Genomic DNA, 123012 nt, shown 5'->3' with positions numbered 1-123012 from the left:
AGGGAGGAAGACGTTGCACACTGTGACCCCTGAGACCCCCACGTTAGACCCCCATCCTGAGAGGCTAGACTCTGCATGATCACTGGCACAGGTCCCACATCTTTGCCCGAGATGCCCTCTGCCCAGCCTCTGCAAACCCTCACCAGCCTTCAGGATCCAGGTTCAGGCTAACTTCTTGTCAAAGCATCCCTGGCCCTCTGGCCCTGAGGCCACGGTCTCTCCTGTGAGCCCCTGAGCTGGACTGAGGGGCCCCTAGAGCGGGGACGTCCTGGCTTAGCTGGGCAGGACCGGCTTTCCTCCTTGGGATGGGAACACACGTAGCTGCACAGCCCAAGGTCACGTGCACTCATTTCCTTCCAGAAGAGGCCACAAGACCCTATGCCTCCCCCCCCCACCCCCCCCACCCCCTGCATCAAGTCAGAAGCCACGTAATTGGTGTAATCATTACACAGCTGCCTGTGACCTCTGTGCCCTCCAGCCACCTCTCTCATGTAATCAGGGGGATTTTTTTTTTTTCCCACGTCAGTTGTCTGCTTGTAACCCTTCCGGGGCTCCCCCTGCCTGCAGAACAAGATCCGTATCCTCAGCCTGGCACTCGAGACCCTTCACGCGTGGCCTCTGCGGCTCACTGCCCACTCACCTGCTCACACATCAGATTCCAGGAGCGTTCAGCCTCCTGCAGTTGCCCCAAACGATCCGCACAATCTTACGATGTTGACTTTTGCTCATATGGCTCTTTCCATCTGGCATGTTTTATACTTTCTTTCTTTCTTTTTTTATTTATTGCTGAGACAGAGAGAGACAGAGCATGAGCAGGGGAGGGACAGAGTTAGAGGGAGACACAGAATCCGAAGCAGGCTCCAGGCTCTGAGCTGTCAGCACAGAGCCCCACGCGGGGCTCGAACTCACGGACCGTGAGATCGTGACCTGAGCCCAAGTCGGTCGCTCAACCGACTGAGCCACCCAGGCGCCCCATGGGTTCACTCTCTTAACCCAGCTGGCAAACTCCTATTCAACCTTTGAAACCCCACTTAAGAACGGAGGTTAGTGGAGGCACCTGGGTGGCTTAGTTAGGTGTCTGACTCGGCTCAGGTCATGCTCTTGTGGTTCGTGGTTTGAAACCCTGCATCGGGCTCTGTGCTGACAGCTCAGAGCCTGGAGCCTGCTTTGGATTCTGTATCTCCCCCTCTCTCTGCCCCTCTCCTGCTCACTGTCTGTCTTTCTCTCTCAAAAATAAACATTAAAGGGGCGCCTGGGTGGCGCAGTCGGTTAAGCGTCTGACTTCAGCCAGGTCACGATCTCGCGGTCCGGGAGTTCGAGCCCCGCGTCGGGCTCTGCGCTGATGGCTCAGAGCCTGGAGCCTGTTTCCGATTCTGTGTCTCCCTCTCTCTCTGCCCCTCCCCCGTTCATGCTCTGTCTCTCTCTGTCCCAAAATAAATAAACGTTGAAAAAAAATTAAAAAAAAAATAAACATTAAAGACAAACAAAAAAAAGAACAGGGGTTAGTAAATTTTTTCTGTAAAGGGCCAGGGAGAAATATTTCAGGCATTGTGGGCCCTATGGTTTCTGTCACAATTACTCAAAATTCTGCCGTTGTAGAAAGCATAGGCGTGTGAATGAATGATGTGGCTGAGTTCCAACAAAACTTTGGAGGACCAGGTGGTAGGGGGGTTATTTTGCCCGCCCCCGTTCAAGAATCATCTCACAAAGCTTCCCACTGGACAGACCTCACCAATGCCTTTTTGCAATGCCCTCTACACCTTACGCGTTCTATCATGACACAAACCCCAACCGTAATGATTCTGCGGTCGTGGTGATTGGATGGGATAACGGGCCATACCGTCGTCTCTCACCCCAATTTCTATAACAGCCTCCTCACCGGCCTCCCAGTCTCTGCTTTGCCCCTTATGGTCTCATCTTGCCCGAACAGATAATGATCTGTTAAAATGTAAATCCAATCAGGTCACTGTGCTCAAAAAACGCTCCCGTGGCTCCCCATTTCCCGCCAAGTGAAAGCCAAAGTTTTGAAGCGGGGCTCGATCCCACGACCCTGGGACCACGACCCGAAATCAAGAGTCAGACCCTCAACCGACTGACCCACCCAGGTGCCCCTTCCCTAGCTTTTTAATTATAAAAATGTTCAAACACACAGAAAAGGGAGGGACTAACACGACGGCACTCACATACACAACCCCAGATTCAACATGCAAGGTATTTGGAAAGATGCTAATAACATCGTGACACTTCACCCGAAGACTCTAGCAAAACGCACTCCGTGTTTGGCTTTATCTTACCATCTGTCTTCCCACCACAAGACTGCAAACAGCACAAGGGCAGAGATTTTTACCTATTTTGTTCACTATGGTTTCCTCAGCACCAAGAACTTTACTTGGCACCCAGTGCGGACGTCTACAGAGTAGGGAAAGAAAAGAGAAGACAAGGTCCTGATTCTGCTTCTGCCTTTTATTGACCCGTGACTTGGGAGATCATTTTGCACTGCAGAACCTAGGTTTCTGCAACAACAGAGTAGGGGGCGCGCCTGGGTGGCTCAGCTGGCTAAGCTTCCTGGGTCTTAAATTCCACTCAGGTCTCCATCTCACAATTCATGGGATCCAGCCCTGTGTCAGGCTCTGCGCTGACAGCTCAGAGACATTCTCTCTCTCCCCCTCTCTCTCTGCCCCTTCCCTGCTCATGTGTGCGCTCTCTCCCTCTCACAATAAATAAACGAACATTTAAAAAACGCAATAAAGTGGAGGATAATAGTAACTACTTCTCAGCATTGTTGTGAGGATCAGACAAGGTAAGGGTGGAAAACTGCACCATTCGGTAAATTTCAGTTACATTTCCATCCAACTCTGAGGCAGAGGACTTGGTCTAGCCTGATTCTCTGGCTTCTGGGCTCCTAGAAAGCAGACCTTTTGCTCTGCGATGTTTGCAGCTGCCAGCCCCACCGAGATGTTTCTAGCACAGCCCCTCAAGAGAAGTTCTTGGACTTGAACGGCCCCAATGCAAAATCCAACAGAAACCCAACGGAGTGCATTCCCTTGCCTACTCATTTGCCCCCGGCCCTCCCATTGCTTGATCATTCAGTGCTACCTAATCATCCCCTATACTTCATCTCCCGCTTTAGCCACTGCTTTAACAGTTTTCACCGGAAATACCTGGAGGAGGGGCACTCGATTTCATCAGGCCCTGAGATTCTACTTTGTGAATTTCTTTCAATGGATCTCTGAGGGTTTCTAACAATTGATCTGGCCTCCCTTGGCCTTTTCTGCATTTCAGGTTCGGTTGTGCGTCTGCGTTGCCAAACTTGTCTTTCAGACCCACTTTGAATACCCGAGTGGGTGTTTGCTGAAGAATGGGACTCGTCCCGCTGAACCTACATGTTTTCTTGGGTCAGATTACTCTGCAGAGGGAGGAATGCCTGGCCTTTTGCAAGCTTCCTGATAACCATCGCCCTAACTCCACTTGTGTGGGGCGTGGAGAGCAAAATATTTGCAGTGAGAAGTCTGAGTCTTCACCTGGTTCTCTCGACTCAAAGCTGAAACTCTTGAGCAAAATTCAAATTGTGGTTTAGGGACATTTTCTTCACCTGTAAAATGCAAACCAGAGGAACTGCAGGGGCACCTGGGTGGCTCAGTCGATTGAGCATCCAACTTGGGCTCAGGTCATGATCTCATGTTTTGTGGGTTCAAGCCCGGCGTAGGACTCACTACTGTCAGTGCAGAGGCTGCTTCGGATCCTCTGTTCCCCCCTCTCTCTGCCCTTCCCCTGCTTGCACTGTATGTCTCAAAATGAATAAGTAAACTCAAAAACAAACAAAAAAAAAAACAAAAAAGAAAAAGAAAGAGAAAGAAAGAAAAGAAACTACAATTCAGAGATGATGGATGTGAAGTCAAATTATTTTGTAATGGGTATAAGTTCACGTGATCTGCTTGGTCACAAGCAAATCTGTCACTACAACCCAGGCTCCTCTCTTCTCTTCTGCGTCCCTTTCTCAGCATTACTAATCATAACAACGACCATTTGTTGAAATTCCACTATGTGCAGACACAGAGATTAATTTATCTCCAGGTCACAACATCCTTATTAAGGATGAGGAGTCCACAGAGACCAAGTCATTTGCTCAAGTTTCTACTAAAAGATATTTCCCGAGATTAGCTTGCTATAGGGCTGCCAGATAACAACGAATATATATATATATATGTATATATATCTATATGTATATATGTATACACACACACATATATATATACATATACATATTCGTGTATATATATATATACATATATACGTATATGTATATATATATATTTTTAGCACAAATGCACTTAGTGTTTTTTTATTTAAACTGAAAAAGTATTGGTGGTTGAGCCAAAATTCAAATTTAACTGAACGTCTCATATTTTTATTTGCTCAATCTGGGGGTCCCCCGGCAAAACCAAAGCAAGTTCCTCCCCGCGACGCCCTACGTCTCCCTGACACTGGTTCAGACTCCAGACCTCCGGACCCTTTCCGGAGGCGGAAGGCGGAGAAGGCGGAGACTCCTGCCCCTCATCAGCATGTCCACCAACGAGCCGGCGCGAGGACCTTCCGCCCCGCACAGACGTGGCCGCGCTGCGCCGCGGAGGATTGGCTCCAACCCAGAGCCCGGCCTTCCTTGGCGCTGGGAGCCCCTTCCATTGGGCAGTTATAAAACATGGCGGAGCCCCGCCCCCGCCTTCCTCGCACCACCCCCTCGCGGCGCGGGGGCGGGGCCGCAGCGGCGGCCCGGGTAAGGGTTTCGGTGATTGGCGGAGGGCCGTGGCCGGACCGTCACGTGGCCTCGGGCACGTTTGTTTGCGGAAGTAGGAGGAAGTAGATGTGCTGAGTAAGCCGAGGTGAGTGACGGCCCAGGGGAGGCGGGCCTTGAGGGCCCTTCCCAAACCTCCTCCGCGCCCCAATTTCGGTGGTCTCCACCCGGACCCTCCTTCGGACCTCCTTTGTGTTCCCCGGTTTTTAGTCGTGTCCTCCATTGGCCCTCGTGTGACCCCCCTGAGTGCCCGCAACTTCCGCCCTTTGATCCCCCACCGTCCCCAACTTCCATCTGTGACAGCTCTTGTCTCATCTCGAGCTTGTGACACCCCCACCCCCTGGGTCGCCACCTTCGACCCTGGGTCCGTCCTTAGTACCCCGGTCTCCTTGATGTGTCTCTCCTCTATCCTGACTTCCTTAGTGAGGCCTTCCCCGTCTCCCTCCAGCTCCGGTGCCTCTCAATGCCCTCAGCTTTCACTCTGGGCCGCGTTGATTGACCCGTTTCCTTCCTGTGCCTTTGTCAGTGCTCCCCACTTTTCTGCCTCTGTATTCCCATTTGATCCCTCATTTCACCTCTTTTCTGCCTTTCTCCATTTGTTTTTTGTTTTGTTTTGTTTTTTATTTTTTTTTTTAACGTTTATTTATTTTTGAGACAGAGAGAGACAGAGCATGAACGGGGAGGGTCAGAGAGAGGGAGACACAGAATCCGAAACAGGCTCCAGGCTCTGAGCTGTCAGCACAGAGCCCGACGCGGGGCTCGAACTCACGGACCGTGAGATCATGACCGGAGCCGAAGTCGGCCGCCTAACCGACTGAGCCTCCCAGGCACCCCTGCCTTTCTCCATTTGTGTCTCCCTTGTTGTCCATTTTACTCTCCCCCATTTCTGACCCGCTTCTCCTTGCTTGTTGTCTCTCATGTGTCTCCAGATTTCATCTGTCCCTGCTCCCCACCAGATTCCCCGGAGCTTCCTCACCCAGGGTCTCCCAACCCCCCAATCCGTGTCCAGCTCCTGCTCCCAGAGATGCCCTGACATCTGGTGACAGGGAGTGCATGACCTGTGTGACCATGCAACTGAGATGGGCAGGCCCGTGGGTGTGGGACAAGGAGGGCACAGGGCTCAGGGATCTGTGCCCATTTTTTTTTTTTTAGTGGACTATGCATAAACAAATACCTTCCCTTCCCCTGAGCTTCTGGGTCTTTCCCTCACCTGCCCTTTCACCCACCCAACAGGATGTTAGGCAGGTTTGGGTTGGCAACACAGATGCCCCACCCTTGCGCTGAATGCAGCGTTTCTGTTATTGTCTCTGCTTTAAAATGTTCCTGGAGCGTGGAGGCTGTTTTCTGTCCCAAGTCTCAGTTTCCTTACCTGTGAAGGGGGGATTGTATTTCCTGCCCTCAGAAGGCTGCCGGGAGGTTGAAATTTTGAGAAAACGTAGCAGATGAAGGTTCGTAATCGGCACGGTCCTGTACAAACGCATGGGTTTGCTATTGTGTCACAGGCGGGAAAGGGAAAGGCATAAAAGGACAAAAAGCAAGGAGGGAAAGGCAAGAAGGAGGAACGGTGTCTTTCATTTAGCATTTGGCCGTATTTGTGGCTCATCTGCTGTGAGTTAGGCTCTTTTGTGTGTTGCTGCTTTTACCATCCGTTCATTCCTCATTTATTGAACAACTATTTATGGACTGTTTATTATGTTCTGGGCTCCTCTTGACGTAGCCAATGTCATTCCTGTTTCACGTAAGGAAGAGAGGCACCAGGTGTTGAGAGGAGACTAGAGTCCCACCCGTGTGGGCCCCGTGTGATTGCCCTGCTGGGCAAGGGTCACTAGTGTTGTCTCAGGGCCCAGGGCACTTTTTCTCCCTCCTGTGGATTGCTTTCTCGTTAAGGGATAGCATCCTCAAAGGAGAATTTCCTTTTCACTCAGCAGAATGACGTCACCAAGCGATAGAGGAAGTGCTGTGTGTGGGTCTGCAAACATGTGCTGGGTGTGTATGAACGGGGTGAGGGGGTGTAGTGAAGGGACTGTGTTACGAGCTTCACTTCGTAGAGGGTGGCTCCTGGGAGAACATTTTAATAGACCCGTGCCTTAAATGCCTCTTGTCTTTTTTGATCCGTCTTCATTTTTGCGGGCGATCTCATCCGGTCTCATCGCTTTAAGCACCATCTCTACTCTGACAACTCCCAAATTTATGTCTCCAGTCCAGTCTAGGTCTTTCCCCTGGATGATAGACTCACCTGGCTTGCTCAACACCTCAAATGGAGGCCTTTCCAAGTTAAAAGCATTCAGAATTAGGGGCGCCTGGGTGGCGCAGTCGGTTAAGCGGCCGGCTTCGGCCAGGTCACGATCTCGCGGTCCGTGAGTTCGAGCCCCGCGTCGGGCTCTGGGCTGACGGCTCGGAGCCTGGAGCCTGTTTCCGATTCTGTGTCTCCCTCTCTCTCTCTGCCCCTTCCCCGTTCATGCTCTGTCTCTCTCTGTCCCCAAAATAAATAAACGTTGAAAAAAAAAATTAAAAAAAAAAAAAAAAAGCATTCAGAATTAAGCTCCTGACATTCATCTCCTGCGTCCCCTTCGGCCCTGCCCCACCTTCCCCCAAAATCTTCCCTTCGTCCCCGCCCCTTACTTTCCCATCTTTAGGAAATGGCAGTATTCTCTTTTCTTTTCTTTTCTTTCTTTTCTTTTTTTAAATTTAAGTTTATTTATTTATTTTGAGAGAGACAGAGACAGTGTGAGCAGGGGAGGGGCAGAGAGCGAGGAAGAGAGAGAGAGAATCCCGAGCAGGCTTCCACACCGTCAGCACAGAGCCCGACGTGGGGCTCGAACTCACAGACTGTGAGATCATGACCTGAGCCGAAGTCGGACGCTTAACCCACTGAGCCACCCAGCTGCCCCTTCTTTCTTTTTTAACGATTTTGTTTTGCTTTGTTTTTTGTTTTTGTTTTTTTCTAAATTTATTTTTGAGACCGGGAGAGACAGAGCAGGAGTGGGGGAGGGGCAGAGAGAGAGGGAGACCCAGAATCGGAAGCAGGCTCCAGGCTCCGAGCCGTCAGCCCAGAGCCCGACGCGGGGCTCGAACTCACGGACCGCGAAATCACGACCTAAGCCGAAGGGGGACACTGAACCAACCGAGCCACCCAGGTGCCCCAGAAAATGGCAGTATTCTTCTTCAGTTGCTTAGACCAGGGCTGTGAGGTTATCCTCGAAGCCTCTCTACACCCTGCCGTCTCTATGTTGCTCACACCAGCGGAATCTCTGCTGTTAGAACAATGCCTGCCACAGAGTAGGGCCTCGATAAATATTTATAGAGTGATTCATAAAATGGGCCACCCTGTACCTAGGCACGAGCCCAAAGATCTCTTCGGGCGATCGGTGTCTCCCGTCCTTGGGAGCCCCAGCAACACATCTGGGGCAGCCCGCTGTCAGCTGTGGTCCAGCCAAGCAGAGCAAATGAAAAAAGAAACCTTCTCCCCCCTTGAAGGGCGTTTGCCTCTGGCGCGTGTGAATGGCGCTGCGTTTTCAGACGTGAGCCTTAGCTTTCGGAGGACAAGAGGTTGACCTGCGAGCCACGCGGCCACTTTCCGTTCAGGCTTTCTCCTTGAAGGCAGTTTGAGGATGACGAGATGGCGTGCCAGCGGCAGACCCCTTGGGTGCAGAGCCTGGCAAGTTACATAACGTCCTGTGCCTCAGTTTCCCGTGTGCAACGTGGATGGAAGTCCACCTTCTCTTAGGAGAGTCGTGAAGATTAAATGCGATAATTGCCTCAGCCACCTGGTGAGGTGCTGGGTGCCCCGTGGGTGCTGCGTGCACGTGGCAGTGTTGTTTCCTGGGTACAGGGACGGGAGCCAGCTCTCCTCGTTCCTCACTCACATCAGGAGTTTGGGATGCGCTGGGATCAAAGAGAACATCTGAAGGAACCTTTTGGTTTGGAGGCAGCTTCGGCGGCCCAGAGCCTGGAGGGGGGATGGAAAGAAAGGACATTTGACCTACCCCTACTTTCATCCAGTCTTGTCTCATGCACTAATGGAGCACCGACTGTTTGCAGGCCCTGTGCATACCGCAGTTCAGGAGTCCAAAGAAGAAGCCACCAAGGGCCACCTGCCTGGGTGGCTCAGGCGGTTAAGCTTCCGACTCTTGATCTCAGCTCGGGTGTGGATCTCAGGGTCGTGAGTTCAAGCCCCGTGTTGGGCTCCGCCTGGGGCGTGAAGCCTACTTTAAAATTTAAAAAATTAAATAAAAGGAGAAGAAGCCATGAGTCCAGCCACCAGGCAGTACCTCCCACTTCTTTTCTCTGGGCCTCGGTTTCCCTGTGTGCCAGACAGGGACAGCACTCGCACCTTCCTTCCTTCTCGGGTGTTTGTGAGCTTTGGGACAGCCAACAGAGGTGGGACATGTTTGCCAGCCATAAAATGGGGTGGTCTCGTGAGAGGGCCTCATGAGGCAGTGCGCTCACGTGTTGAGAGGTGCGGCCGGCGGGCCGAAGGAAGGAAGGCGGTGCTCGGCCTGGGCTCGGTGCCCTGACCACCCTGCCCGGGCAGTGGACCGGGGGGACACATCAGCCGCACAGGAGGGATCGCTGGCCCGTGCCAATTGTTCCAATCATGGGACATCCTGTCCTAAGCAGCCGGGGCTCGGGAAGCCTGATTTACAACTTGAGCGGTCCTGTGTGTGCTCCCAGGATCCCCCACGAGGCCAGGCCTGTGAGGTCAGCTTCCTGGCCCGGCTGCCTGTGGGATCCTGTCACGCACCTCTCCCGGGCAGCTGTCCCGGGCCGCTGGCTGGGCTTCGTCCAGAAGGAAGCAGAGGGCTTAAAGAGGTCCCCTGCTTAGACTCGGAATGAGCTCAGCTTCAGGTGTATAAAGCCAGACTTTCCAGACCAAAGCTCGGTGCCACTCGGGAAGCCCAGCAGGTGCCCGTGCTCGCGACCTGAGCCGAAGTCGGACGCCCAGCCGACTGAGCCACCCAGGCGCCCCGAAACATGTATTAAAGGTCCACTATTCGTTGGGAGCAGCGTGCCATGTGCTTGGGTAAAATAAATAGAGGATAGCAACCCAAGCCAACAGATGCACCGTCATCACCACGGGAGAAATGCTCCTTTGGGGGAGCCGCTGGGCTGTGTGAGGGTGTCCGCAGGGCTGAGAGTAGGGGAGGCTTAGGGTATGACTTTTAGATGCGGTGTCCTGTGAGCCGGTCCTTGAAGGACGCGGAGGGTTTTTTCGTTTGTCTGACGGTGCGAGCGTACCATGAGGCAGAGGAGGAAAGCAGGGGAACACAGTCTAGGCAGGGGTGTGTGTGCAGGTGCGGGGAGGCCCGGGGCGGGGGGCATGTTCCAGGAGGTCTCTGGTGCAGCGTGGCTGGAGGAGGGGTGCAGGAGGTGGGCTCGGCCAGCTCCTGTGGGCGCTTGCCTCCCTGGCCCGGAGCTTGGGCTGCCTCTGGAAGGTGGTGGGAAGTCTGTGGGCAGGTGGGGGCATCCGATCTGCATCCTGCGGTAGGCACAGAGGGGCTGTAGGGCTGGACAGGCCGACCTGGCTTTCGTGTCGCACGGGCACCGAAAGGATATAGTGCAAGCTGGGAGTGTGGCAGGGGGGACCTGTGTGGCACCCTGAGTCTCCACAGGGGGCAGCTGGGCCTTGAAGGACAGGCAGAAGCTGTGACAGAGATGAGAGAGAGTGGTGGCGGGGGCAGGGAGAGGACGATCCGGGTAGGACAGGTAGACAGTTTGAAGACGCGGGGCCACCCCTGTCGCTGAAAGAGAGAACTGTCCCAAGGAGGAGGACGGGGGACGGGGTCCAGGACCTGGCGGCTTTGCACTTCCTCCCTTGCTTGACCCCTGCCTGGGGTCCCTTGGGGACTTCCCGGCAGAGGTGGAACCAGACGTTTGGGGACGCAGTTCTCCACAACCACCGCTGTAACCAGCCCACGTGCTCCCTGTTCCTTATGGCACTTCTTCAGCTGTGTCGTCTGCAAGCTAATTAATTAATTTAGAGAGAAGAGAGCGAGCAGGGTAGGGGCAGAGAGAGGGAGAGAGAATCCCAAGCAGGCTCTGCGCTGACAGCGGTGGGGGGGAGCCTGACGTGGGGCTCAAACTCCCAAACCGTGAGATGGTGACCCGAGTCGAAACCAAGAGTCGGAGGCTCAACCCACTGAGCCTGCCCCCACCCCCCCCACCCCCCCCCCCCGCCCCAGGCGTCCCCCGAGCACGGCTTTAAATTAGACGCTGGCAGAGTGGCTCCGTGGCGACCAGTCTTCATGTTGATCCAGCAGTGCCCGTGGTGCCCATCCACGCCGCCCAGGACCCGCGAAGATGCTCGTCCCCGGACGTGTCATACGGGCCGTCTCCCTATCTTCCCACAGGTTCTCTTGTGCTCCGTCTGTGGGGTGGCCTTTCACCCGGGACCCCACTGCAAAGTTCAGCTCAAGAATCACGTTGTGCAGTCCTCCTTTCCTGACTCTTCCCCCCACCCCCACCCCCCACCAGGGGACAGAGACTGGGCTTGGGTCCCCCCGGGGCTACTCATTTTATGAACCCAACCGGCCGCTTCCGGGGAACTCACCAGAGACGCCACCCGTTGGTTCCAATCTGCCTGTGACCCCAGTACTGTTTCTTTTTTTGTTTTGTTTTCTTTTTTGGTGGACATCGGTATGTCCCACTTGAACTTGCCCTTCCCACACCCACAGTCTGAGGCCTCCGCGGGCCTCAGTTACTTTATCTCTAAAATGGGGACACTAGGACGCGTCCTTCCTGCCTGACAGGTCCTCTCCCCTAGGGGCGCCTCACCCAGCAGAAGAAGACTTTCTGAGTCTTCCCTGAAGAAACCAAGCAGGCGGGCTGGGCCTTTGACAGGGGATGGGTCAGCAAGAATAAGGAGAAGAGGCCAGAGAAATCCGGCCTCACTGAAGGGAAGACGTAGGTGACACCCGGAAATCGCAGGAGTGCAGAGGCGGGACTGTCAGCGTCCCCCTACCACAAAAGCTCTTGCTTTTCTGCTTGTGGCATCTGAGAGCTGCTCAAAGCCTTAGGTGCCCAGGAGCGGACAGTCCCTGCCAGATGACCTTGGTGTCCCCTGCGCCACCACCTACGTGCAGGGAGCAAGCCCAGGTGAGGAGCCATAGAGACCGGGTGTCAGCAGATGAAAGCGAGTGTTGATGATCTGGGGAGGGAGGTCAAGGGCAAGTAGCTGTGAGAAGCCAGAGTGGGGAGGAAGGCAGGGGTGAGGGGGTTGGGGGGGGGGGGCGCTGTTCCCATGGCAGCCTGCTCCCCAGCCCCGCGTGCTCCCCGCTGCAGCCGCGTGCTCCCCCCTGCAGCCTCGCTGGAAACAACGTGGGCTCCAAGGTCAGGGGCAGGATGGGAGGGAGAGCGCAGAAGCGAAGCAAGAGGGAAGCACAGGCATGCGCTCTGTCTGCTTCTCACTTGCTGCTTTCCGGGCTGGTCTGTTATGATTGTTCCAGGATGTGGCCCAGGGGTTTCATTTCCTTTCTTCCACCTTGTGATAACAATGGCCCCTGTTTGTGTGCCCACGGTCGGCCAGCGTCTGGGACGCTTTCCCTCCATTGTGTCATTTCACCCTCACGCCCACCCTGGAAGCCTCCGGGTGATGGCCAGACCTGTCCTTTCTGTGGCCAGGCTGTCGTCAGCATGTGGGAGGCAGCCCGGCCACCAGCCCCAGGACCCTGAGGAAGGCGTCTTCTCCTCTGGGGCCGGATGTCTACTTTTCCATCCAGCTGGTCGCCCGTGGTGACTCTCCCCTCAACCTCCAGTGGGCTCATGGGCGCTGGTGCTCTGGACTGTACCCACTGCCTCTGAGCCCCTCGCCTGGTGCCACCCGCCTGCTCTCTGGGAAGCCTCTGTGCTGCTTTTCTTTTCTCTTTTTTGTTTTCTCTTTTTTAAAAATGTGTATTTTTGAGAGAGAGGGAGAGACAGAGCATGAGTAGGGGAGGGGCAGAGAGAGAGGGAGACACAGCATCCAAAGCAGGCTCCAGGCTCCGAGCCGTCCGCACAGAGCTCGACGCGGGGCTCGAACTCACGGACCGCGAGATCGTGACCTGAGCCGAAATCAGAGGCTTAACGGACTGAGCCACCCGGGCGCCCCTGTGTTGATTTTCTAAGCCGGTCCTGACCCCCGTGGGTCCCCATGTCCCCAGCTGTGGGCCCCAGGGGCTCAGCCTGCACTCCTACTTTCTTTAAAAAAATAGAATCATCACACACACAAAATCCTTTTCCATTCCATTGGACAAATAGGAAAAAGGGGGGGGGGGGGAAATGGCCCACGAACCCAGTATCCTCATCTCCCCTTCGTATTTTGGTATTTTTCTATCCCTTCCGTCGTGGTTGTTGTGTAATTTTTACTCAGTTAAATTATGTTTTCACAGGCTTGCTGTGGGCCACGCCTGTGCCAGGGGTGAGTGCACGTTGGTGAAAAGACCAAGCACCTGTCCTTAAGAAGCTCAGACTCTCTCTAGAGCCAGCCTGTCTGGCTCTAACTCTTGTCCTTCGCCCACTCGCTGTGTGACCTTGGGCCCGTTGCTTTACCTCTCTGTTCCTTGATTTTCTCACAGGTGCGACGAGGATGATAATGGTAACAATTTCATAGGGTGGTGGTGCAGATTAAAGATGAATGTGTGTCAAGTTCTTGGCCCAGGGCCAGAGAGCACAGAGAGGCACGTGAGTGTTTGGTCTGGCTGGTGTGACGTCAGGCAGGAGGGTCAAGGAGAGGAAGGACATAGCAGATAGACAGCTCAACAGTGGACAGGCAAGGCGGTGCGAGACAGCCCTGCTTTCTGGAACCTTGTGAGGTTTGGAGCCCAGTGGGCGGGACCGACCGGGAGAGGCTGCGCGGAGAGGCAGGGGCCTTGCGGTCAAGTTTGCAGTTCGCAAAGTTTGCAGTTCACAAATAGCACAGGGAGCGTCGAGGACTCGACGCCACAGAGCCTGTAACACCACCGCGTGCTTCCTGAGCTGTAACGGTCACCGTCACTGTCTCTCGTGACTCCAGGGGCTCTCTGGAGCAAACACGGCGGAATTTACAATTCCTGTAATGTTGGGTGTAGAAGTTACTTCCGTTTCTGGGTGAAAACAAACATTGTTGCCGCGCACACTGATGCGTGTGCCACGCCTTCTGTCTCGGAGGCGTCTTTTCCAGGGACAATTTCCCATGCTGTCTTTTGGGGTCCCTCCCGTCTCCTCTGGCTATGGGGAGGGGCGCAGCCCCCCCCCCCCCCCCCCAGCACCTCTGTCCTTTCCGCTCCCAAGGGCAGGAGAAAGAAGGACCTTGGCACAGGTCTAAACATTCTTAAGGAGGTTTTCATTTAACCTCAGAGCACACGAGAGGTGAGCACTGTCCTCACTTTAAAGGGGACACTGAGGCTCACAGCCTGCCCCCGCCACATCTTATTACTGATCATAAGAGGAAGGCTGCTGCACAGCTCTAGAGCACTTTCAAAACTCTGCAAGCACGGTCTCCGAGCCTCAGTTTCCTTATCTGTCAGAGGGAGGGCGATCGGAGTAAAGAGGACTAATAATGTTTATTGAACGTTTGCTGTCTGCAGGTTCTGTTACTGGGCACCGTTACGGTTCTCACGGTGCACGTAAGGACACTGAGACACAGAGAGGTTAAGTGACTTGCCCGAGGACACACAGCTGGTAAAGATTTGAACAGTTTTGCTCCGGCACCCTGCCTCGTGTGGTTTTCTCAGAATGGAATGAGACAGTCACGTAAGATGCTTGGCTCAGGGCCTGTTGCCCAGTCAGGCAGGGCTCAGTAAACGTCCCCTGGTGTAATTATCGTCATCGACCCTTGTTCCCTTCCTAGGTGGTTCTTCGTAGGCTTCTTGTTCTTTTTATCCCCAAGCTCGATCCTCTCCTCAAGAGCTGGGCCAGAGTGTGGCCAGTGTCCGTTCACATGTCCACCCTCCCCCGGGGTGCCCACACTCCCGACCCGGAGCCAGAGGGCAGCCTGTAGCTAAATGTCACCCAGCTTTGGTGGCCCTGCCTCAGGAACGCAGTATGCTTTCTGGGAGCCTAGGCAACAGTGAGACGTCTGATTCTGTCGTCCCAACTGGGAACAGTTTCCACGGCAGAAACCGTGACCCTTTGAATCTGACACGTAAATGTGTTTCCTTCCAAACACATGTTTGTGGTGTGTAAGTCTTGACGTTCACGTTCATTGCCGAGGCACTTGGGAAGCCGAGGCACTTGGAGACCAACGCTTCCAGTCCCCCCGCCCCCGATGGAGTGTGGGACGATCCTGGTCCCCTTGCGGCTTCTTGTAGAGACGGGACACTGGCTTCGTTTGCAGAATTGAAATGACTCATGGCAAGCTTTCTGAATGCTAAAATCCTGACTCTGAACCTCAGGTAGCAAGAACCCCTCCATCTGGACAGAGCAGTATCGTCTATGTGTATTCATGTCTGCCATCTTCTTCTTTTTTTAAGTTTATTTATTTATTTATTTTGAGAGAGAGAGAGAGAGAGAGAGAGAGAGAGAGAGAGAGAATCCCAAGCCGACTCCATGCTGTCAGTGCAGAGCCCGACACGGGGCTCGAACTTGCGAACTGTGACATCATGACCCGAGCTGAGATCAAGAGTCGGACAGACACTTAACCGGCTGAGCCATCCAGGCGCCCCTTTGTCTGCCGTCTCGTTGAGTGACACGGCTCCACACTACAGACGGGGAAACTGAGGCTCCGTTGGGGAAACTGGTCAGGAAGCAGGAGGGGTCTGGTCCCCTGGGTGTGGTGGCAGCTTCCCATCAGGCCTCCTGACCCCCTACCCAGTGTCATTTCTCTTTCTCTCCCTCCTTTCCAGGTCCCTCCAGGCCCAGAACCAGCAGCACTGGTGGGGAGCGATCTGGGAGCCAGTGCAGGAAACTGCTACCCTTGGTGAGGTGGGCATGGGAGACCGAGCCCAGCTGACCAGAGACCCCGTTTTCTTCCAGACCGAGGGGGCAGGTGGCAGGGCCTCCCCACCTGCCCCGCGGAAGATGCAGTTCTTTGGGCGCCTGGTCAACACCCTCAATAGCGTCACCAACTTGTTCTCGAACCCGTTCCGGGTGAAGGAGGTGGCTGTGGCGGACTACGTCTCGAGTGGCCGGATTCGGGAGGAAGGGCAGCTGGTTCTGTTCCAGAACTTTCCCAGCCACACATGGGACTGCGTCCTGGTCAACCCCAGGAACTCACAGAACGGATTCCGGTGGGTGACGACGGGCTCCCGCACGCACCTCTTTCCTTTGACTCCTTACACTGGAGGTCCCTTGGGCAAAAAGCAGCTTCTTTGGGCCTCACATCTGAGGGCTCTGGAGTGGGGAGGGGGGGAGCACCTTCTAGGCTCTGCACCTTCTGGCCTGTCAGGAGCCCCGCAGCAGGGGCGTGGGGATAGAAGCCTAGGCTTCGTCCTGCCTCCAGGCTGGACCCATGCTGCGGGAGGGAAGGAGGAGGGACAGGAAAGCCGAGAAGGGTCAAATCGGGTCAGGTCGAGGGATCACCTGTAGCCCTGGATCTTTAAAGGCGTGACTGTCCTTGTAGGGGCCGGCCAAGGTGCAGGAGAATGTGTAAGGAGTGGACAGCGCTCACTTTTCAGGGCATGCTGGGTCTCCCGTGGGCTGGACGGAAAGGGTGGGAAGCCAGGACAGGGCCAAGCGAACTGAGCCAGCTGCAGAGCCGAGTGGCGCAGGGGTGGAGAAGTGGCCGAGCACCCGCAACGCAGGGTCCAGAGGAGCCTGGCAGACTGGCACTGGGCTAGTGCTGGTGGGCCTTTTTCCATCCGTTCATCCATCTGGCCGGCCCACCGTCCATCCCTTCACCACACACCGGGCGTCTCCGGTGGCTCGGGAGTCCCGGGCCCTGGGCCAGGCCCAGCTGGCGCTGTGAGACACGCTTCGTGTCCTTACGGAATGTGCAGTCTTCGGGGGAGGCCACGTGCACAGCCGGGCACCGTAACAGCCACGTGCGGAGAGCCGTGGCAGGGGCGGACAGTGGGGACGCGGGAGGTGATCGCTTCCCGATGGGCTACTCCGAGCCTAGAATGGGTAGGAACGTGCCCGGCAGAGGAGAGTGGATGAGGTCATTCCAGACGTGCAGAGGCGTGGAGGTGGGGGGGCGCCTGCAGGCTGACAGGCCGGGTCGGATCCCCGGTGCGTGCGAGGCTGTGGTGAGAAGTGAGGCCGGAGGGAGCCTCCGGGGCCGTTCCGATCGAGGAGGCGTGCCAGCAGGATCTCAGCGGCGAGCTGGGGGGTCAGTGTCCAGCCAACAGGAGGAAAGTGGAGGCCGCCTATCAGGGGAGAATCCAAGTCTGGCTCTACAGAGAAACTGAGGCAGGGGCCCCCACAGTGGGCAAAGAACACAGCTCAGCAGCCAGTGGGGACACCAGTTTTAAACAGCAGAGCTAGTCCACACGCCGGGCATAGATGGGCCTGAGCGGATGGCCATCCTGCTGGCCTTGGTCAGGACAGGGCAGGCAGGCTTCCTGTGGCTCCAGAACTCCTCCCCAGGCCCGCAGCTGAGGGCGGCCGGTGGGGAACGCACAGCTGAGCAGGCGGCGGGTCCCCTCTTTGGAGCACCACTCAGCTTTGCTTTTGGGGCACCCAGCCCCGGGAGCTCTACCAGCCTCCCCCATCACCCAGGTCCTGTCCGCTACAAATGTCCTTTGACGGGGTTCCAGATCCGACTCAGCCAGCTCGAGCCCCACTTCCATCCAGGGGGTTCAGCCCTTTGCCAACAGCTTATTAACTACATGTTTATTTTTTTCATGTATTTTATTTTTAATGTTTATTTATTTGTTTAACAAATAATTTATTTACAAGCAGGGGAGGGGCGGAGAGAGGGAGACACAGAATCGGAAGCAGGCTCCAGGCTCCGAGCTGTCAGCACAGAGCCCGACGCGGGGCTCGAACTCATGAACTGTGAGTTCATGACCTGCGCCGAAGTCGGATGCTTAACCGACTGAGCCACCCAGGCGCCCCAACTACGTGTTTATTTACTACCTTTAATTAGGGGGCCACTTTATACTATTTTCACATATGGTACATGAGCACATCCTCCAGTGACCTTTAGAAGGAAGCAAGGAAGGCAGTATCCCATTTTATGGGTAGGAAAACTGAGGCTCGGGAAGATAAGGGAGTCATTCAAGGTTGCACAGGAAGCAGTGAAGAAACGGAACCTGTGTCCTCTGGTTCCTAACCCTTTTCTCTCCCTGCGCCGTTGTGTTTTTCCGAGCCTTTGGACGGAATAGGGAGCGTCGGGTGTGGTTTCGAGCCAAGCGCGCGTCTCCTCTCAGAATTCCTGACCTCCCTCACCTGGCCCTGGACTCTTTGTCCTCTTCTTCTGACCTGCTCCCACCCAAGCGTTTCTGTCTCAGCAGATGGCATCACCATCCATCTGCGTGGTTGTGCAATCCAGAAACCCAGGAGTGATCCTTGGTTCCTCGGGCTCCGTCACCCCCAGATCCGGGTCACGACTGAGTTCTGTCGGGTGCCCCTCCCAAGCACACGTTGAGTCTGCCGCTGCTTCTCCGTCCGTCATGCTTAGGTTTGGCCTGAGTGATTTCTCCCAAGTGACAGCCACGGCAGACAGCTCTGCTCTGCAGAGTCGCCAGGGGCCCGGGCTCTTGCTGTCTTGTTCTACCGTGGGTGGCCTTCATTCTCTAGGTCACCACCTGGTCCCAGGTGGCCCACGCCAGATTCAGCCATCACGGCCACCTTCCCAGTCGGCAGAAAAGCGAAGCACAGGGTGAAAAAAGGCACGCTCTCCTTCTTAGGGGCTTCCCGGAAGTTGCACAGAAGCCTTTCACCCGAATCCCTTTGGCCCGGACGTGGTGGTCACGTGGCCACAACTAACCGCAAGGGAGGCTGGGAAGCCGAGCCTTGTATTCCAGCCGCGTGCCAATCCAAAATCCGGGGCTCTGTTATTCTCCATTTTGCTGCCGCCTCTCTTTCCAGGCCGTGGTCATTGTACACACAGACTCCAGCTGCACCCCCCGCCCCCCCAGCCTCTGGCTCTCCTCCCATCCTCTTCCAAGCTGCTGTCAGAGCAGAGCTTTCCAGAGCACAAATCTGATCCCTCCCTTCCCTGCTTCCCTCTTCAAGAACTCCCTATTTCCTTAACTCATCAGCTGCTTAGCCTGGCTTGAAAGGACCAGCGTGGTCAAGCCTTGCTCCTCCCTCTGGTCTCAGCTCTTGCCACCCTGTGCTCCTGGCTTTCGCCCAGACTCTTCCGTCGGCCTAGAATGCTTTCCTTTTCTTGGCCTGCCTCACTTCTGCTTGCCCTTCCCTGACCTTCAGGCTAGAGCAGGGGCTGCTGCTGTGTGGCCCCATAGCACCCCATCCCTGCGCTCAGTAGACTGCCTTCCTGGTGGACCACAGAGCCCGTGAGGAGGAGCAGCCGTGTGTGTCTTGTTCAGCCCAGTACAGTCCCCAGCCCCCGGCCTTGTGAGATGAGCACCGTGTAGTCACGCAGCTTCGGCGGTATTTACGGAGGGCTCGCTGTGCGCCATGCCCTCTGTCCGGGACTGGGGACTGTCGGATTCAAGGCAGTCGGGGAGGTGAGCTGGGAAGCAGGGTGGAGGTTAAGAAGAGGTGCAGAAATGGCCATGCCGAGGCCTGGGGGGGGGGGGGGTATGTGAGGGCCAAAGCCCAGGGGTTCTCCCAGAGGTAGTCATCGTGGGGTCTCCCCCACTGCTCCCAATCCCCTGCAGTTCGTAGAAGGAAGGTGTGGTGTTCTAGACTTCTCCGGGGTGCTGACGTCCTGCCTTTGAAAGGCCTCCCCCGCCTTTGCTCGCCCAAAGGGTTCCAAGCTGCCCCACGGCACACAACCCCGTTACAGGTAGCCAGGGAGGCTGGTCAGTCGTAGAGCTGGGGTCCACACCCAGCATTCTGGCTCCGGGACCCAGGTCTTCCTTCCCCTCCCCTCGCCGGGCCACCGTGCAGTGCGGAGAGCTGGGTGGGACTCTGCTCGCCTGGGCCCGTCCTGGGCACCCCGGGCCTGACGTATGGTCGGTCCAGAGCCCTGGCTCTTCTGGTGGTCTCTGGGAGCCTTGCGTGCGCATCCTGATAACATCCAGACTTACGTTCCTGCTGTGAATTCATCGTCTACTCCTGCCCCTTGCTTGTGACATGTGATCTTTGCTTCTTGAAAGGGGACTGATCTTCGAGGCAGCTCCCCCCCCCCCCCCCCCACACACACACACTGGGACCTCAGACAAGCTGAGTGGCCTGTATCCTGGCTTGCTCCCTCCCTGTTCATCCAGCCCACAGCCCACCCTCTCTGAACACAGCATACCTTCAGGAGCTCACACAGTAGCAAGGAAAGGTAGATCCGTACCTAGCATGCAGCGGGATATATGTTACAATAGGAACGAGGAAAGCTCTTATGTTCCCCAAACAGACCTCCCCCTTTGCCCCTTCCTTCTCTGTCCTCACTGCCGCCGCTCTTCCCCACCCCATTTGCCCGACCCTTGGCTCCCTGCTCTGTGGGCGGGTCCTCCCCCACTCTCTTCTCCCTCGGCACTGTCCATGCTTCTGTCTACCCCTCTTGCCTGGGATCGCTATGTGTCTGTTTGCACCTCTGTCTCCCCAGCAGACCGCAGAGGTCCCGAGGGACAGCGCCTGGGTCAGAGTCATCTCCCCGAATGCCCATGGTAGTGCCAGCCAGGCACTCATGTGCGAGGAGTATTTGTCGCGAGTGTGCTTGCCCCCGCGTCCACTGAAGGTAGATGTGTCTTTAACAGGAGGGGTTAGGGGTGCCCGGGTGGCTCAGTCGGTTAAGCGTCCGACTTCAGCTCAGGTCACGATCTCATGGTCCATGAGTTTGAGCCCCGCGTCGGGCTCTGGGCTGATGGCCCAGAGCCTGGAGCCTGCTTCTGAGTCTGTGTCTCCCTCTCTCTCTGCCCCTCCCCCGTTCATGCTCTGTCTCTCTCTGTCCCAAAAATAAATAAATAAACATTGAAAAAAAAAAATTTTAACAGGAGGGGTTGGAAAAGGCCTCTCGGGGGCAGTTGGGGGAGAGATGGGCCTAAAAGGAGGAGGAGGAAGATTTCACCTGGAGGAGGCACCGAGAGACGGCTCTGCAGAGAGAGGCACATCACGTGCAGAGAGTTTCTCATCCGTGCCAAAGGGCTCGTGCTCAGCTTTGAAACTGGAGAGTTAGATACCACTCTAGCCTAATGGTTCTTGCCCATGTTTTGGTCTAGGACGCCCTTGAAAGTCCCAGGGGACCTCTCCACCCCCCCCCCCCAACCCCCCCCCCCCCAAATGCACGGGATGCGATTTCCTGAAGTTCACGGAGCCCCTGAGGCACATCTACAGCTCACTCGCAGCCAAGGCTGAGGCTTCCCAGAGCTGATGCCAGGTGGTTTTTGTCTGGGGGCTCAGTTCCAGAAGAGAGGGAAAAGACAGCCCCACGAGCCCTCTCGGTGTTCAGTCTTCTCTCTGAATCTTGCACCCCTGGCCCTAACCCAAGGCTGGCTCTCCCTCGAAAGCCTCAAGAGTTTTCTCTCCCCGTCTTTCCCCTACTGGGCCTGGAGGAGGGACAGGGTGCCCCTTGCCCCCCAGCCTTGAAATCATCATCCTGTACTATCCACACTCTGTCCTGGGGTTCCCCACACCCTTGGGGACATGTGCCCCTGGCCCAGAGTGCCTTGTCACCATCACTACCTGTTTTGATGCTCGGTGACTGTGAAATTTGCAGGGCGCCCCCCCCCCCCTTACACCCACGGCTCTTGGTGCCAGACCTCCCTCAGCCCACATGGCCATTCCCTGGATCTTGTCATCACCAGTAACTGCGGCTCTTCTGCAAATACAAGCCCCCCACTTGCCGCCCTTGCTCCTGTCTTTCCCGCTCCTTCTCCCTAGTCCTCTCAATGCCAAGTTCTCCCCCTGCAGACACAGACCGAGGTGTCACCCTGCTAGGGTCCCCGTCCCCTTCATGGACTTCACTTCCTTCCCTACTGAAACTGTCATTATGATCACACCTTGCATACCCTCTCTTCTTTCTTGCTTCTCTTTCTTTGTCATATTTGCTTGGCAAGACCCTAATGCTGGTTAATTCCAGTTCTCCACCATGGCCTGAAGAGCTCCCCTCCCTGCCGATTGTCCTCACCCCAAAGGGCCAGCAGGTATGTCTGACCCTGTCCTCCACCTCCTTCCCTCCCCACCCCCTTCATGCTCACCTGCAGCTGGTTGCGCCTCCACCCTGTCTGCCCACACCTGCTCCAGCATCCTGGGCCTTCCCTGTTGTCACTGCAGAGGCCAGTCCCCGTCAAGGTCAACATCCCCTCATCCACCTCAGGACATCACTTCAGCAATTCTTTCCTCTCTCCTGGATAATTTCCCCTCTTGACCAGGTTTTTTTTCCATTGCTATACAAATGTGCTGTTTCTTCTTTGTTCCTTTTTTAAAAAAAATTTCATCCTTGACTTCATTTCCCCTCAGGCACTGCCTCTATTCAGCCGTCCCCAATTCCCTCCTCCTGTTCTCTCTCTTTAAACTTGTTAAAAATAGTGAAATACTGGGGCGCCTGGGTGGCGCAGTCGGTTAAGCGTCCGACTTCGGCCAGGTCACGATCTCGCGGTCCGTGAGTTCGAGCCCCGCGTCGGGCTCTGGGCTGATGGCTCGGAGCCTGGAGCCTGTTTCCGATTCTGTGTCTCCCTCTCTCTCTGCCCCTCCCCCGTTCATGCTCTGTCTCTCTCTGTCCCAAAAATAAACGTTGAAAAAAAAAAATAGTGAAATACACCACACATGGAAAAGTACGTGCAGCTCAATGATCACAGATACCTCTGTAACCAGCACCCATGTCAAAAGATAGAACATTGCAGCACCCCGGAAGCCCCCCTTTTGCTCCCTTGCCCCCCTAAGGGTAGCCATTAACCCAACTTACTGGTTATTGCTTCTGTGCCTGCCTTGTTTGCGCAGCCTTTTGTTAGTGAGATTTCCACATGTTTTTGCATGGAACTGGGTCCGGCTCCTGTGCAGTACAATTCTGCTGTGTTAACTACATCACAGCTCACTTATTCATTTGTGTGTTGGTGGGAATTTGGGCTGCTTCTGGTTTTCTTGGTGTGTATACGTGTGCATTTGTGGTGGGCGTCTATCGGGGAGTGGAACCAGCTCCCGAGCTGAGGCCGTACACATCCTGAGCTTCAGTGGATAATGCCCATCTGGTTTCCTGTCAGCGGTGAAAGAGATTCCTGTTACTTCTGATGTATAGTGTTGACAACTTAAAAAAAAATCATTCTGTTGGATGTGTAGTAGTGTCTCGTGGTGGCTTTCATTTGCCTTTGCCTGATTACATACGAGTTTGAGCACCTTTGGATAAGGTGATGAACCATTTGGCACTCCCTTCAGTGAAGTACCTGCTCCATGCTCTTGAACACTTAAAAAATAAAGTTCTTTTTCTTACAGTTTTAGCATCTATATTCAAACACACACCTTTTGTTGGTTATGCGTGTTGCAGCCATCCCCTCATGGCTTACCCTTGTACTTTCTTCTTCTTTTTGTTTTTAATGTTTATTTGTTTATTTTAGAGAGAGAGCACAACTAGGGGAGGGGCAGAGACAGAGGGAGACACAGAATCCGAAGCAGGTTCCAGGCTCTGAGCTGTTAGCGCAGAGCCTGATGCAGGGCTCTAACTCAGGAACTGTGAGATCATGGCCTGAGCTGAAGTCGGACGCCTAACCTTTAAAATTTTTAACATTTATTTGTTTTTGAGAGACAGAGAGACAGAACATGAGTGGGGGATGGGCAGAGAGAGAGGGAGACACAGAATCCGAAGCAGGCTCCAGGCTCTGAGCTGTCAGCACAGAGCCCGACATGGGGCTCGAACTCATGGACCGAGCCGTGAGTGAGATCATGACCTGAGCTGAAGTCGGACGCTTAACCGACTGAGCCGCCCAGGTGCCCCAACCCTTGCACTTTCTTAATGCTATCTGTTGACAAGAAAGAATTCTTAGTCTCAAGGAAGTCAGAGTCTCTGATCTCTTTTATTGTTTGCTTTCATGTACCGTATAGGAAAGTTCTTCTCTACCATGAGGAGTTGAGGATATTTTTCTGTAGTTCTGTAGTATCTTCCCGAAGCTTTATTATTTTGCCCTTTGTAATTAGATTCATGATCTACCTGGAACTGATTCCTAGGTCATAATGTCTACTCTCAGGGCGTAGAAGCTCTGAGGCCTCAGCTGATGGCTAATCTTTGTTTTCTAACTACTGAAAAACTGCCCCAGTTTCTTCTTGGCTCTGTAACCTCTCTGCTGCTGTTTTCTGTTTGGTTTCTTTCTTCTTCCTCTTCTTTTTTTTTAAAGTTTATTTATTTGTGAGAGAGAGAGTGAGCATGAGCAGTGAAGGGGCAGAAAGAGAGGGGGACAGAGGATCCAAAGCCAGCTCTGTGCCGACGGCAGCAAGCCCTATGCGAGGGCTCCAATTCCTGAGCTGTGAGATTATGACCTGAGCCGAAGTTGGATCTTCAACTGACTGAGCCACCCCGGTGACACTGTGGTTTCTTGACATCTTGCTCCGCCTAGCTTAGGAGGGAAAATCGCTTGCAGAATTTTGGGCTTACTTCCCTGTAATTCCCTCAAGTTCTGGCCTTCTTGGAAAACTCTGAACACTGGCTTCTCTTTGCCCATCCTAGCGGGAATTCTGGGAGCGTATGGCTGCCTCCCAGCCTTTGTATCCTTTATATCCTGCATCACAGGTCCCAGAGTGCCCTGAGTAAAAATGTGGGGCATACCTCAGTGTGCTTTCCCCTTCTCTACAACCTTGGCCTGTATTCTCGTCTGCCTTGGGCTCCCTCCAACACCTTCATGTACTCATTTGCATTAAGTCCTGGTTTTCTATTTGTTTTCAGCAGGAAGGCTAGTTTGGTATAAGCTCCTCTGTCCTATCCAGAGGTAGAGGTTCCTCCACAAATTTTATAGAATATGTTTACATTATCGCTGAGTCAGGATGTTTGCCAAATTTCCCCATGACTTCTTGTTTGAACCATAGATAGTTAAAAAAATTTTTTAAGTTTATTTATTTATTTAAACAATTTTTTAATGTTTACTTATTTTTGAGAGAGAGAGAGAGAGAGAGAGAGAGAGAGAGAGACAGACACCAAGTGTGAGTGGGGGAGGGGCAGAGAGAGAGGGAGACAGAGAATCCGAGGCAGGCTCCAGGCTCTGAGCTGTCAGCACAGAGCCCTACACGGGGCCCAGACCCACACACCATGAGATCATGACCTGAGCCAAAATCAAGAGCTGGATCCTCAACTGACTAAGACACCCAGGCACCCCATTAAAAAAAATTTTTTTTTTAGGTTTATTTGAACCATAGATAGTTTGTATGTATCTTGTTTAATTTTCAAACGTATGGGAGACTTTTCGTTCCCTTTTTGTTCTTGGTCTCTTGCTTAGTTTCACTGTGGTCAGAGAACATGGTCTAAATATTTTAAAGCTTTTGAGGGATACCTGGGTGGCTCAGTGTGTTGAATGTCCGACTCTTGGTTTCAGCTCAGGTCACGATCTCACAGTTTGTGAGTTCAAACCCAATGTGGGGCTCTGTGAAGATTATCATGGAGCCTGCTTGGGATTTTTTGTCTCCCTCTGTCTCTGCCCCTCCCCCACTTGTGTGCACGTGTTCTCTCTCTCTCTCTCTCTCTCTCTCTCTCTCAAAAATAAATAAATAAACATTTAAAAACAATAAATATTTTAAAACCTTTGAAATTTGTTCAGATGTTCTTTACGGCCCAGCTTACGCCTAGTATTTCTAACTTTTGTTTGCACGTGCTTGGAAAGAAGGCTTATTCTGTAGCTGACAGGGTTTCATCTATGTCGGCCAGGTCAGGTTTACTAATCATTCTAGATCCCATAGGGATTTGTTTTGGTTTGATTGTTTTATGAGTGGTAAAAGTTACTAAAATATTTCAGTGTGATTGTGGATTTGTCTCGTTTTTTCTCTTTTTTGCTGGAATTACGGATGATTTCATTGTTTTTAGAAACGTCTAGCTTTAAAGATTCTATCAAGTTTGACTTTATTCTGGAGATTTATTATGAAGTGCATATTAACTTAATTGTCATCTTTTCCTGGTGGGTTGAAACTGTCATCATTATGAATTGTCCCTCTTTGTTTCCAGTAAGGCTTTTGACCTGAAACTCTATTTTGTCTCTTATCATTATAGCTTCACCAGATCTTTTCGGTTAGTATTATATTGTATAATATATAATATATAACATAATATAACATATAAATATAAAATAAATATAAAAATGTATAAATATTCTCTTTATATATATACATTTATATATACATTATATATACATTTATATATACATTATATATACATTTATATATATACATTATATATACATTTATATATACATTATATATACATTTATATATACACATTATATATACATTTATATATACATTATATATACATTTATATATACACATTATATATACATTTATATATACATTATATATACATTTATATATACACATTATATATACATTTATATATACATTATATATACATTTATATATACACATTATATATACATTTATATATACATTATATATACATTTATATATACACATTATATATACATTTATATATACATTATATATACATTTATATATACATTATATATACATTTATATATACATTATATATACATTTATATATACACATTATATATACATTTATATATACATTATATATACATTTATATATACACATTATATATACATTTATATATACATTATATATACATTTATATATACACATTATATATACATTTATATATACATTATATATACATTTATATATACATTATATATACATTTATATATATACATTATATATACATTTATATATACATTATATATACATTTATATATACACATTATATATACATTTATATATACATTATATATACATTTATATATACACATTATATATACATTTATATATACATTATATATACATTTATATATACACATTATATATACATTTATATATACATTATATATACATTTATATATACACATTATATATACATTTATATATACATTATATATACATTTATATACACATTATATATACATTTATATATACATTATATATACATTTATATATACACATTATATATACATTTATATATACATTATATATACATTTATATATACACATTATATATACATTTATATATACACATTATATATACATTTATATATACACATTATATATACATTTATATATACACATTATATATACATTTATATATACACATTATATATACATTTATATATACACATTATATATACATTTATATATATACATTATATATACATTTATATATACATTATATATACATTTATATATACACATTATATATACATTTATATATATACATTATATATACATTTATATATATACATTATATATACATTTATATATACATTATATATACATTTTTATATATACATTATATATACATTTATATATACATTATATATACATTTATATATACATTATATATACATTTATATATACATTATATATACATTTATATATACATTATATATACATTTATATATACATTATATATACATTTATATATATACCTTATATGTGTGTGTGTGTGTGTGTATATATATATATATATATACATACATATATATATACACACACATTTTCCATATATTTTTAATCTTGTTAAGAGTATAGAGTTGACTTTTTTCCCATGTTATCTTTGTCTGTTATTCCTTACACTTATTTGGAACATTAAGTCTCTTTCTACTTCATACAATTCTGATATATTTGGGTCTAAATCTGTCATCTTGTTAGTTTCTTTGTTATTGTTCTACCTATTTTCTTTATTCCTTTCTTTCTTGTCTTCTTACACATTTAGTTTTATTTTTGTTTTGTTTTAGTTAGCTTTACTGAGATGCGATTTACAAAAATGAGAAATTTACCAACTGGAAGTGTAGCATTTGGTGAGTTTCGGTGACAGGGCACACCCATGTGCCATCACCACAGTTAAGATACAGAACATTTCTGTGGTCTCCAAAATTCCCTCCATGCTCCTTTGTGGTAAGTCCCCGGCACCCACCACAGCCCCTGGCAAACACCGATACGCTTTCTGTCACTAAGGTTTTGCCTTCTAATCATACAGCATGTAGTCTTAAGACTTTTTTTTTCCACTTAGCGTAATGGTTTTGCAATTCATGATCGTTTTCTTATTATTCCATTTGTCCCCTCTCTGTCAGTCCGAAAGTTATGCATTCTGTCATTCACTCTCTCTTTTTTTTGTCATTCTCTTTCAGTGATAACTGTTGCGCGACAGTTCTCTGTGGGTCTCTCGTGTGTCTCGCAAGCAGAGACACTGACTTCCTCTGTTTCAGGGTATCTTTACAAGGAGGTTAATACAGCGAACAGCCTTAGAAAATAGAGATTGGGTCTTTCCCTAGAGCAGAGGGGACATTTGCTTACTCTCTTGTGGAATAAAAATCATATCATCCTCCAGGGCAAAGCTGAGACAGATTTGCTTATTCACAATGGTAAGAGATTCAAGTTCCCTACACTCAGGGTTTCTCTCTTCTAATGCAACGTGAGCAGGTGTCACCTGGCTCTCTTCATGTCACCCTGTGGGAACTGGATCCCAGGGAACTGGCACACACGCTGATACTCTGGCTACCGCTGTTGCTGGGAGTAACAATTTGGCCTTTGTCTTGGATCCAGGAATCTTGTGTCTTCTGCCAGCATCCATGAAACTATGTCAGGCTAACTTGTTAGTTTGCAAGTAGGGCAAAATCGGAAACCCTTCCCAGTTCTTGATAGAACCCTAGAGATCGGAACACACATCCTTGGACTGACTGAAGTCCAATTGGCACGTTAGTGTCTCCTAGAACAACAGACGGGTCCTAGAACTTTTTAACCCCATTTGTTCCTCTCTAGGCTTCTATACCATTTGTTTTTTTAATTCTATTTTTATCTTAAACACAAGACATGATGCCACCAACACTTATTTAGTTTCACCCACAAAAATGCCATTTTCCTGGTACTTCATTCCCGCCCCCTGTATCTTAGGCCATCGATATGGGATCAAGTTCCTTCTATCTGGAGAAAATCCGTTTCTGTTTTCTTTTGTGTAGGTCTGCTAATGACAAAGCCTCTCTCTCTTTCTCTTGGTTTGTGTGACGAGTGAAATGTTTTAATATCAGCTTCCTACTTAAAGGGAAGCGTGCTGGTATAGAATTCTCATTGACATTTATTTTCTTTTAGCTCTTTAAGATGTCATTCCACTGTCTCTGGCTTCCACTGCTGAGAGGCCAGCCGCCAGTGTTTGAAGACAACTTTTTCCTCTGCTATTTTTCTCCACGTTTTGTGTACAGCCGTTGTAATATGGTACCTGTCAGTTGCTGCTGTGTTTCAGTAGGTTGACGGATGTGTGTCGTCCTCTGTTACTGCTGTGTAACAAACTACCCCAGGACTTGCCTTAAAACAACAATCAATTGTGTAGCCCACACACATATGCAATTTGAGCCGAGCTCAGTGGGCAAAGCTCTCTTCTACTTTGCATGGTGTTAGCCAGGGTGGCTTGACTGCAGGGTCCAATTCTAAGATGACTCATTCACAGCTGGCAGGTTGGAGCTGGCTGTTGCCTGGAAGTTCGTCCAGAGCTAAGGGTCCAAGGTCAAGAGTCATCCCTGTGGGTTGTGTCAGTTTTCCCATAGCATGATAACTGGGTCCCCAGAAAAAAGAGGTGGAAACTTCCAGTCTCTCAAGACCTTGCTCCAGAAACTAAAGCGGCATCACCTCTGCCATATTCTATTGGCAAAACAGTTACAGAGTCAAATTAAAGGGTAAAGAGACATAAGGCACCACTACTCAATGGGAGCAGTGTCAAAGAATTTGGGGGCCATGTTTTAAAAACCTGCACGAGGTCCCTAAGTGTGAATTTCTATTTTTGTGTTTGTGTGGGAGGGCGCGCAGATATTTTCAGTCAGTCTAAAAAAAGGTTTCATCAATTTTGAAAAGTTCACAGACGTAAACTCTTCAAACATGGCTTCTGTGCCGTTCTTTTTCTGTTCTGTTTCTGTAGCGCCACTTATATGTGTGGTCGATCTTTTCGTTATATATTCTGTGTCCTTTTTCTCCTGTCCTGCCTTTTCATCCTTAAGCTCTTCAGGCTTTATTCTGTTTACTCTTTTCCGGCCTATGTTCCTATCCCCTAGTTTCTCTTCAGCATTTCCCAGTCTGCTTTTTTTTTTTTTTAATGTTTATTTTTGAGAGAGAGAGAGAGAGAGAGAGAGCAAGCAGAGGAGGGGCAGAGAGAGAGGGAGACAGGGGATCTGAAGTGGGCCCTGTGCTGACAGCCAAGTGCTTGATGCAGGGCTCGAACTCTCGAACCGTGAGGTCATGTCCTGAGCCAAAGTCAGACACTTAACCAACTGAGCCACTCAGGCCACATCCAGTCCGCTTTTATATTTGGCCACTGGGTTCTTAAACTGTTGGCAATTGGATGTATGTATTCACTTATTTATTAAGATTTTATTTTTATTGATGTATTTTTAATTTTTTTAACGTTTATTTATTTTTTGAGAGACAGAGAGAGAGAGCATGAGTGGGGGAGGGACAGAGAGAGAGAGGGAGCCACAGATTCCAAAGCAGGCTCCAGGCTCTGAGCTGTCAGCACGGGGTTCGAACCCATGAGATCATGACCTGAGCCGAAGTCGGACACCTAACCAACTGAGCCACCGAGGTGCCCCGAAACCTGGCCTTCTGTTTCTTTTATGTTTGCTTCTCCCAGGTACCTGGTAGCATTAGCCCTTCAGGGTGCCCACCCACGGTAAGAGGTGGCCCGCCCCTGGCCTCCGGTCCCTGTCCCCCGAGCCCACGAGGTTGTCAGTGCTACGGTGTATCCCTCCGGCCTCTCAAGTGACAGCAGCCTTCAACACCAGGCTCACTTCCTAGATTTCCGTAATCCGTCCAGCCTGGCACTTCATCCCAGTCTACTTAGGTATCCAGCGCCTCAAGCAGATGGCCTCTTATATTTTGTCGCGCATTTCTGGTTGTCCCGAGGAGGCGCTCCCGTTCACATGACCTAGTCTGCCGTGGGAGTGGGAGGCCTCAGAGAGATCCTGTTTTCTTTTGGGTTCTTCTCACCGGAATTCAAATGCCTGCTTCCACCTTCCCCGTTAGCTACCTCTGCTTGCTCCCCTCTACAGCAAAACCCCTCCAACGTACTGTCTGTACTTCTTCAGTTTCTTCCATTCCATTCCTTCTTAAACCATTCGAGTCAGGCTCTGCTTTCCACCTAAAGTGTCTTGTCAAAGTCGTCAATGGATGCTAAGCCCAATGATCAATTTTCAGTGTCATTTCCTTTTTTTTTTTTTTTTAACATTTTTATTTATTTTTTATTTATTTTTTTTAATTTTTTTTTTTTTTAATTTTATTTTTGGGACAGAGAGAGACAGAGCATGAACGGGGGAGGGGCAGAGAGAGAGGGAGACACAGAATCAGAAACAGGCTCCAGGCTCCGAGCCATCCACCCAGAGCCCGACGCGGGGCTCGAACTCACGGACCGCGAGATCGTGACCTGGCTGAAGTCGGACGCTCAACCGACTGCGCCACCCAGGCGCCCCAAACATTTTTATTTGTTTTTGAGACAGGGAGAGACAGAGCATGAACGGGGGAGGGTCAGAGAGAGGGAGACACAGAATCTGAAACAGGCTCCAGGCTCTGAGCTGTCTGCACAGAGCCCGACGCGGGGCTCGAACTCACGGACCGCGAGATCGTGACCTGAGCCGAAGTCGGCCGCTCAACCGACTGAGCCAGCCAGGCGCCCCAATTTTCAGTGTCATTTCTAGTTGTCATTTCGTGTCATTATACCCGACAGAGCAACAGCATTTAACGTGGAGCACGCTGATGTTAAGAGGTTGGCAGGACGAAACAAAGAGGAGCCGAGGAGAATGAGGAATAACTTCCTTCCTTGTCCTCTCTTCTTTGTTTTTTCTATAGCGGTCATTCCACGGCAGTTTGTTTAATGTACTTCCTTATTTTGATTTTTACCTTACTCATTGTGTTGATCTCGCCCACAAAAACGTGGGCTCCGGGAAGGCAGGCCATGTCATCTGTTTCGTTCATCAACTTACCCCTCCATTTAGAACAGTGGCAGGGGTTTGGGGCGCTCGGGTGGCTCAGTCGGGTAAGTGTCTGAATTCAGCTCAGGTCATGATCTCGCGGTTCGTGAGATCGAGCCCCGTGTCGGGCTCTGTGCAGACAGTTCAGAGCCTGGAGCCTGCTTTGGATTCTGTGTCTCCCTCTCTCTCTGCCCCTCCCCTGCTCATGCTCTGTCTCTCTCTGTCTCAAAAATGAATAAACCATAAGAAAGAAAGAAAGAAAGAAAGAAAGAAAGAAAGAAAGAAAGAAAATCCTGACTCCATTTAGAGGTGTGTGCGTGCATGCGTGTGCACGTGTGCGTGGCGGAGAGGGGAGTCCAGCTGGAACAGGTCGGTGCACAGCCAGAGGCAGGCAGTGAGCCGTCCGTGGGGACCCAGGGCTTCTGACTCCAGCGAGGGTGTGGGCTGAGGCTGGCTCATTTCTGTGTCGTCCTCCTGTGCCCTGGCTCCACAGACTCTTCCAGCTGGAGAGGGAGACGGACGCCCTCGTGAACTTCCAGCACTATTCTATCCAGCTGCCACCCTTCTACGAGAGCTCCAGCCAAGTCCTGCACGTCGAGACCCTGCAACAGCTGACCGACCTCGTCCGCAGCCATCCCAGCTGGTCGGCGGCCCATTTGGCGGTGGAGTTGGGCATCCGAGAGTGCTTCCATCACAGCCACATCATCAGGTGGGCCAGGAGGGCCGGACCCTCAGGAAGGTCCCCGGGTCTGTGTGTGTGGACGGGCGGGTCCGGGGAGTCTCTCAGCCCTGCCTCAGTTCCCCTCTGCGGGCCGGTGTTGCCTCTGAGTGGGGAGTATACGAACGCCGGACTGAAGCCAGAAGGAGAAACGTAGGGCCCACCTGGTGTGTTATACCCACCATGAACTTGAATCCTTCCAATACCCGCATGAAGGGTCATCAGCCCCCCAAGAGACTATGTGGCCCGTGCAAGGTCAGTCCGCTGGAGACGGCCGAAGAGGCCTCAGATCCTTGCATCTCCTTCCAAGGATCCGGGTGCCCTCCTGGTGGCTGGACCGCTTTCTTGCATATGGCCCCTCAGCCAACACTTCCGTCAGTGGAAGTGCCCCCCCGAGAGGGACCATGTGGGCCCTGCCGCCTGCTTGCCCTGAGGTGACCGCAGCTCGTTTCAGCTCCCAGGCCTAAGCTCAAAACTCCTCACTGCCCTTTACAGCCTACGGACCTGTTCTTGCACACCATCATGGTGTTTCACTTCCCAGTGCTTCTGTCCATTTCCTAGGGTGGGCGCAGCTGCTATTATTGTTATCTTTTCGTAGATAAGGATATTGAAGCCCCGAGAGATTAAGCCAGTTGCCCGAGGTTAATGAGATTTCTGCCTTCCAACCCTCTCTACCCCACCCTGCCTGCCTCCCACTTCAGGCTGGCGTGGGCCTAGGACTTGTGTCTCGTATGGATGTGCCACTGAACAACTGATAAGATCACATCGGCCACAAATAAGTGGTTTGAACCAGGCAGCCTGAGCATGGCGTGAATGCCCCTGAGCTCCAAGCCCACTTCCCTCTTCTGCACTTGAGTTTCTCAGCACCCCTCCCTCCTTCCCTCCCCCCCCCCCCCCCCCGCCACAGCTGTGCCAATAGCAGGGAGAATGAGGAGGGCTGTACCCCCCTGCACCTGGCCTGCCGCAAGGGCGACGGGGAGATCCTGGCGGAGCTGGTACAGTACTGCCACGCCCAGATGGACGTCGCGGACAACAACGGAGAGACTGCCTTTCATTACGCCGTCCAGGGGGACAATTCCCAGGTGCTACAGGTGAGCGGGGGTGATCGGTGCTGGCCACACCCCACTGTCCCCACTTGGCCCCGAGCTCCATCCTGGAGGGTGTACCCTCTCCTCCCTTCCCTCCTCCTGCTCGCCAAGGAGAGACACATCCTTGGTCACTGTACTCTGACCACCCTCGGGAGGTCCTCCAACCCAGGAAATGAAATCAGAGGTCCAGTCCAGCCAGTCAGTTTAGTTCAGCTTGTCCCAAGAACCCACCGAGCCTGACCCTGGGCTGGGTGAATTCATTTCAGCCTTTCCTGGAGGGGCTCATGGTCCGGTGGGACCAGATCTCCAGTGCCCATCCCTGGGAACAACCCCCTTTTAAGTTTCTTAATTCAGAAAAAATTTTTTATGTAATTTTTTTTAATGTTCATTGACTTTTGAGAGACAGAGAGAAAGAGAGAGAGACAGAGTGCAAGCAGGGGAGGGGCAGAGAGAGAGGGAGACACAGAATCCGAAGCAGGCTCCAGGCTCCGAGCCGTCAGCATGGAGCCCGACGTGGGGCTCGAACCCGCGAACCGTGAGATCGTGACCTGAGCCGAAGTCGGACACCCAGCCAATTGAGCCATCCAGGCACCCCCAGGAATTTTTCCCACAAGCCACAGCAATGGCGGCCCAGCCCCCTAGCCGGCTGGCACAGACAGCTTCCTATTTGCCTCCAAACCTCCTTTCTCCGGGGCTTCCCTTAACGTTCCTACCCGGGTTATAATCCTACCCGTGTTATCTCATTGGCAGACTTCCCTTCCCCTCAAGTCTCGGCGGAGGGGGTTGGCCCGGAGGGTGTTGGGGAGGGTCACGCAGGGGGCTTGCCTCTGTCAGGCCCCAGCCCACCCCAGTGTCCCTCTGTCAGCTCCTAGGGAAGAACGCATCAGCCGGCCTGAACCGGGTGAACAACCAAGGGCAGACCCCACTGCACCTGGCCTGCCAGATGGGGAAGGAAGAGATGGTCCGAGTACTGTTACTCTGTAACGCTCGGTGCAACATCGTGGGGCCCAGTGGCTACCCCATCCACGCAGCCATGAAGTTCTCCCATAAGGGGTAAGACCGCCCCCCACCCCCCGCCCCGTTGGCTGGCTCTCTAGCTCTGACATCTCTTGTCCTCACGCCCAAGTGAGCAGTGGCTTCCCCAGGCTCATTAGATGTGTATCAGATGCTGGTGCCCAGGGCCGGCCTGGCACGAACAGAGTGCTCGATGAACGTGTAGCAGGTGTGAATCTCCATCCAGAAAGTCAGCTGTGCAAAGTGCAGAGCTTTCAGATGTTTTCCGTAACGCACCTTAATTTCTGGCCACGAACCTCCCTCTCCCAAACTGGAGAAGAACGATCCAAATCCTCCCCGGGTTCCTCCCCTTTCCACCTCCCCCAGGTGGTCCTCCTGGGCTGGAGTCACACGCAGCCCCGGGGAGGGGCCCACCCGACCTGGGTCCTCTCGCACCCAAGCCCACCAGCCCGATCCGAACCCCTTCCTGGCTACAGTGCTGCCCTGTGGCTTCTGCAGCTTCCTGGCTCGAGGCCCAGGAATGCTTGGCAAGGTGGCCCAGAGCCCCATCTGCCCCATCTTTCCTGGCTGGTGGCACTGTTGGGAGGCAGGTACCAGGCGCATGCCGTGGGGAGCCCCAGACCAATCTGGGGCTTCTTCCCTTCTCCCGAGACCTGGGAAACCCTGTTCTCGGGAAGATTCTCCATGTGGAGTGTGGGTATGTGTGTATGCGTGGGGGGGGGGGGGTGAGAAAAGAGAGGAATATCTTAAAATGTGGCCCAGTGGGAACGCTGTCTGGAATGGCTGACCGAATGAATGAACGAGGCAGTCGGTCCCGCAGTCCGGACACTGTGCTAGGCGCTGGCCTTAGACGGAAAAGAAAGCAGCTCTGGGACAGGAGACACAGAGGTCACCCGGTCCTTCTGGGCTGTGCTAAACAGGCAGGGGGAAGAGGAGAGAGGGCTGCACGCACATGGGGGCGGGGGCAAGCCTGGCTGTCCCTCAGGCTCTTCCTCTTCTGGAGTCTGCCCCCACCGTGCCGGCCCCTCTGGCGACGCCATCCCCTCAAAGGTCTGGTCCAAGCTTGGGCCAGCCCCCCTTGCCATGTCCTCCCCAGCACAGCCAAGATGGAGAACTTCCAGAACGACCTGACCAAACGGTTGGAGACAGTACTGACACCTCACCCCCAGGGGTCAGGTTCCCCGGGGGCAGGCTGCACCTGGAACTGGCACGCGTGGTGGGTGATGCCGTGTCATAGCTGAGACGTAGCATGGCGGCCTCCCTCTGGCTCAGCTCAGCCTCCCCAAGCCTTGCTGTCCAGGGGCCTGGAATTGTCCACGTTGTGCCTTCCTTGGACACCCCTAGCCGCATTCCTCTCTCCCCTGCCAGGCCTCCCCTGTGGGGCTGGCAGAGATCGCAAAGGGTCGTCGCACATTAGACGACGCAGGGAGCCTCACACCTCGGGCGTGCCCGACTCCTGCCACAGCCGCGTCCTCCCAGGGCCCCGGCGGGGCCATCCCTCTGCCACCGCGCGGCAGCTGGTGGCAGCGATCACAGGTGTTAGGGCCACAGAGAGGGGTTCCGTCCCCGCTCCCATCTGGGAGCCCCTCCGCTGTTAGCGTCAGCTCGGCTGACCTTCGCAGAGCCAGGTTGGGGCCAGGGACTCGACTTTTCACTCTGCCAGCTGTCTTCAAGGGTCGTTAGTGTTGTAGCACGTATCAGAATTCCCTGCCCTTTTAAGGCAGAGTAAGATACGGACGGACCACATTTTGTTTTCCCCTGCATCTGTTGACGGGCGCTTGGGTTGTCTCCCCTTTTGGCCAGTGTTGCTAGGAATGTGGGAGAACGAGTATCTGTCTGAGCCCCTGCTTTCCGTTCCTTTGGCTGTACACCCGGGAGTGGGGAGTCGCTGCAGCCTTAATTGCTGTGCCTGCGCTTCCCGCTGGACACAGGTCACTGCGTGAAACAGCAGGAGCGGAGGGAGGGCCGGGGGATGGAGGGCGACCACGTGCCAGGCGCAGAAATGAAATGTCTTCTCTCCCTCAACCCCCACGAGTCCGGCTAGGACCGCGCCCGTGTTGCAGACGGCCTCAGCCACTTTCCAGAGATCACCAGGGAGGAGGCTGGGGCTTGACCCTAAAGCCAGCACCAGTGAGAGTGATCATGGCCGATTGCTGCTATCAGGGAAGGCTTCCTGGAGGCGGGGGCTTGAGCTGTGTATAGGGGCTCAGGATACGCTGGACATACCGCAGTGCACGTGCTGGTTGGTTTTGTTGCAACTTTATTTGCAGAAACTCTTCTTCCCCAGTGGTTGAAGCCCCCAAGTCGTGGCCTTTTCCAGCCATCCCCAGGCCACCTCCCACCATCCCATGGCCTTCTATACTGCCCCTTGGCTCCTTTTCCCCCTAGGTGTGCTGAAATGATCATCAGCATGGACAGCAGCCAGATCCACAGCAAAGACCCTCGCTATGGAGCCAGCCCCCTCCACTGGGCCAAGAACGCAGAGGTAGGCAGAGTCTGAGGGTGAGTGGTGGGGGGGAGGGGGCAGGGGGCAGGGTCCCAGGGCCCCATGTTCCTCAGCTGCCTGCAGGAAGGAGGTCCCTGAGATGATTCTGGGGGGTTGATCTCATAGTGGTCCCGCAGGCTTTGCTGCTCGTAGGCTCAGGGTCCTGGCTGTGGGTTCTTTGCGTATGAATTGGGGGTCGTATGGCCTGGCTTTGGAGGTGTGAAATCAGCGAGGTGACATGTGAGAAAAGGCTTCATAAAGTGCCAAACAGAAGTTGGTGCTGGTACTGGCTGTGCCCACAGAGAGCCTGGTGGGGCAGCGATTCCACGGGCCGCCCCTAAGCCAAGCTCCATGCCCCTGGGAGGGTGGAGGCCTCTGGTTCCTCACCTCCAGGAAGCACAGCTCAACAGGGCCCTGGATGCCCCAGAGATTGTGGTCCGTTGTGACGGGCCAGGAGGGAGGAGATTGCCAACTTCTGCAGGGTACCTCCTTCCTGCCCTGAGCGAGACGCCAAGTCCGGCCTTTCGTGTTCGAGTGTACGAGTTGTCATTCGTTGTCACCCCTCTGTGAGGTAGGGACTTGCATTTCTATTGCCACAGAAAACTGAGGTCCAGAGGGTGTGACGGCCTACCCAAGCTCCCAGGACTGGGAGGAAGTAAGGCTGAGCTGTGGGCTCAGTACTGTCCAGCTCCAAAGGCCACGCCCCTCCCCAGGTCCCAGGCTCCCAAGGCCACGCCCCTCGCCCCCAGGCTCCCAAGGCCACGCCCCTCGCCTCCAGGCTCCCAAGGCCACGCCCCTCGCCCTCCCAGGCTCCAAAGGCCACGCCCCTCGCCAGGTCCCAGGCTCCCAAGGCCACGCCCCTCCCCGCGTCCCAGGCTCCCCAGGGCTTTAGGGCGTGCAGGGGCGGGTGTCGCCAAGGCCCAGGGAGTGGCCAGACTTTGGCAGGATCCCAGGGAAGGTCACAGGGAGCAGGGCAAGTTGTGGGACTTTGCTGAGATGCGTGGGGTCCCGTTAGTTCCAGGAAAGGACCCGGGAGCCCCTTAAATCAGCCAGCACAAATCAGCTCTTTGTCCTCTACCGTCCTGCTGATGATGTGGGAGCCAAGATGTAGGGCCACCCCCAGAACTGGGGCCTGCCACCTGAGTTCTTGTTGCTAGTGCTTTCCGGAGGCCCGATACCTGACGGCCGCTCAGGGCGGCAGTGGCAGCCCCCAGGTGTCGCCGGCCCCTGCTGCCCTTAGTGACCGCCTCCTTGGGCGCGGACCCTTTCTCCCGCAGATGGCCCGCATGCTGCTGAAGCGGGGCTGCGACGTGAACGGCACCAGCAGCTCGGGGAACACAGCCCTGCATGTGGCCGTGATGCGCAACCGCTTGGACTGTGTCATGGCCTTGCTGACCTACGGGGCCAACGCCAACGCCCGCGGAGAGCACGGCAACACGCCGCTGCACTTGGCCATGTCGGTGAGCCTGCAGGGGTGGGTGGGGGGCTACCCGTCGCTCCCTCCCTTGACACCCTCTTCCTTTCCCCACCTCTCAGAATCTTCTTACCTGCTTACACTCCATTCAGACCTGCCTTCCCCCTTAGGAACCTTCCGTGTCCCCCTTTCAGCCCAGAGTATCGTCTCCTTCCTCTATGCCCCTGTCCCTCTGGCTCCCGCATCCCCCTTGTGACAAGTGCATGGTGCGATGGCTCTGGCTACCCGCTGTGGCCTTGGGCAAGTCACGTCACGCCTGTCAGCCTCGATTTCCTCATCTGGAAACCGGGGGTGTCGGTACTGGCTGCGGAGTGAGCGGTGGATGCTCCGTAACCCCAGGAGGAATGTCCAGACGACACATGTGGTACCTGGCACCAGTGGGCAACCCTCAGATGTCACTTCTCCTCTCCTGCATCAGGGAAAAATACCCGTCAGCATACTGTTTCTATCTCCTTGGGGGGGCTGTAAGCTCCTGGGAGGCAGGGTCTGCTTGTGCATCTCCGTGGCCCATGGTAGGTGTTGGCCGCGGCTTTTGGTTTATTATAGAGCAGAGGTCCCCCCTCCAGTCTGGATAGACAACTGGAGTATGAACATAAGGAATACAGGGAAGGGACTCTTACTACGTTACGGATGTGTGTGTGTTCCCATTCCGTAGCAATACCGTGTATACATAAGAATGTTCAACAGATTTCCAAGTGATGGAGTTGGAGAGGCATCTGGGACTCTAAAAGTAGAATGAGGGGCGCCTGGGTGGCTCAGTTGGTAAAGCATCCGACTTCGGCTCAGGTCATGATCTCACGGTTCGTGGGTTCGAGCCCCGCGTCGGGCTCCGTGCTGACAGCTCGGAGCCTGGAGCCTGCTTCGGATTCTGTGTCTCCCTGTCTCTCTGCCCCTCCCCTGCTCATGCTCTGTCTCTCTCAGTCTCTCAAAAATAAGTAAATGTTAAAAAAAATTTTAAAGATGTAGATTTAGGGCAAACTCAAAGACATCCTGTTTTATAGCAAAGGCCATCACTGTGGTGGAGACACTGTTACCCTGGGAGGTGGAAACTGTAAATAAAACCATGGCCATTTTCAGCACTGAATGAGCCATTAGAATGATCTAGTCCATCAGTTCTCAAAATTTTGGGTCTATGTGGTCCCTTTATAGTGTTAAAAATTAATTATTGAAGGGGCGCCTGGGTGGCGCAGTCGGTTAAGCGTCCGACTTCAGCCAGGTCACGATCTCGCGGTCCGGGAGTTCGAGCCCCGCGTCAGGCTCTGGGCTGATGGCTCAGAGCCTGGAGCCTGTTTCCGATTCTGTGTCTCCCTCTCTCTCTGCCCCTCCCCCGTTCATGCTCTGTCTCTGTCCCAAAAATAAATAAACGTTGAAAAAAAAAATTAAAAAAAAAATTAATTATTGAAGATCCCAAAGATTTTTTTGTTTATATGGATTTTATCTATCTATACTTATTAGATTGGAGTTTAAACATAAGACATTTTCAAAATATTAATTCACTTATTAAAAAAATTTTTTTAATGTTTATTTTTGAGAGAGGGACCGAGCATGAGTGGGAGAAGGACAGAGAAAGAGGGGGAGGCACAGAATCCCAAGCAGGCTCCAGGCTCTGCGCTGTCAGCACGGGGCCCAACACAGGGTTCGAACTCACGAACTGTGAGATCATGACCTGAGCCGAAGTCAGACGCTTACCGGACTGAGCCACCCAGGTCCCCCTCACAATATCGATTCGTTTAAAAAGAACAATTCACCAATCAACCAGCTAGCCAAATTAAATAACATTTTTATGCAAAACAACTTTATTTTCCAAAACAAAAAACAACCCAGAAGAGTTGGCATCCTTTTACATCTTTGTGAATCTTTTTATTGCCTGGCCTCAGAGAAGACATACTGAGCCTCCTATCTCCTGCTACATTTATTCTCTTGCAATATGCTGTTGAATATATGTTGGGGTATAAGAAGGAAATCTGGCCTCCCAATGCTATGTTGGAAAAGATACACAGTTGCACCTTTTCAGAGAATCGTGGATATTCTTTGATGTTGCACCAAAACTGGACAAGGGTAGTTTCTGACAAGTCAGTTGCAGTGGGCAGAGCAGCCATCTCCAGGAGCTTTTCACACTTTGTTCCATTAAACACTTTATTCCACTGGTATCTCTTGCACTTGGCATGGATCTCTCACCCATGCGTAATTTCCTTGGAAAATACCGGTTCACCATGTATGCGTAGAAACGGCGACCCATTTCATCAGACGCTATCAAACCCCCACATTTGTAAATATCCCCACTGATCTCATCAGAAAAACCTCTCAGTTTGGGGAAGCCGTCAAAGCTGTCAAGCCCACTTGTGGCATATACAAGTTTTCTGGAATTGCCATTTTTGTTTGCAAGCTTGAATTTTGTCGCTGGCACAAAATATCGTCAGATGTTTTTCTTGAAGTGCCAGGCTCACTGCGTTTATTTTTGAGAACACGTCTTCTGGATACCCAAGGCTGAACAATCGTAGTTTGTCAGTCATGGTCTCAAATAAAAATGGTGTTCCCGGGGAAAAAAAACGCGCGCTTCTGCTCACAACTCCAGCAAATTGCCGACGTGCTTTTCCTCAAGATAACAGTTGTACTCTGGTATGCCACAGAAATGCCCAGGCTTTCTCTCTATCTTACAACACAAGGACACGATGTCAAATCGTAATAAAATTCATTCTTACTGCTTCATGAAGGGCATTCCAAAGTGAGACTGGTTTTTTAATTAATTGGCTGATTTTTTAAAATGTCTTTATCTTTTTTTTTAATTTTTTTTTCTTTTTTCAATGTTTTTATTTATTTTTCGGACAGAGAGAGACAGAGCATGAACGGGGGAGGGGCAGAGAGAGAGGGAGACACAGAATCGGAAACAGGCTCCAGACTCCGAGCCATCAGCCTAGAGCCCGACGCGGGGCTCGAACTCACGGACCCGAGATCGTGACCTGGCTGAAGTCGGACGCTTAACTGACTGCGCCACCCAGGCGCCCCTTAAAATGTCTTTATTTATCTTTGAGAGAGAGAGAGAGAGAGAGAGAGAGAGAGAGAGAGACAGAGTGCAAGCAGGGGAGGGGCACAGAGAAATGGAGATACAGAATCCAAAGCAGTCTCCAGGTTCTGAGCTGTCAGCACAGAGCCCAACGCGGGGCTCGAACTCAGGGACCATGAGATCGTGACCTGAGATGCTTAACCTATTGAGCCACCCAGGCGCCTGTTAATTGGTTGATTTTTTACTGCTAGTGAGTGGCAGAGAAGAACCACAACGGTGTCACCGTCTTGCTATGGCACTAGGAGCTTTATCCATCATTGTTTTTATGCCATCAGTGCTAAAGTCAACACAATGCAAGAAGCAAACATCATCTTGATAGTCTTATGAAAGCAGGTTTTTTTTTAAATTTATTTTTAGTAATCTCTACGCCTGGGGCTCAAACTCTCACAACCCCAAGATCAAGAGCTGCACATTCTTCCAACTGAGCCAGCCAGAGGCCCCTGTGAAAACAGTTTGAACCTCACAAAACCCTCTAGAGGGTCTCACACGTTTGGTGGGGGGCGGGGGGGTGGGCACTGAGGACTGCTGACATTCACTGGTTCCCATACCTCAGGAACTTGCAGACCGGCCTCACATTTTTTGGCACGTTGATGTGTCACTTGCACAATTAGTGCTTAATCATTTCTTTAAGTTGGTTTGCTTTTATTAACTTATTTTTTTATAAAGTTGTTATTTATTTATTTTTAGAGAGAGTGAGAGCACGTGTGTGCACCAGCCAGGAAGGGGCAGAGAGAAAGAGGGAGAGCATCCCGAGCAGGCTTCACGCTGTCGGTGCAGAGCCCCATGCTGGGCTCGATCTCACAAGCCGTGAGACCATGACCTGAGCCGAAATCAAGAGTCGGCCGCTTAACCCGCTGAGCCGCCCAGGCGCCCCTAAGTTGGCCTGCTTTTAAATCTTACTTAAATTTATTTCAACGTTTATTTTTATTTTTGGGACAGAGAGAGACAGAGCATGAACGGGGGAGGGACAGAGAGAGAGGGAGACACAGAATCGGAAACAGGCTCCAGGCTCCGAGCCATCAGCCCAGAGCCTGACGCGGGGCTCGAACTCCCGGACCGCGAGATCGTGACCTGGCTGAAGTCGGACGTTTAACCGACTGCGCCACCCAGGCGCCCCTACTTAAATTTATTTCAAAGGAGATGTTCTGTCGCCACCGTAAGGGGTAAACCAGTGACACGAAAAGAAGGAAACCAAAACAGAAATGCATAACTAATGACTCAAGCATGCATAATCACCAGTGCCCATATAAATCCTAATGTACATGAACCACTATTTGGAAAACTGCATTCTAGACACAAGTCTTCATTCTCCAGGCCAGGAGATCAGGCCCCCGGAAGAGGGAGGTGATAAGACCAGAGCGCGGTCTCCAGGCAGCCAGTTGATTGGCTTGTTCTGGGAAACCACGCCCCACCCTGCCCCGCCCAGCCTCCGATGTTAAATGCACAATGCGCTTTGGAGGCAAGCCGCCCTTGGAGGTTGCCGTCAGGGAGGACGTGTGCCCAGTTACCTCCTCAGAAGTGGCACCCTAGACCTGATGGACAAGACAGCCTTCCCTTTCCCCGCTCACCCTTTGCTGCTGCTTCTGGAAGTGATCAGCAGCTGACCCCGTGGCCCCTGGGGCGGGGGTCATAGATGCACTGCTTCCTTCCAGGAGCTGGTGGGGCTGGCACCTGGGGTGAGTCACTTCCAGCTTCTGCCTGGGTTATTCAACGGGTGGGGGACCTGAAGGGTTCTAGCACCTTCTGCCGTGCCGTGAGAGGCCCGCCGAGTCGGTAGGCAGAGCGGAAGAGGCTGGCGTCCTTTTTCTCTTCCTTTCGCTGAGCCGTTGGATTTTCCCCTCACTTCATCCCCAACAGAAAGACAACGTGGAGATGATCAAGGCCCTCATTGTGTTTGGGGCAGAGGTGGATACCCCAAATGACCTCGGAGAGACTCCTGCTTTCATAGCTTCCAAGATCAGCAAACGTAAGTGCCCTGCACTCCGGTCCCAGAGTTGGGCAGGGGTGGTGGTGGTGACGCATGCACTGGGGAGGAGGGGTGGTCCCAGCAGCCCGGCACCAGCATCCTGTCCGTACCCACCCCACTTGCTCTCTGCGTAGGGTTTCCAGGAGCACCTGGGAGGCAGAGAGGGGAAGCTTCCTGTGCCCGAGCATAAGGGCCATACCCAGTAGGTGGGACCCTCCAAGGGGCTTGCCAAGCCAGTGTCCTCTTCTGTGCTGCCCTCATCCCACCTCCGGGTGCCAGGACTCGGGGGGAGGCAGGTGGGGGAGGCAGTAAGTAATTCCCGGATGGAGCCACTCGCAGGAAGAACGGTGGGTGGATGCATGCCCGCTAACACGAGTGTGTGTGCACGCGGGCTTGAGGCACACACTGCATGCTCGCTTGGTGAGCCCTGGCATCAGGGCTGGAGAAAGATCATCCTCAGCAGAAGCCCGGGCCCCCTCGGGGGGTTTCAGGGAGCCGTGGAGGCTGCCGTGGGCGCGCAGGTGACTGTGTGTGCGCACGTGTGTGTGTGCTACTTCCTAAAAACATCCTTTTTAGTTACCCTGTCTGTTAGATGAGGGTAAATGCCCACGGACTGGCTCGTCCCTTTCGAGCCCTGGGAGGGACTCTGCATTCGGCAGTTTTGAGAATTGCCGTACGTGCAGCCCCGACACGGGGCGCGATCGCACAAACCACAAGATCATGACGTGGGCCCAAATCACGAGTTGGACTCTTTACTGACTGAGCCACCCAGGCGCCCCATTGTCGTGTTTTTTTTTGTTTGTTTGTTTTGTCTTGTTTTTTACTGTTTTTAAATTTTTGATTTCTGACTGTTCATGGTAGTTTGTAGAGATGTGTGTATGGAGGGGGGAGTCCTGTTTTCTTGACCAGAAGTGAAGGGAAAGAGGGGGACCCCAAATACCCAGACCGGGTAACCTCGACCCCTTTCCAGATTCTGTGGTCGACCTCAGCACCTTCCCTGGGCCCCAGGAAGCTATTGGGCTACAGGCGACTGGAGTCAGCACGCCCTGTCAGGGTGGGGTCAGGCCTCCCGGGCGCCCGGTTCCCCCACATACCCAGGCCGCCTGGTAGATGAGAGAGGGGACCGTGTGTGGAAAGGAGGGGCCTCTCACTTGCTTGTTGACATCATTTGTGATCCTGTGCGATCTCCCCTCCCCCAAACCTTACTAGTTGTCACCAGGAAGACGCTCTTAACTCTGCTGAAAAACGTAGGGGCCGACCACCGCCTCCCACTCACCCAAGGGGCCCCCTCGGAGCAGTGTTCCACTGCGACACATCACTCCTTGTTCTCCCAGGAAAGATCTCAGCCCCCACCGATCAGCTTAAACAACCTAGGTAGGCCTCTTTCCTGCCACACTCCCTCCTCTCCAGCTGGTCCCCAGGCACTGGGATCGGAGCAGTCCTGATCCGAAGGAAACGGGGCCCAGGGTAGAAAGTTGTTGAAAGGAACGAGGGAGGTTGGGGCAGGATTCGTCAGCCTCTGGAGGCAGCCAGCACCCGTGGAGCCCAGAGGCCTGGGGGGAGAGGGGCCCCTGGCTAATGGCCCGCAGTCCATTTCTCCTGAGAGGATGTCCTGAACATGGTCTCCGGTCTGGGCGTCCCCGTGGCACCTTTGGGGTGAGGACTGTCTCGGCCTCTTGTGCCCTGGGAGCTCAGGGTGGGGCGGTGGGAGTGCTGTTGGGGTCCGGCACCCCTGGCCCTCTGGCTTCAATGAGGAGCGTGTCTGCCATGCTGCTGTATCTCTGTCAGGCCTGGGGCCCGTGTGTCTGTCGCCTGCTGGCCCTTTGGTGACCTACAGGCTTTTGAACAGGGCCAGGCACCCTGCATCTGCCCCTAGGTGACCTTGGTGCCCATGGAGATGGCCCCCAAGGAGATGGGGTCCCGTCTCTGGGCTTTCTGTGGGCTGACCCAGCCACGGCCTAGACTGTGTGAGAGCCGGGTCCCCTGGGTAGGGCCGTCGGCAACCAGTCCTCAGCAAGCTGGCCTTTCTCCCCGCTGCTGTGGAAGCAGACACCAGCACCTGTAGCCTGGATGGCCCAGCCTAGCCAGGAGTCAGGAGAGCAGAGCCCGCGGCCACAGTTTGTCCTTCTGGCTCCTCCTCTCCGCTCCCCTGCCCGTCCCCGTCTAGGACCTGCCCCCCCTCCCAACCCCATCTTTATCTCTCAATTTTACAGGCAGGCAGTCACCCACGCCAGGCTGGATGGTGGGCCTGGGGCGAAGCGTCCGATGGGTAATGCCCTGGGCCTGGAGGGGCTGCAGAGCCTGCCCAGCCCCGAGTTAGCTGTAGCTCTAGTGGCCTCTTCTCAGCTGCCTGCCCGAACACATGAGCCATTCTTGCCACCCTCCCCCTGGCACTCTGGCCACTGCCTCTCCTGGCCGGTCTCCGCTTGTCTCACCCACCCTCTGGCCACCTGCTCTGGTGAGGGTAGATACACTGCCTTGCAGCCTGCCTTCCTGCTTTGCTGCTTCTAGACTCTGCACGGTGGTGGGGAGGGCAGTCAGGATCCGATGGCATGGCAGTGCTGGGCCAGGCCCCCGGGGCCGGGCTGCTGGCCAGGAGGGCAGCCAGTCCATCCGGGGGGCGGGCTCGGGCCCAGAGGAGAACATGGGCAGAGGGGTGGGTGCGGCTGGTCTGAGAGGCCGCTGAGGAAAGTTCCGGACCTGGGATCAGGGCGAGCAGCCTCTGAAGAGTGGTCGGTTATCTCCCTTTGCTCATGGGTTTAAACCGAAAGGAGTGTCCTGACTCACTCCTTTTGGCTAAATGACCTTGGACGAGTTTATGTAGCCTCTTTGAGCCTCATCTGTAAATTGGGAATAAGGATTCTGGTGACGGCGGCTGTCAGCAACTCCACTTGCCCGATGCATGAGAAAGTGCTCTGTGAGCTGGAAACACCAGCCACGGAAGGGGTGCTTGTGCTCTGGGGCTTTGGGAGGAAGGCACCGCGGAGAGTCTGGGAGGTGGCCGGGCGGGGGTGAGGGATGCTTCCCAGGGCAGGGGGCCACCCTCTGCACTCGAGCCCGTTTCACCCCAAGGGGCCCGTGGCCTCTGGCCCAGCTGTATCTTGGGACAAAGGGCCCTTCCTGGTGGCAGGGGGCAAGGTGCGCCCCCTAGGGCCAGCAGGGTGAGGGCTCAGCTCCAGATTTGCTCAGGGCCCGTGGGATTGGGGGGGGGGGGCTTGGCACCTGCGTGGCCCCAGCCCACTCTGCCCTGTGCCTCGCAGAACTGCAGGACATCATGCATATCTCCCGGGCCCGGAAGCCGGCGTTCATCCTGAGCTCCATGAGGGACGAGAAGCGGACGTAAGTGGGGGAGGGAGGGAGGGGGACCACATGCACCAGGCCTCTGTTTGGTGCCCTCCAGCAGGTTCAGGGCTGCTTAGTGCATACCACAGCCCTATGAGGTGGCTTGTGTCCTCTGTAGTTCACAGCCAAGAGACTGGGTGTTCGGAGAGCCTGGGTCTGCTCTCTCATCAGGGACCGTGCAGGCTGTGGGTTACACGATAGAGCTGGCTGCAAGCCTGTCCCGTCCCTCCTGACCTTGTGTTGTTTGTTGGGGAAGGTCACCCACATCCCCACTGCGATGCTGAGCCTCCTTCCCTCTGGCTCCATCCTGGCCCCTGCCCTGCTTCCCTCCACAGAGCTGGTGGGCCGGGCGGACTTCCCGAGCACCTGCTGTACGTCCAGGCCCGTTCTTGGAGGCAGGCCTGCGTGATGGGCACAAAGAGCAGAGGCCTTTGTCCTTGAGGGCGGTCCCTGGGGCCTCAGAAGCGGTGCCTGCCAGCACGGCAAGTTCCTGGCACAAACGTGCGTGGGCTCGACTGCGCTCTGTCTTCCTTTCCGTGATAGAGTTGCTTTCTTGTTCTCTGTTTGCGACTGTCCCACGTCCCTAACAGCTTTCCTAGGGAGGGATTAGGGTCCTTGTTTCGCGCAGACAGAACCTGAGTCCCCGGGAGGCGAAGTGCCTTGCTCAGGCTCACACCATGAGTGTCGGAGCAAGACTCTAGTCCCCGTCTCCCGAGTTCCTGCCCTTTCTGCTGCCGCAGGCACTCTCCCGGCTGCCTCAGTAGTGCCGGCCCCCGCAGGGCAAGCTCTCAGTCCGCAGACACAGTCCCTGCTCCTAGGGCCAGGCAGTGGCAAGTGGTTCTGCCTCCCCTTGCCTGAAGGGTTGGCTTCCCCTTGGTAAGTCCTACTTGTTTCCAAGGCCACCCTGTAACATGCCCCGTGGGGGTGCACCTGCTGCATCAGCATTGTAGTTTTCTGCTCCCACTGAACTTCCTGCATGTGCGCGCACATGTGCGCACACACACACACACACACACACACACACACACACACACACACCTGCACAGGGGCTGAGGAGGGTAACATCCCGACTAGTAAGACCAGAGGAGGCAGATTCTCCAGCCGGACTCAGATGGTTTGCAGCAGCCTGAGTACTCTCCCTGGAGGTGGGACTGAGGCGACAATCAGGACACCCCCGTGGGGACCTTCCCACGAAAGGCTGCGAGCCTCGTAGCTCAGCCTTGCTCCCTGTGGGCTGACGTCTCCGTTGTAAGCCCCACATCCTCAGAAGGGTCTCTTGCGTTTTTGCTCTGGCCCCCAGGTCATGGGCCCTGCAGGCCTCCAGTGACGGCCCAGCATCCCCTGCCACGCTCTGGGCTTGCTGCGGGGCTGGGCAGCTTGTCCAGAAGAAGGACCCTAGAGGTGGGGCATCCGGGCCTCCTTCATTCACCAGCTAGTCCATCAGACGCCTCCCGAGTGCACTGGAAAGGCGGCGCTGCGCGGAGCAGGGCAGTCCCTGCTCTTGGAAGCTTCTGTCCCACCCACTGGGGGAGAAAGTGAACGAGGGAAGACCGCCCGCTTGTGGGAGGGAGAAGGGCTCTACAGCAAGAAAGTGGGTGGAGAAGGAGCCGGCTGAGCCGGAGGGTGCTAATGGCATCAGAGCAGGCTTCTCCGGGCGGTGACATTTACGCTGAGATGGAAGGATGAGGAGGCCAGACGGAAACTTCCTAGTCTGAGCACAGACAGTGGAAGCCTTAGGGCAGGGAGCTGGGCACGGCAGGACCGAGGGAGACGTGTCGGGTCGTGTTGCCCAGCAGGTGACTCAGGAGTCAGCAGACCCTCCCCTTCCCCCATCCCTGTCTGGGTCCGGCCACATCGCTTCCCCATCTCGTGACTTTGGGTGGTCACCTAACCTCTGAGCTTCACTCCTTCCCAGACGTGCACAGGGGTAGCAGGGAGCGTCTGCCTCCAAGGGGTGTGGGACATCTAAGTGAATTCATGCGGCTCCTGGCACAGAGATGGTGCTTCCTCCCTGCCCCCCTCCTCCCTCTCCACCACCGTTCCTGGCTGCAGGAGAGCCCTTCCCCCAGCCTCGTTTAATTCAGACAGACTTTTCTCAGGCACCTGCTTCCGGTCAGGCCCCCGACTGGGAATCTAGGCCCGACCAAAACCCAGTGGGAGAGACAGACCCAGGTGTCTGCTGAGGTGACACCTGGCCGCTCCCTTCATTGTTCCTGCACTTTCCCCCTCCTGAAATACTATATGTTTATTTCCTTACTGACGGCGCTCCCCCTACCTGCCCCCCGCCCCCCCCCACACCCCTAAAAGCCCAGTAGCACGAGCTCCACAGGGCCTTGTCTCACACCGTCACAGATGCTCAGGGACACGGGCCCACGTAAGGAGCTGGGCTCTAACGGGCCCTCTTCTCTCCCGCTGCTGTCCCCACCACAGCCACGACCACCTGCTCTGCCTGGACGGAGGGGGCGTGAAGGGCCTCGTCATCATCCAGCTCCTCATTGCCATCGAGAAGGCCTCGGGCGTCGCCACCAAGGATCTCTTTGACTGGGTGGCGGGGACCAGCACTGGAGGCATCCTGGCCTTGGCCATTCTGCACAGTGAGGGCGGCCCCGGGGGCGGTGGGGGCAGGGTGTGGGGGGGCGGTTGGGATCTGCCCTCGAATTGGGCTCAGCTTCTTTTCAGAGCTTTGCAAAGAGAGTCACTGGGGACGGGGAGGCCTGTAAGCCCTTTGTGGGGCGGGTGAGGGTGTTGGGGTCTGAGGCTCGAAAGAGAAGGGCTTGGAGGCAGGCTAGGGGCATGGTGCCCTGCCCTCCACGGGGGACAGAACTGGTTGCCTTTCAGTGTAGGAACCATTTTTATGTCAATTGCCTCCACCACTCCTGCCCAAGGCCTTGTGAGGCAGGCACCTCAGGGCCTCAAAACCTGCTGAAAATAAGGAAAACCATCCTGAGGGTGGATGGTCTCAGGGAGGAGGAGCCACAGGGCCACAGAATGCCGGAGCCCCGGCCTGCACGTCGCATTTTACCCCCAGAGACGTTGAGGCCCCGGTGGGAGAGGTGACTCAAAGTCACATAGCCCACCCATGGGGTTACTGGGGCTAGGACGGTTCCCTAGACTCTCAGCCCAGCACTTCCCAAGGCCACAGGGTCTTGCACTGCAGCGCCCTGCATACCAGACAGGCTTCTGGGTAGTTCTTGTCTCCACTCAAGCTGGGCTGCCTGTGGGGGGCCCTCCCAGAGCCAGCAACCACCCAGGCAATTGTCCTCTGCCTTGGCATCCCTAACCTGACATCCTTGCCCCAGTGCCTGGCGGAATCCAGGCTCTCCAGGCACCCCCCCCACCACCACCCCGCCCATGTCTTGAAGGCACCAGGAGAGGACCTTCTTGCCCCCAGGCAGGGCCTGTGGGTCAGGTGCAGGCTCCAGCTCAGGGAGCCCCAGTCCCCTGGGGGAATCGCAGGTACCTGGGTATTCACTGTGTGAAGAGGCCACGGGCCAGCAGTTCAGAGTGTCAGGGACATGGGGCAGCCTGCTCAGCCGGTGGCTGAGAGCAGCGTCCCATCGAGCTCCTCCGGGACGAGGAGGATTATCAGTCAGTAAACTGCTAGCGTCAGGGGGCCCACATCCCCTCTCTGGTCTCCAGTTCTGCCTTCCATGAGAGCAAAGCTATCTCAGATCTGCCTCTGCTCGGTGGGGCAGGAGGTCTGCGGCGGAGGTTCTGGCCTCCTCCAGAAAGGGTCACTTCCTTCTTTAGACTCCCAGGGGCTATGGGAGAGATTTGAGAAGTCTCATACGGGCAGACCCCCTCCTCTCCGCAGACCCCTCTGCGCGCACAGCCCAGGTGCGGCCTGCTCCTTCTGGCTGTCCTCAGAGGCCCGCAGGACAGGGCTGGCCCTTCTGTTCTGAGCCACATGAGGTGGTTCTAGATTCAATTTACAAGCTCTTACACTCTCGGGGCCCTCTCTAAGGAAAATAATACAAAGTTGGGAACACAGAATTAGGCCCAGAGCCGCGGGGCTGCTGAAGGAGATTTCTGCCTCTGCGGGAAGTTTCCCAGGAGAGGCCCAGGAGCCCAAGCCTGGGTAGTGCCTGAGTCAGTCCGGTCCCCTCCTGCCATCCCCTGCCGGCCACCGTGGTCCTGCGGCTGTCAGGGCGTGGCCCTCGTGTCTCCCCGATCTTGTTCTAGGCAAGTCCATGGCCTACATGCGGAGCGTGTACTTTCGCATGAAGGATGAGGTGTTCCGAGGCTCGCGGCCCTACGAGTCGGGGCCCCTGGAGGAGTTCCTGAAGCGCGAGTTTGGGGAGCACACCAAGATGACCGACGTCAAGAAACCCAAGTAAGGCTCCTCAGCGGGAGCGCTGTGGCCGTGGCCCCGGCTAGGCAGCCCTTCGGCTGTTCCCCCGCAGGGCCGAGGGCTCCCTGTCCTGGTCTGGTTAAAGCTGAGGGGCCGGGGAGGCGAGATGCTTCTTCCCAAGTGAACCGGGGGCTTCTGGAGGACATTGCGGACACCCTCACCCCAGGTCCGAGGGGGTCGCGTCTGGTCCACCATACACTCAGGACCTTTTTGCTGAGCAGGGCTCTGCCCCAGGCATCGCATGTGCGCGGTGGGGGGTGAAAGGTGCAACCACCGGGCGGAAAGGCTGGTGCGCCATTTGCAGGCTGGTTGGGAGGTAACTGACCTGAAAAGTGACAGCCACGCAGGGCCTCCCGTGCTTGAGGAGTTCCAGAAAAGCCTGCAGCACAGCTATTTCTTTGTAATACTCCCCACCCCAGGATTACTTTCTCGTCTGTTTCTTGCCTGTCTCCCCGCCAGGCTAGAGCTCCCTGAGGCAGAAACGTGGCCGTGTGTTTCCTCTGTACCCCCAGCATCTGGCACAGTGCCTGCCCCAGAGCAGGGCATTGAGAAGTGTTCATGAGCTGACTGACTGTCAGAGAGAGAAAGAGAGAGAGAGAGAGAGACAACGAACTGAGGGGCCTGCGGGCAAGGTGGTCACGGGGGCTTCCTGGAGGAAGTAACATGTCAGCAAGGCCCTAGAAATTTAGGGAGGATTTCTTTTCATAATAAAGCTTTTTTTCTTTTTTCTTTTTCTTTTTTTCCATTTAAGAATAGTACCTAGTCTTTTAAGAAAATCTGGCAAATACAGAAAGTAAGAAGGAGGAAAATCTCATCCACGCAGTAAAACCCAAAAGATAACTATTTTTGGTTTTATTTTGTTTATTTATTTATTTTAAATCTTGTTTAGGGGGCGCCTGGGTGGCTTGGTCCGTTAAGCGTCCGACTTCGGCTCAGGTCATGATCTCACGGTCCGTGAGTTCGAGCCCCGTGTCTGGCTCTGTGCTGACAGCTCAGAGCCTGGAGCCTATTTTGGATTCTGTGTCTCCCTCTCTCTCTGCCCCTCCCCAGTTCATGCTCTGTCTCTCTCTGTCTCAAAAATAAATAAACGTTAAAAAAAAATTAAAAAAAAAAAACACCTTATTTAGTTTGAGAGACAGAGCAGAGGAGGGGCAGAGAGAGAGAGAGAGGGAGAGAGAAAATCCCAGGCAGTCTCTGTGCTGTCAACGCGGAGCCCGATGTGGGGCTCGATCTCACCAACTGTGAGATCACGACCTGAGCCAAAACCAAGAGTCGGGTGGTTAACCGACTGAGCCACCCAGGCGCCCCTTAAAGATAACTGGTTTTTAAAAAAATTTTTTTTTAATGTTTTTATTTATTTTTGAGACAGAGAGAGACAGAGCATGAGCAGGGGAGGGGCAGAGAGAGAGGGAGGCACAGAATCCGAGGCAGGCTCCAGGCTCTGAGCCGTCAGTACAGAGCCGGAAGTGGGGCTCGAACTCACAAACCGTGAGATCACGACCTGAGCTGAAGTCAGACGCTTAACCGACTAAGCCACTCAGGCTCCCCAAAGATAACTTTTTAAAACATTTTTATGTATTTTATCCTAGACATTTTTGCTCTTTTTTCTTATGGTGAAATAGAACATTTAGAAAAGTACATAAACCAGTTCAGTGAATAATTACAAAGCAAACACCCACGTAACCACCAGCCAAGTCCAAAAGCCCTTTGAGCACGTCCCCAGCCCCATCACAACCCCTGCCCTGCCGCTTGGGGGCGCTGTCCTCCTGACTGCGGTCATGTGGATTTCCTGTACAATTTCACCGCCTGTGACTGCAGCCCTGAGCAGCGTGGTTTCGGTCTTGCCTGTCTCTGGGCTTGGACGGACGCATTTGATGTTCTCGCTTCCCTCCGTCCAAGCCGCATTTTGTCAGCGTGGCCCCCGCTGCTGGGCGAAGCTGTGTTGCATTCATTTCCATTGCCGTGGGGGACTCCCCTGGACGGCGATGCCCAGTTTGCTTCTCCCAGTACCTTCCATCAACATTTCGGTTGTTTCCACTTTGGACCTCTGGGGAGGAGTCCTGCAGTGAACACCTCCGGACCTGATTTCTGACCCACGACTGTACATGTCTCCACCTGTCAGAAAATGCATGGCTTCAGCTCATAGATTCGGACCAACTCTTTTTTTCAAAGTGCGGTTTCTGTTTTCTCTCTCATTAAGCCATGTTTGGGAGTTTCTGTTGCTCCGCATTCTTGTTTATGTTTGGTTGTTATCAAACGTTTTTATCTTTACAAATCCGGGGTGGGGGGGGGGTGAAAGGTGGTGTCACCATGTGGCCTGAATTTTCATTTTCCTGATTTACTGCGGAGATTGAACACGTTTGTATATGTTTAGAGGTTGTTTGCGTTCCTCTTTTGTAAAGTTCCTGTTCAGATGTTTTGCCTATTTTTGGTAAAATGGGGTTGTGGGATTTGGGGGTTAAGAGGCTTCTATGTATGTATGTATCTATCTATCTATTTTTAAGTAATCTCTACTCCCAATGTGGGACTCAAACCCACATCCCTGAGGGGTTAAGAAGCTTCTTAATGATTTATTTTAGAGAGAGAACATGAGCAGGGGAGAGGGGCAAAAGGAAAGAGAAAGAATTGCAGGCTCCACACTCAGTGTGGAGCCTGATGGCGGGGCTCGATCCCGTGACCCTGGGATCATGACCTGAGCCAAAATCAAGAGTGGGACACTCAACCGACTGAGCCACCTAGGTGTCCCAGTGATATTTATATCCTAAAAACTAGTCGTTTGATGGGTATATAGATGTGAAATCTTGTATATAGATTTGAAATCTTTTCTCCCATTCTGTGGCTTGACCTTTCATTCTCTTTACAGCGTTTTGTTGATGAATGGATTTTTTTTTAAGTTTATTTGTTTATTTTGAGAGAGAGAGGGAGAGCATGAGCAGGGGAGGGGCTGAGAGAGAGAGAGAGAGAGAGAGAGAGAGAGAATTTCAAGCAGAATCTGAGCGACCAGGGCTGAGCCCGATGCAGGAGTCAAACTCACAAACCACGAGATCATGACCTGAGCCCAAATCAAGAGTTGGACGCTTAACTGAGCCACCCTGGTGCCCCTGATGAATGGATGTTCATAAGGTGGTAGAATTTATAAATGTTTTTCTTTTTATGGCTAGTGCTTTTTATGTCTGTTCAAGAACCCTTCCTTGGGGCGCCTGGGTGGCTCAGTCGGTTGAGCGTCCAACTTCGGCTCAGGTCATGATCTCGCGGTCCGTGGGTTCGAGCCCCGCATCCGGCTCTGTGCTGACAGCTCAGAGCCTGGAGCCTGTTTCAGATTCTGTGTCTCCCTCTTTCTCTGACCCTCCCCTGTTCATGCTCTCTGTCTGTCTCAAAAATAAATAAATGTTAAAGAAAATTAAAAAAAAAAAAAAAAAAAAGAACCCTTCCTTAACCTTGAGGCAGGGAGCGATTTTCTTGTCAGCTCAGAAATCTCTCAAGATCTGCCTTTCACGTTTAGGGCTATATCAACCTGGAACTGGGTTTTGTATCAGGGGAGACCCAATTTCACGTTTCCCACATGAACAACCAGTTTCCCCAGCCTCACCTGTGAAGAAGCCCGTCTTTCCCTCCATTTCTGCAGGCCATGCTTCCACAGAGGTGGCTCGGGGGTCCTTGCTTGGTTGTTTCTGTGTTCTGTTCCGTGGGCTGGGTCCCTGTGCCCATGCCCTGACTTTCCCGTTGTTCAACTTTCCCGGTATCTGGGAGGGCAAGGCCTCCCACCTTGTCCGTCCCCAAGGGTATCATGACTGTTCTTAGAGACACCATAGAGAAGTAGTTAAGAGCGCGTGCTTTGAGCTCCTGGGTGGCTCAGTTGGTTAAGCATCTGACTCTTGATTTCAGCTCAGGTCATGATCTCACATACGTGAGATCGAGCCCCACGTCGGGTTCTTTGCTGACAGCGCGGAGCCTGCTTGGGATTCTTTCTCTCCCTCTCTCTCTCTGCCCTTTCCCCACTCTCTCTCCCTCAAAATAAGTAAATAAAACTAAAAAAGAAGAAGAAGAAGAGCAAATGCCCTGAAGTTTCTTCTCAAAAATAGAAATAATGTAGACCTGCCTCGTGGGGTTTCCAGGAGGAGGAAAAAAGTCACAATGTGCGGTTCAAGGGTTGCTTTGTGCTTTCGGAAATGGTAGCATCCGATCGTCAAATTCTACAGAATATCAACTCCTACTGGGATTTTGATTTCGAGCACATTGAATCTGTACGTTTATCTGGGGTGGGGGGAGAAATGACATCTGAAAACGCGGAACCTTCCATTCAGAGGATATAGGAAAGCGTTCCGCTTGTTTGAAGTTTCTCCACGTGGTTTTATAATTTTCTCTGTCGAGATCTAGCACGTGGGGTGTTTGTATCTGTTTCAGGTACTTCATGTGTTTTGTGCTACTGTAAATTACCCATTTTTAGGGATACCGCGTATTTATTTTACAGTGTTGAATTGTGGTAAAATATACATGACATAAAACGTGTCATCTGAACCGTCCGAGGTACAGTTGACTAAGTGTCCAGCAGCCTCACACTGGTATGCAGCTGGCCTCCCAGACTTTCTAATCCCGCAAAACTGAAACTCTGTTCCCGTTAAACACCTCTCCATTGGCCTCTCCCCCCATCCGTGGCAACCGCCGTTCAACTTTCTGCCTCTATGATTTTGATGACTCTAGGGATCTCCTGTAAGGGGACCGTACAATATTTGTCCTTTTGCAGCTGACCCCTTTCAGGGAGCATAACATCCTGGAGTTTCATCCGTGTTGTAGCGCGTGTCAGAGTTTCCTTCCTTTCTAAGACCGAATAACACGCCGCTGTCTGGATACACCACACTGTGTTTATCCATTCATCTGTCGATGGCCTTTTGGGTTGTTTGCATCTTTTGAGTATTGTGGATAACGCTGCTATCCACAGGGGTGTACAGGTACCCTTCCTAGATCCCGCTCTCAATGCCTGGTGCCTTGGACAGAGAGAATTCTGGGGGGCTCCGTTGGCTAATAATATTTTGTTTAGATTTTGCATCCCATGTTCATGAGTGAGCGGGACCTGTGTTTTCCCATTTGGGGGCTGCTGGGTTTTGCTTTTGAGGGAGTGTTTCTCATTTTCTATTTTCTGGAGAAGTTGGTCTAAGAAAGACTTCATTCTTCCTTGAGTATTTGGTAGAATTTGCCAGGGAAGTCACCAAGGCCTGGAGTTTGCTTCAGGGAGGATATTTGATGATGGGATTAATTTCTTTAGTGGTAGAATTTCTGAATGTCTTCTTGAGTTGGTTTTGGTTATGTTTTTCTGGGAATATGTCCATTTCATCAGATCTTCAAATTCATTGGCCTAGAGTTGTTTAGAATATTCTCTTATTATCTTTTTAATGTCTGCAGCATCTGCTGTGATGGGCCCTTCAGTCCCAATTATGTACACCTTCTCTAGAATTTACCAGTTCTGTCACAGGCTTTTCCATTGGACTGGTCCGTCAGAAAAACCAATTCTTGGATATTTATTGGTTCTCTCTTGTGTGTGCTTTTTCGTTTCATTTATTTCTGCTTTTATTTTTATTCCTTGCACTCTCTTTGGTTTTATTTCAGTGTTATTTTTTAACCCCTTGATTTTTAACCTTCTGTTCTTAAAACTACATGTCTCAATTTCTAAACTTAGGGAATTCTCCAGTTGTAGTTTTGTTATTACTTGCTTTGTGGCCAGAGGACACGCTCTGTATGATTTTAGTCTTTCAAAATGTGTGGAGACTTGGTTTGTGGACTTACTTGTACAGTCAGTTCTTATAAATGTCCCACGTCTAATTTGAAAGAATACGGATTCTGCATTGGGCACCAAGTACTGCACAAATCGATCAAGTCATATCGGCTAGAAATGTTGCTGAAAATTTCCAGGGGTGTCTGGGTAGCTCAGTTGATTGAGTGTCTGACTCTTGATTTTGGCTCAGGTCATGATCCCAGGGTTGTGGGATCAGTCCCTGTGTCAGACTCCACACTGAGCATGGAGCCTGTTTAAGATTCTCTCTCTTGGGGCACCTGGGTGGCTCAGTCGGTTGAGCGTCCGACTTCGGCTCAGGTCATGATCTCGCGGTCTGTGAGTTCGAGCCCCGCATCGGGCTCTGTGCTGACAGCTCAGAGCCTGGAGCCTGCTTCGGATTCTGTGTCTCCCTCTCTCTCTGACTCTCCCCTGTTCATGCTCTGTCTCTCTCTGTCTCGAAAATAAATAAACATTAAAAAAAGATTCTCTTTCTCTCTCCCTCTGCCCCTCTTTCCCACTCACATGTGCACTCTCTCTCTAAAATAAAAAAAATAATAATAATAAAATAAAATAAGTGTCCAAATCTGCCATATCCTTAAGAATTCTTTGTCCACTTCTTTTATCAATTATTGAGAGAGACATGTTGAAATCTCCTACTCTGGGAACTTGCCCTTTTGCCCTTTAGTGCTGTCAATTTTTCTTTTAATATTTTGACACAATGCTATTAAGTGCATGTATATTTAAATTTTTGTGTATTTTTCTAGTGACTGGGATCTTTTATTATTATGAAGCAGCTCTCTTTACCTCTAGGAATGCTTTTTGCTTTAAAGCCTGTTTTGTCCTGATACTAATACAGTGACATCAGCTTTCTTTGGTTATATTTGTGTGGTAGATCTGTACTTGCCCTCTAATTCAAACTTCTTTGAATCCTTCTGTTTTAGAGATATCTTTTGTACTTTTACTTGTAATCTTTTACTCTTTGTTCTTATCTAGAGCGTTTAGTCCATTTATAGGCTTTAAATGCATAGTAATATATTGATTTAAGTCAACTAGTTAAGTCTGATTTAGTTGATTGATTTGACTATCAGAAAGTTCATGTGGTTAATCTAACAGTTTATATGGCTGGTCCATTTTTATTTATATGATTACTGATATATTTGGGATGATATGTGCCATCCTATTTTGTTCTCCATTTCTTTTCTCTTTCTTACCTTCTTTTAGAATTGCTGAATAATTTTGATCTTTATATTCCTCCCCCCCCCCATAGTTTCAAGTTTGTGAACTCATTTCTTTTTTTGTTAGTGAATACTTTACTTATGAAAGCCTAAATTTAATTGATACCATTACCCTCCCCTCAGATAATCAAGGATTTTAAAATAATTTAATTCCATCTTGTTTTTTTTAAGCATCACAAGACATTATTATTAGCTTTTGAAGTTGGTTTTCATTTAGATTTACCCTTTAGACTTACCCAGTAGTGTGCTGGTAAACCAGATCTCTGGGAGGAAAAAGTCCTGATTTATAGTGTTCGCTAATTCCCATGGCATGAACACTCCCACCATGGCCAATTTCAAGTTACCAACCATTTAATAACTACCTTGTGGGATTTAGCAATAGGTTCTTACAAGCCAGTATGAGCTGGCTTCTGCACACCATTGGCTCTGTGTGTGTGTGTGTGTGTGTGTGTGTGTGTGTGTGTGTATGCATATGTGTGTGTGTATTACATCTTTGCTCTACAGTGTTTCTTGCATCTCAAACTTCCATCTGTGACCACTTTCCTTCTGCCTGATATGAATTACTTCCAGTTTAACCTGCATGGTATTTATTAGGCTTGAATCTTTGGATTGTTTCCTTTCTTCAGTTCTGGAATCCTGAGTTGTTATCTCTTCAACCCTTGCCTCTTCCTAATTTTCTCTCTCCTCTCCTTGTGGAACTACAATTAAACATGTGCTAGACCTTTTCTGTCTTCTGTTTCTATTAATTTCTCCTGTATATTCTGTCATTCTGTCTCTCTGTGTTACATCCCAATTTCTTCTTACCTGTTTTCCGATTCACTAATTCTCTCTGTAGCTTTATCTAATTTTCCATTTAACCTATCCATTGATTTTAAAAAATTCTATTGCTTTTTTATTTTTTAATTCTAGAAGTTCTCTTTGGTTCTTCTTCAGTTCTTCTGGGTCATTACTGATAGTTTCCTATTTCTTGGTGATTTTATCACACTTGCCTTTGATGTTTTTAAACATTGTAGGCATAGCTGTTTTATCATCTGTGTTCAAGGACTCAAATATCTGCAGTCTTTATAGGTATATTTTACTGTTTATGTTGGTTTATACTGGTTTTCATTTATGATGTTTTATTTCATTGTGTGTCCTCCCCTCCCTTTTTTACTGTGTGGTGTTCCTTAGTGTTGAAATATAATATGACTAGATTCTATGAGGCCTAGAATGCAAGTATCTCCCTCCAGATTGTTTTGTGTTGTCTCTTCCAGGTACTAGGTACCCTACCATCTAATGCCACTATAACTAAATTCTTGACATAAAGTTTGGGGACTTCCCCGAGGTGATATGAATTTAGACCACAAATCTGCAGGAGGGTTAGCTTGTGGTTATACATTTTCAGGAATTTCTCTCTCTCTCTCTCTCTCTCTCTCTCTCTCTCTCTCTCTCTTTTATCCAATGCCAAAGCAACTTTCTTCACAGGCTCTGGGGTGGGAAAGGGGCAGATTTATTTCTGGCTCACCCCTACCCAAGAGCATAGTCCTTTGGGGTCCCAGCCTAATGTGGGGGTCTCCCATTAGACCCTGAAATTTTGGTGGGCCCTGGGCTTTGACTTTTGTCTCCCAAGTCCCATGAAGCCATCAAAACTGAAACTCAAATGTACTGAGTTTGGTATCTGCCTCAGGTCAAACCTAGGTCTATGCTTCACTTACCTCTCTGGATTTTTGCTTATCCTCAGAGCTTACCCTGGTATTTCCTTTCTGTCTTGTCAGGTCTCCTGTGTTTTATTTTTACTCTTTTTTTTTTAATGTTTATTTTTGAGAGAGAGAGCATGGGGAGGGACAGAGAGACAGGGACAGAGGATCTAAAGTGGGCTCCGTGCTGACAACAGACAGCCCAATGCAGGGCTTGAACCCGGGAGCGGCAAGATCATGACCTGAGTCGAAGTCAGATGCTCAGCCGACTGAGCCACCCAGGAACCCCTAAGGGGATTTTTAAAAGTAATTTTTCTAGCATTTCACTTTTTGTTCAGTGGGGAGGTTGTTCAAATAAGCTTTCCACAGTATTCCCAGAAATGAAAAACTAGTATATTTTTCCTATGCAGAGGCAGAGTTTTTGTTCCCTTTCCTGTGTGGTGGTGGTGTTGTTTTTACAGCATAACAAACGTATTTCTTTGTTAGTCGGCTGGCACGATTTGGAGTGGGTGCAAAACATTTACTTACCCCTTCTCTTGCTACTGTTTATTTTTTTTAAGTTTATTTTTTTTAATTTTTTTTCTTAATGTTTTTATTTATTTTTGAGACAGAGAGAGACAGAGCATGAGCAGGGAAGGGGCAGAGAGAGAGGGAGACACAGAATCGGAAGCAGGCTCCAGGCTCCGAGCCATCAGCACAGAGCCCGATACGGGGCTCGAACTCACTGACTGTGAGATTATGACCTGAGCCGAAGTCGGACGCTCAACCGACTGAGCCACCCAGGCGCCCAAGTTTATTTATTTATTTTTTTTAGGAATCACTATGCCCAACATGGGGCTCGAACTCATGACCCTGAGATCAAAAGCTGCACGGTCCTCCGGCTGAGCCAGCCAGGTGCCTCAGACCGGACCATTTTTTACTGTAATCATTACACTGCAACCAGTAGCTTTTTGCAAGAAGCTCTTACTGTAGCTCAGATTATTCCTTTGGGATAGATTTTCCAAAATGGAATTCTCAGATCAAAGAGCCAGGATATTTGTCAGATCTTAGTACACATTAGCTTCCCAGGGGGCTATGCCAGTCCGCACTCCCTGCACTATTTAAGGATGCTTGTCTCGTCTGAGACAAGTAAGAGTCTTCTTTAATAGATTATAGACTCACACGGTGGAACGTTGAAGAGGTTATCAAAGGTGACACGGTGAGAAGTCTCCTCCCACTGCTGTCTGTGAGCTGTAGCCACCGAGCTGTCCCCTGCCCTAGAGGCAGCTCATCGCTCCTAGGTTCCGCTCATGGGTCCTTCTGACCAAGCCAATAGGCACATCAATTTTGGGGGTTTTGTTTTCAAATCAATGGTGGCATAGGACGCGCACCGGTCTAACCCTTACTTTTCGCACTTAACTGTCAACCTTGATGCTCACGGCCTATCAGCGCATCAAGTGCTTCCTCAGTCGTTCTGCAGTGACACAGACCCCACAGAGTAGGGGAGCCGCGCTGCATCGGCCCATCCCGTCGGTGGACCTTTCAGCTGCTTCCAGTGGTTTACTCTGTCCACCGATGCCGCTGTTGACAGCTTTGCGTGTGTCCGTGAGAAAGTCTCAGGATGAACTCCCGGGACTAGGACCGATGGGTCCAAGGATAAGGCCTTCAGTGATTCGGACGCAGACGGCCAACGCGGGTTTTCAGGGGTGGGTAAGTCAGGGACTTCAGCCGTCTTGCCCTTCGTGTCTCTCCAGGGTGATGCTGACGGGGACGCTGTCTGACCGGCAGCCTGCTGAGCTTCACCTCTTCCGGAATTACGAGGCTCCGGAGTGTGTACAGGAACCTCGTTTCAGCCAGAATATGAACCTGAAGCCTCCGACTCAGCCCTCAGGTGAAAACCGTGTTGGCTGCATCCGTGGGAAACAGTCGGCCCGAGAGGCCGCGGGGTGGTGGGTGGGAGTCGTAGGCTTCCTGCTGGGCACCCCCGGCCCGCCACCATCCCTCACACTGCCCTGAGTCTTTATCGGCTGAGGGCAGGCCGCACCGGGGCGCTCTCCAGTCTCGGGCTGGAGGAGGCCCGTGGAGGTCCTCAGCTGCACCCTGCCTTGCACCGGGACGGCGGGGCCAGAGAGCATGGCCTGTGGGTCCTGCTTCAGAAGAGTCCCCAGCCTCTCCACCTCTCCCTACAGACCCGCACACGCACAGGCACGTGCACCCTGGGACTGCATGGGTTTGTACCGGTCCCTCGTGCCACTGGGCCACCCTCTTCCCTCACCCCCAGAGCAGCTGGTGTGGCGAGCTGCCCGGAGCAGTGGGGCGGCCCCCACCTACTTCCGGCCCAACGGGCGCTTCCTGGACGGCGGGCTGCTGGCCAACAATCCCACGCTGGACGCCATGACCGAGATCCATGAGTACAACCAGGACATGATCCGCAAGGTGAGAGCGCCGCGGGTCAGAGGGGCTGGACGTGACCGTCCACCGTAGCCACCCCTGTTTCAGCAAATCTTACTAAGGACGGACTCCTAGGAGACCAGATGGGCCGTGTCTGCCCAGAGCTCTGTGCTAATCAGAGGGATTCTGAGGCCCAATCTGCACCGAGTGGTGAAGGGCGGCTAGTGGGCAACAGGCAGAGTGGTCCATGCCTGCCGTGGTGCTGGCTACCCTGCCCAGCCTGGGGACACGCGCTTGCCCTGTGTAAGCAGGGCTATCTATAAACAAGGATACGCCCCTCCAGGGGTTTGGGGTGCTGAGATAGCGGACCACGCAGGAGCCCAGGAGGAGGATAGCCTGTGCTGGGAGACCTGGGGGCTTGCAAAGGGCCCGTGGAGGAGACCTCTAGGGAGGAGACCGTGCAGCGTCCGTGGCCCAGAGGAACAGAAGTGGGCCTTAGCCCTTAGCGCAGAGGCGGGGCTAGGCCCGTGTGTTACCAGCAGAGGTGCTGAGACGTGGGCTCAGGCCTCGGAGCCAGATGGCCTCAGGGTCTGGGCGCTGGCTCTGCCTGTGCTTCGCTCCGGCCACTGCACGGGGGATGGGTGGTACCGGCATGGGGACTGTCATGAGGCGTCCGTGTGCTTTTGTGTAAAATGTCTAGGACGGTGCCTGACCCCTAGTGTGCCATATCGTTGCCGGCTGTGGTTCTCACTGTGGTCATCAGGAAGCCCAGGGCGCAGCCCCTCGGTGACACAACAGGGGTGGCCGTCCGAGAGGCAGGCGCCCTCTAGCGGCCAGACCGGGCAGGGCAGGCTTCCTTGGAGGAGGAAGGGCTCAAAGATTTGGATGGGGAGGGTCATGGGTCATCCTCTGTCTGAGTCGCCTCCTACTGCAGATGAGGACCTTGGATGGCGGGGAGACTTGTCAAGGTTGCCCAGCATGTTGGAAGCGGAGCTTGTTGGGGAGCAGAAGAGAGGACAGCACAGGCTCTGGTTCTGCCACCTGGGGAAGGGTCCGCCGGTGGGCAGATCCCCTCCAACTACCCCTGTCCTGTCCCCAACAGGGCCAGGAAGGCAAGGTGAAGAAGCTCTCCATCGTGGTCTCTCTGGGGACAGGGAGGTCCCCACAGGTGCCCGTGACCTGTGTGGACGTATTCCGTCCCAGCAACCCCTGGGAACTGGCCAAGACTGTTTTCGGGGCCAAGGAACTGGGCAAGATGGTGGTGGACTGTGTGAGTATGGGCCCCTCCCCGTGTCCTCTCCCCTCTGGATCTCAGCCCCCTGGGACCCGGGGCGTCAGGGAGGCTCCGTTGCACCTCTTTAGCCGGCCCAGGGGAGGGGGTTCCTGATTCATTCTCAGTTCTGGCAGGGACCCTTAGTGGCCACCTACACCTGGGGCTTTCAAACACAGCCCCCCTTCAAACACAGCCCCGTGCGGAAGCCCAGGATATCAGACGGACAAAAGCCTGTCCCCCTGACCCCGGTCAGGGGCTGCTGAACCACCTGAGAAAACCTCAGACCGCGCCCCTGTGTGACACAGCTGGGACAGTCACTGCGGCCCAGGCAGGGGGACTCTGCCGAGGAGTGGCTAAGCCAGACTAGAACCTGGGGGTCCCTGGGCAGGCGCTGTGGGTACAGCTTGTGTAGGACGCTCACACAGACTGCTTCTTGCCAGTGCACGGATCCGGATGGGCGGGCCGTGGACCGGGCCCGGGCCTGGTGTGAGATGGTCGGCATCCAGTACTTCAGGTGAGGCCTCAGCTTCGGCTCCTAGGCCCCAGCCCCGTGTCCCGGCCTGGCCAGACCCAGTGAACTAACCCACCCAGCCCTTGGGGTGGATGTCCCCTCTCCCCACGCGGCCGCTCCGTGCCCCAAGCCCTCCCCAGTCCTAGCTCTCGTCCCCAACCCAAGCCGAGCCTCGTGGGGTGACCCCCTCCTCCTTGACCCGGACAGATTGAACCCTCAGCTGGGGACTGACATCATGCTGGATGAGGTCAGCGACACAGTGCTGGTCAATGCCCTGTGGGAGACTGAGGTCTATATTTATGAGCACCGAGAACAGTTCCAGAAGCTCATTCAGCTGCTGCTGTCACCGTGAGGCCGCTGGGCACCCCCCGCCACCCCATCCCACCCACCCAGCCCTTGATGGAGAGGCCAGGTGACATCTAACCAGCGCGCCACTGGGCGGCTCTGCATCTCCAGACCAGACAGACCAGGCCTCAGAGGGCACTGGGCTTCCTGCCTGAGGCTGGTCCTGGGTCCTGCCCACACCGTCCCCGCCTTCTGGCACTTTTTGTCATTCCAGGCTTAGAAATCCTAGAGCCTCACTGGGGCCCTCTCCCTGATGGCCAAGGTCAACTGACGCTTGGGCCCCCAGCCCTGTTAGCTCAGACACCAGGCGTTCTCCCAGGTCCCCTGGCGGAGGGGGGATGCCAAGACCCCTTCCACTCTCTGTCCTCTTCCCTGGGGTGGGGGGCTTGGAGAAACAGGCCTTTGCCCACCCATCAGCAGGGGAAACCCAAGCCCCGCCGACTCTGCCCTCAACACACATGCAGCCGCCTGCACCCCTCGGAACTGCCCCACCCTGCGAGCTCCCCTCAGCTCTCAAAGGTCACTTCTGTGACTTCGGTTATTCCTCCCGACCCGAGGTGGTTGTTGATGGGTGGGGCGGGGAGCCAGAGCCTGCCCTTAACTGAAATAAACGGTTTGATTCAAGCTCACCTGTGTTGTGTGCACTGTGCTCAGAGTCCCCCAGGGCCCCGCACCCACCAGCTCCCTTCAGCCTTGACTGTCCTCTTCCTGTGCCCCCTTGGATGAATGCTGTTTCCCGGGCTCCCCTGGGGATACTACTTCTCTGCTCCAGGCCCCCCCAAATCAGGCCGTGAGGGTGTTCAGAGGCGGCAGCTAAGTCCACTTGCCCACGGTGGGGGGTGAGGACGAGCCCCAGTTGCCGGGGCAGGCAGCGGATGAGACCCAGAAAGGGCAGGGGGCTTGGGCACGGTCACACGGCCAGTGCGGAGGGACAAGGTCTGGCCCGGGTCTGTGTGGCTCTGGGGCTTGTGGTACCGCCTCTCCAGCATGAGAGGGGCTGGGCAGGCTTTGGCAGATGTGGGATCCTCAGCCCTTGAAGTGCGGGTGTGAGCGGCTTGGGGTAGAGAAGAGGCCAGAGAACGGCGATGCCCAGTGGTACGTTTGGCCTCAGGGGCTGGGTCTGTCGGGGAGGGTTCTGGGGGAGGGCACCCCCGCAGCTCCGGCCCCTCTAACTTGGACAGGGCCCAATGTGGGCAGGCGGGAGGGCGGGGGTCCCCCCATAGCCAGGGGTCCCTGCGGGGCCTGGGGAAAGCTCGGCCTGGAGGAGGAGGTGACCTAAGAGAACGGTCCATCCACGCGTGCCCACCAGCCCACGGCTCACAGGGGTAAATAATTGAAGGGCAGGTCACACGAACCTGCCCGCGTCACAGGATGCCTTCCCCCCGGGTCTGGTTACGCCCCAGATCACATTCTGACATCCCTGGCTGGTGAATAATTAAGCTGCCACCTCCCCGGCCACCGCCGGCAGGCCCTCACCTCCGTGCTACTCTGTAGGATTCTTCACTCCCTTAGAGCAGTGGGCACTGGAGGGGACTGACCCTCGGCGCTCCCGACCCTGCCAGCACCCCCAGCCTCCTGCTCAGCACCTGGGTCGAAGCCCACTCCATGGCCCCCGAGATGGACCAGTTCTACAGGTCCACCATGGCCATCTACAAGGTGAGCATGTGTGTGTGGCTGGGGGCCCGGGGCCCGAACATCCGTTCCCAGGGCTGGAGGGTGGAGGGTGTGCGTGGGCGCAGCATGGTCTGTGAACCAGTCTGCCTTGTGGGCATGACATGGGGATCCCTGGGCGCAGCCAGCCTTCTCACCTCTTCCCTAGACGCGGCCCACCGGCCATCAGGGTCTGGGCACATGCAGACTGAAGGCCCCCACCCCAGCCCCAACCTGAGGCTCACAGGGTGGGGGTTTGTCCACACAGTTACCCAGGGAGCGACAGGCCTGCTGAGACAGCACTCCTAGATGCCGGACAAGGCAGGACAGGACCCAGGGTGGCCAGAGGTGGGATAGGGGGGCTGGAGAGCCACCTGGCCCACGACTGGAGAGTCCCTCTCTGTCTGTCTCTATCTTCCCGTCTCTGTCTGTCTCTCCTTTCTGAACCCCTCACTCAAATTTTCTGCTTCACTCCAGAGAGGTTACTGTAGTCTGCATAGACTTTTATTGAGCACCTACTGTGTACAAGACCCTTTCACAGATAAGCCTCATGGCACCCTGCCTGTAGGATAGAAAATAATTACCCCAAATGATAGATGAGAAAACCGAGGCCAGCAGGGTTAAACAGCTTGTTCAAGGTCACCAGAGATCCCAAAGAGGCTGCTGGGATTTGAACCAAGACCCAAGTCTTAAGTCCATGCCCAGCGCCCTTTCCACCATGGAGGGTACTCTCCTGCCGGCCATGGCCTGAGGTAGCCTATGACCCAGCCACAGCCTTGCTCCCGAGGGGCTCTTCTTTGGGAAGGGCAAGATCTGCCCTTGCCCGTGAGGTGACTGTCGGCCGCCTGTGTGTTCAGCCCAGCGGGGCCTGGACCCAGGGCAGGGTTGAGCCACACCCAGCTGGGGGCCCACAATGGACCACAGCCTTCAACCCAGTGGGAGGAGGAGAACCTTCCAGGCGCATTGTCCTGGGAACAAGTTCCTGCCGGGGCAGGCGTGTGAGCCCAAGGGATGGCCTCTGAGGCCCCTGCAGCAGAGTCAGGATCCTGGGTGACTCCGCATTTCTAGATGGGTTCCCCTAGGGTCGGGCTTCTCTCTGGGTCCGGGGGTGCCCTGCTTCTGAGGCCCAGTGACTTGCCTCCCTGCCCATCAACGTTTCTTCCTCTCCCAATCTATCCCCCATCACCCCTTGCCCTCCGGCTCCAGAGTATCATGGAGCAGTTTAACCCTGCCCTGGAGAACCTGGTGTACCTCGGGAACAACTACCTCCGGGCCTTCCATGGTAAGTGTCCAGCCCAGGGCACCCAGCCCCTCGGCCGTCACTGCCCGCACCCGCCTGGTCCCTCCGTGCACTGGTGTCCCCACCCATATTCTCTGCACCCCACAGCACACACTCAGCTCAGGCTCAGCCCTACACACTCCTGTCCACCACCCTCACCCCCACACCCCCACACCCTCCTCTGCCCACTTCTTAAGTGCCCTCAGGATGCTCCCAGAGACGCAGAGCCAGGCCCTGGTGGCCGACACAGCCCCAGCCACACACACAGTGATGCTATAGGTCGCCTTGATGCTATCCATGGAGCCCGCTGCGACACCCAAGCCCTCCCTGCCGTTTCGGACCTCAGAGTCAAAGCCTGCTTCCCCCCCGCCCCCACCCCCAGCAATCTCAGCCCACCCCTACCCTGCGCATCCGAACTGGTCTTCCACACAGGTACACGCAGGTGCCTACGCCCCTGCCCACGACAAACCCCCGGATGTCCGGCTCAGCACCGATCCCTGTGCTCGGTGCATCCGCCCTGGGCCCTGCCTCCGCGGGGGGTGGGGGGGAAGCCCACCACCCCCCTCCACACCCGCTTTCTCCCCTGGCCGCCGCCGCCTGTCCTCACGCACCACCCAGGACACCCCTCCCTGTCACGGACGCCTGTGGCAGACCCCACAGTGTCCCCTCCACGTGCCCTGTCAGGAGAGGTCTCCAGAGGATGGAGATCGGAGGGGCGGGGGGGAGGGGGCTGGATCCGGACCCATCCCCCATCCCCACGCAGCTCTGTCCGAGGCGGCTGAGGTCTACTTCAACGCCATCCAGAAGATCGGGGAGCAGGCCTTGCAGAGCTCCACCTCGCAGATCCTGGGTGAGGCGCTCCCCCTCCCACTACACCCCCCACTCTCGCTTGGGCCTGGGGGCGCTCTCCTCCTAGCCCTGCCTCCACCCCAGGCCTCCTCCTGCCGTCCGGGCCCCTCTGTCTCCCTCCTGCCGTCCCTCAGGCCCGAGGCCTGCCTCGCCCACCGTCCTGAGATCGCGGGGAGCGTGGACGCTATGTTCTTGCCCTTCCAGGAAATCTCCCCAAGACGCAGGCCTTGCGGCCACGGCCCAGACTCCTTGGAGCCCAAGCCCCTCCCCACCACTCCCTGCAGGGCTGTTCCGGGGCTGGGACAGGCACTGCCACCCTCCCAGAGCCATCTGGGAACTCCCTGGACTTTGGTCCCCAAATCCAGCCTCTGGCAGCCCCCTGTAGCAGCTTCTAGCAGGAGGAGGGGTGGGCGGGGCCGGCCGCCCCACTGAAGCTGCCGCTCCCCCTGCCTCCAGGGGAGATCCTGGTGCAGATGTCAGATACCCAGCGGCACTTGAACTCCGACCTGGAGGTGGTGGTGAGTATCAGGCTGCTCGGCCTGGAGGAGACTGGGCTGTTTCCAAGGAAGACCGGGGTCCCGACCTCCCACATCCTTTCTCAGGGAGGACTCCCTGGGACCCTTAGCGACACACGAGCACTGCCCTTCTGGGCACCCGCCAGCGCCAGGCTGTGCTGGGCGTGTTTATCTGCCATATGTTGTGCAAGCCTCCAGCAACCCTGGGAGGCAGGAACTACTTCCATTTCTATTTTACAAAGGAGGAAACTGAGTCTCGGAGATCCAGTCCCTTGCCCCAAATTCCAGAGTGAGTGGAGGAGCCGGGGAGAGAAAGGACCACTGCCCGGGTGCATCCGGCCAGGCCCTGCCCCCTCCCTGGCTCCGCAGCCCCTCCCTCCACGCCCCCAAGAGAGTAGCCAGGCACTTGACCTTGTCATGCCCATGAGGAAAGCCCTTCCACCCCCGGCCACCCACAGAACCAAACCCAGTCTTCTCGGTGAGGGATTCCAGGCCCTGCTGAGCCAGCAGTCTCCCCGTGACGCCCCCCCCCATCACAGCCCAGCACCCCAAAGAGCTGCCCTCTGCAGACGCGGCCTGGTGCCCTCACCGCGGGGCTATCTTCATGCTGTGCTGTCAACCTAGAACCACCCCTACCCTTGGCGGCCGGCACCTTCCTGAGCCTCCCTTGACCCCTGGGCGCGTTCATCACTTCCCCCTCTGGACTCCCAACGCTGCTTTTATCCGTTCTTAGCACGTGGTGGTTAAGAAAGCGAGCTCTGTAGCCGGAGCACCTGGGTTCAAAGCCCAGCGCCACCCATCATCGGCTCGTGACCTTGGACAAGACTCTCTGCACTTGGGCTTATCTGTGTGTGAAACGAAAACGACCATAAAAACCGCTGGCAGGATTCTTGTGAGGCCTAAGTGACTTCCTGTGGCCTGGCACCCACCCGTAGCCCTCCGTGCATCTCCGCTGTGACGATTAGGGGCAGAATCTATCACCCTGTCTCTATCTCTGCGGGGACTCGGATCCCTGCAAGGGCTGGGCCGGAGCGTGGCACCAAGCAGGGCTTTGCCCAGTCTGGACAGAAAGAGCGAGCTTTGAAAAGGGGGTGCGGCCTGGCCGCAGGGAGAGGAGGCGAGAGGGCATTCCCAGAGGGGGCCGGCGGGCTAGGCGCGTGTGTGGCGGGCAGAAGTGAGCCAACGATGGGGAGCCGGGGCGGAGCAAGAGAGGACCTGATGGTGAGGGGTCTCGGAAAGCTCGGGAGGAAATGTCAGCTCATTGCCACAGCACGTGGCTCTCAAATGTGGGGTGGGGGCCGGGAACCGCTGGAAGTCAGGGTGCTCTTTGGGGGAACGCCGTAAAAACACTCAGCAGTTTGGTCACTATGTCAAAATGGGGAACGACGTCACGAGCAGAGAACACGCATCCTGCACAGGAGGAAACCCTGGTCCTGGGCGCCCGTCTGGCAGCCACCCGCAGGCTGGGAGCCCAGCCGTCCCCCTTCCTGGGGCTCAGGACGGGAGTTACAGAGCCCACCTCGTGCGGGGAGCCGGTGACTTCCGATTCTCGGGTTTGATGGCTCTCCGTGTCACTTGTGGCACGTCTGGGCTGGCTAGGGACAAGTGTCATCCAGGGCCTCTCTGTAAGGAGAGCTGCCCTCTCTGGGTACCAGTGTCTTGGCTGTGACAGCCAGGCAGGGCCTTCGGCCAGAACCGTACCAGACCCAGGACGCCAGAGGCCGCCTCCCCCTCGGGCTCATTCACTCGACAGCCATTTGCTGCCGGGTGCCAGGCACTGTTCAGGCACTGGGGAGACCCTTGCCTTCCCCAAGAGAGGAGACGGACAAAACCCTAGACTAGCAAGTGACAGCTTAGATGCAAAATGTGCTCTGGAGGAAAGAGCAGGGAAGGCAGATAGCAAGTGTTGGAGGGCTCCAATTAAAAAAAAATTTTTTTTTAATGTTTATGACAGAGAGAGAGAGAGAGAGAGAGAGAGAGCATGAGTGGGGGAAGGGCAGAGAGGGAGAGGGAGACACAGAATCACAGAATCAGAAGCAGGCTCCAGACTCTGAGTTGTCAGCAGAGAGCCTGACACGGGGCTCGAACCCACAAACCTTGAGATCATGACCTGAGCCGAAGTCGGACGCTCAACTGACTGAGCCACCCAGGCGCCCCCAGTATCATAGACTTCAACACATTTGATGTATTTGAGTCCTCTGTGATTATTGTCTTTGGCAAAGTTGAAAATGTCCCCTCTTTGGCCAGTAGAAGCTTCTTCAGTCTGGCTCCTGACTCTTTTGGGCACAACCCTACTGGTTTTGATAGCTTGCTGGGTGTCTTGCTTTGCTCAGCCTCTTCTGGTATTACACCAGCATCTCCTTTGTTCCTGGTCTTCATCAAGAATCCTGATTCTCGGGGCGCCTGGCTGGCTCGGTCGGTTGAGCGTCCTACTGTGGCTCAGGTCATGATCTCACGGTTTGTGAGTTCGAGCCCCGCGACGGGCTCTCTGCTGTCAGCTCGGAGCCCACTTCTGATCCTCTGTCTATCTGTCGGTCTGCCTCTCTCTCTTTCAAAAATTAACATTAAAAAAAAAAATCCTGATTCTCAAGGATACAGACAAGGAAAGCATTCAAATATCCCAGTTGCCTTCTGGCATGGAATGTTGAGTGTTGCTGTTGAAAGGTCTGATCGTCTATTTTTTCCCATCGTAAATCACTTACTTTTTTAACCTAGATGCCCGAAAGATTTCTTTTCTGTTTCTTAAGTTCAGTAATTTGTCTAGATGTGTCTTGATGTTGATCAGTCTGGGTCAATATGATCAGTTATATGATATGCTTTTTCAATATGTAGTTTTAAATATATATTTTTTAAATTTTAGGCATCTTTTTTTTTTAAATTTTAGGCAGTTGTCTTGAATCCCGGTTTTTAGAATATTTTTGTTCTCTGTCTTTGCCTTTCTTCTTCAGGGACTCCTATTATCTGTATGTTAGATCTCCATAGCTTATCTTCAATATCTGTTTCTTCCTCTTGGCTATTTTTACTTCTTTCTTCATTTCTTTTTTTTCTCCTCCACTTCCAGATATTATGATTTAATACCTAGACCCCGAATGGAGTCCGTAATAGAAGTCCTATCATAGTTGTATATGTATACACAATAATATATATTATCATATATAATATAATATATATTATATGTTATTGTACATATGAATATAAATATACTATATATGATATAATATATGTTAAATATATAATATCAGCTTGAAATTCACCTTTTTTAAAAGTTTATTTATATATTTTGAGAGAGAGAGAACGAGCAGGGGAGGGGCAGAGAGAGAGGAAGAGAGAGAGAAAATCCCAAGCAGGCTCTGCACTGTCAGCACAGAGCCCCATGCTGGGCTTGAACTGATGAACCATGAGATAATGACCTGAGCCGAAGCCAAGAATCAGACGCTTAACCAACTGACCCACCTAGGCACCCCAAAATTCACCCCCTTAAAGTGCACGATTTAGAAGTTTTTAATGTACTCACGGAGTTTTGAAACCATCCCCACTACCTAATTTTAGGACATTTTTGTCACCCCCTTCCCCAAAACACCATTCCCATTGGCAGTCACTCTCATTTCTTCACTTGTCCTTAAAAAAAAAAAAAAAAAGGTTTCTGGGTGGCTCCATCGGTTAAGCATCTGACTCTTGATTTCAGCTCAGGTCATGATCTCACGGGTTTGTGAGATCGAGTCCTGAGGCATCAGCCTCCACGCTTCAGTGTGAAGCCTGCTTAGGATTCTTCCTTTCTCCCTCTTTCTCTGCCTCTCTCTCTCTCTCTCTCTCAAAATAAAGAAATAAGCTTTTTAAAAGAATTTTAAAAAGTCTTCCTCCTCTTCGGCAACCACTTTCTGATTTCTATCTCTAGAGATTCATTTTGCCTGTTGTTGGACTTCATACGAAGGGAATCGTACATGAGTACCCCTCTGCGTCCCACCTCGTTCCCTCGGTGAATTTCACGGGCATGGCTGCTTTGTTGTTTGATTGCTTAGTATTCCACTGAACGAATATACCACAATGTGTTCATCTGGTTTTTCCGTTGATGGTTGTTGGGGTTGTTTCCAGTTTGCGATTATTGTGAAGAGGGCTGCTGCGAACACTCTTATACAAGTCTTTTGTGGATATACATTTTCATTCCTCTTGGGAAAATACCTGGGGGCAAACTCTGTGGGTTTCAGGGTTGACATATATTTAGCACTAATAAGAAATCGTCAAAGAGCTCTCCCAAGCTCTTGTGCTAAGCTGCACCCCTGCCAGCAATGTTTGAAAGCTGCTGCTGTTCTAGGCATTCGCCAGCATTGGATGTTGTCAGCCTTTTTTATTTTAGCCATTCTAGACGGTATGGAATGGTACTTTATTGCGATTTCATTTTGCATTTGCCAGTGACTGAAGACTTTTAACAGGCTTACCAGATATTTGCATATCTTGTCTCATGAAGTGTTTGCTTAGTACTTTGCCCATTTATCAGGTTATACTTACTGTTGACTTATAGGAGTTCTTTGTATAGTCAAGATCTGAGTCCTTTGTCAGGTATATGCATGGTGCATAATTTTTTGCCCAACCTTGTCTATTCATTTTCTAAATAGTGTCTTTGATGAACAGAAAGTTAGATTTTTGGGAAGCCCAGTTTGGCTATTTTATGGTTTTCATTTTACAAAAGGTGGAATCTGTTTAAACTCAGTAAACTACCTTACAGTTCATGAGTCAATGCTATGGCAACAGCAAACACCAAAAAGAACACCTGTCTCTACTAACTTGACAATTTTAAGAAATGGCTTGTGCTCAAGAAATCGTTGCCTACCCCTTTGGCAAAGATATCCTAAGTATTCTTGTAGAAGCTGTATATTCTGGGCTTTATGTTTATTTCTATGACCCACCCTAAATTTGCTTTTGTGTATGAAGTGACATAGAGTCAGGGTTCTTTTTCCCCCTGTATAGACATTTGAGTGTTCCAGCACCGTTTCAAAAAGACTTTGCTTTCCCATTGAAGTCACTTGGTGTCTTAGTCAAAAAATTTTTTGTTGTATATGTGTGGGTGTATTTCTGAGCTCTCTACTCTGTTCCGCTGATATATATTTGTCTATCCTTACAACCATACCACACTGTACTAATTGTTATTGCTTTATAGTGAGTCTTAAAAATCAAGTAGTCTAAGAATTTTGTTCTTCTTTCTCAAAATTATTTTGGACATTCAACAATGTTTGCATTTACATATTTAGAATCAGCTTGTCAATTCAAGAAAGTCTGCTGGAATTTTGAGAGGGATTGCATTAATCCATAAATTAATGGTCATCTTAATATTGAGACTTCTGATCCATGAACATGGTATACTTCTCCATTTATTCATTTCTCATAGTAACACCCTGTCATTTTCAGGGTAGCAGTCTTGCACATCTTTTGATAGATTTATTCCTACGTGTTTGATTTTTTTAGCCATTATAATTGGAATTTTTAATGTTTACTTATTTATTTTGAGGGGGTAAGAGCATGTGCATGCACACACACCAGTGGGGGAGGGGCAGAAAGAGGGGAGGGAGAATCCCAAGTAGGCTCCTCACTGTCAGCACAGAGCCTGATGTGGGGCACGATCTCATGAACCTTGAGATCATGACCTGAGATGAAAGCAAGAGTCAGACATTTAACTGACTGAGCCACCCAGGCATTCCCTGGGTGAGTTGGAATTTTTCAATTTCAGTCTCCAATTGTTCATTGTTTGACATTATTTTAGTAGGATCGCTCTGGCTCCTATACTAAGAATAAAAGATCAGGGCGCCTGGATGGCTCAGTCGGTTAAGTGACCGACTTCGGCTCAGGTCACGATCTCGCGGTCCGTGGGTTCGAGCCGCGCGTCGGGCTCTGTGCCGACAGCTCGGAGCCTGGTGCCTGCTTCGGATTCTGTGCCTCCCCCTCTCTCTGCCCCTCCCCCGCTCATGCTCTGTCTCTCTCTGTCTCAAAAAATAAAATAAAAACATTAAAAAAAATTATCAGCAGTGGAGGACAAAAGCAAAAGCAGGAAGACCAGTTTGGAGGCTGTTGCAATAATCTCGGGGAGGATTGAAATAACTTGGGAAAGTGGCGGCACTGGTAGTGTTGAGAAGAAATCAGATTGAATGTAGAGCTAATAAGACTTTCTGATGGAGTAGACGTCAGTTGTAAAAGAGAAGGGAACGTCAGAGTAACTTCAAGGTGTTGTCCTGATCAACTGGAAAGTGGAGTCGCCATTAGCCGATGTGGGAAATATTGAGTGTGGAGCAAGCAGTTTGGGTGGAGGGGAGAGATCAGGGACTCGGCTTTAGATATGATAAGTTTGCGATGCTTATCAGAAAACCAAATGGAGATGTGGACATCAGTTGTATGTATGAGTTTGGGGTCAAGGTCTAGGTTCGGTTGTTCGTCTGGGAGTCGTGAACACATGGACAGATGAGCTCATGGAGGTAGTGGGTGTAGGAAGGGAAGGGAAGAGGCTCTGGGAGATCAGGCAATGAGGGGGAATCAGCGGGACAGACAAGAGGCAGTGAGGGTGGCGAGTGGGAGTGGAGGTTAGGGAGTGTGAGGAAAACCAGGAGAGGGCGGTGGGCCGGAAGCCAAGGAAGGAAGGTGTTTCGGGAGGAGGGAATGGTCAACTGTGTCAGATGATGACCACAGGACGAGTCAGATGAGTCCTGACAGCTGGCTTTGCACTGTGGAGTGTCAGTGATTTCAACAAGGACATTCTTGTTGGCATGGTGGGGCACAGACCGACTGGAGGGGCTTCCCGAGCAAACGAGAGGGCAGGAGTGGGATCAGCTCACAGGGACAATTCTTTCAGGGGGTTTTCCTGTGTAGGCGACAAAAAGATCTCTTGTAAGTCACTGAAAGAAGTCAATACATAGAGCTTACAGTGCGTGTTTTCTACAGTGGATCTGCTCTCAGCTTCTGTACTGAGGTGCTCACAGGACCCGGTAATGAAGGATATGCCGGGAGAGGAAACCCTGGGAAGGGCAGTCTCTTTTCTGACCTGCTGGGAATCTGACCTGCCCGGGGTTGATGACTTCCTTGTTTCAGAAGCCACCTGCTAATAGTCCTATGGTTTCCCCATAACAAGAGCTCAAAGTTCACATCAGTTATCAACCTCTTAATAGATTCGTTTCTTCTGGAGCCTGACAAAGACTTTCCATTAACCCATTGGTGCTCGGGCCCCATCTTAATGGGACATCCTGGGTCTGTGCCCTCTACCCCTTCGGCGATCACAGCCAAACTGTGGCAATGGGAAGAATTACAATCCAGCCGCCATACGTGGCAGGAGTGACATCTGATCACATGCAAGCTTAGCTTATTCACAGCGACGTCTCCCAGGTGAGAGTGGGAAAGGCAAACAGAATTAGGAGGCAGGGAAAGGCCCCCAACTTGTCTCCTGCACTGACAGCAAGAGCCCTTTGATCTGTATTTTAAGAACATTTTAAAAGAGCTCCTGCACCCAGGCCTCCTTGGGGAGACCGCTCCCAGCCACCCAGGGCCCTCAGCTGGGGGCAGGCTGCACAGCCTCCCTTGCCTACCTTTGTGACAGTCCTGCTTCCCCCCCATCCCCTACCCCCCTGCACGGCTCAGCCTGCCAGCGCGGAGGTAATTCAGGCGGAGCCGCCGCGTCCATTCTGTCGGGTTTGCGCATTGCAGATATTTTCTGTGGCCTTCGGCGTGGTTCAAGTTCGTCTCCAGGTACCACTCATCCACTTTATTAGTGCTCTGCTTACAAAGTTGCCGGGCTTTTTGAAGGTCTGCTCCAACCCCGCATCTCCCCCAAGCCCCGTTGTTTATTTTGGGCGATTTGTGCAGATTTTCAAGAACATACGCTCGGAGTTCAAGCACAAGTCTTAGACTGCCCGGTCAGGGGGAAGCAGAGCCCGGGGAGGGGCAAGTGAGGCGCCCCGAGGGCTCCACTGGGAGGTCCCGCAGTGCAGGTTGAGGTGGCTCACTTCCTTACTTCCTGGATCCAGCAGAAAAGGGCAGAAACGTGGACTTGGTGCCACTCATAACACTGACCCCCTTCCCCCCCACACACACTCACCAGCAGCCACAACTCAGGGTTCAAGGCGTGGCCAGTCCCGAGGGGGCCACACTCAAGCTCCCCTACAGACCAGCCGTTACCAGGGTTTCAGAAACAATTATGGGAGGGAAAACAATGTAAATTTTGCAACTTGAAAAAAAAAGTTGGTTTATCTATTTATTTTGAGAGAGAGAGAGAAAGCAAGGGCGGGGGAGGGGCAGAGAGAAAGGGAGAGAGAGAGAGAGAGAATCCCAAGCAGGCTCCGCACTGTCAGCGCAGAGCCCGACGCAAGGCTCGAACTCACGAACCATGAAATCATGAGTCAGACATTAAACGACTGAGCCGCCCAGGGGCCCGTAAAACTTACAACTTTTATACTTGGCTGGTTTTCCCCGCATATGAGGAGAAGATTACCAGCATTCTCTTTCTGGGCAGTGCCCTGCCCCAAGGGACAGAGCGCCCACAGCACAGCGTGGGGACCCCTGTGGCAGCAGGCGGCATCCACTGAGGGTTCTTGAGCAGGTGCTGCTGAGGGGAGAGGGTGTGCAGACAAGGCTGAGCAGAGACGGGAGTGGCTGCAGGGTGGGGGAATGTGCCGGGTGACCACCAAGGCCCACAGCGTCAAAGCTCTTCAGGGTTCATAAAGCTCAACCTTCAAGAGCATCCGGCCGAAACTTCCCTGTTATAGATAGGGAAACAGGCCCAGAGAGGGGCAGTGGCTTGTCCAAAGTTACAGAGCAAACTGGAGGCTGAACTACTAGAATGCAGGTTTTCTGAGCCTGAGCCCAGTAGCTTTCCTGGCCACGCAGGCGGTCAGCCGCCTCCGTCCCACCTGTCACGCGAACCGGCCACCCCTCAGTGAAGACCTCTCAACAGCTGTGAGAGCTTTCCCTGGGTCGGGCCCTGCCCACGGTGCTGGGGACACGGAGATGGGTCAGCCGACGTTCGTGCCCACAGCGGCTCGCTGCATCTCCAAAGGGGCTGTGACCAGGGGCGCAGGAAGAAATCTGGCCTATGGCTCGAAGAATGAAAAGTGAACAAACGTATACACGTTCCAGAAAGAAAACGGGAGAGCGGGGGATTCCGCTGGGGAAGTCGGGGAGGCCTCCTGGCAGAGGGGGCAGGGAAGCTGGTATTTCAAGTTGGATAGCACATTCCAGGCAGAGGGTACCGCATGACCAAAGCACAGACTGAGTCTAAGAACCAGAAGACGTTGCTACGCGTATCGGACCGTGTGTTGCGACCCAGTTACCGCACTAAATGTTTCTCATTTTTCACCATTCAATCCTCCCTCCCTCCGGGTGCTTTTATTATGACCGTGTCTCTGACGATTGGGCAGGTGCCTGGGGTGTGAGGAACGCGGTGGGCTGTATTAGACTGGGCAGTGCGAGGGATGCTGGGGTCTGGAAGGATCGGGGCCACCCTGCCCACCCCCACCCTGTACTCCACGCAGGTGCAGACGTTCCACGGAGATCTGCTGCAACACATGGAAAAGAACACGAAGCTGGACGTGCAGTTCATCAAAGTAAGTCTGGCCACCCACCTTGGCCCCCCCCCCAGCCCATCACAGGCAAGACCGCCCCTCCCCATTTGATGGATGAGCACACCGAGGCCTGCGCTGGGTATCGACTGGCCCCAGGCTGTACGTGTTCCCAGCTGAGCCCCCGCCCCCCCTCTCTCCACGCCACCCAAGGACAGCCGCCAGCACTATGAGATCGAATACCGCCACCGAGCCGCCAACCTGGAGAAGTACATGTCTGAGCTGTGGCGCATGGAGCGCAAGAGGGACAAGAATGCGCGGGAGATGAAGGTGCGTGGGCTGGGGGGCCAAGCCGGGCTCTGGGGGGGACGCCCTGACATCCCCTTCCCCCCCGCCACCCAGGTCCCCCGCCCAGCATCAGCCCAACTCTAGGAGGGCCACTTGCCATGCCCTCTGCCGTGAGCAAAGCCAGAGCGCTCAGCCAGCCCCTGGCGGCTGGGCACCACCGGCCCTCCGGGGCCACCCTCAGCGCTGCTCCCTGTGCTGTCACGTCCTGGCCCTCCCCAGGCCTCCCGCCTTCCACTTCACTGAGAAAACCGAAGGCCCTCAACCATGCTGCTTCTTGATCTCGGTAGCGCAGGTCCCCGCCATCCCCCGCTCCCTCCTGCCCCCCCCCCCCCCCGCTAGGCCCGGCCCTCCTCCCCAGCTCGGGGGCCCTGGCCCTGTCCCTCTGTCTCCAAGACCTCTATCTCCTTTCCTGTCTCCTCTTCTATCTCCTTTATTTTTTCTTGTAATGTTTATTTATTTATATTTCGAGAGAGACACAGAGCAAGCAGGGGAGGGGCAGAGAGAAAGGGAGAGCGAGAATCTCAAGCAGGCTCCGCAAAGTCAGCACAGAGTCCAGCGCGGGGCTCAATCCCACGACCCCGGGATCATGACCTGAGGGGAAATCAAGAGCTGGACGCTCATCCCACTGAGCCACCCAGGCGCCCCCAGTCTTCTGGCTCCTTCAATAGGCTCTTACCTCTCCTCTTCAGAATCTTCCCTCCCAAGTAAGGGCTTATGAATCAACTCATTCACATTTTCTTAAACCAACCTCCCCGGGCCCCACTCCATGCTTGGCCCGGTGCCTGGAAAGAGGCACGGCCGTGAGGAGTTCCCCGGGCCGGGCGGACACAGAGCACGAGGGTGCCCATGAGAGGTGGGCCTGGGAGCCAGGATGGACTGGGCGCTCCAGGGAGGGCCACCAGGAGGAGGTGGTTCAGGAAGGACAGGGGGGCTTCGGACAGCTGGCACTGGGGGGAGGTGGGATGTGGCAGACACCCACCCGCTGCCTCCCGCTAGAACCCGCTTCTCCCCCAGGAGAGCGTGAACCGGCTGCACGCACAGATGCAGGCCTTCATGTCCGAGAGCCAGCGGGCAGCTGAGCTGGAAGAGAAGCGGCGATATCGTTTCCTGGCCGAGAAGCACCTGCTGCTTTCCAACACCTTCCTGCATTTTTTTGGCCGGGTGAGCGGGGGCCGGGGCCGGGCTTAATGGGGGGGCCTTCCTCGGGTCTGTGCTCTCTGTGAGCTGGCTACCCCCAGAGAGTCCCCTGCCTTTGCCTTCCTTCCTTCCTTCCCCTCTGTAGATATTTATTTTATTCGTTTACTCTCCCCATCTATTTCTTTGTTTCTATGTTGATTTGTGTCATCAGCTATTCATTCATTGATTCCTTCGTTCATGACTTTGCTTATTCTCACACTCATTCACTAATTCACGCCTTTCTTCGTTCACGTAGGAACCGTTCACTTTCTCATTCCTGCTTGCAGATAGTATTTGCAAATTCATTAATTCATGGGCGTATTGAGTTATTGCCTATAATTTTATCGTATTATTTAAATCCTCTGTGCTCTTGCTCTGTTCTGTCTGCTAGACCGATCAGAGAGTCTTTCGTTTTTCACCGGATTTCTTTTTTTTAAAAATATTTACTTATTTATTTTAATGTTTATTTCTTCTTTTTTAAAAAAAAATTTTTTTAATGTTTATTTATGTCTGAGACAGAGAGAGACAGAGGATGAGCAGGGGAGGGGCAGAGAGAGAGGGAGACACAGAGTCCAAAGCAGGCTCCAGGCTCCGAGCTGTCAGCACCGAGCCGGCTGCGGGGCTTGAACTCACAAACCGTACGGTCATGACCTGAGCGGGAGTCAGACGCTTAACCGACCGACCGAGCCACCCAGGCGCCCCTTTCATTGGATTTCTAATGGATTTTGCTTTCCATATTCAGCTGCCCTGTTGATAAGTGCTGTTGGGTTTATAACTATCTAATCTTCTCTGTAAATATTACCAGTTATGTATTTAAGGCCTCTCAGAATCTAGTCTGATGCTTTTCATTTCATTTTGCCTGAGATTAAAATTACCCTCCTTTCTCTTCTGTTCTCTTTTTTTTTAAATTTTTTTTTTCAACGTTTATTTATTTTTGGGACAGAGAGAGACAGAGCATGAACGGGGGAGGGGCAGAGAGAGAGGGAGACACAGAATCTGAAACAGGCTCCAGGCTCCGAGCCATCAGCCCAGAGCCTGACGCGGGGCTCGAACTCACGGACCGCGAGATCGTGACCTGGCCGAAGTCGGACGCTTAACCGACTGCGCCACCCAGGTGCCCCGCCTTCTCCCCTTTATTAGTTTGCAAATCCTACTGTCCTTTTCATCTCTACTCACGATGGCCTCACTTTGTGACCCTCATGGTAATCGATATTCATCTATTATCTTTTCCAAAATATACGGACACGCCCCCCCCCCCCCCCCCCCCCCCCGCCGACACTACTCTGTCCATCGAGCACCCTCCCCAGCCCTTAAGATAAGGCCTTGGGAAGAATTTTCCTGCCCTCCCCGGCACTCTAAGATGTGGCCTGACGCCTCCCTTCATCCTCCCCAACTCCGGCTCTTGGTTTTGCCAAAAACCTTCGGGACTTTTAGTTCCAGGCTCTCATTCGTCATTTCTTTGCATCGTGACCCACGTGACCAGATACACCGCTCGCCACTGTTTACATTCCTTTCCGTTCCCGCTGTCTTGAGGTCTCTGTCCCGATTAACTGAACATGTTCTGCAGACACGTCGTCTGAATCCGTGCACAGCTGCAAATGTCCCACTTTTACCCTGACTGCCGGGTGGCACGTTAGCTGGTTACAGGACTCCAGAGCTGTGGCCCTTTTCTCCTGTGGCCCAAGATGATGTTCCTCCGGCTTCTAGCGCTCCGTGTTGCGGATGCTAAGTCGGGTGCTGGTCTGTGTCCTGGCTCTTTCTCTGGATGCTTGGAGATTTTCTTGGTGTCCTTGGGACTCAGAAACTTGTCTGGTTACCCATAGACGAGGGCCTGTCCGTGTCCCTCCCTCTGCGGGCTCAGGCCTATATTCAGGTCAGGGGAGCTATTTGCTCTTCTGGTTCCTAAATTATTAGCTCTCCGCCGCCATTCCTTTTCCTCCTTCTGGAACTCCACATCTACGACCCCTCCCCCCCCCCCATGTGTTCATCTCTTCTTGGTCTGTATTTTGAGATCTCTCTCCCCTTGACTTGTCAGGCAACTGATGGTGTCCTCAACAGGACTACTCTCTCTTAGAGTTCATCTGTTCACTGTGTTATTTTTTTTTAGGTTTATTCGTTTATTGAGGGAGAGAGAGTGAGGATGAATGAGCAGGGGAGGGACAGAGAGAGAAGGAGAGGAAGAGAATTCCAAGCAGGCGCCCCGCTCCGAGCTGAGCCTGACGCGGGGCTTGATCTCACAACCGTGAGATCGTGACCTGAGCCGAAGTCAAGAGTCGGACGCTTCACTGACTGAGCCCCCCAGGCGCCCCCGTTCATCCGTTGAATTTTAAAGCTTACAGTCCTGACCTTTGTCTGGGTAGGAAGGTGTTTGCTATGCAGCAAAGGCTCCGGTCAAGATCTTGTTAAGCTTGTCACCCCTTCTTTCAGCTGCCTGGGTGGTCTGCTGGGTCCTCCTCCCTGACCACTGGGTCCTCTTAGGTACCTTGTTTCTTTCCTTTGCCTCCTCATGGTCCTCTTCCCATTCTGAGGTGAGCTGCAAGGGCTCAGGCAGAGGTACTGACAAATGTGGGGGGAGGGGGCAGTGGAGCCATCTCGACCCCAGTGGGACCCCATCTCTAACTCAGGTCTTCCTGTTGCAAATCAGCTCTCACTCAGCCTCAGGAATAGGGATTAATGTAGCCTACCCATGTGGAGAACCCCCGCAGACAGGGCTGCCGGGGAAGGTTGTGCAGGTCGTGCACTGCACAAGGGTACCTGGTTGAGAGTAGGAGCTATGCTCTACCCTCAAAACTCAACACACTCGTGCAGACTGTGTTTTCCTGGAGAAAGGAGCACTTCTTTCTTTCTTTCTTTCTTTCTTTCTTTCTTTCTTGACATTTTTATTTTATTTTATTTTTATTTTGTATTTAATTTTATTTTTTTTAACTTACATCCAAATTGGTCAGCAACAATGATTTCAGGAGTAGATTCCTTAATGCCCCTTACTCATTTAGCCCCCCCCCCCACAACCCCTCCAGTAACCCTCTGTTTGTTCTCCATATTTAAGAGCCTCTTGTGTTTTGTCCGGGAGCACTTCAGGCCCCTGCCAGCCCAGCATTGGTCAAAGTTCTGTCCTGCTGTCTTCTCTAGGTTCAACAGGGGCTGATGCGTCACAGTTCCTACCCACCTGGCCTGGTCTAGCTATTGACCCCTCTGGGGGGCGGGGGGTGGCTGGTGGGATGTACAGAAGGAGGTGCCACCGTGCCTTCATAAATTGATGACCTTGTCCCTGCATTTTCCAATATCGTTTGTTCTTTCATTTATGTATTTTTTTTAAAGTGGGGAAGGAGCAGAGAGAGAGAGAGAGACAGGGAGAGAGAGAGAATCCCAAGAAGGCTCTGAGCCGCCAGTGCGGAGCCTGATGCAGGGCTCGAACTCACAAACCGCGAGATCATGACCTGAGCTGAAGCTGGATGCTTAACCGACTGAGCCACCCGGGTGCCCCTCATTCACGTATTTAATAAATATTTTTAAAGCCCCGCTGTGTCTATGAAGTAGAGGCTCTGTCTCTATTTCCATCTGGGTCCCTGACCCACCCACCCAGGCAGCTTCTCTATTCCTGATGCCCCCAACAGGGCTCCTCCCCCCGCACCACCACCCCCCGCCCCGCCCCAGCCTCATCCCTCTGTCCAATGCTTCCGATTTCTGTGCATTCTTATTTCGTTTCTATTTCTCTTTCTTCGTAGTCTTGTTCAGTTTCCCAGCCTCTGCGCCCCGGCTGCAGACCTAGCAAGTGATTTCACTTCTCTGAGTCTCATTTCTTCTCTGGCAAAAGAAGGAAATAATCCCCTCTTCACAAGGTTGATGTAATGATGTAAGTTGCATGCAAAGGAGCCCAGTGGAATTAGGTTCTCCCGGCCCCTGCTCTCTCCCCTCCAAAGATGAAAACAAAAGCTGCCCTTCAGGAGATCTGTCTGCTTGCAGTCGGCTGCCCCCCACAGCCGGCAGCAGACTCCCGCCTCCCCGCCTCAGCCAAGCCCCTTCCCCAGTCTCTGAACCCAGGGACCCCCTGGTGCTGAGCAGAGGTGGGAGACGCTGTCCCCACAGCCAGCCCCAAGCTCAGGGCTCAGCCTTCTCCCCCTGCCCCTCCTCTCTCCCACGGACTGGGGTTCCATTCCAGAACTGTTTTACCTTCTTTTAAATGGTCTTCTTGAGACCTAACCCACACAGCACGTAATTCATGAATCATGCGATACGTGGTCCCCTGTGACGGGCTCCTCTCACGAAGCTTCGCGCTTTTGAGATTCATCAAGGTTGTGGCAGGAATCAGTACATCATTCCTTTTTTACGATTTTTTTTTTTAAAGTTCATCTATTTATTTTGAGAGAGAAAGAAAGAGAGAGAGAAAAAACATGAACAGGGAAGGGCAGAGAGAGAGAAGGAAAGAAAGAATCCCGAGCAGGCTCCACGCTGTCCGCACAGAGCCCCACACGGGGGCTCGAACTCACAACCCGTGAGATCGTGACCTGAGCCGAAATCAAGAGTCGGACGCTCAGCCGGCGGAGCCACCCAGGCGCCCCGGTACATCATTCCTTTTTATTGCCAAATAACATTTCACGGTCTGGATAGACCACATTTTATTTATCCATTCATCCGTGGATGGATATCTGGGTCGTTTCTACTTTGCGGCTATTAGAAATAATGCCAGCGGGGATATAAGTGAAAGTTTTTGCGGGGACATGTTTTCACTCCTCGCGGCTCTAGGGGATAGATTTGCTAAGGATGTGGGGTAGGTATCGTGTTGCTCTATCCAGCTGGTTTTTAGGACACACAAGATCTATCTCCCGAAGATAGTCAAACATACGTGTTTACCTGTCACTCTGTCTATAAACAGAAGGCACAAGATTTGGAACAAGATTGAAAGAATGATGAGGGGGCGCCCGGGTGGCTCAGTCGGTTGAGCATCCGGCTTCGGCTCAGGTCACGATCTCACCAGTCGCGGGTTCGAGCCCCGCGTCGGGCTCTGTGCCGACAGCTCGGAGCCTGGAGCCTGCTTCGGATTCTGCGTCCCCTCCCTCTCTCTCCGCCCCACCCCTGCTTCTGCTCTGTCTCTCTCTGTCTTTCAAAAATGAATACACATAAAAAAAAAAAATTTTTTTTTTTTTAAAAGAAAGAATGATGAGGGCCTGAGCGCAGCAAGCGGTCATTCTCACGCGCCTCCCGTGACCAACCCTGGCTGAGTCTGCGTCTGGTCAATAGCATGCCTCTTGGCCCACCTCGCCCTTTCGGGCTTCTCTGGGCGCGTCACAGTTGTGCGAGCGTATCTCCAGGATACGTTCCTAGGAATGGAATTGGCGAGCCCAGGGATGTAGGCATTCGTTGTGCCAGTTTACCCTTCTGCCAGCAAAATAGGAGATCCTCTTTTCCTCGATGACAGCGTGACGCCAAACGTGTCCCTCTTTGCCAGCCAGCGAGGTAAAAATGGTCTCTCCAGACGTGGTTTCATTTCATCCTCGTCTTACAAGTGAGACTGATACCTTTTCGTGTTTCAGAGCCATCGGACGCCCTTCACTGTGCTATCAGCATCGTTTCCTCCATTTTTCTTATTAGTTTCTCGGAGCTCTTTATATGTTACTGAGATTAGAGCTTCCTTGGTGATGAGAGGCACATGTCTTCCCAGTTTGTCATTTATCGCTTGACTTTGCTTATTGTAGGTTTTGCCGGGCTTAAAAAAATGATCTTGACTTAACCAAATGTATCCGCCTTTTCTAGCATAGGGGGGGTCCGTATCATACTTAGACTGGCTCTCCCACTCCATCCCTGTTTTGGAAATCCCCCCACGGTCTCTTTATGCTTTTGAAAGCCTGTGCGGTGTTTCTTCCCGACCCCTGGCTACGCCACCCGGAGGCAGGGCTGACGAAAGCCAGTAAAATTCTGCGCTGTCCAGGCTGGGACTTGGTGCCAGGACCTTTCCTCCCAGAACGCCGTAGCACCCGTGACAAGACAACGGAGGGGCTGTCCACCTAGTGACCCGCTGGCCACTTGCTCCTGTGACGGAGTCGCTGCTGTTTGGCTGCCCAAGATCCCCATGAGGTTTTCAGGAGCGGATTCCTTAGTGCCCCTTCCCCATGGAGCCCCTCCCCCCTCCCACGACCCCTCCAGGACCCCTCAGTTTGTTCTCCATATTTAGGAGTCTCTTCTGTTTGGTCCCCCTCCCTGTTTTTATATTATTTTTGCTTCCCTTCCCTTATGTGCATCTGTTTTGTCTCTTAAAGCCCTCATAGGAGTGAAGTCATAGGATGTTTGTCTTTCTCTGACTAATTTCACTTCGCATAATACCCTCCAGTTCCATCCACGTAGTTGCAAATGGCAAGATTTCATTCTTTTTGATTGCTGAGTAATACTCCATTGTGTGTGTGTGTGTGTGTGTGTGTATACACCACATCTTCTTTATCCATTCATCCATCGATGGACATTTGGGCTCTTTCCAAACTTTGGCTATTGTCGATAGTGCTGCTATAAACATGGGGGTGCCTGTGTCCCTTCGAAACAGCCCCCCTGTATCCCATGGATAAATTCCTAGTAGCGCAATTGCTGGGTCACAGGGTAGTTCTATTTTTAGTTTTTTGAGGAACCTCCATACTGTTTTCCAGAGCGGCTGCACCAGCTTGCATTCCCAGGGGGAGACCTTTGTAACGGAAGAGAGCACGGTGTTTCGATCATACCTGGGATTTAATTTATAGAAGTGACTGAGTGACAGCACAGAGAGGTCAAGGCCATTGAAAGACGCGATGGTGTGAATAATTTCACTGGGCTCTGGGCTCTAGGGGTTGCAGCTAACTGTCTGGCACCTGCTCTGGGGTGATTGAGGTCAGGGGAAATACTGGCTTGGTGTGTGTTAGATAAGGGAGGTGGTTAGGGATGTGGGTTTTGGACCGGTTGTTTTGCATACGTGCTTCCTGGCAAGTTGCTTACTATCTCTAGGAATTATCGGGCCCCGGGAGGGACAATCTGGGCAGGATTAACAAAGCCCCGGGGATGTCAACACGTAAAATACAGAAAATTAACAAAATGATGTTTTTTTTTATGTTTACTTATTTCTGAGACAGAGAGAGACAGAGCACGAGTGGGGGAGGGTAGAGAGAGAGGGAGACACCGAATCCTATGCAGGCTCCAGGCTCCGAGCTGTCAGCACAGAGCCCGACGCGGGGCTCGAACTCACCAACCGTGAGATCATGACCTGAGCTGAAGTCGGTCGCTCAACCAACTGAGCCACCCAAGCGCCCCCTAAAAAAATGATTAATGCACACAGCAGGTCTGACATTTAAAGCCCTCTCACCCCAGGTTGTTATGAATTGCGGGGTCAACTGCTGAGTTTCCTGTCCTTGAAAGTATTCAAACAGTTAGATGCCTATGTACCAGGGGCACTAGGGGTGCTTACGTAGACCAAAAGGAATAGACTGGAAAAACTGTATTTGAAGGGCCTCTTTTTAGAAACCCACTCAAACTGGCTTACCCAGGAGAGGTATTTATCCCTTTGGTTAGTTTATCCCTTTAGTTCAGGGGGTTCAGGTATGGCTGGATCTAGGAGCACACGTGTGATTGGAAATTTGCCACGTTGGCTTCCCTCCATTTGGCGACCCCGATGGGGTGACCCCGCCGCCATCTCTGGCTCCTTCCCGCTTGACGATCCCGTCATCCACAGCTTGCAGGGCCCGAGTTCCCAGGCCTAGGGTGTCACTTTTGAGTCCCCAGCTCCGATCTGGCTGACCCCGGTGTCCCCCCCCCCCCCTCCCCGCACGCGGCCAGGCCCGGAGCACGCTCCAGAACCGCGTGCTGTTGTGGAAGGAGCAGTCGGAGGCCAGCCGCAGCCCGTCGCGCGCCCACTCCCCCGGCCTGCTGGGCCCCGTGCTGGGGCCGCCCTACCCCTCGGGCCGCCTGACGCCCACCCGCCTGGACATGGTGAGGCCCTGGGCGCCCCCGCCGCTGTTCGCGCCCCCGCCGATCCCCGCACCCGCCACGGCGCCCTGGGGCCCGAGGCCCCCCCCATGGAGCCCCCTGCCCCCCAGGCTCCCCGTCTACGCAGCGCCCCTGGGCCGGCCTTTCCTCCCCGGCGCGGCCTCGGCGCCCCCGTGGTGGCTGGGCCGCAGGCCCCAGAACCCCTACGCCGACGTCTGGGACTGGGGGTGGGGGCTGGACTAGGGCGCCGCGGCCCACCCCTCCCCTCCCCTCCCCGCCCCACCCTCCCCTGCCCGTCTCCCCTCGCAGCCCCAGCGGCCGCTCGCGGAGTTCAGCTCCCCGCGCAGCCGGCACGGCTCCGGCTCCTACGGCCCCGGCCCCGAGCCCGCCGCCGAGGCGAGGTCCGCGTCCCAGCTGGAGCCAGACCGCCGGTCGCTGCCCCGGACGCCGTCCGCCTGTGAGTGGCCCCGGCGCCCCGGAGCGCAGAGGGAGGGCCGGGGACGCGGGGGCCGGGAAGGGGCCCGGATCGCGGGGGAGAACCCGCCACCCACGCGCCGCCGCGCTCTCCCCGCCCCCGGCAGCCTCGCTCTACGCCGGCAGCACCCAGCGCTCGCGCTCCAACTCCTTCGGCGAGCGCCCGGGCGGCGGCGGCGGCGGCGGCGGCGGGGGCGCCCGGAGAGTCCGCGCCCTCGTCTCCCACTCGGAGGGCGCCAACCACACGCTGCTGCGCTTCTCGGCCGGAGACGTCGTGGAGGTGTTAGTGCCAGAGGCCCAGAACGGCTGGCTCTACGGCAAGCTGGAGGGCTCGTCCACGTGAGTGGGCGCCCTCGGGGCGCAGGGGAGGGGGGTGGAAGGAGGCCCCCCGCCCACCGCCCCGCAGGCGTCCTCGCCCCGCAACCTCCAGCCCCAGGGCGGTAGACGGTTCTCCCCTTCTCCCGTGCGGCGCTCCGTGTCCTCATCCAGGCCAAGGGGGTAGGAAGAGCCTCCCTGACGAGTACAGGGCGGTGGGCCTCGAGAGGAACGAACGGGAAGGTTCTCTCTTGGCGCTGAAGAAGGCTGCAGCAACCCCACTGCTTGAGCACTTACTGTGGGGGCAACAGGGCGGCCCCTCTTTACCCGGAGCGCAGCAGGCCGTGGCCCCCCGGGGCCAGGCCCAGAGGCCAAGCTGGGACCGAGCAGACCGACAGGCCCAGTGGGGCGGTCGCGTGCCGTGCAGATCCTTAAAGAAGGCAAATTGGGGGTCGGTTTCGACGCCCGTGAATGGAAGCGGGGAGGTGGGGAAGTGCTCTGTGGTCGCCTCGAGCCTGGAGGAGAGCAGGTGTTGGCGGCCAGAAAAGAGAGTGTGCCAGGATTACTCTTTCTACCAAAGAAAAAGGGAAGGTGGGGGCTTGCTGGAGCCAGGCAGTGACCCCCCACGGGGCCTTACGGAGACGGTGTGGTGCCCACTCGTGCGTGCAGGGAGAGAAGGGAGGAAGGAGGGCAAGAATAGTGGCCTGAGTGAATGAATGGAGGCTTAGAGGGAGGAGTCAGCAGGTGCACGTCAAGGTGCTTGCAAGAGGATGCACGGATGTGGGGTGCCTACGCAGACTGAGGGGTGAGTGGGGAAGCATGTGAACGGGCTGGTAGACGGGCAGGCAGGTGGAGACGGATTAGGGACTGGCGGTCGGTGGGTGGCTGCCCACGTGGATCCTGGATGCGGGAGGCAGGGTGGGATGATGGACGGATGGAGGGGCGGAGGCCCGGGGGCTACTGGATCAAGAACGGAAGGCTGTGCTGGCGACGTAGGGAGATGGCTACAACCACCAGGGTTGGAAACCCCTGCTTCGTGGACCCGCCCAAGTCCCCACAACAGGCGTGTAGCAGACTGCTGCCCCCCGGGGACCTGAGTGTCAAACCACCGGGGGCCGGTGCTCTCCACCCACGTTCCCGGGACATTTTGCGGTTCCCTCTGTGCCTCACAGGTCAGGGAAGAAGGTGGCAAGTTTTGTCCGTAGGCACTTTACGGTGAAGGCGGAAGCAAAACGCGTGGAAAATGCTTCTGGTCTGTCAGTTCGAGGTGAAATAGCTCCTAGTCACCTTCAGGCGAGAGCGCTGTTGGTTGGGTCTGGAGGTCTAAGGTGGCTTTTTGTGGAGAACGCTTTCCAGAGTGCTTGCAAGAATCTGCTGGGCTCCGCGGGGTCTGAAAAAGCTAAGGAACGTCGCGCGAAGTGCCTCTCCCCGAACCCTGGCTGTTTGGGGGGGGGGGGCGGTGATGAGCCTCCAGCCAGGCACGGACTCTAAGGGCAGGGCACCCGGGGTCCCCGGAACCAGGGTTCTAGGGTGGAGGGAAGGGGCAGGGCTGAGGAGGAAAGGGCACTGGCTGGTATTAGGCACCTTAGGCTCGAGTGTACCCCAGTGTACCCCTGGCTGGTACAGTTGCCCGTGATCCCCGGGCCCCCCACCCTGTCCCCTGTCCCCTGGTAATCATCCATCTGTGGGCCTGTTGGCCAGGCCGGGGGCCTCCGGGGAGCAGGAAGTGTGTCGGGCTCTCTGTGGGCCCTCGTGTGGTGCGTACTCGGCGAGTAGTGAATGAAGCCGGTCACCACGTGTCCTCGGACATGTCTCTCTCCTCCTTGGACTTGCAGCTCCCCCCAAGGTGACCTAGCCCCTGGCGGGACATGAAGCTGGACAGCTGGGCTTGAAGGTGGAGAAAGGTCTCCCGGAGGGGATTCAATGAGTTACTCTGGGCACAGCCTTTCGAGCAAGGCCTGGCACACAGCGCTGCCCAGTAACTGCCCTCGGAAGCGTTCTTTTGGGCACGGTTGTTGGGCCTTCTGCCTATGGGACCCTCTGCCTCCACCCCGCAGGAGCGGCTGGTTCCCCGAGGCCTATGTGAAGCCTTTGGAGGAGGTGCCTGTGAACCCCACGAACCCCTTGACCCCAGTGACCTCCATGAACCTGATGAACCCTATGAATGAGCTACCTTCCAGGTACCTGGGTGGTGGGAGGTGGGGCGGGGGTGGGGACTTCAGGGGGAGCAGCCCCACCCCCCAGGGGGACATCTGTGAGTGGCAGTCCTGAGTGCACCCAGCCTCCTTCGGTCCCCGGAGGAAGGGGACCCTCACCTCTCCACATGCCAGAGTCACTGCGTTCGTCCCTCTGCCTCCTCGGAGGAATGCCTCCAAGCCCTGTGGCCTTCCCCCCACCCCCTGCAAGGGAAGAAGCTGTAGGATGCTGAGGGGCCCAGCAAGATCAGGGGGTGGGGGAAGCAGCAGGGGCCTGACGCCTGACCCCCTGCCCGTCCCTCCTTGCTCTGGACTCAGATCCTACCCCCTCCGGGGCAGCCACAGCCTTGATGACCTCCTGGGCCGGCCGGGCAACTCTACAGCACCCTCGGAGTACTGGGACGGCCAATCCCGCTCCCGAACCCCGAGCCGGATACCGAGCCGCGCCCCCAGCCCTGCACCTCCGCCCTTGCCTAGTAATCGCCGAAGCAGCGTGGGCAGCATGGGGGTGGCGAGTGACGTCAAGGTGAGCCCCCTCCCCCCTCCCCCCCCAGCCAGTCCCCAGCCCTGGGCTCATCCAGCAGGCTGGGAGACTGGAGACCGGGTGACTCTCCCTGCTTTGCCACTGGCTGGCTGGAGGGGGGCCCTCCCTCCCCAGCCTCAGTTTGCCTAATCTGCAGGGAGGTGTGGGATAGACTTCTGAGCCTGGGGCAGAGGGTGGGGGGAAAACATTCCTCTCAGGGACTGGAGCCCCCGTGGTCCTGCTGGGAGCCCTGGAAAAGGCCCGTCCTTCCCACCTCCCGGGAGAGGCAAGACCAGCGTCCTGGGTCGGACGGAGCCTGGGCTGGGGCTGGCTGGGCAGGACCGGGGGTGGGGGGTGGGGGTGCAGGGAGAGCAGCTGGTGCCCTGGCCCAGAGGCTTCTCAAGTCTGAAACCCACAGAATTCTGAGCTTCGGAATGCCCGGGCCTGATTTCCCCGAAGCCTGGCCTGCGGGGGCCTCTGGTCTAGTCGTCTGCCTTCCTGGAATGGGGAGTTGCAGGGGTGGGGGCTCACTTGCCCCTTTCCCCCCCTAAACCTGGCCTTTCCTCCACCCTCACTGCAGAAACTTATGTCCTCAGAACAGCACCCTCCAGAGCTCTTCCCTCGGTGAGTCCTAGGATGGGAGTTGGGGGCGGCGTGGGGGTGGGGGCTCGGCAGGGGTTCTGGGGAGGGGGGAGGTGAGGCAGGGGTGAGAGGTGACCAGTGGGGGCAAGAGGTCGGGGCGGACATGGCTCAGGCACCTGGCAACGTTCCTTGGAGCCAGAGCCAGCTGGGCGGTGGGGGTGGGGGGGTGGGGAGGGCCCCTCTCACCCCGACCTCTCCCCTCGCAGGGGCACAAACCCCTTTGCCACCGTAAAGCTGCGGCCCACAGTCACCAACGACCGCTCAGCGCCCCTCATCCGCTGAGGCGCCCTCCTCCATCCGGGGTCTGAGCTCCTCCCCACACCTGCCCAGGGGCTGTCGGGAGCTGGGGGCAGCATCAGAAGCGACAGCGGTGGACCCAAGAAGCCGGGGCTCTGGAACTGGGGGTGGCTGCCCCTCCCGGGGGACTGACCTGGGGTCTGGGACCTTCAAAGTAAAGCAGGCAGAATGGGGGACAGGACAGTCTCTTCCCCTCCAAGGGCCCCAGGACTCTCCCTGGGGGCCTGCCTCGTGCACCCCACCCCCTTTCCCCTTCTCTGCCCCAGGAGGGAGGAGCCCCGCACACCCCCTTCCCCACCCCCCCATACGTCCTCTTGTTTAACTTTTGTAAACGGGGAGAAATAAAGCAAGGAGACACAGCAGCAGGACTGGCGGTGTCGAACTGGGGGGACAGGTGGGGGGGTGGGGCATGGAAGCCTCCCACTGGAGGACGGTGTCCAGGAGGTCCTGAAGGTCACTAGGAGTTCCCCGAGAGGACTCGCTCACTCACAGCCCTTTACATCCCTCTTTTTTTTTTTTTTTAAGTTTGTTTATTTTGTGAGAGAGCGAGTGAGGGAGGGGCAAAGAGAGAGGGAGACAGAGAATCCCAGCGCAGAGCCCGATGCGGGGCTTGAACCCACGAAACGTGAGATCGTGACCTGAACCGACAAGAATCAGCAGACTGAGCCCCCGCCCCGGGCACCTGTCACATCCCTCATTTTAAGCAAATCTTTAGGTCTGCCCTGAAACCCTCAGGGTCTATCCACCCAGCTCTGGCCCAGTCCCTTTGCTGCTGTGGTGGCCTCTCCAGAGGCGGAGGGGTGGCAGTGGCCAAGGTCCAGGACCACCAGCAGTCACCCTGCCACAGCCTGGGACACAGCGCCCTTTGTTCTGGCCCCTCCGCCCCTCGGTCCCAGGCTCTCTGACCTGGATTAGCCTGATCCAGGGGAAAGCCTCGGAGGCCCCTCCTGGAATGTGGTCTGGGGGTGGGGGGCAGGCGAGGCGCTGAGGTGAGTAGGGCTGGCGGGGTCTCTCCAGGGCAGGGCTGCGCCCCCAGCACCAGTAGGATCCTCCTCTCCCATCACCACCAGAGCAGGGCTCTGTGTGTCCTCTGCCCAGTGGAGGGGCCTCATTATCTCTCTAGCTCTGCTGGGAGGGCCTGAGACAGGGACCCCCACCGTGGGGTCCAGCCTGGCCCTGTGCTGCAGTCACTGCTCCGTCCCTTCTCCCTTTCCAGGCAAAAGCCTCTTAGCGGGGTGGGGGTGGGGAACACTCTAAGCGCCAGACCTGAGGGAGTGAGCCGTGGGTGAGTCTGGCCAGTGGCTGATCTGTAGACAAGCCTGGGGGGGGGGGGGGGTCTTCGGCTGTGCGCCCCCCTCAGGCTAGGCTTCAAGGGGGAACTGGGGTGGCGGGGGGCAACCCCTCCCGGAAGGCCTCGGGAGATGTGAGGCTGGACGCCCAAACCCACAGGACGGCTCAGGTGAGTGTGGGGCGAGGGCTGCCAGGACCACCCCCTTGTCCTGGCCTCCAAGTGGCTGCGGCCACGGTGAGGGGACAACAGGCAGGAAAAGCCAGGACCCCGTCCTGGTGAGAGAGGGTCACAGTCCCAGATTCCCACGGGTATCTTGGTGTTCCCCAGTGCCGGGAAGGAGACCCCACATGCAGAGGGGCGGTGGGAGGGAAGGAGGCTTCTGCCCAGCTGTGGGCTGGTCCCCCCTACTGGGGAGGCCTACCAGCCCCGTCTGTTACGGGGGTGCATGAGGCTGCTGTGTGGACCCCTGGGTGGAGAGCCAAGAGTGTGAGAGGCCTTAGAGCTGTTTTCTGCTTGTGTAGGGTTGGGGGGGGGGGGTGGGGGGCGCAGGCTGCTAGGGATTTGGAGAGCAGAAGCTTTCTTTCTTGGTGCCCCCTCAGAGGTCCCCATCTGCCCAGTGGAACCAGAGATCTGATCACCCCCCCCCCCCCCCGCCCCGGCACCAAGACTCCTGGTTGGCCTGGGATAATCCGTCACCCATCGTACAGGTGGCAAAACTGAGGCTCAGCGAGGGAAGGGGAACTGCCCAAGTCACAGAGCAAATCCATGGCTAAGCCGGGGTGAACCGGAACTCGGCTCCCTTGCTCCTGAAGCAAGGCTGATGTTCTTACATGTTCTTGGGTTTTTCTTTTCTTCTTCTTTTTTTCCCCTAAATGACAACAGTCATTTCTGATCATTGAGAAAAATTAGGAACATACGGCAAGGCCAAGGAAGAAAATAAGCCCCACCCATTTTGCAGCTGGCACCTGCTTCTCTGTCCCACACGTGGGGTTAGTCCCTCTGTGCTGAGACCCTCACACCTGCACACTGGGGACACTGGGGATTCCCAAGCACATGGGGCACACGCTGGCTGCCCAGCTCTCCCATTCACCAGCACCCCCTGTCCTGCCAACACCAGGTCCCTGGGCAAGGAGTCTTCCAGAGGGAGTCTTCCTGAAGTTCAGGCTCAGGTGGGAGCGATTCCATTACCGCCCCCCCCCCTTCATCTTTCATGGGTCCCTTGGAGGAGGGGAGACTTGGGGTGAGGTTTTGCCTGGGTTTCCCTTCTTGGCTCATTCCCTGAGCAGGGGTAGCCCCGTGCCTCGGTTTCCCCCACGCTGGGTCTCCATCCCCCTTTCTGGCCTGGGCTACAGACCTTCGCTGCTCCCTCTCGTCCCCCTCCGCCAGCAGAGGCAGCCGCGATGGGCGCTGGCGGCCCCCGGCGGGGAGCGGGCCCCCCAGACGGCGGCTGGGGCTGGGCGGTGCTGGGCGCCTGCTTCGTGATCACCGGTTTCGCCTACGGCTTCCCCAAGGCGGTGAGCGTCTTCTTCCGCGCCCTTATGCGCGACTTCGGCGCGGGCTACAGCGACACGGCCTGGGTGTCCTCCATCATGCTCGCCATGCTCTACGGCACGGGTCAGCGCCCCCTCGCGGGTCCCTCCCCCAACCCCGGGCCCAGGATTGAGAGCAGGGATCAGGGACTAGGAGACACGGACCCCGTGAGCCTTCCCCAGACCCCTCGGGGGAGGGCGCGGGAACCACTTTCTTCCTGTGAACACTGGCACCAGAGAGAGGGGACGAAAGGGCAGGAAAGGAACAGTGGCTCGAGGAAGAGCCCACACACCTGGCAAGCTTGGCCAGCCGGCAGGACCCCTCCAGTTCTGCCAAAACACCTGCGCCCGCCTATGTTACAGGTGGGGAACTCGTTCTAAATAAGATTCCGGCTCCCCGCTCCCCTGAGCCCTAACCACCTGTTGCGGTGGGGGAAATGCTGGCGTTATCCTGACCAAGCCTCGCGGAAAAGAGGAGGCTTTCCTCTTTCTTCTGGAAAGAGCCTGGGCAGCCCAAGGGGCGATTCCAGCTGTGCAGATAAAAAAAAAAAGGGAGTGGGGTCCACCTCTTCTGCTTGGGGTTCCCTCTTCTCAGGAGGACTGGGGATGGATGGGGGCTCTGGACCAAGACGGGTCCCTCCCGTGAGTCCTCGGCCGGCCGCTGTCTCCTTGGTCTGGCCCAGCCAAGCAGTGTGACCTTGGCCGGACGCTGCCCTCTCTGAACCGCTGGTGACCTTATCCCTTTGAGCCATTTTCTGGGGCCGGGGGTTGCAAAGCCCGGAGTGTCCACGGGGAAAGGAGGTTAGTCCAACCGGAGCGGTGACCGTGCCCGGCCCACAGGTCCGGTCTCCAGCATCCTCGTGACCCGCTTTGGCTGTCGCCCGGTGATGCTGGTGGGTGGGCTATTGGCCTCGGCGGGCATGGTGCTAGCATCCTTCGCCACGCGCCTCCTGGAGCTATACCTGACGGCTGGGGTGCTCACAGGTGAGGGCGGCCACTGCTCACCTCCCCTACGCGGACGGGGCCCGGCCGTGAGGTGGGGAGGGGGGGGAGTCGGGAGTCCTTGTGGCAATGATCGGGAGTCCTTCTGTCCTCAGTTTCCCCTCCAAAGGCGGTCCTCGACGTCCCTCGGCTCAGTTTCCCCCGGGGGTCTGCCTGCCCCGTCGGGGCCTCCCCCTCCCCCCTCCCTCCTGCCCGGGGCTGGGGTGGGGGCGCCCTCGGGGACCCCGGCACAGCGCCGCCTCGTCCCGCAGGCCTGGGCCTGGCCCTCAACTTCCAGCCGTCGCTCATCATGCTGGGGCTGTACTTCGAGCGGCGGCGGCCCCTAGCCAACGGGCTGGCGGCGGCGGGCAGCCCCGTGTTCCTGTCGGCGCTGTCGCCGCTCGGCCAACAGCTGCTCGAACACTTCGGCTGGCGCGGCGGATTCTTGCTGCTCGGCGGCCTCCTGCTGAACTGCTGCGCTTGCGGCGCCGTCATGCGGCCGCCGCCGGGACCCGGCCCGCGGCCGCGCGGGGACAGCGCGGACGACGCTCCCGGGGAGGCGGAAGCGGACCGCGCCGGGCTGCGCCTGCGCGAGGCGCCCCCTGGCGGCCGGACCCGCCGCCGCCTGTTGGACGTGGCCGTGTGCGCCGACCGCGCCTTCGGGGTGTACGCCGTCACCAAGTTCCTGATGGCCCTCGGCCTCTTCGTGCCCGCCATCCTGTTGGTGAACTACGCCAAGGACGCGGGCGTGCCGGACGCCGACGCCGCCTTCCTGCTGTCCATCGTGGGCTTCGTAGACATCGTGGCGCGGCCAGCGTGCGGCGCCCTGGCGGGCCTGGCGCGCTTACGACCTCACGTCGCCTACCTCTTCAGCCTGGCCCTGATGGCCAATGGCCTCACGGACCTGAGCAGCGCGCGCGCGCGCTCCTACGGCGCCCTTGTCGCCTTCTGCGTCGCCTTCGGCCTCTCGTACGGCATGGTGGGAGCGCTGCAGTTCGAGGTGCTCATGGCAGCCGTGGGGTCGCACCGCTTTCCCAGTGCTCTGGGCCTGGTGCTGCTCGTCGAGGCCGTGGCTGTGCTCATTGGACCCCCCTCTGCCGGTGCGCCCCTCGGGAGGAGGGGGTGACGGGCTAATGTCTCTAGCTGGAAGAAAGCGCCCTCTCTGTCCCAGATGGAGCTTCCAGGGATGAAAGGAAGAGACCCATTGGCCGAGACAGCCTGGGGGTGGGGTCGGGGGTGGGGCTGCCCGTGGCCAATTAACCCCTCCTCCAAGCCAGTACTACCAGCCCTGGGTGGGGACGGAGAGGCCAAGAAGGCCCAGGAAGAGCCCGCCATCGACGGCTGCTGACCCGCTGGGTCATCTCAAGCGTTGGCACAAAGGCCTTGTGAAGTGCAAATGCTTATTCTCCTTTCGCAGATGGGGGGAACTGAGGCACAGAGGTCTAGTACAGGTGCAGTCCCCAAACTGAGCAGAGCCCTGCCCAGTGCTAGACGCCCTTAGTTTGGAACACTGCCTCCCAGTGCTTTAGCGTCCCCAGCCTCTAAGGGTGACCAGGATAGGGACATAGGGACGGTGTGTTTGAGGAACCAGCCGTGAGACCAGGAGCAGAGTGGGGGTGCTCAGTGTGCACATGGGGTGGTGACCCAGGGGCCCAGGGAAGGGCTCCCTCCTCATCTGTCCAGCGGGCCACGGCCAGGCCCTGCCCTCGCTTGGTGCAGCTGCTGTGCCCCGACACGATCTGGGCCTTCCACTGTGCGTGCCCCCTGGGCACTCTGCAGTCATTGCCTCTTGGAAATTGCCATGATGAGAGGCCAGGAAAGGATTCTTGCAGAGGCTGGCATGAAGGCAGCCTCACAGAGCAGGGTAGACCCCACAGGAGAGGACACAGGACAGCATAGGGCACGTTTAGGGGACAGTGTTCCTAAACTGTGGGGCAGTTCTCAAGTGAGGCAGGAATTGAGCTTGGGAAGGGGCGGGGCGGTGGCTATTGGAGTTCTCCAGGGTTGGCAGGTCGTCCCTGAGACAGCAGGGGGCCTGCCTGTGAGCAGCGCTGAGGTCAGGCTGCGGGGGACGGAGGGGAGCCACCTTTGCTGGGACCCAGGCTGCCCCTGAGGTGGAGTGAGCTGCCCCTCCTTCCAGGGCTGGGCTGGCCGAGTGGCCTCATCCAGCTCTGTCATCTAACCTGGGTGAGGGTGGCCTCCAAGCCCCCCACCCACAGCCACCACCCCCACCCCCACCCACCACCTGCAGAGGCTCAGGGAGCCCTCTTCCATTTTCTCATGTGACCTGGGTTGGGGGGTAGATCTAATAGGGAGTGAGACTGAAGGACACTGCAGGGCCAAGTGTGGGAGGGGCAGGGACAGGACTGGCGGCTGGCTGGGCAGGGCAGGAAGGCAAGTTTGGGAGTGGTGCTCAAAGGGACTCAGGTAGGCAGCCGGCCTGGGCGGGGGGGGGGGGGGGGGGGACACACAAGGAAGCCTCCCCGAGGCCACAGAGCTGTAGACCAAGAGGTCACAGCCTGGGGCGGTCAGCCACAAAAATGCCGAGAGAGGACGGAGCCCACTGAGTCTAGGGAAGCTCAGTCGAGGGAACCGGGGCCTCCTGGCAGAGGCAGGAGGGGGCTCGGGAGGGAGCTGGAGAGCAAGCTGGGCCAGGTCCCTGAAGTTGGGAGGAAAGAGCAAGAGTTGGGGACCCCCAGGAGGGCGAGGCTAAGCGCAGTGTCCCCTCCCTACTCCTTAGCTGGGCAAGTCACAGGGAACGTGCGGGGCTTGGATCTGGGGGTGGAGGGGGTGCCCTGTAAACTGAAAGGTGCTCCCTCCCCAAAGAGTCCACACGACTTAAGAAATTGAGGGAGGCCCCAGGAGGTGGTGACGTTTTTAAGGTCTCAGATGGCAAAACCCGGGTGGTGTTTTGCGTCTGTAAAACGCGAACAAAGACCGGGGTGGGTGTCTGCGTCCCTCAGATGTAAACCCACCAACTCCAGGGAGGGCGCTGCCCTTTATCTGAGGTTGTAGGGAAGGGCAGTGGGTGGAGTCCCCCCCTCCCCCCCCTCCTGCAGACCCTTACCTCCCCTCCCCTGCCCCCCAGGCCGCCTGGTGGACGCCCTGAAGAACTACGAGATCATCTTCTACCTGGCCGGCTCTGAGGTGGCCCTGGCGGGGATCTTCATGGCTGTGGCCACCAAGTGTTGCCTGCGCCGCTCTAAGGACACCCCGCCCAGCCAAGGCGCCCAGGGCGGGGCCAGCGACACTGAGGACGCTGAGGCCCAAGAGGACGCTGAGGCCCTGCCCGCCGGCGCTGAGGAGCCCGGCAGCCTCCAGGCCCTGGAGGCGCCAAGCCCCGGGGCTGGGCCGGGGGAACCAAAGGAGGCGGCAGAGCCGGGCGTGGACCCCGAGTCTGTATAGCTCGGGGGGCACTAGGCGAGGTGGCTGGTGACTTTGGGAACGGGCCGACCCTCTCAGAGCCCTGGCTGTCCCGAGGGGGCCTGGAGCACTGCAGGCTGCTCTGCAGAGGTTGCCCCTGGGGTCCTGGGTGGGCCGCCTCCCTCGTCTGCCCAGCAGGCCGCGGCCAGGCCCTGCCCTCGCTCGGTGGAGCAGCTGTGCACCGCCAGGGGCCGGGCCTGCGTGAAACTCAAGTGCATAAAGCTCCGCTGCGAGACCGAGTCCTGTGCCTGCGTCTTGGCGGCTCTGGCTGCCCCCCAACCCCACCGGGGGTCGGGGGTGGGGGCGGTGGTCGGAAGGAGCCCGGGAGGCTCTGCTCAGGGCCCTCTGACCTGGAAGCTGTTGGGGGAGGAAGTGGCAGAGAGGGGGAAGGGTGGGGCGTGGAGGGGGAGAGGTTCTCAGACTTCGGGGCACTAGAGGTCTCTCTTGCACTTTGACTTTTGACCTCTTGCACTTGATCCAAGTGCCGGGGAGCCCTCCCACAAACCTGACACCACTTTCTCCGCTTCTCTCCCTCCCAGTCGTGGGTGCGGGGACCAGGCCCAAGCGTGGGAAGGAAGAGCCTTCCCACCACAGACCCGGACTATCCAGCCAGGGGCTCCAGAGAGCCCATCCTCCCAGTGACCCCCCACCCCCGACCTCCCTGTTGGTCTCATTTTCCATCCAGGCCCTACGCAGGATGTGGGGAGCCCTCCAGGTGCCTGGCTGGCTCACACAGGTCTGAGGTTCCCCCTGAGTCACTGGAGCAGGGACTACGTTTGATCTAACACTCACGGCGCCCAGACTGGGCCAGGCACTAAGTCCTTTCCAGGCGTCACCTCCTCGGATGCTCAAAATAGCCCACTAAGGCAGGGACCGTTATGGGCCACAATCACAGACAGGGAAACCGAGGCACAGAGAGGTCAGAGAGGAGCTCAGGGTTAGAGAGGCTGTGACTGGAAGCCAGGTGGTTGGTTGCAGTCCGTGCCCTTGGCCTCCACACTGGCTGTTCCTTCAGAGAGGTGGTCTGGTCTGGCAGCTCCGGGGGACCTGCGTGGACTCCTAGCGACAGCCCGTCCCTCCCTCCACGCTTGACAGTCCCATTCGGGCTGTTGCCCGTGACCCGTGAACTCACAGCTAATAAGCAGAAAGCCATTCTCCCCCCGGCACCATGTTAGCCTCTGCCCCCCCCCCCCCCCCAGACTCTTCCCTCCTCGGGATGACCGTATAATTCAGTGTCCAAACAGGGACACTATTAGTTACACAGGACCGCAGGTACAGACTGATGCGCAGCTCACGGGACACACGGCCACCCTGCAAAGACATGGGGTACGAGGTGGCTTTCTCCACTGCTCTTCTCCCACGGCCCTGGCAGAACAGGCATGGCCGGAGGGTGGGGGCACCCTACGTTCTCTCCCCGACATGGGGCCTCGGGGCCTCCTGAGTCAGTGTCTGTCCTGCCCTTCCCCAAATAAAGGCTGGGCTGCTGGCCGGAAGCACTGACAGACCAAAGATACAGGAGGACAGGAAAGGCTCCCCAGAGCCTCGGGACCCGACAGATTGAAGTCCAAAGCCCACCCTGTCCCTGTAACGCTGGGTGGCCCTGAGCAAGACATGTCTCTAGCCTCGGTTTCCCGTCTGTCAACGAGGACGGTAGTGCCAGTCACAGAGCTAGTGCGAGGAGTAAGTGACATATTCGAAGGGAACGTCCACAAATCTTGTCGCCCACCCTCCCCGGAGACCGGGGAGGCAGCAGGCGGGGCGCCGAGGGGAGGGGGGTCTGAGGCCACCGCGAAGAGCCCAGCTCCGTCTGGGTTCGTGTTTATTCGATACAGGCCCGGCGCCCAGCCCCTCCCCGGGGAAGCGGCTGGGCCGGGGGCACGAAATAAATAAAGGCCGCCGAGGTGTGAGTGTGGGCTGCGGTGGGGCCGCCCCGGGCGAGGTGCGGGTGTACGTGAGACGCTGGCCTCAACCTCGGCCGTCCACCCACGGCCCCCCAGCTCCGGCAGGCTCCAGGTGGGGACAGCGGCGCTGCCCAGGGGGGACGGGTCCTGGACTTCCTGCCGCCTCCCACCACTCCTCCTTTCTGCCCCCTCTCTCCTTCCTAAGGCAGTTCCAGAAGCCAAGCTCTCCATCTGGCTGGGGAGGGAGGGGAGAGGGGGCCGGTGTCGGGGGCCCGGGCCTTTTCCCTGACGGGGCCCCGGGCTCGCTGAGCTAGGGCAGAGGAGCAGGGAGGCAGGCGCCCCAAGCCGGCAGGGCCTTTAGGCTCCGCCCTGTCATGCGGCGGCCCCGCCCCCGCTTCCAGGCGCTGTCCTCCCGCTCGCTCACCCTGCCCCCAGAGCTCCGCACCCCACCGGGGCAACTCAGGAGCCACACCAGCTCCCGCCCTGGTCCAGGGGCCCGGCGGCCCCTCGCGCATCCCTGGACGGCTCCCCAGCTGCCGTGTCCTCGTCGTCTTCGTCCTCCTCGTCCTCCCCGTCGGTGAACTCGTCCTGGCCGAGGCCGTAGGCCAGCGTGGTGTGGGCCAGGTCCACCTCGATGGGGAAGACGTCGGCGTCGCGCAGCACCGCGTAGCAGTCGTTGTAGTACTGGGACATGGTGGATACGAAGCGCTGCAGCTGGAACACGATGTCCTGGACTGGGGACGGAGGGCAAGGGACGGGCGCCGGTGGAGAAGCCCCTCCAAGCCTGCCCGGGCACCCCCCGCCCCTCCCCCCGGGCTTCCCGTCCGCGCCTCGCGGAGGCCTCGCGCCCTGGGAGCGGGCGAGGCCGGGTCTCCCAGCTCCCGCGTCAGGGAGAGGGGGAGCCGGGCCCGCACCCCCACTGCGCCCACAGGGCGTGGACCAGCCCCGCTCAGGCCAGACCCCAGGAAGGGGGCTGCGTTTCTGCCAGGGCTGTCCCTCTCGGGTCGGACCCAAAGCTCCGCCATGGCCTGGCCGTGGGACCTCACGTAAGTGCCTACCTGTCCAGGCCGAGGTCTTCCCAGCTCTGAGACGGGGAGAAGCCGGTAGCCCCGCCCCCCGCCCCCACCCCGGAGGGCGGTACAGGGCTGGGGCGGGGCATCCCCCCCCCCCCCACCCGAGGCCCCCAGCGCCCACCTACGCCCCTCACCGTGCTTCTGGTCCAGCAACTCCACCTTCTCCAGCACGTCTTTGCGCATCTGGGAGAAGCGGGCACGCGCCTCCTGGCGACAGCGCAGGATCAGGCGGTACTCGTAGTTGCCAGTGCTCACGCGGTACAGGGGCTCCCCCAGGGCCTGGGACAGGGAGGTGACGGTCAGGGACCTGGCAGGGGGCAGGGGGCGGGCGGAGCCTGCTCTGGGACAGATGGGGGCAGGGGGCAGGGGGCAGGAAGGCTGCAGAGCCCAGCCGCCAGCTCACTCCCCTGCACACAGGGCACTCGTCAAAGCTACCACTTCTGAGGACGCCAGGGATGGCCAGAAGCACCTGCTCATACCTCTGGCGGGGGGGGGGGGGGGGGACAAGAAACCAAACCCTTGCCACATTAAATAACGAACATCTAGTCCTAGGGTGGATCCTGCCATCAAAAATATGAAAAATTTAGGGGTGCCTGGGTGGCTCAGTCGGTTAGGTGGCCGACTTCGGCTCAGGTCAGGATCTCGCGGTCCGTGAGTTCGAGCCCCGCGTCGGGCTCTGTGCTGACAGCTCAGAGCCTGGGGCCTGTTTCGGATTCTGTGTCTCCCTCTCTCTCTGACCCTCCCCTGTTCATGCTCTGTCTCTCCGTCTCAAAAATAAATTAAAAAAAAAAGTTAAAAAAAAGTTAAAAAAATATATGAAAAATTTAGATCAAAAACGCCTCTTGGGAGGGAGGAAAGTCAGGTTTTCCCCGCAAGAGCCTCACAGGGCCCAGAGGGGCTGGTTTTGGGGGGAGGTCCTACGGCAAGCTGGCCAGGGTTGGGGCGCAGAGCCCCACAGCTCCAGAGACAAAAGCCCGGCCAGACCCCAAGCCTCTCCCAGGTGGGCCTGACCACCCCCCCCACCCCGGGTGCCCCTGGAAGACCCAGGACATTCTTGGGCCTAGGAGACAAGCGGGGGTGCGTACAGCCCCCTTTCCCACACCAGGGCCGCCCGACAGCCCCTGAGGACTCACGATGCAGCTGTACTCCTCGTCGTCCATCTCCTTCACCTTCAGGCAGTAGGACTGTGTGGGACGGGCGAGGCCACGATGTCAGGGCGGCGGCACCTTCGGGCTGGCCACCCTGTGCCCCACTTCCTCCCACGCCACAGAACCCCTACGCGCCCCCCCCCCCCCCCCCCCCGCCAAGGAGCAGCCACGCCAGGCCTCCTGGGCCCTGCGCATCCTCAACAAGGATAGGCTGAGACATGTCGGGGGCAGGCTGGCACCTCACTCAGACCGGCCCTTGCTCGGGGAGGCCCGGGGCGAGGTGCATGCGGGAGCGAGCATGCATCCGGGAGGCTGGCAAGGGCCTGAGAAAACAGCCCAGCGTTTACTAAACTCAAGATGCTCTGGGAAAAAAGGGATTCCGTGGTCAAAAGAGCGTGGGAAGGCCCTTGAAGAATCATGCTACACATAGGCCTGTCAAAGGCTCTGAGAAGTCCTGCAGCAAAGGAACCTTGGCTTGCTTCACGGAGCATTTTCCCTCAACTCCTTTGACCATGAGAATTATTACGTAAACATAAAACTCAATAATGTCCCTTGGCACCTACTTTATAACCACTGACCCACTGGTAAAAGTGACCCCAAAATCCCAAGAGGTCAGAGTGGTCCAGAATAAGCCCTCTGCCTACCCCAGGCTCCCAGCCTCCCAGAGTCTCCTCTCAGCAGCTGGGGCCAGTGTCCAGGCTGCTGCCCAATTCCAGTACCTCCCAGGTCCCTGGTCCCACACCCTCAATCAGACACGACCGAGGCTGGCCCCATCCGGCTTGCCACCCTGTGGCCCACTAAGGGGCAAACTTCCAGGGGGGCTCTCTCCCCGTGGTGCCAGACCCTTCCCTCCCCAGAGACTGGAGACTCCACTCACCAGGTACTCAAACTTGACGTCCAGGTACTTCTTGATGGTGAGGCGAGTGTCTGGGATGGCTTTGTTGAGATAGGTGTTCAGGTCTGTCAGCATCTGGAAGGGATGGAGGGGGCGGATGCTCAGTCCCCCAGGGGCAGGGGGCAGGCTGGCCAGCTGACAAAGCATGACACCGATCCGTCAATCCTTCTAGCGGACTCAGGCGTCAGAGCCAAAGGGCGCTCCCAGACGGCTCTGTCCACTGAAGGGCGAGAGGCCAGGCCAGGCCAAGGGCAGACTTAACGAGTGAGTCGGTCAATGCCGAGTGAGGCCGGGGAGAGTGACTTACCCCCAGTCGGCCACGTCGGTGACCAAGCCGGACCCGCACCCCAGGGTTCCAACTCCAGTACGGGACCCTTTCTGCGTGCCGTGCTGCCCCCCCCACCCTCACAGGCTGACACACGCGTGCTCGACGTGACCTACCGGCTTGATGGTTTTCAGCAGCCGGATGCCGAACTTCTCGATGCTGCGGTGGGCGTCGGCAAACTTCACAAAAGCCTCGCTCGCAGCTGGCTGGGGCTCCCGCACCCCAATCACAGAGAACACGTCCCCAAAGGCTGCAGGACAAGTCTGCCCTGAAGGCTGCCCCTACTTGACCCTTTCGTGGAGGAGCCCGGGATTTGATGGGGAGAAGAAGCAGGGCAGGGGGGCCCGGCAGGCTGAAGGCCAAGGTCCGCATGAAGTCTACAAACCCAGGTAGGTGGTTCTACGCCCGAAGCGAGTTGGGTCTGTATCCCCTAAGGGAGCCGGGGCTGTACCTGACGGAGTGGCCCTCGTTCCCCAGAGTGACCAGCGCATGGGGGAAGAAGGCTGGGTCAAGGTTGGAGAAGCCAGCGTTGCCGGACAGCGGAGAACCGGTCTGGGAGTCTGGATGCCTGGGTCCTAAGGCCAGCTCTGCCCTAAGGAGCTGCGTGACTATTTCCTCGGTCTGGGCTTCATTTTCCCAACCGGAAACGGGGCTTAACTGCAGCTGCCCTGCCCTGCCCAGCTAACAGCCTTGTAGGAAATGAGACCACAAGTAAGAAAGGCCCCGTACGCAGTAAGGCAGTACAGGTAAGACTGGGCAGGGCCCAGACGAGAGCCTGGGCCCCCACAGAAGACCGGCTGGTCCACACGTTCCCGACTGGCCTCCGTTATTGCTATATCCCAGCACCTAGGCAAGGCCTGGCCCGGAAAGGGCCCGAGGTCAGGTGCTGTGGGGTCCGCCCGAGTGGGGGCGTGAGGAAGGTCCGGGGAGGGGATCAGCCACACCCTCACCATACAGGGAAGGACTGAGCTGACGAGGAGTCGAGGAGTGAGGGTCTTCCCAGGGCCACTTGGCAGGTTTGGGGGTGCCCTTACCCCGGTGGGTCTGTGACAGCTCATAAAAGGCCCGCAGGAGATTCTTGGCGTGTTCTGTCATTCCTGCGGGAGAAACCCAACCAGAGGGGAACGGGGGCACGTGGTGAGACCACAAGGCCCCCCCGGGACACGGCCTCCAACTCCCACCCCCGGGCCCTCACTGTTCCTGAGTTCGCTGGCTTTTCCCACAGTCACACTAGGGCCTGGGGTCGAAGGCTTAGCCCCCAGCGCCACCCGAGAGGAGCCGCCGTCAGACAGGGGAGCCAGGACTTGGCGGGGGCAGAAGGTGAACGAGGCCTTCTATGGGCTTCATCTCCGGGAGACGGCGGGGCTCTGAGAGACTCTCGCCTTGTCTACGCGTGCCACCGCTCGACTTTTTGTGGATGCGTGCTACTTCCGTAGTCAGAAAAAGGAAGTGATGAGAGGCTTCTTTTTCTGAAGAGTTCCTAACGGCCGCAGGACCCTAAAGCTCTACCCCAGGGCGGAGCTATGCTGGGCACTTACCGCCCGGCCGGGCACACCTCCCTCCGGGCACGCGGCCGGCAGCCAGAGCGTGCGCCCGCTCACCTTTATACAGCTCGGCGGTCCGCTCCAGCTCCTCCAGCCTCTTGACAAGCCCGTCTGCGGGGGTCAGAGGAGAAGGTGAGGCCAGTGAGTCTCGGCGAGCGTGGGGCGAGGAGAGAGCCAGGGGCGGCCTGAGCCAGGCTGGGGAGGGGAGAGGCAGCGCCCAGAGGAGAAGCAGGACTGGCACGGGCCGGGGTCCCAGGGGCGGGGGGGTCTGGCATCTCAGCCGGTCCCGGAAGTGTTTCGTAGCGACCCGGGCCACCCAAACCACGGGCGAGCAGGGGACAGGCAGGGCCGCCCCCGGGGCGGCTCCCGAGACGAGCTGTCCCCCGACGCCCCACGCAGGACGGGCACATCAGAGGGGCAGAAAGGCGATGGCCACGGAGGCACCAGCGCGAGTCACCAGCGAAAACCGGCTGGGCCCTCCCCGAGGCCCAACCCGTGGGTGGCTCCCCACCGCCAGCCAAAGGCGGGCCCTCTCGAGCAGTCAAGGCTCCCGTCTAACACAAACCCTGCCGACAGCCAAGGAGGAAGGCAGGAGCCAGAGAGGAGCTGTTTTGACAACTCTCACGCAGGCACGGCGCAGCCCCTCCCGCAGAAGCCATCGCCATCACCATCGTGACGGCTCAGAAGGTTCGGGCTCAGAAGGGAGAACCGTGTGGGGCAGGAAGGCCAATTTGGGAGGGGCCTGGAGGCAGACCTGGCACCGGACCTGGGTGGACATCTCCACCCACTTAACGGCCGTGTTTCTCAAGCACCTTCCGTGGGCCGGAGTCACGAGCTCCAAGTCATGCCCTCGAGGCTCACGGTCCAGCAGAGGGGGCAGGAGTGGGGGGCAACAAATGACCAGAGTAACCTTGAGGGCTGTTGAGTGACAGGAGGGGAGCAGAAGCGGAGTCCGGGCAGAGACAGTGGCTGCGTGTCAGGGGGCGGGGAGGAGGGTGGGCTCTGGGGGAGGAGGGCATCTGGTTGGGGGCATTCAGGAGCTTGGCCACCGGCCGGCCCCCAGGCGCTGGCTCCCCGGAGCCCTGGCACCCGGCCAGCCTGGCAGGAAAGGAGCCACGTAAGGGCCGCACTGTTGTTTTTAGCTGGGTCATGGGACATCATGACAGCTTCAATTTTAGAAACCCTATTTAAGGCTGGGGAAATTGCAAGGTTTGGGGGGAAAAACACAACAACCAGCTCTAATTTCGTCTCAACGCATGGTAACTACAGTAACCGGGATTTATAGACACCAAGAAGCTGAAAATAGCAGCTGCCACTTTTGTAGCCGTTTGGAACGGGCTCAGACCCCACCCCCACGTCCCAGCCAATGAGGCCCAGCTGAGCCTACCATATATATATAGGCATTTATATCCGCCCCCACATATATATACGGCAGAACTGCTATTTATAAATCCGGGCTGGGGACGGTCGGAGCAGGACCAAGTGTTTTGCTGGCCACACACATGCGTGGGTGTGATCGTGCGTGTCCGTGGCTCCCCGCCCCCACCCCCAGTCCCGGGCAGAAACCACCAAGACGAGGGCAGCAGCGCCACCTTCTGGAGAAAGGTAGGCACGAGGTGGGCGGTCCAGGAGCAGGGAGCCGGGGCCACACTGGAGAAGAGGGCACGCGGTGGCTGCCGCCAACGCTGTGACAGCAGCCGGGGGCAGTGGCGAAGGCGCCAGCTCGGGCTGCTGGAAGGAAGCACCTCCATACTGTGTGTTGCTCTTATCTGTGACCCGGCCCCGGGATCCCCACCGGGGTGTGGGGGCCATGGCCGCCTGGGCTGACGGCTGCGGGCGCTCTTGGGGAGGCAGAGAGGCCCATGGGCAAGTGGATGGTGACCGTCAGCCCCACAGGCAGCAGGACCCACATCAGCAACGTGGGCAGCCAAGGCGCCCCTCTCTCCGGAAGCCTGGGCCTGAGACCTCGTCCCCGGGGCAGCTGGGCGGGAGGACAGGACTCACCATTGCACAGGATGGCCCGGCTCAGGCCCAGGGCGTCCGCGGTCCCCGAACTCATGTTCTCTACCAGCCGATGCTTTACCTTCTTCAACACTGGGACCAGGCGAGAAAGGGTCTCAGTGGACTCAGTGACAGGTAATCTACAGCAGGGCCCTCAGGCCATCCCTGCCCCAGCTCACGTCCCACTGCAAGCGACGGCAGGGGCTGAGGGGCCGCGCTGATGTTCAGTGCAGGGGTGAACGTGGAGTGGGGGGAGCCCCAGAAGGGCGTGCTGGGCCCCCTGCCCTATTCACTCCACATGAGGGCAGCGTCGGGAGCTAGAAGGAGGTAAATGCATGTAATGCCAAGAGGCAAACCAGGGAGAGCCTCTTGCCCCTTCCGCATCTGGGAGCGGAGGTGCCCTCAACCACGAGTGGCCTCAGACCCCGGACTCAAGTATCGTGTATGTGTTCGTATACTTAGTCCCTGGAAGGGGACCGGGATGGCACCACAGGGCTTTTCTAGGGAGAACCTTCAGGACAGACTTGACCTGCTCTTAGCCTCTTTCCTTTAAAAACAACAGGAGGTGGCTGCGGCCCTAGGGTGGAGGAAAAGTGTGCCGGGCTCCAGAGCCCAGAGATCTGCGTGTGCATTCACCCAGGGGACGCAGAGCCCTCTCTGGGCCTCAGGCCTTGATGCGGGATGAGGCGGCTGGTCCAGAGGACTTCGAAGCTGCTGTCCAGCTCTGGAGTTTTGAAGTTACTACAGAGCCAAACCCAGCCCCCCTTGCAGGAGGCAACCTGTCCCAGGGAATGCCGTGGGAGGAAGGGCTGGCCTGCGACCCGAGGCCCGAGGCCTGAGGTCCGGTTCAGCCCTCCTAGGAGTAGGGAGGCGGAAGAGGAGGCCAGGGCCGAGCAGGGGCGTGCGGGTGGTCATGGGGCACCACGCCTCATTGTGAGCTGCCCATCCTTTTGGAAGGGTGAGGGGCTGGCCTCTAAGGGGCCACCCTACGGCAGCAAGGTCCCAGAGGAGGTGGCCAGGGGAGAGGGCTGAAGCACGGGGCAGAGCGAAATCAAGGACTGATTCTTGGGAGCCAGTGGCAGGCAGGAGAGCATCGTGGGTCCTCCCAGGCCCTCTGCACTGGCTTGGTCAAAAGCCACATAGCTCCTGACACGCTGTCATAAAGAGGCAGAGGAGGGGCCAGGTGCCTGTGGGGCCCCTGCTCTGGTCCAGCTTACCAATGTCCAGGGACATGCCCTGCTTGGGGTCCGCCTGCAGCTTGTTGTAGTGAATAGTCACCTCCCCCTGGAAAAGCAGGATAGGCGGAGTTCAGATGGAGTCTCCTGGGTCCCAGGCCCCTTCCCTGGGGAAGGCCTGTCCGCCCCCAAATCTGCGGTCACGAGAGAATCCTGAGCCCTGGGAAGGACCCAGACCAACTATGGATTCTGCCATGCCAGGCCAAGGGCTGTGACACGGCCCTGCCTTAACTGGTTTGTTTCCAGTCCCTCCTTGTCCTGCTATGTGCCAGGCCCCGGGGAACCAGCGGGGACAAGGGCAGACACAGTCCCTGCTGCCACAGAGCTCACGGCGTGGCAGTCCCTGATGTCCCGTGCTCCAGCCGGATCAGGTGCCCCGCCTCCCCGACGCACGCCATGCTCCAAGCCTTCGCTATGCCATTTGCCCCACGTGGAGTGTCTTCTGCGCTCGAAGCCACCCCATCCTGAGGGGTCCCTCCATTCACTCAGCTAGTATGTCTGCATACTTTCTCTGTGCCCGGTATTGGGGCTCTAAGGAGCAGGTGCAGGGCGGCCCCGACCTCCCAGGGACCGAGGCAGCAGGGAGGCTGACGCACGTCGTATTCTACATCTGGAAGAGAAGTGCCCGGCTTCTCCTGAGAAGCCTTCCCTAACCACCACGGGCACTCTCATCCACGCAATCCTAAGACCCTTGAACTTGGGGCGGGGTCCATTCAAATGCAAAACAGAATTTCAAAAATGAGTCCTGAAGGGGAACCAAACTGGCCTGACGCCGTCAGAGTCGCGAGGATGCACGAGGCTCTCTCGGGCTGCGGCAGAGCATGCCGGGGCCCCAGGACCGACAGCGGCTGGAGCAGCGGGAGTCAGACCCGGGCTCTGGTCCCGCCGTGTGACCAAAGCCAATCCCTTCCTCTCTCTGGGCACCAGTGAAATGGAGACAGTAGTCCCTGCCAGCACCCAAACACGGGAGCCGGGAGATCCTTGTGTTGATGTCAAGGCTGTGCACACACAACAGCTCTCGTCCTCGTGGGCACCATGGGGGGCTCAGAGGATGGGGGGTGGGGGGGGAGTCTGTGAGCCCAGGAGGACCCAGGGGACTGAAAGTCCCTACAGGGATGGGGGGGGGGGGGGGCTTCTCTTTCCTCCTTCCCCTCCCAGGCCCAGCATGGCCCAACTGACATTTATCGAGGGTCTACTGACCCCGGCGGGATCACCTTGGACTTCCAGCTCCAGCCCCAGCCCTGAGAGGGGGACACGCTGGCTTGCCCTGAGGCCCTGGTTCGAGTCCGACAGCTCCCCTGGGAGCTGAAGGGCAGGGGACCGAAAGGTGCCCACTCTCCCGCCAAGGCAGCGCCAGTCCTCGAGTAGGAACGGTATTTACTGACCACACGTGGGGGCCACCGAGGGAGGCTGGAGTGTGGCCCAGACCCCGGCGCACCAAGGAGGTAGCCGAGAGAGGGCCCGTCTCCTTGCAGGCCCGCCGGGACCGCTGGCAGGCTGGGCGTCCCAGAAGGGTGCCTGTGTCCCCACCCCCGCGGCAGGCTTACCTTCACCTCCTGAATCATCTTCGCCACCTCCACCTTCGTTTTGCCTTTGATTGACCTGCCGTTGACGCCGGTGATCTCGTCGCCAGCCGCCACAGTGCCGTCCAGGGCTGCCGGGGTGTTGTCAAACACCTGTGGGGGCAGGGTGGGGGAGGTGGGCAGAGCATCACGCTAAGAACACAGGGATTATTTCTTTTTCAATTTTTTTTAACGTTTATTTATTTTTGAGACAGAGAAAGAGAGCGTGAATGGGGGAGGGGCAGAGAGAGAGGGAGACACAGAATCGGAAACGGGCTCCAGGCTCTGAGCCGTCAGCACAGAGCCCGACGCGGGGCTCGAACTCACGGACCTCGAGATCATGACCTGAGCCGAAAAAAACGCTTAACCGACGGAGCCACCCAGGTGCCCCGGGGATTATTTTTTAAAAACTGACAAAGGAGACCGCACCAGCGAGAGGATCCACCTGTCCTTGGAAGCTGGACAGTGGAAAGCCAAGCCGCCCGCAGAGGGGCTTTAGTAAGAGAGATCTAATCTTTGCTGGAAATTGCCAGAGGGTCGGGAAGCGGACCTCTGGAAACAGCCACAGGTGGGTAGGAGGCAAGGTGTAGAAAGTAGAGAACGGACTCCACTCTGGGCTCCCTCCCTGTCCACACAGCCGCCCACTCCCCCTTCTCTGGGCAAGATGGAGATGGGCTTCCCCAGAGAAGCTCCCGACTCAGGCCCAGGGACCGAGGGAGGTGGGAGTGAGGCACGAGTCTAGACAGATTCAGGTTTAGCGAGTCCCAAAGCCCTCTAGCCCCACTGGGGCCCCAGAATGCCAGCAGCCAGGCTTACTGCCCTTCCCCAAGGGAGACTGGAGGCCCCTGCCCTGAACGGCCCGTCGATGTAGACACAGGGAGATCCCCCCACAGCTTGCCTGATGCCCGACCACCCCACGGGAAGCCCACCCGACACGGCCTGCACACAGATCTTCATGGTAGTAGGTGCCTGTGATGGTTCACTCCTAATGTAAGGACGGGCACTTGAGAAAGGTGCCCCACATGAAAAATACTTAAACAGAAAAATAGGGGCCATAGGAAGCAGCGACAAAGCAGAGGTAACAGAAAAACAAAAGGAAAACCATAATTAACATCTTCAAGGTGATCAGAAAAAGGAAACCAGGATGACGTAAAAGGATCGACTCGGAAATAGGAAAGATCTCTTAGCAATGCAAAATCTAATTGAAATGTACAATGTCAAGGCAGCTACGGAAACCAAGCCGAGGAAACTGACAAACTGCACAGCCAGAAGAAAAGAGAAAGAAAAATATAAGAAGGTCCATTCAGGAAGCCCAACACCAACCAAGAGGGGTCCCACAAGAGGGAACAGAAACCAGAGGGCGGGATCTCATCAAAGAGCTAATACTCAAGACTCCCAGGGCAGAGAAAGACACGAGGCTCCCTGAGGAACACACCCTCTGAGGCTCCGGCACAACAGACAGAAAAAGGCCTGTGCCGAGAGCCATCGTCATGGCCCTTCAAGTTGCCAAGGACAAGAAGAAGTTCCCAAGAGTCTTGACATTTCAAGGACAGAACGCATTACAGATAAAGAGTCACAGATAAGAAAAGCGTCAGACAGGGGCGCCTGGGTGGCTTAGTCGGTTGGGCGTCCGACTTCAGCTCAGGTCATGATCTCGCGGTCTGTGAGTTCAAGCCCCGCGTCGGGCTCTGGGCTGATTCTGTGTCTCCCTCCCTCTCTGCCCCTCCCCCGTTCATGCTCTGTCTCTCTCTGTCTCAAAAATAAATAAACGTTAAAAAAAATTAAAAAAAAAAGAAAAGCATCAGACATAACAACAGTGCTCGTGTCTAAAGATAATAAAATGCCATCAAATCTCTAAGTGAAAAATTATTTTCAAACTTGTCACTCTTTTTTTTTTTTTTTTTTAACATTTATTTGTTATCGAGAGACAGAGAGAGACAGAGCGTGAGCAGGGGAGGGGCAGAGAGAGGGGGAGACACAGAATATGAAGCAGGCTCCAGGCTCCGAGCTGTCCGCACAGAGCCGGACACGGGGCTTGAACTCACAAACCGCGAGATCATGACCTGAGCCGAAGTCGGTCGCTTAACCGACTGAGCCACTCAGGTGCCCCTCAAACTTGTCCATTCTTGAATTTGATCTGGCCAAGCGTCAGATGGAAAGAAAATGAAAATCACAACAAAGACAGGATAATGGCATTTTCAGAGACACAAGCTCTCAAAATATTCACCTCCCCGGCAGCCTTTCTCAGAAAGCTACAGGAGGATGTGTTCCACCACGATCAGGAAGTAAGCCGAGGAAGGCGGCTCCTGTCCTGGGCAGCAAAGGAAAAAAAAATCAACAAAACTCAAAGGCAACCGACGGAATGGGAGAAGATATTTGCAAGTGACCGATCTGATAAAGGGCTAGTATCCAAAATATATAAGGAACTTACAAAACTCGATACCCCAAAATCAAATAACCCAATTACCAAATTGGCAAAAGACATGAACAGACCTTTCTCCAAAGAAGACATCCAGAGGACCACCAGGCACGTGAAAAGATGCTCAACATCACTCACCGTCAGAGAAATTCAAATCAAAACCACAATGAGATACCACCTCACGCCTGTCAGAACGGCTAAAATCAACAACACGAGAAACAACAGGGGCTGGCGAGGACGTGGAGCAAAAGGAACCCCCTGGCACCGTTGGTGGGGATGCAAACTGGTGCAGCTGCTCTGCAAAACAGTGTGGAGGTTCCTCAAAAAGTTAAAAATAGAACCAGTTAAAAATAGAATCTGATGATCCAGCAATCGCACTGCTGAGTATTTACGCAAAGAAAACAAAAACACTAACTCTTTTCTTTTTCATGTTTATTTATTTTTTTGAGAGAGAGAGAGAGAGAGAGAGAGAACGAGGAAGAGGGGCAGAGAGAGGAGAGAGAATCCCAAGCAGGCTCCACGCACAGCACAGAGCCCGACGTGGGGCTCGATCTCACGAAACGCGAGATCACGAGCTGAGCTGATATCAAGAGTTGAACGCTGAACTGACTGAGTTACCCACTCACCCCACAAAAACACTAATTCACAGGGATACGTGCACCCCTATGTTTAGAGCAACATTATTTACAGTAGCCAAGATATGGAAGCAGCCCAACTGTCCATCGGCCAATAAATGGATAAGGAAGATGTGGTGTATAGAGACACAATATGCAAAGCCATAAAAAAGAAGGAAATCTTGCCATTTGCAAAGACATAGATGGATCTAGAGAGTATGAGGCTGAGCGAAATAAGTCAGAGAAAGACAAATGCCATATGCTTTCACTCGTATGTGGAATTTAAGAAAAAAACAAAAGTACAAATGGGAAAAAAGAGAGAGAGAGAGAGAGAGAGAGAGACAAAACAAGAAAAAGATTCTTACCCCACTAAAAAGGAGAACTACAGACCAATTTCCCTGATGAACGCGGATGCAAAAATCCTCAACAAGATTATTAGCCAACCGGATCCAACAATACATTAAAAAAATTATTCACCACGACCAAGTGGGATTTAAACCTGGGATGCAGGGCTGGTTCAATATCCACAAAACAATTAACGTGATTCATCACATCAATAAAAGAAAGGACAAGAACCATATGATCCTCTCAATAGGTGCAGAGAAAGCATTTGACAAAATACAGCATCCTTTCTTGATAAAAACCCTCAAGAAAGTAGGGATAGAAGGAGCATACCTCGAGATCATAAAAGCCACATACGAACGACCCAACGCTAATATCATCCTCAAAGGGGAAAAACTGAGAGCTTCCTCCTAAGGTCAGGAATAAGACAGGGATGTCCACTCTTGCCACTGTTATTCAACACAGTCCTGGAAATCTTAGCTTCTGTAATCAGAAAACACAAAGAAATAAAAGGCATCCAAATCGGCCAGGAGGAGGTCAAACTTTCACTCTTTGCAGCGACATGATACTCTATATTGAAAACCCAAAAGATTCTGCCAAAAAACTGCTAGAACTGATTCATGAATTCAGCAAAGTTGCAGGATATAAAATCAATGCACAGAAATCGGTTGCATCCCTAGACCCCAATAATGAAGCAACAGAAAGAGAAATCAAGGAATCGATCCCATTTACAGTTGCACCAAAACCCATAAAATACCTAGGAATAAATCTAACCAAAGAGGTGAAAAATCTATACACTGAAAACTACAGAAAGTTTATGAAAGAAATTGAAGACACAAAAAAATGGAAAAAGATTCCATGCTCCCGGATAGGAAGAACAAATATTGTTAGAATGTCGATACTACCCAAAGCAATCTACGTGTTCAATGCAATCCCTATCAAAATAACACCAGCATTCTTCACAGAGCCAGAACAAACAATCCTAAAATTTGTATGGCACCAGAAAAGACCCTGAATAGCCAAAGCAATCTCGAAAAAGAAAACCAAAGCAGGAGGCATCACAATCCCGGACTTCAAGCTATACTACAAAGCTGTAATCATCAAGACAGTATGGTCCTGACACAAGAACAGACACTCAGATCGATGGAACAGAACAGAGAACCCAGAAATGGACCCACAAACGTGCGGCCAACTAATCTTTGACAAAGCAGGAGAGAATATCCAATGGAATAAAGACAGTCTCTTCAGCAAGTGGTGCTGGGAAAACTGGACAGCGACACGCAGAAGAATGAACCTGGACCACTTTCTTACACCATCCACAAAAAGAAACTCAAAATGGATGAAAGACCTAAATGTAAGACAGGAAACCATCAGAATCCTCGAGGAGAAAGCAGGCAAAAACCTCTCGGATCTTGGCCACAGCAACTTCTTACTCAACACGTCTCCAGAGACAAGGGAAACAAAAGCCAAAATGAACTACTGGGACCTCCTCAAAATAAAAAGCTTCTGCCCAGCGAAGGAAACAATCAGCAAAACTAAAAGGCAACCGACAGAATGGGAGAAGATCTTAGCAAATGACATATCGGATAAAGGGTTAGTATCCAAAATCTATAAAGAACTTATCAAACTCAACACCCAAAACCCAAATAATCCAGTGAAGACATGGGCAAAAGACACGAATAGACACTTCTCCAAAGAAGGCATCCAGATGGCCAACCGGCACATGAAAAAATGCTCCACATCACTCATCATCAGGGAAACACAAATCAAAACAATGGAAGCCACCTCACACCCGTCAGAACGGCTAACATCAACAACTCAGGCAACAACAGACGTTGGCGAGGATGCGGAGAAAGAGGATCTCTTTTGCATTGTTGGTGGCAATGCAAGCTGGTGCAGCCACTCTGGAAAACAGTATGGAGGTTCCTCAAAAAATTAAAAATAGAACTACCCTACGACCAGCAATCGCACGACTAGGCATTTATCCACGGGATACAGGGGTGCTGTTTCGAAGGGACACGTGCACCCCCATGTCTACAGCAGCCCTATCAACAATAGCCAAAGTATGGAAAGAGCCCAAAAGTCCATCGACGGACGAATGGATAAAGATGTGGTGTATCTAGACAATGGGGTATTACTGGGCAATCAAAAAGAATGAAATCTTGCCATTTGTAACTACGTGGCTGGAAGCGGAGGGTATTATGCGAAGCGAAATTAGTCAGAGAAAGACAAACATCCTATGACTTCACGCCTATGAGGACTTTAAGAGACAAAACAGATGCACATAAGGGAAGGGAAGCAAAAATAATACAAAAACAGGGAGGGGGACAACACGGAAGAGACTCTTAAATATGGAGAACAGACTGAGGGTTGCGGGAGGGGCTGTGGGAGGGAGGGAGGGGCTACATGGGGAAGGGGCACTAAGGAATCTACTCCTGAATTCATTGTTGCCATACGCTAACGAATATATAGCCACTAACATATTTGGATGTAAATTCATTTGGATGTAAGTTTTTTTTAAAAATTATAAAAAAAAAAAAAAAGAGAGAGAGAGAGAGAGATGTTCAACCGACCGAGCCAAAAAAAAAAAAAAAAAAAAAGAAAAGAGAAAGAAACAGACTCTTAACTACAGAGAACACACTGATGGTCACTGGTGGGGCAGATGGGTCAAACAGACATGGGGACGAGGGAGGGCACTTGCCGTTTTGAGCACTGGGTGAGGCGTGGAGGTGCCGTGTCACTACATTGTACGCCTGCAGCGAGCATTACACCGCATGTTAACTAACTGCAATTAAAATAAACACTTTAGGGGGCGCCTGGGTGGCGCAGTCGGTTGAGCGGCCGACTTCGGCTCAGGTCACGATCTCGCGGTCCGTGAGTTCGAGCCCCGCGTCGGGCTCTGTGCTGACAGCTCGGAGCCTGGAGCCTGTTTCCGATTCTGTGTCTCCCTCTCTCTCTGCCCCTCCCCCGTTCATGCTCTGTCTCTCTCTGTCCCAAAAATAAATAAACGTTGAAAAAAAAAAAATTAAAAAAAAAAAAAAAGCACAACCATGGAGGGAGGATCCCTAAGCTCAGCATGCCGAACAGCGCGTTATGTTCTCCTACAACACGAGCTAGGGAGGATGGGCTCTTTATCTTCCTCACGTCCCGATCCCTAGCGCCCACCCTGGAGCCAGGCCCGCCGCGCTGACGGTGGTGACAGTGGGTTCGCAGAAACTGCAAAATCACTACGCTGGGGGGGCTGGGGTGAGAGAAAGCAGAGTGGTTCTGGAAGACAGCTAACGTGCCCATCCACCGGACTGGGAAAAGGTGACAGATCTTTACAAGTAACAGACCAAGAAGCAACAAGATAAGCATCTAAGTGAGAAAAATGGAAACGCACCGGAAGAAACAGCTACAAGGGAGGATAAAGCGGTGCTGCTGCCGGATGGGGTGGGGGAAGGGCGGGTGGGGGTGGGGAAGGGTGGTAAGAAGGGGTGGAACAGGTGGGCTGTTATTTGACACAGGCCTTCTGGGGCTCTTGACTTGTCCAGAGCAAATCGGGTAAGCTTTGATGAAAATACAATTCAATTTCTGTTGAGAGTTGGGGGGCGGGGGCACAAGTGAGCAAGGGGCAGAGAGAGAGAGAGAGAGAGAGACAGACAGACAGACAGACAGAGAAGCAGGTCTCACCCAAAGTGGGGTTTGCGTTTTTGTTTTCGTTTTTGTTTTGTTTTGTTTTGTTTTGTTTTTTACCTGCAGTGGGGGCTCACGTTCACCCGATGTAGGACTCGAACTCACAAACCGTGAGATCATGACCTGAGCCGAAGTCAGATGCTCAACGACTGAGCCACGCAGGCACCCAACACAATTCGATTTTTAAAAAACCAAATTCTATGAGTATATAATCCCAGTTTCTTTTAAGCAAACCTGACTCCAAACAGGTGAGGAGGGGGAGGGGGCAGGGGCCCAAAAGGCACACAGCAAGGAGGCCAGGCCTGGGCCAGGCCTCCCTAACACCTCCTGGGTCACAGGAGACCAAACTGTTTGTGAAGGCAGCACCCTGAGCCTGAGCAGGCCGGGCCAGATCCCGGGAATCTCGGTCTCCAAGGCCCAGAAGCGACTCTTGCAAGATCCTGGGAGACTACGGTCTCCCATCTGCCATCAATGACTACCTAGCTGAGAAAGTTAGATCAGGGTAGAAGCCAGGTCAAGTTTACGTCTGAGGTGGCAAGTTTCCTTCCGAGGCTACCGAAAAACCAGTCACTCCTGACCAGCCACGGGGTAAAGGAAACTGTCCCCACTCCTGAGTCACGGCTGACAGAGTATCACCAGGGCAGTCTCTTTGACAAGAACCACGAAATTGTTCAGCACCTCCGGGAGATCGTCTGGGAAAACGAACGGCCGCCATAAACATAGTAACAGCTACTACTTTATGAGTGTTTACTGGATGCCAGGCACTGTTTGGGGCATTCTGTTTAACCGCCACCGTGACCTTCACATTTTACACCATCACCTTCCAGGTGAGGAAACTGAGGCCCAGAGAGCTTAAGTAACTGGCTGCTAAGCAGGGAAGGTGACACTTGAACTCAGACCGTTGTTACTTCACGGACTTGCACACTCCCCCCTACACTCGACTTGCACCAGGACTCGGGGCGGACTCGGTTCCGTGGATTCATGAGAGGCATTTTTACCGAAGGTCGACCCCGCGCCAGGAACGCCACTGGGTGCTGACTGCGGTAACAAAGCAAACTCGGCTCCCGTCCTCACCGCGCGGAGTCTGGGAAGCGGCTAGATAGAGAACGACTAGCGGGCAAACCCGTGATTAGAGACGGTGACAAGGGCTGAGAAGGAAAAGGACACACTGAAATGACAAGAAAACCAGGGCACGCCGGCTGGAGGGGGAGGGGTCAGGAAGGGCTCTCTGAGGAGGTCAGACCTCAGCGACGGGGAGCCATCAGCTCTGCAGAGTGAAGGATGAACCTCCCCTGGTCATGCCCCAGTAGGGAGGTGGCTCGCCCCTGCCAGGACCTCACCCCCACCTCCAAGGCAGCCAGTACCTGGACGATGTAGAGGCAGGGACAGTACTGGGCCCCTCCTCCTATGCTGATCCCGATCAGGTTCTGAGCATCCTTCTGGAGGGTCACCTTCCCAGGCACAGTAGGGATTCCGCTAGAAAGAAAAGACATGAGACTGCTTTCCCGGAGGAGGGATGACCGAGGGCACAGGGAAGGCTCCTGTTAAACTATCCGTCACCCATCTCTCAATCGCTCTGCTCAGTTACCTCTCATCTTTCACTACGAGGTCGGCGCTTATTTATGTGTTGTGGAAAAATATTTGCCTTCGCTCACTTCCTCGTTCAGCAAACGTTGGCTAACAACCTATTGACGTCGAACACCGTACGAAGCACTAAGGACACAGGCAGCGGAGTGATGGGGAATACATTTTGGTAAGGAGGCGAACAGTTTTTAAAAATCTGTCCCACTCATCATCTGTGCCGGGGAGCAAGCTACGTTTACGAGATTCCTGTTCACCTTCAAAACCTGGCTCAGTGGCCACCTCTTTTCGAAGTCTTCCCTGAACATCCCAGCAAAAGCCCTGGCCCATCTGATCTCTCCTTGTCGCCAGGCCATTCTCCATGAGTGCCCACGTGGCCCTGGAATATCATCTGCTAATGTGTCCACAGCCCCCTACAGAGGGTGAGCTCCTGTTAGGGCAGGGTCCATTTCTGTTACAGGAGAAGACCCAATCCCCCCCCCCACACACACACCCTGGGCTGAGAGGCAAGGGTCTCTGGACCTGGGAAGTCTGGGGATCTGGAGGCCCTTGGGGCTCGTGCATTCCTGGGACTTGAAGGGAACAAAATACTCACAGTTTGTCCTCCTCGATGTCATAATCCAAGTCTGCAAACATGGTTCCAAGAGTTGAGGGGGGCTGGCTAACTGCCCAGCTCGGCAGAGGAATGGGGAACTGGATCAGGGAGAGAAAAGAGCGTAGGGTTTAGGGACCCGCAGTGCCCAGATGTCAACCTCCACCGCGGCGATCCGGGAGAGCCGGACCCTCCCCCTTCCCTCTGGCCGGTGGGGGGAGTCCCCGGGGTTTGGGGGCGGGAAGGTAAAGGGTTCTTACTAGGTACAGGGGGGAAGTCCAGGCCAGGGCGGTGGACTCAGACCCCAGAGGCCGCCCCACGGGTCTCCAGGCCCTTGGGAACTACCGCGGTCGCTCACCGGAAGCGTCAGTCCCTCCGCCGGGTCCAGGCCAGGCTGGCACCTGAACCCACCTGCCGTTCCACCTGTCTGCGGCCGCGACTGTCGCGTCACTTCCGGCGAGACGCGGAAGTCCCGCCTTCTCCACCACCCGGGTATCTGCCCCGATCCCTGCCGACAAGCCTTCCTCCCTGGCTCCCTGGGCTCCGAGAACCAGAAAAGAGAACAAGTATTGGCGGAAGCTCGCCCTGAGCATGAAACAGCGGAAACAGAGGAAAGGTCTGGACGGGCCGACAGCGCCCGACCCCGCCCCCCCGCCCTGTGGCCGCCGCCATCTTGATAAGGGTAGGGTTCTTCCCGGCTTCCTCAGCGGGACGCGGGGGACCACGCCGGCCGGGCGGTTGCCTGGCAACGGAAGCATCCTTGGGCGCGGAGGCTTCCGGCGAAGTTCAGTGGAATACAAACCCTCTCAGATTTTCAGCACCCCGTCTTAGGGCGCTGTTTGTTTCCCCTGTGCTAGAATGACAGTCTCCGAGCTTTTAGGGCCCCTGGAGCCTAATCCCAGTTCTGCGACCAGGAAACTCAATGCCAGGGAAGGCAAGGGATTTTTGGTCCGGAGCCACCCCCCCCAGGTGGTATTAAGATCTAGATCTTGACCCTGAGATTCCTGCCACCGGGTTCAGCGCCCTTTTAAGGCTTGCACGCTTGTATTCAGTGGCTCAGGTATTGACCACAGATTGGACAAGTTACCTTCCTTTGCTTTTCTGTGCCCCCTTTCCCCATATGCAAACTAAGAGCATTGAGGCACATGCTTCTGCGGTATTTGGCGAAAGGCTCCTCACACTTCACCTCCCTCTTTAGTCCTGGGGAGCAGCCCCGCTGGGGCCCCACGGAGGGTCACAGCTTCCTCCCAGGGGCAGCGGAGGAAGGAGAGCCACAGAAGGATGATTATCCGAATATCCCACCATCCGATGGGATCCCCACGCCACCCCCTCCTTAGGAAGATAATCTGAGCCGCAGCAAATGTGCAGAATGCCACACGGGGCGACCTCCCCGTGTTCCCACTGCTCTGCAGTTCAGGTTACTCACGGGATTTCCAAGTTCAGCACGACCCTGTGAGAAGAGGACAAGGATTGTCAGCCACAACTGTGCAAGTAAGGAAACTGAGGCTCAGAGAAGCAGCTTCCCTCGGCCTCACAGATGGTCAGTGGCAGATCTAGGGCTGGAACTGCCAAGCCCTGTTCAGGCCAGGATTTTAGTTTTAAAAAGCAGCAGCCCCATGGGGCGCCTGGGTGGCTCAGTCAGTTAAGTGTCTGACTTCAGTCCCGATCTCACTGTTTGTGAGTTCGAGCCCTGTATCAGGCTCCGTGCCGACAGTTCAGAGCCTGGAGCCTGCTTCGGATTCTGTGACTCCCTCTCTCTCTGCCCCTCCCCCACTGAGTCTCTCTCAAAAATAAATAAAACATTAAAAAATTTTTTTAAATTTTTTTTAACGTTTATTTATTATTGGAAGACAGAGGGAGTCAGAGCGTGAGCAGGGGAGGGCAGAGGGAGAGGGAGACACAGAATCGGAAGCAGGCTCCAGGCTCTGAGCGGTCAGCACGGAGCCCGACGCGGGGCTCCAACTCACAAACTGCGAGATCATGACCTGAGCCGAAGTCGGACGCTTAACCGGCTGAGCCACCCAGGTGCCCCCCAATTTTTTTTTAAAAGCAACAGCCTTCAGGAGTACCTGGGTGGCTCAGTGGATTAAGCGACTTTGGGTCAGTTCGTGATCTCTCAGTTTGTGAGTTGGAGCCCCACTCTGGGCTCTCTCCTCTCAGCACCGAGCTGGCTTCAGATCGTGCTGGTGCTTTGTCTGAGGAAGTTTTTCCTCCTTTAAAATTGGGGCTTCAGGGTTCATATCTTGATAAATTGCGAACTGCCTCTCCCTGATTTCCTTTTCTGTACCAACATTATAATCCTTGGCATTCCCACCTTCCAGAGGATGCTAGGAATCCATCGATGGGTGGTATTACCGTGACAAACAAGAAAAAGAAAATCGTAATGCTCTGTAATGCCTAGTAGTGTGAAAATACTATGAACCACTTTACCAGTGAGGGGGGTCTCCTGGGTCAGCCCACGCAGCAGGGAAACCTGTTCCAGTAAGGGAGTAAGGTTGGGACCATGAATTTGAAGGGGAAAAAAGAGTTCAAGTAACTTGTTCCATCACCAAAGGAAGCACCTCTTGTCTT

The 123012-nt window shown here is 54.8% G+C and overlaps 4 protein-coding genes and 1 long non-coding RNA gene across 12 annotated transcripts; 4 read left to right on the top strand and 1 right to left on the bottom strand.

Moving 5' to 3' along the window:
- The first annotated feature begins 4814 nt into the window (after nucleotides 1–4814).
- PLA2G6 (phospholipase A2 group VI) lies at nucleotides 4815–65203 on the top strand. Of its 7 annotated transcripts, none has more exons than XM_047865760.1 (17): nucleotides 4815–4880; nucleotides 15722–15975; nucleotides 32391–32606; nucleotides 33523–33706; nucleotides 34569–34756; nucleotides 37106–37202; nucleotides 38480–38662; nucleotides 43598–43706; nucleotides 44916–45080; nucleotides 46967–47045; nucleotides 49479–49642; nucleotides 51231–51381; nucleotides 61814–61950; nucleotides 62341–62495; nucleotides 63553–63720; nucleotides 64164–64237; nucleotides 64442–65203. In XM_047865760.1, exons 2-17 carry the CDS (start codon nucleotides 15767–15769, stop codon nucleotides 64584–64586), a joined length of 2424 nt encoding a protein of 807 aa, XP_047721716.1. In that variant the 5' UTR covers nucleotides 4815–4880; nucleotides 15722–15766; the 3' UTR covers nucleotides 64587–65203. The 7 variants fall into 7 exon arrangements, with proteins under 7 accessions (XP_047721716.1, XP_047721715.1, XP_047721719.1 ...); XM_047865759.1 differs by lacking the exon at nucleotides 4815–4880 and adding an exon at nucleotides 5586–6240; XM_047865758.1 differs by lacking the exon at nucleotides 4815–4880 and adding an exon at nucleotides 11077–11887.
- A 966-nt stretch (nucleotides 65204–66169) lies between these two features.
- Nucleotides 66170–92661, top strand: BAIAP2L2 (BAR/IMD domain containing adaptor protein 2 like 2). The gene is made up of 14 exons (XM_047868469.1): nucleotides 66170–66235; nucleotides 67436–67511; nucleotides 68272–68358; nucleotides 68814–68875; nucleotides 78376–78447; nucleotides 78616–78732; nucleotides 79765–79911; nucleotides 87715–87867; nucleotides 88174–88321; nucleotides 88446–88677; nucleotides 90711–90833; nucleotides 91167–91374; nucleotides 91952–91995; nucleotides 92220–92661. Exons 1-14 carry the CDS (start codon nucleotides 66185–66187, stop codon nucleotides 92293–92295), a joined length of 1596 nt encoding a protein of 531 aa, XP_047724425.1. The 5' UTR covers nucleotides 66170–66184; the 3' UTR covers nucleotides 92296–92661.
- Nucleotides 92662–95001: 2340 nt separating this feature from the next.
- Nucleotides 95002–99698, top strand: SLC16A8 (solute carrier family 16 member 8). Its single transcript, XM_047864898.1, has 4 exons — nucleotides 95002–95215; nucleotides 95971–96114; nucleotides 96384–97211; nucleotides 99200–99698. The coding sequence occupies exons 1-4, from the start codon at nucleotides 95002–95004 to the stop codon at nucleotides 99514–99516; spliced, it is 1503 nt and encodes a 500-aa protein (XP_047720854.1). The 3' UTR covers nucleotides 99517–99698.
- A 1638-nt stretch (nucleotides 99699–101336) lies between these two features.
- On the bottom strand, nucleotides 101337–121029 carry PICK1 (protein interacting with PRKCA 1). Of its 2 annotated transcripts, none has more exons than XM_047867619.1 (13): nucleotides 120702–121029; nucleotides 120445–120542; nucleotides 119633–119744; nucleotides 111204–111332; nucleotides 109639–109705; nucleotides 108425–108514; nucleotides 106478–106531; nucleotides 105911–105973; nucleotides 104993–105126; nucleotides 104534–104626; nucleotides 103642–103692; nucleotides 102643–102787; nucleotides 101337–102169 (listed from the first exon to the last, which is right to left on the bottom strand). In XM_047867619.1, exons 2-13 carry the CDS (start codon nucleotides 120483–120485, stop codon nucleotides 101895–101897), a joined length of 1254 nt encoding a protein of 417 aa, XP_047723575.1. In that variant the 5' UTR covers nucleotides 120486–120542; nucleotides 120702–121029; the 3' UTR covers nucleotides 101337–101894. The 2 variants fall into 2 exon arrangements, with proteins under 2 accessions (XP_047723575.1, XP_047723574.1); XM_047867618.1 differs by having other exon boundaries at nucleotides 120800–121029.
- On the top strand, nucleotides 113561–116554 carry LOC125170802 (uncharacterized). The gene is made up of 2 exons (XR_007154094.1): nucleotides 113561–113952; nucleotides 116516–116554. It is a non-coding gene; the product is annotated as an uncharacterized LOC125170802 (long non-coding RNA).
- Nucleotides 121030–123012: the final 1983 nt, after the last annotated feature.

This window comes from Prionailurus viverrinus, chromosome B4 (genome assembly GCF_022837055.1).
Source record: "Prionailurus viverrinus isolate Anna chromosome B4, UM_Priviv_1.0, whole genome shotgun sequence".
NCBI lineage: Eukaryota > Metazoa > Chordata > Mammalia > Carnivora > Felidae > Prionailurus > Prionailurus viverrinus.
This window is presented reverse-complemented; position numbering and strand designations above follow the sequence as displayed.

Excerpts from the sequence above, each read along its gene's own strand:
- PLA2G6 (XM_047865758.1), top strand. The coding sequence starts at position 11,837 with ATGACCTTGGTGTCCCCTGCGCCACCACCTACGTGCAGGGAGCAAGCC. Across the intron at positions 49,643-51,230 it reads GGCCTTGGCCATTCTGCACA|GCAAGTCCATGGCCTACATG; the intron begins GTGAGGGCGGCC and ends ATCTTGTTCTAG. Across the intron at positions 61,951-62,340 it reads GCCTCCGACTCAGCCCTCAG|AGCAGCTGGTGTGGCGAGCT; the intron begins GTGAAAACCGTG and ends CCTCACCCCCAG.
- BAIAP2L2 (XM_047868469.1), top strand. The coding sequence starts at position 66,185 with ATGGCCCCCGAGATGGACCAGTTCTACAGGTCCACCATGGCCATCTAC. Across the intron at positions 88,678-90,710 it reads AAGCTGGAGGGCTCGTCCAC|GAGCGGCTGGTTCCCCGAGG; the intron begins GTGAGTGGGCGC and ends TCCACCCCGCAG. Across the intron at positions 90,834-91,166 it reads ATGAATGAGCTACCTTCCAG|ATCCTACCCCCTCCGGGGCA; the intron begins GTACCTGGGTGG and ends CTCTGGACTCAG.
- SLC16A8 (XM_047864898.1), top strand. The coding sequence starts at position 95,002 with ATGGGCGCTGGCGGCCCCCGGCGGGGAGCGGGCCCCCCAGACGGCGGC. Across the intron at positions 96,115-96,383 it reads GACGGCTGGGGTGCTCACAG|GCCTGGGCCTGGCCCTCAAC; the intron begins GTGAGGGCGGCC and ends CTCGTCCCGCAG. Across the intron at positions 97,212-99,199 it reads CATTGGACCCCCCTCTGCCG|GCCGCCTGGTGGACGCCCTG; the intron begins GTGCGCCCCTCG and ends CCTGCCCCCCAG.
- PICK1 (XM_047867619.1), bottom strand. The coding sequence starts at position 120,485 with ATGTTTGCAGACTTGGATTATGACATCGAGGAGGACAAACT. Across the intron at positions 119,745-120,444 it reads GACATCGAGGAGGACAAACT|CGGAATCCCTACTGTGCCTG; the intron begins GTGAGTATTTTG and ends TTTTCTTTCTAG. Across the intron at positions 103,693-104,533 it reads ACGTCAAGTTTGAGTACCTG|TCCTACTGCCTGAAGGTGAA; the intron begins GTGAGTGGAGTC and ends CGTCCCACACAG.